This window comes from Amblyomma mixtum, chromosome 3 (genome assembly GCF_055824585.1).
Source record: "Amblyomma mixtum isolate Tamu chromosome 3, ASM5582458v1, whole genome shotgun sequence".
Classification (NCBI taxonomy): Eukaryota; Metazoa; Arthropoda; class Arachnida; order Ixodida; family Ixodidae; genus Amblyomma; species Amblyomma mixtum.
Window position 1 is genome coordinate 88,182,724 of NC_143014.1, and position 144,179 is coordinate 88,326,902.

The 144,179-nt window shown below is 45.9% G+C and overlaps 2 protein-coding genes across 2 annotated transcripts; one reads left to right on the forward strand and one right to left on the reverse strand.

Moving 5' to 3' along the window:
• Nucleotides 1-251: 251 nt before the first annotated feature.
• CCAP (Crustacean cardioactive peptide) lies at nt 252-56,403 on the forward strand. Its single transcript, XM_089580052.1, has 5 exons — nt 252-382; nt 27,229-27,335; nt 27,803-28,018; nt 34,453-34,573; nt 56,230-56,403. Exons 2-4 carry the CDS (start codon nt 27,261-27,263, stop codon nt 34,525-34,527), a joined length of 366 nt encoding a protein of 121 aa, XP_089436178.1. The 5' UTR covers nt 252-382; nt 27,229-27,260; the 3' UTR covers nt 34,528-34,573; nt 56,230-56,403.
• An 849-nt stretch (nt 56,404-57,252) lies between these two features.
• On the reverse strand, nt 57,253-97,815 carry Letm1 (Leucine zipper and EF-hand containing transmembrane protein 1). The gene is made up of 12 exons (XM_089580051.1): nt 97,587-97,815; nt 91,402-92,009; nt 83,458-83,601; nt 82,704-82,844; nt 77,795-77,998; nt 75,663-75,914; nt 72,254-72,388; nt 70,748-70,841; nt 69,114-69,274; nt 64,318-64,517; nt 62,610-62,760; nt 57,253-58,512 (listed from the first exon to the last, which is right to left on the reverse strand). The coding sequence occupies exons 2-12, from the start codon at nt 91,903-91,905 to the stop codon at nt 58,321-58,323; spliced, it is 2,178 nt and encodes a 725-aa protein (XP_089436177.1). The 5' UTR covers nt 91,906-92,009; nt 97,587-97,815; the 3' UTR covers nt 57,253-58,320.
• Nucleotides 97,816-144,179: the final 46,364 nt, after the last annotated feature.

Genomic DNA, 144,179 nt, shown 5'->3' on the forward strand with positions numbered 1-144,179 from the left:
GGGGAGCGGAGCAGACCGCCGGACGACTGAGAGGCGCCCGGATGGAGAGGCGCAGCGGTCGCGCCTGCGCGCCCGCATTTTCCCTCGCCCCCGAGGCAGCCTCCGTGGGCGCGCGCACGGGGTTCGAACTATTAGCCGGCCGCCGATAAGCACGGCCCAATCACGTGGTCGCACGCGTCACCGCGCAGGCTCCGGTACTCTCGCTATAAAAAGAGTTTGAGCCTCCCTCTCTAGGGAACCGCGCACTTCGAACGAGTCCCGACCAAACGGTCACTCCCGAGGCGTCCACCCTGCGCTCGCCGGCCACACGAATTCGGGAGCTCCGGGACCAGCGGCCAGCAGGCATCGCTCCGCAACAACATCGCGAAGGACTGGCATTCAGGTGAGGGGCTCCGCTTCGCCGGTGAAGAAGTCGCGATGCGTCGCTGGTAGAAGCGCCGTAGCAGAAAAAAGATTGCATTCTGCTACAAGCGCAGGTCTGCTCGCACGGTGCTTAGCTTCAGGCACTCCATCCACTTGTTACGGAGAAGAGGCACCGTGCGAAGCAGGCCTTGCTTCTCAACTTCCGCGTGTCTTTGGGGGTGTATTTTGTTGACGCTCAAGCCCGTAGGCGGGCACAAGACGGGGTAGTTAGCGGAAGCTAGGCTGCTATAAAGCATAGAATAAACGCGAAAAGTTCCATGCTTAAGCCGCTCATGAAATAAGCGCGCACTTATGTGGTGATCGTCTCATTTCAGCGACTGCTTTGATTTAATAACCTCCAACATTACCTGGTTTGGCTACCTGAAGGCAATAATTGTAGCTATTTACGGAGGATCCCCTTCCGATATTCGGCGTGCGGATTATTCCGATAGAAATTTATGTTAACCTGCTCACATTGAGTGTAAAACATTTTATTCGCCGTAAAGAGCTTGGTAAGAGGTCGCGTTAAGTGGTCGAGAGTACGCAGCCCTCGACGACTTTGTCAGCCCACTCCACCGCCAAAACTTGCGTTCTGGGGTTACAAAATTGTCGTTCACATTGTATTTGAATTAATGTTGGTATGGATGAGGTGCAGTGCGTCTTCTGCAGTTTGTTGTCTGAGCTCATCATCTTCTTCTGTATTGGCTTCCTGTTGAATTTTAACAAATCTGGGACTGCAGAGAGGTATTTAGCAATGTTCTTTTCTCTCTGTGTGCCTCAAGATCGAGCTTTGAATCTGGTGACTATGCTGCGACAACGCGGGGAAAATGGGTTTGGTTTGTTTTTAAAAAGGTATAGCTTAAATATATATATATATATATATATATATATATATATATATATATATATATATATATATATATATATATATATATATATATATATTTTAATTTTCTGAAAAAAGTCACGCTAGTAAAGCAAACCATACGCCATGGCGCCTAAAAATATATGACGCAGCACAGCCCCCTTCTTGGATGACGTGATGCATGTACCTTCTTTGCCATGCATAACCAGGCAACAGGGTTTGTTTCCTAGTCGTGTAATGGAGCACTCGTGGCAACTCTTAAGCTATAAATCTGTGCAAGGTAAGGAGAGCCCTAATTCTCATCTTTCGATACGTTTTAGTCTTTAGGGCTACTGCAAGGGCTCCACTATACGGCTGAGGAACAAGTCCCTTTTCCTGGTTACTTTTGACATCGATGGTGTGAGCGTAGACAGCTATCGTTTAGCCCATGGGGTATTTCAACACAATGCAGCAGATGAAAGGAGACTCGGGCACAGTTGTTCGCCTCTTTATCACTTCGTGTTTTAGTAATTGTGAGTTGGTGTTCCTACATTGTTCACTTACTAAGGTTTATAGCGTTCTGCGCATATAGTACACGATGTACTATGCGATAAGTGACATGCCGCCGTACATCTGGAAGCCTATGTGTGTGTGTCAACAACCCATGTTCTGGCTGTATGCAAAAACCGGCATTCGCTGTAAACGCTCAACTTAATTCGCACTGCCTAATTATGGGAATTCGTCTAAGTGGAATACGTTTCGACACTGTTATTAATCACCATGCACATTCACTTGCGCGCAGTCTCTTGCTAAAATTGTGACGAAAAGCGTATTGCTGTGTCATTCAGCGGACTTCATTGGGACCTTTAACTGTTTTGAGAGCAAACTTTTTGTGAGACATCAGACTACAAAGAAGGAAGCTAGTGGCTTTCTTCGCCCTAGTGGACCACACTCTTGCCGACGTGGATAGTAATTATTCTTCCTCAAGAAGGCACTATGTGTCGGATCAGACGCCTGAATGACGCTGTATCTTAAAAGCATGGCATTTAATAATGCCAAGCTTCCTTTGCCGTGGTGGAGGCGAGGGTGCCTGCCTAAGCGTAGGGACCTAAAACATTCGCCTTCACTGTACTTTCGCTCTTGTGACCACGACCTTTGCGGCACAAGTCATAGCCCATTCTATAGTGTGAGAAGCCGACGAAATCACAACACATCACTTAGTATTCATAACCTGTATGGGACGTGCGTCATATATATGATGCAAAAGACTCTGAGTACGTCTCGAACCTGATTTAAAGCTGTGTCGAAATAGTGCAAGGAGAAAAGTACCTCTGTTTACCCGGTGGACAGTTGAATCGACATCTATGCCGTTATGCCTTCGAGGACGGGTTTGAGTCTTAGCCGTGGTGGCCGAATTTAAATGAAGGCCATGCGCAAAACAAGATTCGTGTACGGCGATTTCCGCGCTTGTCAAAAGTGACCCAGGTGGTCGAATTAATCAGGTTCTCAGCACCTCCAGCGTTCCTCAGCCCAAGTGAAGCTTTGTTTGCAAAACACTTCACCCTTTATTAGTGCGAAAGCACTATTCCGATGGGTAAACCCCGAGTAAGATCTTGCGATGTTTGTGGGTTTTGTACCAAGTGAAACTAATAAACATCCGCGACTGGGATTCGAACCCACGGCGGCGCGAACAGATCAGCTTCGCTGGCCACTGCAAGAGCGAGAGCACTATAGGCTATCGCCGCAGCCGAACACGCCTCGTGTTAAGCTGCAACACACTCTCGCGCTGTGCATTGCAAATCGTCTCCTTGATCAACTAATACTGTTATTAAACTAATGATCGCGCTTTCAGCTAGGCGGCGGTAGTGACAGAGAGATGTGCGATGCATGCGTTGCCGTGGACAACTTTGAGGCAGAAACACGGCACTGGAGCAGTGCGCATTGGCGCTGACAGCATTGCTGCAGAAACGTGGCACTGCAGCATAGGCCGCCGGTGGACATTCGGTAAATTGGCATCGACGATGAAAAAGTTGAAGACGCGCATAACTGGCTCCCTGAGTCAGAGGACACCTCAAACGCGCTTTCAGGTACGTGGTGGTGGTGTCCACCTGCAAAAAACTGTGCTTTCGCAAAATATTGCGTGCTTAGCAATGCTAAACTGCCAGCAAATTTTTGTCACCGTGTACTTCTTTTTCTGCCGCCCTGGCAAGTTGCAAGGTGAAAACCGACGTGCGAGAGCAATTTCGTATTGTGAAGTTTGGTGGAAAAACGACGAGATGCGGATGGGGGTTAGAGCTCGCCAGGTTGACGAAGTACAAAGAGAATCTTAACTGCTCTCGCAGGACTGGTTCTGCAGTAGTGTTCACGGTAATGTTAAGTACAAGTATGGTCACTGACGGCAAGCTAGCCGGGAGTTATTCAACCAGAGTAGTTTAATGGGCAGAGTGATCGGTTCCGCATGTTGCACAAGTCACTGCTGGAAGAGAAAGTCAGATAATGACATTAGTCGTCCCTCTCCTAATTAGTATGGGGCTATCACGCGACCACAGAAGCTACTCGAAAAATTCCCGTTGAAACGTTCTCGTGCATAAAAGGCCAAGGCAGAGCTCTTTCCTTCGCGAATTGTAACTTGGGAAGTTTGGTTAAAGCTCCTGAAAATGCAATAATGAACAGACCGTTCGTTAACCAAGCAGGCGACTCGCGGTCATTGTGCTTAGGTTTGGACGTTGCACCAGATCTCTGCGTTGTTAGAGGGCTCAAAGAAACGTAAGCTTCGTAGATCCACTCACTTCAGATTTGGCCGCCGCACATGCCAGAGCAACAATTCCAAGTACGCGCAAGTTCTTGCCCTATTGTACAGTGTTCGTTAAAGAGCGCAGTGTCTAGTGCACTGTTTCATCGCGCCCTTCATTCCATTTCATTCTTATCTATTTTATTCACCCTCAATAACAAATCCCATTACAGATTGTGGTGAAAAGCGAAGAGGTCCTTTCCTTCATGACATGCTCGCTATTTCATTTAGTATAGCCGTACGTGCTCATTTCGTATGCGTTCAATTTGTGCGAATTCTACTGAATAATGTGCCATTCTTATGGCGAACCAACTCAACCGGTCTCGCGTATGGCCTTCTGACCCCCCCCCCCCCCCCCATAATTCTCATCATAATCGTCCTAACTACGCTCACTGCAGGGATAATGACTCTCCCATGTCTCTCTAATCAACCCTGTCCTAAACCAGCTGCGGCACCTTCTCCCCGCAGATTTCCTAATCTCATCCGCCCATCTGACTTTCTGCCGGCCCTATAATTGTATATTAACAGAAATACTGCAATCCTTACTTCTCTAACTGAGTCGAAACTTACAATTTCGAAACACTAATGGGTGGTCGATTTATTTTCAACAGCACTTTTCACTCCACTGATCTCATTTCTGCGGACGAATTATGGCAACGTATTCGAGAACTGTGGATCCATATTTGCGAGGTTGGAAAGAAGGCGTCGGGTCGGAAAGTGTAAGCAAGAAGTTCTGGGGAGCAGGGAGCTGCACTTACGATGTAGGGTGTAGAACAGTTAAACTGCGCGTGAGATAAGGTAGATGGAATTAGAAAAACACGCGATGAGATGAGATCGAATATGTTGTGGTAAAAAGTGTCCTCACCCAGCGCCGCACATGCATAACGGAGTGAGATGAAATAACATTTGTGTACTTGCAACGATCGAGAAAAACCTGCCACACAGCAGTGCTTAAAAATTCGCCTCCAGCAAAATAAGAGGTCAGACACCGATAACAATTCTCTCGGCCCTATCGCTGACTCTTTTGCATCAGTTATCGTTGGGCCTAGTTAACTCGCATGTAGTGACGCAGTATTACGTCGCCACAAACAGGTCTAGACGCCACGGACAACTGGTTTTGGCGAGTGGTCGACGGCATAAAGGCAAAGGGAAAACCACCTTCCGTTCGCAGGACGCATTCCTTGGCTATTGATCATCTTGCAAAATAATTTTATTTTAATTACGGTAGTTCCGACGATAGGTGATGGTTGCTGCGAATTTTGGAAGGATACAATTATAAAAAGTGGGGCGAAAGCCTACGTACAATGCATTATATTTCAGAATGCGGCGGATGATGCACAGGTCTCAATGAGCCGCTGATCACGCGCCAGTGGGCAGGCGAGACCGGCTACAGCGGATAGCAGCGCTGTGTCTGTGGCGGCTCCGAGTGCGCATTCTTTGGGACTCAGTTTGGACTAGGCCACATAGTCAGGGTGACATATCAGACAGTCGATGACATCGCTATCGGCAAATCACGAGGACCGAGGTCATCTCGCCAACAAATCTGGATCAGCCTGTTAGTGAAGACGAAAATGCAGACTGGTAACTGCCACTGACAACCGAAACAGTGCATGTCCTCCGCCATCCGCAGCCTCCGCGAACTCACACGACAGGAGTGACGAGAAAAACGCGCGTTCTGGCGCATTTTGTGTGCTTGGGAACATATAGGAACAAAAGGTACTCATGACGGAATTTTGATTCGAAATTAATGAACGAATAACTTTCAGGCGTTTTTGCCCGCCTTCGGTTCGAATAAGTGACAGCGACTGCTGCATCGCAACTATGCTGCGCCATTAAGACAGCTATGTACGTTGAACAAATCGTGGCATTGTCCCTCAACCGGTCGAGTGTTCCAGCTGCTGATGACCTCGACCTCCTTCTTCTAGACTGACAGTGCAGGTTTCGAACCATGTGTAAATTGTACGAAACATGTGCAAATAAAAAAAAGGATGACAAAACGGTATGCTAAGTTAATTCTTTTCGCAACAATGAGCTGTGAAGCCTATTTGAGACACAAAGGTGGGGTGGAGCAAGCGCGGGAAATGGTGCGGCCTCGACAGACAAAACGGTACCCGACTCAGCTGGGAAACGTCTGAACTGTCATTTGGCTTAAGTCGCCATTCAATGAACGGTGAGCATCGGCCTTCGTCATATGAACTCTAATGCTAGAGTTAGCAACCTAACCACCGCTGCTCCCAAAAGGGGTCGAATAGAATGAATGTCTAAGCATCCTCACACTCCTCATTTTTTACGCTTTTTCGAGTCCTTCATATTTATATCTTCTGGGTATTATCAATCTGGGTATTTATCAACTGAAGAATGTCTGATATTTTGGGTCAGTGCGTTGAGAGTATTCTGTTGGCACAAGGAAGGCTATTGTGCTAAGACCTTGCAAGACAGTCGAGGACGTTGGTTGCTTAAATGCCTCTACCACGTGGCTGAAGTTTTGATAAATAACAAAAGAACTGTCTGCTATCGTTGCCAGACGCTGCGGTAGCTGTCCCCTTCATTGGACGCTTCATGTGACAGTAGCTGTAATGCAAAAAAAAAAAGCGTCGCCTTTTAATTACGCTCACTTAGTTTTGCATGTGAAGCAACGTCCCTTCATAGCGAGAAGAAAGAGAAAGGTTTGAAATGTAAATCTCAGATCTTCACACGCGCGAAAGGCGGGGTGCGCTCGCTGCAGAACTGCATTCCTGTTGATTTCCACTATAAGCCCCTGTAGTTTACCTATAGACTACCTTCTTCTCCTTCGTATACTAATGTACTTCATCTTCCTATTCTTCCAAGCTCACCTGGTCAGTCTATCCTCCGACTTACGCGGCCATGTATGCGGTGTACGTTTATAAGGTACATGAGTGGTCTTTGTTGCTATGCAAGTAAGCTCTGCAGTGCAGACGCAAAAGTGGGGGAAAATACGGTGTAAAACTAAGCCTTGGAAGACATTTCTTCATCATCATCTTCATCTGCATCAGCATTAAAGAGCAGCCTAGAGGAAGAAAAGCCATACGATGTATTGTTTTTCTTTTTAAAAAAACGGGCAAGCAATCTTGAAGAAATAGCTCGAAAATATTGTGATCGTGAAATACGGGAGAAGGCCTCTCAGATGGTAATGAGAAAACTAATCTAACCGTTTTTCAAAAAACTAAACGAAACGTTTAATCCTTAGCGCTGTCGGGTAGGGCTAAACCAGGCGCTGCCAGGACGCCGCATATTCCCTCATGGAAAACAGCCAAAAGCGGCATCGGCCGAGGGATGACATATATTTATAAAAGAGCAATGCATGCCCTCGCTGCAATTCATCTTCAAATGGCGGGACTGGGACAATGATGTCGTCAGTGGCGACCCTGCACTGATGAAAACCGTGCATTTCTCGAGTATACGCGTTCCCACTGTAAAAGAATCACGTCATTCTTTTACGGATCATCTTTTCCATGTGCAGCTCAGTTCATTGATTGCTTGTCAGGCTTTAGAACTGACCGCTCATGCAAGGAAAGTGCAGTGAAGCTGCGCCACATCTTCGCTAGCGGTCTGTACTGTTTAGCATTCTCGTTTTCGATTTGTTGCTTACATGAGTTATAAATACAGCCTTGGACTATGTGATCTCCTCGCGCACTTAATATTTAACTGCACTCAATTTAATTAAATACATTTGATTTGAATTTAAAGCTGATGAGACTGCTTGCGAATGCTCCTAATAACGTATCAGATTTTGGCTAGCTATTTACGCGCGTGCAGCATTGTACAGACATTTGCCGTTGCTGTCGCTTCAGCTTCCGTCTACGACAATGAGTCTTATAACCAAGACAGAAGCGATGGGTTGGAACATACTGTTTACAAGCGCAAGCAAAATTTATTCGCGTGCATGATATAGTAGCTGTCTATCAGCTTGGCTAGACTTCTCATAAAGCAATATTCAGCAATGATCATGACAAGCGACCAGCAAAACACACAAGCTAGTGTTTCTCAGGGAAACAAGCGACTGGTATACGTATAGAATACATTGATTTTGCGTCGCGTAACAGGATTCACTGCTGCAGTAGGAAGATTTCGTGAAAAACTTAAACCTTACTCCAAAGTAATCTTTCAAGTACTACGGGGAGAACGGAACAGCAACCGTAAACTTAACAACGTTGCGGAAATCGGAGCATACTCGCCGAGAAATTAAACACAACGTTACCGCAGACACCGTCAATGAAGAAAGTGTTTATGAAAAGAGCGCTTGCGATCAGAGCTGCTATAGACCGGGCATGTGGCAGGCATCCTGTGACAATCTCGCATTTCGCAAGCTCTAAACACTCAAAGGAGCTGTCTATTCTTTCGGACGACTTCGTGCTTAAGGAGCCCTACCAAATGTCAAATCGACCATTTCAGTCATCCTGACGTTTTCTATGATTTTTAATTTCTTGAAAACATTCCCCTACCCATAGACAACAATAAAAAGTACAGCGGACTTAAGCCTTGGGAAAGTCAACCACGCCTGCTAAGAAAGCCTCCACTCCTGCCAGGAAACTGTAGCGTGGATCCTCCAGTAAACAAGCGTTGGCAACGAAAGATGCGATTCATCGTTTACTATAGTATACCCGCCCTGAGTATACCAGAGGGCACGTGGCTGAGAATAGGTTCTTGCCGCACTGGTCTTCTGGCGCGGGAAGGTTTTTTTTTTTTGTGGGGGGTTTTTACTTTGTTTACAATAGTAATGCATCTCAATGAATTTCTTCCTTGGGGAGGATGATCTAGAAAGTCAAAACTCGAAAAAGAAAGGTATGCGTCGGGCTTTCCTGTATGGCTGCTGTGCCCAGCCCCACCCGCACCTGAAGCTTCAAATGCTGCAGGCACTATGTTAATTATGTCAGTATTCACAAGCGAATTTCCTGACGAACCTGGTTCTGGTTCGTCAGGAAATTCGCTTGTGAATACTGAAACTTTGCAACACTGTTTTAAGTACTCTACTTGGTTCCCTTCTCTGAACGACTGATAGACCACTGATATATCTTTCGGCTGTAGTAAATATGAAGGAGCTAGACTTGAAGCTTTGTCTGCTGCTTGGCTCCGAACAAGAAATACGTAGTTTTGACTGCCAAAGTGTGCGCAGTGGAAGTGAGTAAAAACCTGCGTCAGTTGCTTCATCATTTAGCTCATTTGGATGAAATCTGTAACTAACCTCAAAAAACACAGACCTTAATTTGACTATACGAGTTTCATTTTGCAGTCCTACACAAGAAAATTCAGATGTTCACATTTGCCCTCGTCAGCAGGTATTGCTTCGCCACCAAACTATAGCAACATCTGTACCAGACATACGCAAAGCATCAAATGACAACACCGTTACTGGGCCGCTGCTTCCACGGCGCTATAAAAAATTATGGTCGATATGCGTAGTTAGGCCAAATGCGAATTAGGTCCGCTAGCAGTTCGGTTTTTACTTCGGTTCCGGTGTTCAGGTGCAGTGGTCACAAATGGCAGTTGTTCGGATAGCGATTACGGGTTAATGTCCATATATGGGGAATTGGTGATTCTCTATTTTACATTCATAGATCGGTGGGAGTCTTCATACCACTCCTGGAGCAGTAGTGCAGCGGTCAAGTTAAGATGCGCCACTGCCCTTCCGTGGAAGGTGCTGCCACCGTTGAGACTTGGGTGGGGTTGCGACCCATGTTGGTCTTCCCGAGCAGCCTCTCACGAAAAAATCGTTTTCAGACTAACAGACAAACGGAAAAACACGCAGCGGCTAAATGTGGGGAATGGTCACTATAAGTGCTAGCGCACTGAAACTTAGTGCTAAAATTAGTGCTTATTGCAGGGATAGTAGTTAGTCATCCTTCACACTCCTCTCGTAAACATAGTAGGACTTCACAATGTACGGAATAAAATAGTAAGTGCCCAAAATATAATATTCACTCGCATATTGGACGCACTTAAAAAAAAAATTCTATCAAAATTTGAAGGGCGCATTCATTACGCGGGGATAAAATATTCAGAAAAAATTAAAAGCGCTAAAAATGGGACAGAAGTGGGCTGGTGGAATAAATACTTCATCCGACATGGCTCACCTTCAAAATAAAACAAGATGTCATCTTCAGCACTGTCTCCGTGCTCGAAAGCATAGAAAAAATCTTTGATCTTAAAGACATGCGTATATGCCTCGTAGCGGGCCACAAGGCTCAGTAAAGTGAGAGCATGCAGCTAGAGGTCACTCTAGCACAACCCACAGCCTTCAGCACGAAGCTCAACCGCACAGCAAGCTGCTAGGATCTAATATAGCAGATCCAACAAAGAAATCCTCTGCGACCAGCCGTGGTTTCTATTGGTTATCGGATTCCTCTCGATATCGTCTGATTGCCTGATCGCCCAGTATAGGGTGAGATATAGTAGTCTTGACAACCGGCAGTTGGCGGTTTGTAATACTGCGTAATATTGCATAGTAATGCGTATTTGTTTTGGTGCTCAAAAAAGGGCGCTAATTAGCTAGCATTAACTACCATCATCAGTCGGCTGCGTGCCAAAAGAAAGGGGTGCGTTCATTACGGGAGGTAAAAAAAAATTACGCTTTTCTGGCAGCCGAAGTAAAGACTCTAGTGCGTTCTTTAGGCGAGCGCGTCCATTACACGAGTAAATACGGTACGACGTTGACTTCACTTCAGAATTGCCATTTGACACTCTGCAATGCTCAGAGTTGCGAAACGAAAAAAAAAATGTTGTGTGTATTTTGCTAAAATAGAAAGCACTAAAGTGAATGAATCTACAAATTCTTTGCTGCAATTCTTTCATTCGCAGTTATCCGGCATTTTTATCAGTTTAAATACACAGGCCGTGCGGGAATTTTTTACAGGCGACTGGATTACGTGTAGTGTCTTTAACAAATCATCAGGTCACACCGTGTGCTAGAGCTATCTAACCATGAACGAGCGGTTCTGTGAAGCTCCTTGCGCATAAACCTTTGACAGTGGACGACTAACCCTTAATTGGCCACCTAGAGCTCGAGCAACGCAACATGAGTGCCGAAGCCGGCTTGGCGATTGTCGCAGTCACATGCTAACTGACCTTGGGATTTGTGGCAAGCACTGTATACAAAGCTGAAGCCTTACCACAACGAAGTGAATATTTGTTGCCGTTACTACTCCTGTGCATCGAACATGGCGACGCCACTTACAGCCAGCGTTTTGAGGAAGAGCCTTTGTAGTAGTAGCCATCCTTAACATGATTAATTTCTAATGACGTGGCACATTCTAACCAACGTCGTGAATTAACCTCGTCATCTGAGGCACGAACCGGAAGAGCATGCCTGACGAAGACGACCTTACACAGATTTAAAACCTAAGGGGTTGCTAAGAGCTCCGCTACATTATTAAGAACTAATTTCCGTTGTTTGATTACTTTTCGCAAACACGATACGGCGTCCTCGTACTGGCTCCACCAACTCTAACTTGCATTTATATATTTCGGGCAATACAGCCGCGGACAGAATTATATAGACCACGCTTCGGCGTTCCAACTCTTTCCTCGCATTGCGTAAGGGAAATAGGAAGGTTTTCTGTCTTTATGCGCAAGCGGTTTTCAGTGACAGAAGTTTCTAACACGCTAGGTAAGGCGCCAGACAGTTTGACCGCTGTAGAGTGTTCCGTGTTATTCTGTCCGCGACTGTATATGGAAGCTCGTCTCTTATTATGACCCACCGCTGCAGTGATAAACAGATATATAGTAGGACCCTTCGTTTTCTGGTTTTATTTTCCCCATAAATCGGGGGAGGGGGTAAAATAGGGCGGAATTATTTTAGCTAAAATCCATAAACAAATCAGGTTATTTAGAGAAAGATTTCATTATTCGGGTTTTCTTGGTCCATATTTTGTTGCAGAAGAGAATTCACTATAAGCGCTCATTTTCATGCGGGGCATAAAATTTTCTATTTTTTGCTTATTGTTTTGTAAACAGTATGACAACTAGTTGCAGTGAAAACCTTCTGTAAAATCAGACATTTCTTTCGTTCTCATTTGTTAATACGATAGCATTTACGTTGTCGTCTTGATAAAACAACCCGGTTTAAACGTAACAAAATTTCCTGATTGGTCGAGAGGGCAGTGACGTCATCAGCACCACCAAATTTGAAAATCTGAGGACTAGAATGTTCGAGTACCTTCCATTGGATTACCATATAAGATTACAGTAACCCGACCCACTCTTCCACCTTAATCCACCCACTAATCCGCATTATTCCACCCCCTGGTCCACCTTAATGCATTTTGTGGGGTGAGCCCACTTCCAAAATTTGGGGGGCCTCTAGAATATTTGAGGGGTGGGCCAACTTCCGAGTTATATCGCATTTTCTGCTTTAAGAATGTGGTTAAGAAGGGCCCCAAGTCTTTATAATTATTTCGCCGCGCATATTATCATCTACTGCGTAGCACTTCTGCGCCCATGAAACACCCATCTGCCCTTGTACACTGCGACAGCATTTCTTCAACTCCAATGCGATGGTTTTAAACGCAGAAGAGCCTTGCAGCAGGACGCCGTTAGCGTGCGTAGCGCTTGATACAGTGATGCCAACGAGATGTTTGGTCAGTATTCACACTTTTGTTCCTCGCTTTCGAAACGTACTGTTATAACTTGGTCTCATGTTAAGCACGGTCATAAATAAAACGCCTTAAAAGACGCTTACAACGACAACTTGACTGAAAACGCCGCTCTGTATGTGCGCACAAGATGTCTGCTAATTTGCATGCAGTATCTTCAGCTTTGTCCACTCTGAAATTTAATTTCCTAGGAGGCTTTTTTGCGGGTAGAAATCGGGTTTAACCTGATTTTTAAGAAATTTGTGTGTGCAAAAATCGGGTAACATATGTTTTACCCGAAAACGATACTTAGCGGTGCTGAAATGTTCTTCGCATGGGCAGGGGGTCAAAAAATAATGTGCTGGCGTTTAAACATCACATTCTTATATGCTCAAGGATTCTCAGTACAAAAAGCAACCATCTGCCTCGTCATGAACCCCTTAGGTGCCTCTGCTTAATTTTTGAAAGTGGCTTTCGTTGAAGGCCAAGGTAGAGAGTGGGCTTTCTTGAGTTTCTGGACATCACAGAAAACAAAGTTAACAAGTTTGGGGGAGAGCCTCAGGGTGCTTGCCAACGTTTCGACAAGAGGACTCGTCTTCGTCTGGGCAAAGCTTTCACCATTGGCCGTGTTGAAATAGGGCCTTCGCTCCGAGGATGAAGCCCTGGTGGTTTGGGGGAGGAGGATGTGATGCGGGAAGAGGTTAGGATGGGGAGCGTGAACTTGAAAATCTTGTGCAGGTGGAATGGCTGCTAAAGAGAATTAACCAGTTGACCTGCAAAACTCTCATAAAGAAATATGCCAGTTCAGCAGAAATTAATCCTTTGGGAGTGGAGGGTGGAGAAACAGCGAACGTGGACTTGAAAGGCTGTGTGTCCACGCATCGGTAGCTGCGACAGGTGGCATGGTATGACAGTGTGGGATGACCTGCAAAAACTAAGAAAGAAGGCGTTAGCCTCAGCGCTGAGATATTATGCGAGCGGTAAAAGGATCCGGTTTTTTTTTTCTTCAGCTGCGCTAAGAATCAGTGTGGAGCCTTATTAACAGTGGCAGCCATATTGTTCAAATGAGACGTACCAGTCGTGCGTAGGCAAGGTAGTCCGAGACAGTTTCAACTCTTCGGCTGAACGACGAAAAAGCAGCTAGAGTTGCTGTGGATCGCTTGAACGGAACATGAAATAAGCGAAAAAATGCGGCTGACTAGCGGCCATTTCACTGCGGTTACTATCATAGTCGGAACCACAGGGACGCCAGGAAATGCTTGTACAGAGCCTGCGGACTGTTGCGGGAAACACAAGGTTCGATATCCCATATCACTGTCGCCATACCTCTCTGCAATTTCACGCGCTAACATCGTTGCGCCTGCAAGAAGCGCCTCTTACAGGCGGCTCATTTACAAAGCATATCAGATACAACCGGCGATTCCGGAACCACAGCGCTGGTGCCCGACACCGATATATTCCACTGCCGCGGAAACAACGTGCAGCATTCGGCATTGAAGCGACTGTAAGTCAACACAAAACTAAGAAAGCTGCGTGGCGGTGAGTGATAGCACTGTGTTCCTGAGCTAGACTCGACGGTTGTAAACTCATGTTTTATTCATCCCCCTCTCCCCTTCGTCTACGGTTTTCTCATGCTACTTTTTGATTGCGTTTGCTTTCCCTTTTACAAGTTCTCAAGTCTTTCGTGGTCTAGATTATCCTTCAGGCCACCTTTCATGGAAGTTGGGAGTGCACTTACCTTGTACGCTAATTTCAAATTTTAAACGGCTTGTTGCCCCCGACGTGGTTTTTAAAAGCGTCTTCTGGCAAAGTAGAGCTTGTGCAGAGGCTAGTAGGCTTGTTGTCTCTCATCCGACTCTTGCGCTTGGGTTGATTTACACAGGACATTTACATGAGCAGCATGCGCACTTGTAGGGGCATGTGAAAGTGTCTCTCTATTTATTTATTTATTGTTTCCTCAAGGGTCCACATGGGACATTACATGAGGGGTGGGCAAACAAAAAAGTTAATACGAACACAGATGGTCTTCAATGGCGGTTTTGAATAGAACACGATTGATGATGGTCGCCACTTCGGATGGAAGTGGCGACCATCATCCTTGACCCAGCTGTCCTAGGTAAATTCTTACAAGCGCAAGAATCAAATGAGAACTGCCTTATGGCAAAACACGCCACTGCATTCGTACTCGTCTTTGCATACGGTTGTAGCCTATTCTGACGAAGATAGCGGTCGATTCTAAGTAGCACCTCTACGAAGTAGTCCTGACAAACTTTGCAGCGATACAAGAGCGGCGGCGTCCGTTCGTCGAGGCAGTTTTTGAAGTTGCCCTCAGAGAAGCCTTCTTCTGAATTTCTTCGGTCATATAGGCTATAATTCAGTGCTACCAACGTATGATGCCTCGAGCGTTTACACCTCAGGAACAGAAAAGATGACACTCCAGAAGAGACCCGGTGGTGGATTGCAGACAATATTTTTGTTCGCTTAGCTTAAATCTTGTTCCCCAGTAACAGTGTCCATAGGCCGAACGCATCGTCGCTGCGCGAGATTCATGAGCAGCTGGTAAAAAAGCCGTTTTTGCCAAACAGGCAGACTGTTTTAATATTTAAACATCCGCTAATGAGTTCGTAATGCCAAATTCCTCTAATATTAAACAGTGTCTTCATTTGTGCTGAATGTTTTGATGAGCAGACCTTTCCGAACACGAAAAGCTGGAAGCCTTCCATTGTTCTCTCTGGCGTACCGTTTCTGGGTAGTACTGGCACACGCATGACTCGCCAACCATCGTTATGCGATATTTAGAGCTATCTCGTCGGTTCATTTGCTTTTGACTAATCTCTCAACAGGTGCTCTCAACAAGTCGTGCCAGGGCTGCATCACCGAAAGCGTGGCTTTGCAAAAACTGCGCGTAGAGGACGCCGGGTTTCCTGAGGAAACCATAACATCTGTGGCAGAAAAGCTACTGAAAGAAATGAGAACTGGGCAGCGCCAAAACCGCGGAGATCCACGCCGACGAACTCGACTTGTGGCCATGCCATATGTGCCCCATGTGTCGCACCGTCTAAAAAAGATGGCAGAAAAGTGCGGCGTCGATCTTGTATTGACTGCCCCGAAAAAGCTTGTGCGCCTGTGCCACTCGGGAAGGGCGCGGCAAGGCAGCCGAGTTGCACTACGAACCATCAAACGCAGTTCGTCCCATGCAAAGTCGGTGTCGTGTACAGAATCCCGCTCACTTGTGACAAGTCATACATTGGACAGTCTGGTCGATGCCTAAATGATCGGCTTAGAGAGCGCCGCTAGGCAGCGGAACCCTTATCGGCAGAGGGGAATCTCGATGATGATCATCATCATCATCATCATTTATTTTACCCTTAAAGGCCTCTGTTGAGGCATTACATAAGGGGGGGGGGGGGGGGGGGACAAAGCAAATGCAACTGAGAATAATACGTTAATACAACAAAACATAATGAAATACAATAAAATGAAAAACGATACATCACAATACAACGTTGGTCAATAATGAAGGGCGCAAGGCTGAATTAGGCGGTAACAACAACAACAACAAGAAAAAGAATAAGTGTAACTGGGTGAAGTTTGTGAAGTGTTTTTTATTCAGTACAGTGATTAATTAATGCCTGTCGAAATTTAGTAGCGTCGCGCTCGTTAACAATGTAGTCGGGTAGCAGGCTCCAATTTTCTATTGCAGTTGGAAGAAAAGATTTATTAAATGCCAAGGTCGATCCATGTATACGTTGAATGCTGAGGAGGTTAAACAGGCGGCGCGATGTTCTGATGGGAGCTAGTAATAATGTGTCACGAAGATCAGGAAAATTGTAATATAACTTATGAAAGAGGCAGAGTCGTGCGATTTTCCGTCGGAGCTCTAGTGGCGGGATGTTAAGTGAAAATTTAATACTGGTGATACTGCTGTGTCTATTGTAATTTGAGGATATAAAACGGGCTGCCCGGTTTTGAACGGCTTCTAAGGTGTTAATTAAGTATGCTTGGTGAGGATTCCATATAGCCGCTGCATAATCAAGTATGGTACGGGTGAATGTTTCGTATGCTAATTTTCGAACAGAAGGAGGGGCTAGGTACAGGGATCTTCGGATGAGGCCAAGTGATTTTGATGCTCTAGATGCTAGATATAAGATGTGTTCTGACCAGGTTAATTTGCTGGAGATAGTGATTCCAAGGTACCGATATGATTGGACTTGGGTTACCGTGTTTGACAGGAGTGAATATGCAGATCTGATGTTGGAACGTTTTCGCGATACTTGCATGAATTGGCACTTTGAGACATTCAGCTGCATAAGCCAGTCGGAACACCACCGTTCTATTATGTGTAAGTCATTCTGAAGCGATAGTTGATCCCTGTTAGTGACAATGCGACGATAAAGGATGCAATCATCCGCAAAAAGCCGAATAGTGGATGAAACACCGGAAGGAAGGTCATTAATGAAGATTAGAAAAAGAAGTGGGCCAAGAACGGAACCTTGGGGAACGCCAGAGATAACGTTAGTAGTGCCTGAAGGATGATTGTCGATTACTGTGTATTGGGAGCGACCTGTTAAAAAGCAATGTATCCATGATAAAACGAGAGGATCAATGGACAGTCCGGAGAGTTTAGACATGAGGCGAAGATGGGGCACGCGATCGAAGGCTTTAGAAAAATCTAAAAAGATAATGTCAGTTGTTTGGAATGAAGAGTCCATATTTAAGTGGAGGTCAGTGGTAAATTCAAATAGCTGAGTTTCACACGAAAAACCGGAACGAAAACCATGCTGCTTAGTAAAAAAGAAATTGTTCTGATCGAGGTGTGATGCGACATGTGAATATATGACGTGCTCTAGAAGCTTACAGGCAATGCATGTAAGAGAGATTGGGCGATAATTGGAGGGATCTGATCTGTTACCTGATCTGTTACCTGATCACTACAAGGGGTGTGTTATCGAGCGATATCCTGATGACCCTGACCCTATACCTTGCACTCTTATCTTCCAGGAAACGAGCGTGCTAGCCAAGATAAATTCTCAATCAGAGCGGGAAATTTTTGAAGCCCTATGTATTGATACCGAAGGAACAAATTGTGTCAGCACTCCTACTGTCTATCTCTCCAAAAAAGTGATAACGTTCCTGAAGTGTGACACTACTACTGCGCGTGTGTGATTTTTTACACCCTGAGAAGAATTATAAGCAATGCCTTTGCTCAATAAATGGCCTGTGCGTATGTGTCTTCGTCTCGAAACAAGTGCTAGCAGATGTGATTGTGCGACTTTCCGCTCGAGTGTTTTTTTTTTTTTTGTGATATTGTTGACGATACAAGTCCTTATATCCTGTATGCACTCATATTTTCGACTAAATATTACAGTGAACGAAAAAACAAACCCTTCGGCTTTATTAAAGCAGAAAAATGACGAAGATATTGTTTGGGCGCAGCCTTTCTCTCTCTCTTTTGTTCTTTTTTTTTTTGCCAGAGGCGCGTAACACCCTCCGAAAAATATTTCTGGCTGCGCCACTGCACGGGACTCACAACTTATGAAACCATTCACTGCGCCGATAGTGCTCTTGACTGAGTATTTTCGCAATTTTTTTTAATCATAATCCTCTCTTAAAAGACAATCTTTCTGCACGTTCCTGCAGGTGCATTTAACCCCATCCCGACCATGCATTAAAGCTTGCACACAGCTTCTAGAAAAGATTTGTATAACGATTAATTTATTCCGAGAAATATCACTGACAGAACCACCTTCTTCCCACCGTCACTGCCATTTGTATACAACAAGCTTCAAGAGTGTTCTGTCTTCCATCCTTCGTTAGACCTTGTTTTTAATACTCTGGACGAAATTCTATATTTTTTCTGGTTCTCTCCATTTATTTCTGTAATGCCCTCGGGCCTGGAAAGTACGTGAAGGAAAAAGAAATGAACCAAGCGTAACCCACATGATGAACAAAAGCCACGACAGAAGGGCCCTCACGTGAACATTCACGAGCGCTGTTCGGAACTGGCATACTAGATATGTGGACTTGATAGCGAACACTTCCGTGAATCGTGCGTGTGCTCAATGCGCACAAAGTTCGCACAAAGGGAGTTATTTTAAGCGCAAGTCAAACTGAAATGAGTTGGAGAGAGTGAAGAGAAAGCAAAAAGTAAGAAGATTAACCTGGACTCCGCTCTGCTTGCTACTTCTGAGAGTACGACAAAACGTTGCCAGAAAGAACCATTTCTAAAGCATACCACGCACCTAACCGCAGACAAAAAGACAACCTTCGGAGCAAGTCAGAGAAGGGCGCACAAAATAGTCGTACATTTCTTTAAATCATTCCAAGTTTAAACGTTTAAACCTGCAGTTTTAGCAGCGTAGGTGCCCACTGTTTTGCTATAAAAAGAGGCATTTAAAGCGCGAACTTTGCGGCTATTACAACTGACAAGAGGAGCGCGAGTGAGTAAACGTGGCTTATCGTTAGCGCCCACGTAATTTTCAGTGCGAGTGGTGCCGGAAACTCACCGGCAACTGCTCTGCGATCCTGACTATGTTCAGCAGTAAGGAGGAATAAAAACACGGATTAATAAGTAACCATTTCAACCAACTGCCTTACTGCCTGCTTAAATTGCTCCAGTCTACACTTAACATCACCGTTTTGGGTTTGAAAGGTCTCAAGAAAAAAAAAGTAATATTCTATCTAAGAGTATTCATATCGCAAAAAAAAAGAAAGAACAGATGCTTAGAGAACAATACCCTACTTGCACCGAACCTACTCCGTGCTCGCGCCTACCTGCGCATACAAAGAAATGAAGGTGGAAAAAAATTGGGCTTACTCAAGCCCACTGGGACGGTTGAGTAAAGAGTGTTTTCGAGAAGCTTCCTCGGCTCCCTAAAATCGATTAGCCAAGACAATAGAGCACATGCACCTCGAGTAATATAATAAAACGCCCGCAAAAGCTTCGCTGCGAAGTGGTCCGGCCGGGTTGCCATTTTCTCGCACAAAGCGCACGCGGGAAGTTCTGCTGCTGCGCGCCGAAGTCGTCTTCTGGGCGCAGTCGGTTGATTTGCTTTCTAGCATAACCCGAGTGCCATCTCTGCCTATAGAGGGGGCGGAGGCGGCGAGAAACGGGATGAACGCGAACCGCGCGCCTGCCCCGTATAAAAAGAAGAATCGCCACTGCACTCATTAGTAGGTCGTTCGAAGCAGAATCTGTTGTTCATGCTGCGTTTCTTTCCCCATTTTCTCCCACTCTCTCTCTCCCGGGGTAAACATGCTGGAACAAAGCGACGTGGGTGCACTACTGCCGGGTGGGTGCGAAAACGCTATGTTCGCAGCAGTCTCCAGTGGATAATTTACGCCGAGCAGCACAAAAGGCGATGCTCATTGTGTCGCTGCAGTCGCTTTCTTGCGGCCGGGCAGGGCTGCATTAGCGGTAATCAATTGCTCATCGCTGGTTTACAAAAGGAGGCACCGGGCGTCGGATGTTCTCGCAAGTATCGGGCAGGTTCGTTCTATTTCTTTTCCTCCCTTATTTGAATGCTCGACTGGCCAGCAGATCGGGCCTCTAAGGGAAGCCTCGCCTCGGTGTCTGTACAGGTAGACCAGAGGGGAAAAAAAAAGAGCAGTGGAGAGGAATATGCCAAGGAAAAAGAAGGAAAGGCGGAGCCTTTCACGGGTGTGCTCCAAACGACTTGGAAATGCTGTCGCATTTCTAGGATTTTACGAGGCAGTTGCCTCAAACTTTGATTCTGCTCAACAAAGATAAACTTGGCGTCGAAATTTGTAACTTCGTGCACGAACAACCTGCATACACCATGCTTTCGCGCTTCAAAGTAGTTTCTCAGCACTACGCCTAATTTTCCGCGTTACATATAACTGTGACCTGGCGTATGGTGCGGCGAACCAGTGTGTAATTATGACCACTTGATATTTTGGAAGCGTCTCTGGTGTGTAATTTATCACGTCACCTGACCCCCCCCCCCCCCCCCCCCTCCCACTTTTTTTTTTTTTTTACAGCGAGAACTGTTTCACGGAGCCCTTCTAGTGTGATTCCACGCGTAGCCTTGACGAGCCAGAGCACTGCTAGTATACCTATATGACGTCACCGCAAGCGCGTATCAGAGCCGAGGAGCAGCGGCGGAGGCTGGGCCGCCGCCTCGCGCTGACACTTCCTGCGCTCGCGCTCCTCCAAGCGCGAACTTCATCGGTCATAACCCTCGTTTTCTTTGATACCTTGGCTGTAATTCGCCAAAGATAATGCGCCGCCGCAGACAGGATCAAGCCTTGCGCGCTGCCGAACGGGAAACCGATCGACGTTGGGACAGGACCAAGCATCCCCGCCAGATAAAGGCAGCGTAACCGGCTGCAGCGTTGAATGCGCGTTCGCTCAGAAAACACGCGGTTGGTGTGGTGCACGATCATGTGCTTCACCGAGCTGATTTTTTTTGTCTGTTGGAGACTTAGATGCACGCGGAAACGCCCTTCGGAGTCGTTGCTACAGTTACGCGTACGGTGAGCAACGGCAAAACAGACAGGCGGCTGGCGTGGCCTTCTACACTCGCTAAAGAATGCGGGCACTGTGTTGCTTCTCAACAAAACCACAGCATAACGCGACGCATAACAGCTCTCGCTGAGAATGCCTATTAAGCACTAAGCTTAACGCTGGCACTATTTTTTCTTGTTTAGACCACGGGAAGAATGGGTTGCCCTTATTTAAACCCCGCCGGTGTATCATCGTCACGAGTAGACGAGGTATTAAATAAGTTCATTTCTAGCCTTTCGCCCACGCAGAAGCTTCGGCGTTCAGCGAATATCGCCTTTATTCATGAATGCTCCCATCACCACCGATCGAAGCGCAATCTGAACGCGTAGTGCAAACATACTGTCGAGAAAAAAGGAAGCGCTGAAGCACACAGACACCGCACCTAAGGCTTCGTGCGAGGTTTAGCAATGTCTGAAATGGACAAGAGCTCAGGCAGACCCCCATACCTTACTTATAAGAAAAAAAAAACACTGAAAACAAATGTCTGCGCCGCTGATTCTTAACTTATTTCTCGAAATAACACCGTACGAAATCATTTTTTCTCGTCATGCTGCTCGCAATGAGCCGTGTGGCTTGACCCGACCTTTCAAGTTCTACCGCGGCATCAAATGCTGGTACTTAACGCTGCAGCTGCTGCGCCAAGCTAGTTATTGTACTTCTCTCCTGCGCTAGTGAGACCTGGCTCGCTTTCTTCAGGTCCACATCCCACACTTTCTCTACTTTCTTTTACTTGTGAAAACAAGGCACTTGGTTAGGTAGAACGAAAATACTAATATAAAGACAGGTAGCAATCTCATTTTGACATGCTTTCATCCCAGCCCATGAAGAAAAGCATACTGTGGGCTCCAGAAGGTAATGCTAGCTTGTCTGAGAGCCTCCACCATGGTTTTTTTTTCGAGGCCAACGTCCGCCCGTGCCCTGCAAGGAACCGCGCAGGGAGGGTTCCGCAGTTCCCTTGAGAAAGTCGAAATTTGGCCAGTGGTGGGCGAAGCACGTCGGGCACATTGGTTGAATGGCGATTCCTTCATTATTCTCTTCTAAATAAGTTACGCGGGTCGTGTACTTCCGTCAGTTTATCGGAAGAAAATAATACAAAAGTGCTTTTAGGCATCTGTTACGATGAACAAAAGGTTTGGTAATGCGACGGTGGCCGACTAGCCCCCCCCCCCCCCAAACCTTCTCGATGCCGGCACAGGCGGTCTTTGGAGTAGCGATCGCCTGGAAGCACAACCGGTGCGTGTAGGCGGCCCCCACAATCCGTAATCGCGCGAGCGAAAAGACTTTTGATGATGTCTTTCTAAAACGGCACATTATCTCTAATAGGCTTCAACTTCAGCCAATGCCTTCCGCACTTTAGCACTTACCAACGTCGATATCCTGCAGATTTAAAGACGGCCTGAGTCAATCGCTTCTTTCACGACTGGATCTAAGTGCCCGCATGAAAGAAAGAAAAAAAACATGAGCTTTATTAGTTTACCTTTTTCGGAAATGGTTCTGCGCGTGCCGTATGAGATAAACTAACTTGGTATGGAACAGAGAACACAAGCTGAGGCTCAGCTGCGCGGTGGTGCACACTAAAGACAATGACTGTGCAGTGCTTACTAGGGATATCACTATGCCATGGACCGTGCCACCGCGGAGAACAATGCTCTTGACCACTGCAACGGCATTTATAATAAGTTCTAGCTGCGCCGTGCCCATCACTATTTTCAAGCCCAACCTCAACCCCTTTCATTTATCATTTGAGTACTAAAACGCGCGTGTCCTGTACGAAGCTCACAACCATACACAACTTGACCCTCACTTCCCGCATCCCTGCCAGCTTTTCCAATACATATGTGGCGGGACCTCGTGGTGTCGTTTTTCGCTAACGGCAAAATTATGGAGCTTTGATAGGGACTTCTTTTCGTACGAAACTACTACGTGCTGTCTAATTTGTTTCGCAGGCAGATGCTTCAAGGTGCACGAAGGCTTGCAAAGATTGCTGATCCGGTATAACTTTCGTTGCGGCTTCTTTTCCGGTTTAGAGGGAGCAGTTCGGGTCCGGCTCAACTGCAGAGCGGGAAATAACGGTAACTGCCACTTTTACCTAGTTAATGTTTGCATTTTTAATCGACAAACGAACTCTGCGAAGCTATGAGAAGAAATGCAACGGAATTATGATAAGCTGCGAAAAAGCTGCAACAAGTGACAAAGGAAAGCGTCCGGTTGCCAAGCGGGCCACGCTGTGTTTCTCAATAGGAAGCCAGCTGCAACAGAAGAGCCATGCAAGACGTGTCGAATATACTGATGCTCATATATCACCGTGGGAAAGCTTCGCAACTAAACACACGAAGTGCAGGACTCTCCTGGGCTGCAACGAACAAGCGCTTCTACGAAGGAGGGGTGCACGGTACGGGCAAATTGAAGCTTACGTTTTACGCTATGAAACAAGCAACGAGGATCCGTCGTCGGACAGGATGTGGCAACCGATGTTGGACAAAAAAAAAAAGAAGACGAGGAGAGCACGCATTCCAACTGAGGGCAGCTGGAAAAAAAATCACAAGACGGTTACGAGTGCGTATAATGCGAATGTTTAAGCATTAGCTGCGGTGTGACGGCGAAGAACTTCACAGACTGTTCTTCTCGTAAAGTCATGAACTCAGCCGGAGGTGGATCCGGACTTGCCCGGGACTGCAGTGCGCACCGCTAATAAAGCCGGGCGCCGGACCGGGGGACAGTTGTACACTCATCCTTGTTCCACCTTATCTCCCTCTTCCCTCTCCCACTTAGCCTCTCCCTCCTGTTCCCTAAAAGTGAAGACGAGGATTTCCTTCTTTCCTCTTTTCCACCCACCAGCCGAAGCAGGTGGCGCTGCGGACGCCTACGCTGACGATGACGACGACGACGCGAAAGTGAGGAACGAGCAAACAAGAACCAACGCTCTAAAAGGATGGCCGAATGCTGTCGATGGAAGCGGTCCGCACTCCTCGAGCACGTGCTTGAGCTGCGCTGACCGTACGAGCACCGAAGCACCTTACTCTGTGCGCCTACCACGCTCTCACTTCGACGAGCAGCGAGGTAGTCCATGAAACGAACAGGTCACATCCGTAGAAGTGCCACTCGTTTATTATGGTTTTGTCCCGCGCTTTTGTTGGCGTTTTTTGCTGTAGTTAGATCTCGTCCCCTCTGCAGTCATGTCCTTTGTCGCCCTGGCCTACCGCTCCTCGCTCTGCGAAATAAACGTTCAGTTGAAAGCCACTGCTCGTTCGTACTCGTGTCTCGCACTGTCCTGTATCTCCCGCGATCTGCTAGCTTTCCTTTCGAGATCTAGCTGTAGCAACTGCGCATCGTTCCTATAGATCGCTTTCATTACTACGACGACGCGGCTGCGCGAAAAACGCGAGACGGGAACACTGCTTGGAGGAAGTCGCTGCGTGCGAATGTGAAGCCAGCCAGGGACCTGGTCAACAAGCGAGCCTCTGGCCGGGGTCTGATATGCTGACTGCGATGACTGCGTCCTCGAAGATGCGTGGCCTAAGCTCACCGGAATAGGGGATGAGGGCGAGGCAGGACCAGGAAATTTTACAAAATGAGAATGAGAGAGGGCCAAGGTCTTAATGGTGAAGGTGAGGAAAAACAAAAATGAGGGCATTTGCCCACCACTGGTACTGGGTGTACCAGAACGTAAATAACTCTATAAAGAGCTTAAGGTTTTCATGACAACAGAATGCAGTGATTGTGCGAGTTGATGTGCTCTCCTCGGAAGGCGTTCCAGTGTTTCAGACCTCCTTTAATCTCATCCGCCCACCTATCTTTCTGCCACCCCCGGCTACGCTTCCCTTCTCTTGGAATACAGTTTATTACTCTTAAGGACCATCCGTTATCTAGCCTTCGCATTACATGCCCTGCCCAAGCCCATTCGTCCTCTTGATTTCGACTAGGATGTCATTAACCCGCGTTTGTTCCCTGACCCAATCCGCCCTCTTCCCGTCTCTTAACGTCTTGCCTCTTAAAGAAACAAATATGCGACCGAAGTAAAGTAGTTTCTCTCTAGCTTAACATGAAGGTCGTAAAGAACAAGAACTCGTGCTTTAGAAGAGAAACTCTCACGAGGGCTTATTTTTGAGCTCAGACTAACACCGGGAGGGGGGTATCGTTAAAAAGCCTGTATGGTACGAATTCGAATGTACAGGCGATTTAGCCGTGCCAGGCAAACGAAATAACTTTCGACCATGTAGTACGTATAACGTGACGCGAAAAAGTGGCGTCATGAAGAGTTATTTCCACCATATTCCGCCATGTTATCCAGTGTCGTCAGTTCTAATATTCTCCGAAGGATAAACTTAAGGTATACAGCTCGTCTCAGCGGTAAACGTCTTACGTACTGTGCACAACACTGAAAATACTGCGCTTAGTCGGAGGCTAACCGAATTCAACCTGAGGCTTCAATTTTAGATCTCAAAGTATCGAGAAAAAAAATTCAACAGAGACACCTGAGACTGCTTACATATGTGTGGGAATGCGAAAGCGTTACTGACCCTGGGTGCATTGTTTACGCGTAATGTAAATGGCATAAATGGCGCGCCGCAGCCAGGGGGCTCCGCTGTCTGCGCCGTTGCCGGTGGCGCGATGTGTGACACCACCCACACGCACACACACGCGATGACATCTCCCGGAAGGCTATACGAAGAACGGGCGCATCACAATTTTGATACGAAAGTCTTGGAAGACATACCATTGAAGGTGCATATGTCGTCGGTTCGAATCCCTGTCGCAAGCTAGCCTCCAACTTGACCAGCACATGTAAGCTATACGAAACTAGAGATCTTATGACACCACCCTGAACGCTGTATGACAAACGGTGGGTTCATAATATTGGTACGAATGGTGCGAAAACTGGCACCGCATGGCGGTCGGCCTGTGACGAGTATACATAGACGAACGACATGTGTAGAATCGTCCGAGGTGGCGGTGCATGATTTGCTGTAATCGACATTACGCCTGTAATCAATCAGTAATCGACATTACACAGATCGAAGAGTGCAAAGCATGGGAAAACACTGCACCAACGTAAGTGTTAAAGGTCGTTTGTCTGTATTCATGTTCGAGGGTGCTGAGGGAACAAGCGCAGCGCGTAAGGCACGTGTCATGGTCAGCTTCGTCAAGTAGTACTTAGCGCACTTCTCGCAACGCGGAGAGCCCACAAATTTCATCTAAAAGCCGCACACCTTCAACGAGGGCAGTGCAGAGCCTTGAACATTGCCTTAAAATTTTAACACGAAAATATTCCTTTATTGAAAATAGGGCGGCATCAGTTTTGGGTTTCTTGAAGAGGAATTTCCGTCATCTTCCAAGTAACTTAAAAACCCAGCACTACTTCAGTCATGTTCGGCCAGTACTTGAGTGTGCGTGTGTTTGTTTGGATCCTCACACAGCTGAGCTTATAGGCAAATTAGAAAAAATCCAGAACAGGGCAGTCAGATTTGTTCTTGGAAATTACAGCCGGAAACTTGGCACGACAGAAAGCAAACATGAACTTCAAAGGCAAGAGCTAAAGGATCGTAGAAGAAATGCTAGATTAAAAGTTTTTCATTACATTTATTACTCTAAAACAGGCATCAACTGTGAAAAGTATATCCAGTCACCAAATTGTATATCGAAGCGATTGGACCACGATTTGAAAGTCAGAGAATTTTCTTGTAGGGGTGACGTCTTGCGTTACTCTTTTTTTTTTGTTAGAACTGTGCTAGAATGGAACAGTTTGCCATCGAGCACTGTGTACATTCCTACACTCCGATGAACGATGCTTTTTAACATGCGTTGAAATAATATGTAAAGTGACAGTTAACGTTTGTAGCCCCCCTGCTGTAATGCCCTACGGGCGATGCAGGTACCCAATGAACAATAAACAATGAACAAAACAGACATGGTTAGAAGGTTTGGCGAGCTAATTTGGGGTGCTCATCAATTTAAACAACGTGGCAAAAGATTTTCGCAATATATCTGAAGAAAACGGACAGAACTTACTATATTCTTCTTCCCTTTTAAGCTGAAAGAGCAGATCACCACATTGTTCAATGCGCGTGTCTCGCAGGTTCTAAGTGCGCAAGGCCGGCGTCACCGATCATGTCTACGACTGGTCTGTTCCTTTTCTGCGTCCTCGTATTTTCCGCCTCCTTGACGGCAGCACAAGAGAAGTCGGTGAGTAGAGCCGCTGCGAGTGGCGAGCTACGATGCTCGGGAAGGCGACTAATCTTCACGCCGGCACCATCGTGTGACTTGGGAGACTCCCTTGCACTTTTTTACCCTCGTTTGACGACCTCTTTGGATTACTTAGTGTCATTAATTTGGCAGTGATGTGCTGTGAAGCAAGCCTGCATTGGTATGGTTCCATTTAATGTCCTAAAGACCGCTAAGTGTTGCTGTTGTTGCTGCTAAACTCTCATCTCTTAGCACAATGACTCCCATAAACACCGAAACACTGCTTAGCGCCTTGTACTGCTGAAACAAGCATTCAATTGTTTCCTTGGTTCAAATAAAATGGTATAGCCATCGTCGATAATTCTGCAGCTGCTGTCAGCTGCTCGCAAAATTCGCACTGGTGCACTGGAGTGGTCGCTTGCCTGCTCTGCTTTCCCACCCGCCGTGCGTGCCTATGTAATGTCCAGGATGACGCGACCGATGAGCGTTTCTCGCCGGAGCAGAAGCGGCCCTTCTGCAACGCCTTCACCGGCTGCGGAGGCAAGAGGTCCCAGTACAGGACGCGCAACCTACTCTCCCGGCTGCGGCAGAGGGTCCTGAACGAAGCGGCTCGGAGTCAGCAGCGCTACCGGCACCAGTTTGCCGAAGACGTCGGCGGCCGCGGTGGTTACGACGTGGACGATGTAAGTGCTCTACGCGGGAGTGCTAGCTTGACGTTCGTCGAACAAAGTGATGCATGCGTGTCTCAAGGCGTGGTACGCGGAGTATGTAGCATCGGGAAGAAGCATTCTTGGCGGCTTGGCATGTGTTCCTGTGGTAGCCGCATGATTATGTCGTAACCGCAGACTGCTGCGTTGATCTGCTGGCTGCTTAATGAAAATGTTGTGCAGGTGGGACTGTGGCACACGCATCGCTGAGAGGGCGCTTTCGAGAATGCGTCATTCGCAGTCGTGTGCCCTGGGCAGGCCGGGGAGGGAGCGAAAAGACAGTTTTTCTTTAAAGGGGCCCTGAAACACCTTGTCATCAGAACATATAAGCAAACTCAGCCACTATATAGTGTTGTCATGAACACCTGAGCCAAATAATGCGCTTCTACACGCAGCATAGAATCCATAATCAAGCGCAAATGTTTGCGAATCCTTTCCGGCGACTTTTTCATACTCGCGGCTTCCTCCGTTTCACTCTACTGCGTGTGCTGTTTAAGAGATGGATATTGGTTAGATTCTTTGAGGCGCCGCGCAGCTACCATGGCCGCAGCCGCCAGTCAGCCGCGTCGCTCCGTCGGGTCAGGTAGCTTGGTGTTGTGTAGCTCCCCCCCCCCCCCCCCCCCCCCCCGGGGAATTCCCGCGCGCGTCGGCAGCCGGCAGTGGGTTCTAGTGGGTGGGGCCGGCGGCGATACGCCTACCTTTCAGCGTGCAAAAAGTGTCGAGAAGAAAGGGAAAGGCGAGGAAACGCTGCCATTCAAAATTCGACTAGAGATAACTTAGTTTTTGAGAAACTAATTAAAAAATGCTTGCTGGAGGATATTTGTGAAGCGGTGGGCTCTAACATCCCAGGGATGCTGCAAATTTATTGAGAGCCCCTTTCAGCTCCCCTTTAATGCCATACACCGGTTATAAAATTACTCAGTGGCCGTTTGCTCGTGAAAAGAAATGCTTCGAAGTGTGCAAATGACTAGTAATTTTGGAGTCCGCATCGAGTATGCAGAGTCAGACACTTAGAGGACAGCGTTAGGAAAACACGTACTTTACGTTTTCACTTTGAAATAAATTGTAATAGCATGCTAGAAGCCCGACGTCACCGGCAGCTTTGGTTGAAAGAAACCACAGTGGAATCACCCTTCCCTCGAATTCTTGTTCTTGTGCGTCGCTTGGTTATTAGGATCAATGATGTTCACCTGTTTCTCATATTTATGCCTTTAGAGTGGGCCAGTGGACAGCGAGCAATCATTCATGAGCCATTCATGTCATCTAATTGTCTGTGTGTAGGTCAGTGGGTGAAGTATTACAGGGAACCTTCCTTAACGTGAGCCAAAGGCTTAACTCCTTCCTTACCGCGGGAAAACAGGCAGTTTCAGTGAAATGTGCGTAAGTAATTTATTCATCCATAAATACATATATTTTGCTTTACTGCGAAACATCACTGAGTAGCTAACAGCTGTCTGCTAAATTACATAAAGAAAAAAAAACTGTATATGTAATCCTTATGCAGAAAAAAAACGTTGGCAAAATCTGAGGCTCCTACGAAAAGAGTAATAATAAATATATATTCAGTCAGAAAATAGCAGAAAAAAACCTGGAACATACGTTTTATGCGCTACAGCATCAGAAACAGGTATTAAAAGTTACAGAACTGTTCGTACTAAGCTTTCCAACCAGTAAAAAAATGTTCAACTTTCTCGGACAAAAATTTTGTAAATTTGAAAACTATAAGACACTGTTAAGGAAATATTGAAGGTAGCGGTGCATTATTCTGATATGTAACAAGACCTTTCTTTTAAAGTCTTTCCATCGATCGCATCGAACAGTTGAGACTGCCATAGAAAACAAATGGGGAACGCTTTTGACGATAGCCAAAACGTTAATAGCAAAAAGAAATATGACTGTCGTCGGGTGAACTGAAGATATATGTTAAATGTTATAGTCAAATCTTATGTTATGTGAAAACATTGCGTTTATAAACGGTTTTCCACTCAAAAATGATTTTTTCCCGCACTGTTGGGTATGGAAAACATCAGTTTCTCTCGAGAAGCGTTTTGGGCTACTTCCCCATGCAGTGCCAAGGTTGACCTAGGGCCGACTTTAAGAAAACTCGATCAGCCATTCTCACGAAATCGCTCAGAACGTGCCCAATACCTTAAAAAAGGCTCGAAGAGCTGCGCATCTCCTCTGCAACGGCGAAAACCGGAATGGTGCTTATCGATAGTAAGGGCTGGGCGGAGCAGTCATCTATACATGTATATGTCCTAACTAAAATCAGAGAATGGACATCATTATTTCATACAAAGCTCTCGCTGGCATATACAAAGTCAAGTCTTGATGCTTATTCTTATTAAGAATAAGATTTGGGCGTGTTCGCGCTTGAATAAAGTGCGGCAGTATACCTCGAGGTAAAGTAAGGAGTCAAAGTAAAAGCCACATGTTACAGGTCATGTTTGTATCGTACCGGGCTAGTGCGAGATTTTGCCCTGTTGCAAATCCGGCGCCTACAGGCCTCCCCTGTGCATTGCTCTCCGTATACATGGCGCTTTTATTGGGAAGAGGAAGTAATTTACAAAAGTAAGCTTTCTGAGATAAAATTATCGCTCCTTTAGAAGAGGCTGTCGGAGTTGGAGGAAGTCATAAAATGGGTGAGATAAGTTCATTGCTAAGTGGAATCAACTAAAACCTGCAAACTAACTTTTCATGTTTTGAAGTTAGGTGTTCGTTTGTAGTTATCAAACTGTATACCTGGCTCTCAGCGCATTCAATGCAAGTTATTTGATGCAGAGAAATGCAACTGCCCTCAGCGCTACGACGCCAAGAATTTCGGCTGTCCAGACGAGTGAAATACGCGCGCGGCGGCCGCGGAGTGCGCGTTGGAAGCAAATAATGAATAAAATTGAGCTGAAAGGAAAATTCGGTCTTGGTGAGAATCGAAAAAAGAATCATCTGATTGCATGACGGGCCCGCTATTCACAGGCCACTCGTCTCGTTGGTTGAATCTGAATAAAGATGGACCTAATGAACGCGTTGTGCATGGTCTTTGAGTTAGTGAAGTGTTTTGGACACATGCACTAAAGCGCGCATGAGTAATTGTGAGCATGCTTATTAAGAATTTAGTAATTGAGTAGGCGATGTGAACGGGACCTGTAAATATTATTGCGTTGTACTCTTAAAGGTGAAGCTTACGTGTCCCCCATATTTTTCCCTCCAGCCCAATCGGCGCGAAAATCCTAGCGTGGTAGCGCCAAGCGCAATTACACTTCTTCACGTTTAATAGTTGGTGCCAGATGGCCCGCTGCAATTTGCTAATTACAACCAAATACCTGACTGCTATAATTACAGAGAAGATTATCAGATTTTTGTTCATACATACTATTACAAAGTAAAACTTAGCGCAGCGCTAACGGAGGAGCGCAGAAAAGAAGGGAGCGCACACAGCAGCGCTCTGTCGCAACAAATATATAGCATGAAAGAGCATGAAAAGTATGAAGAATTTCGGGCACAAAACAGATATGTCACATGGGTTAGAACAACAACCGATAAAAAAAACCATAAATGCTTACAGGATAGATAGACTATTTGACCGCTGTTACAAGATAGCTTATGTGTTGTTTTCATGGTTTTTCGTGCTTTATATTTGTTGCCTTCGCAATAAAGAAAGAAACCACTTATGGGACAGCCTCCCTGTGTGCACTGCCTTTCTTTTCTGCCTTCGTTTGTAGGCGTTGAAGTTTAACTATAAAGACATTTCAACTCACCCAGTTCAACATCCTCTTGCAGTTACCACACTAATTATCACGTATCGCTAGTTTTATGACATCCGCCAACGCTGCTACTGTATATGATCGTGAAGGAATGATCATTGCGTCTCAAAAAGCTTACTTAAAAAAAAATGACTTCCCGCCAACACCCGGTATATATACGTGCCATGCTTACACAAGATGTAAAGCTAGCAACATACTTGAGGAATCACTACACATTGTTGCTGAATATATACGCCACAACTCTCGGCGGAAGCTCTTTGCCACCATGCAATATGAAAAACTTAATAGTCGCGATAGCGCCCGCTCTTTATACCATCGACATGACGGCAGCACTCCGCACTGCTCCTACAGAGGCCCCCGTGCGCAATGGAAACTTTCGACGCACGCTTCCTCAAGGACGAACGATGACGTCACACTCACTCGCAGCGCTCCTGGTGACCTCCGCGAGAAGTGGGAAGCTTCTGTTCTCTTCACGGGCAACTGACTAGGGTCTGTACCACGGTGTGGTCTGCACATTTTTGAAAAACAAGCCCACTGCATAGATGAGGCATCGAAGATAACCTCTGCAAAATACTAGAGCCATGCTCGCCCCGAAAAGCTGCAAAAATTCAAATCAAAGCCCGCTCGTTCTTTCCTTCCACAAGCAAACGTCCTCGTCCTCTACTCTGGCTCCCGAGCCTTTGGTTTGACGTCATAGAGAAAATTTTCGCTAAAGGCGTTCCATTGGTGCGCCGTTCTGACTGACAGGTGAAGGGTGGGCGTAACCAGGGCGTCGCGTCGTCGCGCACGCTTTCCGCAGCACCTTCCGTTTTGGCACATACCTACAAATCCGCATGAAGGAAAAAAAAACTGAGGAGGAAGCGTCCGGCGACAACCTTGAACCCTAGTCATAAAAAGTAAAAAATAGTAAAACGGAGACAGTCGGTCCCCCCCCCCCCCCCCCCCCCCCCCCCCCGCCGTGATCACGCCACGAGTTAGCTCTCTGCGTGCGCGCTCCCTCGGTTTTTTTTTCCTCCATGCAAGGCCCCCAAAACAAGGTTTTAGTTACTTGTGCCAGTTCATGTATGCTTCAGCGTGTTCCGTGCGTATGCTGTGTCGAGTGTAGTAGAGCCTCTCTCTCGCTCACACACCGCTTATCGTTCGTGCATCTTGTCTACACCTTGGCTCCGTTGAACGACATGAGCTCAGGAGCAGAGAAAAGACACAAACACATAGAACACAAATACACATGGAGAAAAGAAAACGGGTGGTTGCCGGGTGCGCGCTTCGCCGTGTGTTTCGAACAAAACCGACTACCGCCCCTCCGGTCGTGATGGGGAGGCCTAAAAAAAATGGGATGAAAGGGTGGCTCGCTAACTGGGGTTGACAAACAGATGTATGAAAGGATGCGCTCGCTAACAAGTTTAGGTGGTCGAGCCTATCGTGCCTCTCGATGGTTCAGTGTGGGGAGAAAATGCAACGACGCTGTTTCGTCGTTGGATGCGCACGCAGCGACTGGAGTCGAACCACGATCCGGCAAAGATTGCCAGGAGATTATGAGTTGAGTCGTGTCTGGCTCCAACGCATCGGCCTTCCTGACACAACGGTAAAGAATGTGGTGGTTTGCGGAAGACACTTCGCTCCGGACGACTACGTCCATGACCCAAGCAACTTGGGAGAGGAAGAACAAAGAAAAAAAAAACCCGACGACACACCGCGAGGAGACCCAAAGAGAAAAATAGAGAGGGATTTGGGAGACCCGCCGCTCCCCCCCCCCCCCCCCCCCAAATCAAATAGACCGAGTAGCAAAAACCAAGAAAATAATTCTTTTCAAGGCGGGGCCATGACGTAAACATGTGACGCACTCCACCAGTCACCACGCCTCCGGCTAACATCGGAGGAGGAAGGGCGATTTTCTCTTGCGGAGCCTACTCGATGAGGAGCGAGAGAGAAAAATCTCGAGGAGGGAACGGAAGGAGAGGGGCATGACGAAGCAGCTTGATTGCGATGGCTGTAACTATGCTATTAAAGAGTCTTTTCAAAAAATATATGCGGCAGCGCCTTCCGGGGACGACGCTTCGCTACCCGAGAGGTAGAAAATATTTTCGACCAGAGGGTAAGGCCTCCGCCGCTGGTGTTCCTGGGATTTTTCGCGCAATAACGACGCGGAGGAGCCACAGCAGCCTTAGATTCTGGCGACTCCGACAACGACGACGATGCCGGCTTTTCCGCCTCATGAGCTCCTTAATGCTCTCGAGTTAAAACATATCCCTATTAGGAGAGAAGCCAGTGCACTGTGTACCACTGAACACTGCGTGACAAATAGGCTTTCAATCTGCTGTCTTTTTTTTCAACACGATGAACTCTAAAGAGCTGCAGCCCTCTGAGAGCTCGACATGGGCCTTGCGAGACCGTTTGAACGGGTCTCGTGTGACATTTGGACATTTTGGTAAGCCGGAGTATAATGATAAATGAACATTTTGTGCATGTATGAGGGCATTTCTTGGACAGAAAAAAAGTGATAATGATGATACGACTAATATTTTCATGCCGCCCGGAAGGATTGCCCAGCCATCGCCTCAATTACGCCCAAGCGTCAATTTTGTTGCGATGAGCATTAATTGGAGGCACTTTGCCAACTAACACGCCTGCTTACGTTGTCTCTTGCAGCTCCGGAACGGTGCCATACTCGTGAATCTGCCCGGCCTGCTGCGGAAGCGGAGGTCCCCCTTGGTCGGCCCATAGCTAGAAGTCTGCTGCATTCACCACATTCCGAACATCATTAGTGCAGGTGCTGGCACACCTCGTGCGCCGTTTAAAGCACACGCACAATGTATGCGTACCACCAACTGCTCCTGGAAACTGTAGTGACCTTTTCTCGAAGGCTGATCTGGCAAATTCTGTCGCGTGAAGCCTAAAGATAGGGTGCTGAAGTAAAACCCTCTTAGTCAAAATGAAAGATAAACTTTTTTTTGTTCCAAGATTAGTTTGTTACATATGCGAGTAATCAGCTGTACATATTTCGGAAGTAAAAGTAGTGTCCTCATTGCATAATTCGGTCGTCTTCCTTGACACAAGACAGAAGTTAAAAAATAATAATAAAGAATTGCGCATGCAGCGGTATGAAATGTGACGGAGAATATATTGCGAATGGCGCATTTATTTACTTGATTTTCGATTCGATATACTCGACGCGATTGGCGGATCAAGTAGGATGGGCACAACACACACACGCACACACACACACACACACACACACACACACACACACACACACACACACACACACACACACACACACACACACACACACACACACACACACACACACACACACACACACACACACACACACGCACACACACACGCACCGGGTGTTTCAGCGAGCATTCAAAAATTCCTAAAATATTCGGTTCAATACAGCAAAAAAATAGGTGCAGGATCACACCCTCGGCCCCGGCGGACACAATATGCTCAAAACCCCTCTAATTAACCAGGTTATTAATATAAACACACTAATTAACTTTTTAATTATAGTAGCTGGGTGGTTAGTCCCAATTGGCAGTTTGATGCCGTGAACAAGACGATGTCAACTTCTAAAGCCCTGCAGGCCAAAGAAATCCGGCGCTTTTTCCCGCACGCGTCCGAAACTGAGCGCGCGCGGAGCGCCGGAAGTATGGCGTAAGGAAAGCGTCCGCTGTTGACGTGTCGTAATAAATGCAGTGGCCAATTCGAAACACGGGTGTTAACTTTCCTCGCTAGAGAGCCTCGGCACTCAGCTCAGATCGCGGGCGGCGTTATCGACTGCTTCGTCGCTCGGAGTAAAAAAAATTGTCGTCATCGTCTGCTACGCAGCCGCCGCTTTTGGGAACACTGATAAGCACTCCTGGTGCTCTGCCTGTCTGGTTAACTTCGGAAAGAGTTTTTTTTTAATCTTTATTTTTGTCGCTAGCTTCGTGAAAAGGATAACGTGTCAGTCTGCAGATTACTGTTTCACGTTAAATAGTGTTAGTACTTAATTAGGAAACCTTGTCCGGAGACGTTTAGCACTTTATAGTTGTATAATAAACAGGAATGAATGAAATTTGTACCTTTTATGGATTTAGTTGGTTGCAGTCCCACTTGGACACTCCAGGAAAGAAGTAGTATGTGGGATGAAAAGAAGCCGTTTTCACATCGCGTGTTCAAAATGTTTGCCGTCCATTGCGATGCACAGTAGAATGCGGTCTTTGATGGAATTCACAGCATAAATGAGCATCTCTCAGGTCGAGGTTCGCTGGTTCCGTATTGAAAACTTCGTTCTTAACGTATCCCCAGAGGAAGGTATCCAGTGGTGACAAATCGGGCGATCTTGGAGGCCACGCTGTTGCCCCCCCTCCCACCGCCCAATCCATTGGTTGGGAAAGGTGCTCTCCAGGAATTGCACCGCGTAACGAAAAAAATGTGGCGGGGATCCGTCATGCTGAAACCACATTTTTTTCAACCCGGCCAGTGGTAGCTCTGAGACAAATTCAGAGACGGCGCCTTATAGGACGCAGTTTGTGTACTTTTTCCCAGTGAGGTTTCCATCGATGAAGTAAGACCGGTAATACGGCCGTCATAAATGCTACACCAAACATTTGCTGACCATCTTACTTGGTGCTTGTGCTGGCGTAGCCAATGTGGGTTCTTGTGGCATCATTAATGCGTATTGTGCAAGTTGACATTGGAGTCCCTGCAAAATTGGGCCTCGTCTGTCCAAAGCACTTTGTGCAGGAACTCCGGGTCTTCTTCACATTTAATTAGGCACCAGTTGCAAAAATTGAGCCGTTTCTGAAAGTCATTCGCTGTCAGTTCCTGGTGAAGACACACATGATGGGGGTGGCAGATGTGTCTTGATACTGACCTCCAAACTAATGCCAAGCTGGCTCCGTATGCGTTGGCGATTTCCCTGACACTTGCTTCTGGCCTGACAGAAACGTACGCGAGGATATCAATGTCAAAATCGACGGTTGCGCTCCCTGGTCTCTTCCTTTCATTAACATGAACTGATCCAGTGGACATAAATCAATTAAATATCGGTACGAACATGGGACGAGTTGGCACAAGACGACCAGGATGTTCGGCAGCCTACAGTCTGGATGCCAGCTCCGCGTCCTGCGCGCTCACATAAGCGATCACAATGTCCACCTTCTCGGCAGTGGAGTACTGGGGTTGCGCTGGCGCGGCCATTCCCACAATTCACAAAATGCAGCGTGACGTTTTAATCCTAGATGGCACTTCCACATATTCAAGCGATATGAAACGCTGGCATGCACTGCAATGGCCTTGTCACACGCGCACCTTCAAGACAAGCCCCTGAAATGCAGACGACTGCGCTCTATTGGAAAACTGAAGCAACACACGCTACCACAACCGCAATAACAACTGCCCGATAGCATACAGCCACTGCCGCGCAAGCTCTCCTTGCCACGCTGACAAAGCTTTTCTTTTTCGGACGTGGTTCCTGATACGCAGCGATTACATTATACGAAAACAGGTGATCAACCTAGTGATAAATGAAATCATGATGAAGCACAAAGACGAGCCCGTCGGGCTGCTAGACCAGAAGTGGCGCGTGCACGCATGCATGCACGCACGCACGCACAAACGCCTGCAGATGCGCCAATCAGGGCTCTTAAAATCGACGTTCCCGTTACTGACGATGACTATCATTTTCCTTACTCCGAGCGACGAAGCAGTCGATAACGCCGGCCGCGGTCTAAGCTGAGCGCCGCGGTTTTCTAGCGAGGAAAGTTAGCACACGCGTTTGGGCGTTGCGTCGTCACCAGCGGACGCTTCGCTTACTCCATACTTCCGGCGCTCCTCTTGCGCTCAGTTTCGGCCGCGTCCGGGAAAAAGCGTCGGATTTCTTTGCGCTGCAGGGCTCTAGAAATTGGGTTTTAGAGCGCAGCTCGTTGGCGCCCGTTCCTGCGTTTTGCGGCGTCGCCGTTGTCCGTCGTGACCAGCTCCGTAGCCGGGGCAGCGCGCTGCTCTAGCTGCGCGCGCTCCTGGCTCCATTTCTCCCGCACGCCCAAGCCGAGACGCATAGCCATAGAATAATATAGAAGTAAAGAGCGGACACTCCCGTAGGCCCCAGCGGCCGACTTTTGTGCACAGCGCACCTAGCGGACCCGGGGAAACGCACTGGCCTCAGAGATGATAAGACAGGAATCTCGGAGGCTCTGCTTTCATTGCGTCTTGTGCATCTTGTGCGTCCTCCACTCTCGCGGAGGAGGCGGTGTCACATTGCCCAGCTGAGCAGCCGGCCACCAGCGTGACGATTACGGAGCACGCAACGATTATCCAGGTTTCGACGTGCAACGCGCGTCAAAAGCGTTTGGCTTTGTTCGCTTGCCTGGACGCCGCGGCGAACACGTCACCCACAAGCCGCAAAGGCGTTATGCCACACATGGCGTGCGCTTGACAAGCGGCAGTGAACCTACCACGTGCATTCTGTCAGGGGGACAATGAGCGCATCAGTCACTCCGCAGAAGGAAGCCAAGACATGTCAAGACCATACTCTTTTTCTTTTTTTTATGCGAAGCATATTACTAGAGGTACACTACAGCCCTTCGCCGTGGTTACGCGCCGTGCACACCACGTGGTACAGTGACGTCACACCACGTGACATACACGTAACATGACGTCACGGCAGAGGAAAACGGAGGTACACTACAGCCCTTCGCCGTGGTTATGCGCCGTGCACACCACGTGGTACAGTGACGTCACACCACGTGACATACCACGTGACACATGACGTCACGACAGAGGAAGACGGAGGTACACTACAGCCCTTCGCCGTGGTTATGCGCCGTGCACACCACGTGGTACAGTGACATCACTCCACGTGACATACCACGTGACACATGACGTCACGACAGAGGAAGGCTGAGGTACACTACAGCCCTTCGCCGTGCACACCACGTGGTACAGTGACGTCACACCACGTGACACATGACGTCTCGACAGAGGAAGACAGAGGTACACTACAGCCCTTTGCCGGGGTTACACGCCGTGCACACCACGTGGTACAGTGACGTCACACCACGTGACACATGACGTCACGACAGAGGAAGATGAGGGTCCACCTCGCGCCGTCGCTGTGGTTGCACGCCGTGCAGACCACGTGGTACAGTGACGACACACCATGTGACATACCACGTGACACATGACGTCACGACAGATCGCCATCACGCGCTGGGAGAGGGAGAACGATGCCATCGCACAGACACCAGAATGTCCTCGAGCGGCATTCCCGCGCATTTCGAACGCGCGTTCACACTCGGTGTAGGTGAAACTCTCGCTCCACCGGGCAGGCGGACGCGGCTTCCGTGGCAATCCAGGCGCCCACCCAACACGCGTCTCAGGGTTAGTCGGCGTTCCGCTGTAGCCATGCCGTTGTCTTCCCCCACGACGAAGGCTTCTAGTGGTTGTATTAAAATGACCAAGTATTCAACCAAGGAAAGCCATGTATTACCAAGCCTAGCCATCATATGCTTCGCATCTGACCAGGGTTAACCAAGTTAAGCCTCAGCCATTTTTTTATTTGCACGTTCAGTGCCATCTGGCGGAAACGGGGAAGCGCCGAACTCGGCCGCGAAAGGGCCCGAGTGTCCGCTCTTTAGTTTTATGTTACTCTATGGCATAGCCGCCGCCGTTCGCCACTGTGAGGAAAGCACGCAGTTGCGACCAGGCTAGAGTACTGCGGTGCTTTACATCTCAAGGCTGCTCATGGACTACGATCGATAGACGCCGTACTGGAGGGCTCCGGAGTATAGTTTAATGTATCTGGGGTTGTTTAACGAGTACTGAGATCAGGGCCGGATTAACAGTGACGACAGCCCGGTTCAAAAACATCTACAGGGCCCCATAACCCCCCCCCCCCCCCCACCGCTTCCCCACATGCCTGTTGTCATGTTTGATTGAGACTTGATGCGCTTTAGAATTTCGTGCAGAGAACACGTGCCATATTTACTTGACGAATCTACAGAAAGTTTGTGAACATCGCCTGAGCATTTTCTTTCCCACAGAGTACATTTAACTGCGCTATTCTAGGCAATGACAGGACACGTAACATACTCTCTCAAAAATCAGAACGCACATTCATGACAAACAAATTTCTCCAGCAGTTATTTTCTTGAATAATTCGACAGCTCAGGACGATTGGCTGCGTGTGACGAAGTAGAGATGGGTCTTGTTCATAGGCTCTTCGCAAATTCTGACCGTAAATACTCTACCAATAATCTAATAGTTTTGCGAGTCCATCCAGCAAGACAAGCTGATGCTCGCTTAAGGCAGTGTTTCTACAGAAACTGCGGTATTATGTAATATATTCTGACTAAAATACAGAAAATAAAAGTGCGTCGAGCTAAATGACATCGTTGCTCAGCTGGCATAAATTTAAAGTATTAACATGCTTAAATAAACAGTGATATTATAGATTTAAATTTTATACAGGCTGTCCACATTTAACAGGAACATATATTTACATTTTGCACAAAATTTCCACCTTCACAACAGAAGGAAGCATTTTTGCATGTATCAAACACCTTTCATGCTTTCACTTTCCAGAATAAATTATATTTTACGAGATAGCGTATGCAGCTTGTTCCGTCGAGACGCCTCCGCTGCCGTAGAGGGCGGCAGGAGAAATACGATGGATGCTTAAGCTAATGGCTCCCAGTTACTGGCTCCCCTTGCGGTTGCTCCTTTGCTTACATGAACTTTCCTTTAAAATCGGACGAACACTTATGCCGTGCCATCGCGTCAGCGTCCTCATATTTTATTTCTTTTTTTACAGAAACATTACACGTTTACACAAAGCAAAAAATATAAGTTTAACTATTTCACAGAAGTTCAACATTGCAATGTGGCGTGTAATTCGTGTAACATGTCCGCTGTTTTCATTCCACTTTTAAACTAGTGAAGAAAGGCGTTTGTAGGTTCCTACAAGCGTTTTCGAGCCGTTTGCTGGGGGGGATTCTTGACGAGATCTTCAACGCTGAGTATCCTGAAAATCTCATGTTTCCGTGCACTCTCACAAGCGACAAATTGCTGAGGCGGCTGTCAGCTTTGAGCAATCCTAGCCTTTAATAATTTATTGCGTTTGCCACAGCTGTGACTAAATTCGCTCGGGTTAATAAAACACACAAATGACCTCAACAGTAGGAATGACAGAGGTCAGTTGGTTTGCCAGTTGGTACAAGCTGACTCCCAACTGAAACCTAGCTAGAACCCTTTGATTCCACTTGGCCAGCAACTGGGACCCACTGACTTGCAGCATGGTAGGCACCTGGAACCAGTTCATGCCAGTTGAGTATCAGCTGGGACTAGCTAAACGAGTTAGAAATAGCTAAAATGATTTAGATTTTTCATCTATTTGGGGCGAGTACAAAGTTCTGTACTTTGACTGGCAAACTATATATGAGGATGGCTTTGGGATTAAGTGCACGATGCCACGAACAGCTTTTGAAGCATTCGACGTTGCAATACATAAACTCTGATTTTAATCATGGGATATCAGGAAGAACATGATTTGGCTGTTTTTATGATGAAACCTCGAGATCCACTATTTTTTTTTTCGAAGCATTCGGGGGCCCCTGAGAACGGAGGGCCCGGTTCATTTGAACCCTGGATAATCCGGCCCTGACTGAGATCGCACAGCACATGGACGTTTCTGTATTTCACCTCCATCGATATGCGGCTGCCGCAGGCGGGATTTGATCCTGCGACCCTGTGCTCAGCAGCCGAACGCCATAGCCATTAAGACACTGCGGCGGGTTACTCTGCAGGCTACCTAGGGCCCTACAGTGAGCCCAAACAGTAACTCCAGACCAGGATTCATAGCAGAGCCAAAGCCGCCGTGGCCAAAGCTATAAGGCATGCGGACGCAGAACCTTGTGCAGTGATATACAGTGTCCATGTTGGAGGTTTAGTTGCATGACTAGCCTGCCGTAACAGGCTGACTTGTTCTTACATGTTTATTTGCAAACTCCTCTGCTGGTTATGGGTAAGGTGATTTGAGTGGTTTTACTTTGTTTCTCGGCGTAATTCTTTTGAAGCGCTATGATTTGGATAACATACCCGGTGTTACAGAGAAGTCCACAACTAATGTATTAAAATATACTTTTTAGATATCAAGATGGCTTCTCCGGCCTATTAATGCCAGAGTGTGCGGGCATGAGAAAACAGGTGAATCATGTTAACGTTAGTAAGATGGTCACCTAATTTCTGATACCTAACTTTTTAACTATTACAGTTGGGCGCCTGGATGCAACAGGAGATTTGCAGCGGACCGTCAGTAATAGCCATATCTTTTTTTGGAATTTCTAAAACGCGATTGCCCGCAGTGATGCGACGGAACAAATTCCAGCCGCCGCGGGCCAGAAGAAAAGCGCGCATCTTACGCAAAACAATGCGCCTTTGACCTTTGTCGTTTTGTGACCTTTGCGCGCTCGAAAAGAAGCGCGCTTTTCGAAAGCGTGAGTTTCTTGACGTGACATGGCAAACATTTCTTGAGTCACAACGCCGAGAGTAATCGCGTTTTCGAAATTCCAAAGACTGGTGGCTATGACTAAATATTCGCTACAAATCTCTAATTGGAACCAGGCGCCTAAAGATAACACTTAAAAAGTTAACTATAAGAAATTAATTAACGAGTTTCCTTGTAAGCATGATTCGCTTTTTTTGTGATGCCCGCCAACAACGGTACTACTATGCCGCAGTAGCCATGTTGGCACTTAAAAAAAATGCCGCCACCGTCTGGAAGACGTTGAAGTAACGAGCGTTAGCTGTTTGGTTTACTAGAATTGATATGAATGAGATTGAAGGGAGGTACACCAATGTAAATACGAATCTGTACGTTTATTCAACCATATGATAAACACACTCACAAACATTCAACTTGTACATGTTGCAACCAACTATCACACAAATCAGTGCTTAACATCTTCACTGGCACCTTCATCAAATTCTTCACTTGATTGGTTAGACGAACTGTCTTCTTCCATAACACTTCCGTCGTCATCCATGGATTCACATTCTTCTTCTCGGCTCTTCTTAATTAGCATAAACACCGTCCTGTGATCAGTGAAGTAACTATGCCGCCATTTCGTCCCCTGACGTCATACTTACATAGTTCTACCTCTGTCCACCATATTGGACCGTGACGTCATCAGACTGAATTGTAGAAACTTTATTGATCTAAAAGATCAATGGGGTGGGATGAATAGCCCCCTAACAGAGGGCGACCTTTCCCACCCCGTACGCAAGCTTGGCTTGCGTGTTCTTGTAAGCAAGGCCACCCGGGATGGAGCCGGTAGAAGGTCTTTTGGCGTTGGATTTTCCTTACAGTCCCTTAGGATGTGTTCGTCTGTTGCTATGTTACCGCAATGCAAGCATTTGGGATCGATGGGTTGTGTGATAATTTTAGACAGAAGAATGGGGGTCATGACTGTCCCAGCTCTAGGACCTTGCATAGGCAGGAAGTTAGCTAGATAGGTCTAAGATTTTGAAGATCTAGTTTCTTGCCCGCTTTGGGAATGAATATGACCTTAGCATGTTTCCAGGAAACTGGGATAGTACCGTTGTTCAAACACTCATTGAAGAATTTTGTAATGGCTGTGATTGACACATCACCCAGGTTACGGAGGGTCTTTAGTGATCCCGTCTTGTCCCGCCGCCGAGGCGGTTTTGATAGTACTTAGCACAAGCTGGACCCCCTGTTCTGTGATTTCGTAGTCTAGGCCTGGGTTATCCGCTCCCAGATAGTCCTCAGATAGTCTCAGATAGTCCGTGTTAATGTTTGTGCATTGGAGCTCTTGTAGAAGCTCGTCATTGCTGCCTAGGTAGGCTTGGGCTATGCGGAGGAGATTTTTCTGCGCCGCTGATTTGGTACTAATTGGGTTTATAAGGTGTCTGAATAAATTCCAGATGTTTTTGCTTCCTAACTGCCTATTCATGAGGTCGCACGTGTTATTCCATTGTTCTCTGCTTAGTTGAGCTGAGTATTTCTCGATTTCGCGGTTAATTTTTGCAATTCAAAGTTTTAATTGCCGGTTGTGCTTCTGCTTAAGCCATCTATTGAGGAGAACTTTATGCGCTTCCCAGAGGTGTAACATGTGGGAGTCCGGCTTGGGCTTGTCCTCCTCTTGCTCCCCCTCCTTCGTAGCGCGGTTTGAGTCCACGCATAGCTCCTTGGACCACTCCTGAATGTTTGTAATTTCGCTAACTTTTTTCTTGTTCCGTATATATTGAAGGCTTCCCAGTTGGTAATCTGTAACTTGCGGTATCTAGCTTTGTGTTTGCCACTGATAAATGTGGTAGCAAGAACATAGTGGTCGCTGCCCGGGCAGATCTCTGTATTCCCCGACTGCGGATTTGTTACCCCTTTAACGAACGTGAGGTCTGGTGACGTGTTTCTGCAAACACTGTTGCCGATCGGGTAGGTCTGTCCGGATTGAGCATAAGGGTCAGGCCTAGCGACTGGGCGGTCTCCCAGATTTGTGCCACCTTCCTATTATGTGGCCTGTTGACATAGCCCCATGCCTCATGGGGTGCGTTGAAGTTACCCACTATAGCTAGGGGTTGTTTTCCTGCCTGTTTTGCTGCTGCTTTAATAATTCTGACTGCGTCAGAAGTAGTATCCATAGGTGGGCTGTAAACTTTTAGGATATAAGTGCATTTATCGCCTCGACTGCGTGGTAGTATTTCGATTAGGGTATATGCGATTTTGATGTCGCCAATTGCCAATTCAATTTGGTTTGCTGTCATATTTCTCTGTACCACGATGGCGGTGAGCGGTTCGCCTTTTGTGAATTCACTGAAAGTTGTGTAGCCTGATAATTTGCACTCAGCTTGTGTGTCCTGCAGACAGATTACGTCGGGTTTTGATTCCAGGTCTAGTATAAGCCCTGCGCTTGGCGGTGAAACTTCTGCAGTTCCACTGCCAAACCGTGATCTTATTCTCTGGGTCTTTGGCAGGTTCAAGTCTTGAGGCCCCAGTGATGGCCCGGGTTATCTTTTGGGCCCCTGCACTGAGGGTGGATGTGGTAGGGGTTTGTAATGTAGGCATTGGTGTGAACTGAGTGAAGACTGAAGTTAGATTCTAGATTTGCGCCGTAAGGGTGTCAATTTTGGCATTCATGCCAGATATATGCATACGCCGTGCTCTTCTAAAACTTGTTCCATCCTGGCAAATCTCTGGTTACCGTGCGTCTCGAGTGCGAGTAGGCGCGGTTCTAATTTTTCAACTTTAGAATCAAGATTGCTCTCACTGCTATCGGCTTTTCGCTTTGCGCGCGGGGAAGTGTCGGTCTCCATTTGAAAGCTGGATTGTTCGGGTGTAGCCACTTGATATTTTGTAGTTTCCTTTCCCGTGGGTTTGTGCTGGCCGTTTTTTTTCAGCTTCAAGTCGCTGGATTTTAGTGTTAGCTGCAATTAGTTGTTCTCCGAGTGATTTGACTTGGGACTGTAAGGACTTAATGACCACTACCAGCTTCCTCACCTGAGGATCTTGTGTCGCCGTATTCTCTTCCTTCCGCCCGGCATTTTGGATGTCTTGCTTCGTGGTCTTTCCGTCCTGTTTCCAAGCGACAAGCTTGGTTTGGGTTGAGCCGTGTTGATTGGCTGGCCAGTGTTCCTGGTGTAGTCGGTTAGAACTGGCGCCTCGCGTTCGGGGGTTGGTCCTGTTTCCTAGCGGCGGGAAGGAGATGTCTCTGCCGCTGGCGGTGTAGGTCTTTTCCCGGGGTCTTGACTGTTGCTGCCCTTGTCCACTATTCTTGTTTTCGGGGAGTTTGGCTTCCCGTAGGCTCTTGTGCTTTCTGCACGTAGCGGAATTTGCACTGCGCGCTATGTGTTGGGTGTGTTCCTTTACAGACGATGCAGTTCGCATTGCACGAAGGTTCCTGATCGGGTAGTGTGGGAGGATGATCTTGCCCGCACCTCGTGCATAGTAACTTCTTGGGCTTTGGGCATACGCCGGACCGATGTCCGATGCTGCGGCAGTTGAAACATGCTTCCACTCTTTCTTTGAATCGATAGGCATGGAAGGTGAACATGTGGTAGTCGACAAGTCTGGGCAGGTCTTCTCCAGCGAATGTGATTACCATGTGCGCTGTCTTGACAAGTCTTCTGGAGTTGATGATACCCATGGTTGGGTTTCTGGCTTGAACCTCCTTAAGAATGAAGTCGTCCGGCTCACCGCTAAGAGCTTTGTAGAGAATTCCCTTGGTAGAGCTGTCGGGGGCAGGCAGGTAGGAAACTACCTTGTACTTGTTTGGGCCGATGTTAATTTCCTCCACCTTTTTATAGGCAGTTGCGTTGCTGTATGCCGGAGTACTTATCGTTATGGTGTTGTTGGTTGGGTGCAGTCGCATCTTGTCCGTATGTAGCGTTTCAGGCATCAGACCAGCCGCTTGGCGTATAGCTTCGGCCAGGCGGATTGGTCCCACCACGGTCGTCTCGAGTGAATCTCCGGGTCTCATGACTATTTCATAGTCACTTTCCGGGAATCTTGGTACAAGGCGTCTCCTTAGCTTCGGCAGTGGTCTGCCTTTGTAACTCTTCGTTCCGCGGTCCGCGATTTTCTCTGCCTCTGCGTCGGGGAGAGGGATCTTTGCCTACCCAATCAACCAGCGTACATTCATCGGACGTCTGAAGTATGTCCTTACTGGATATACGGATATCCATGGGAGATCCACCGACGTCCAACGGCTCTCGCACGGACCTCTGACGGAGGTACAAATATAATTATTTAGACTGCCGACAGATATCCGTCTCGAATATCCGCCGGCGGATCTTTTGAGGATATTTGCAGGTAATGCATTCTTCACCATTATGAGGCAAGCCAAAACTACAACCACCAATCAGTGCATCTCGCAGGGCCACTGGGCTTATTAAAAGCCTGCAGAGTGTCTGAAATTGGACATACACCTTGCTGTATGTAATGTGCATGAATCTGTAAAGCAATCGACCAAAATGGCAAAGCATATCAAAGTGGGGATGATTTTATTATGACATAAATGCAGTCTTCAGTCTTCATGAGGAATTCATCAAGCTGGCCATACATATAGTTAACGCAGCAGGAAGGATACTGTACAGACCATGGTGAATTTGTAGCCAAGCCGGGGACGTCTTCTGCAGAAACAAGTAAACACTAAGTTCAGAATATGTCATTAAAGCAAGCGAATTTGACAGACACCATTCAGTTGTACGCAGTAACTCCACTGTGCCAAGTAAATTAGTCATCTGTAGCTCCGAAAGCATGTTTACATCTTGAACAACTACTAAGTTGTAAGCAACAGATGTGAAAATATTTCTTGCAAAACAAAATATTTTGCTTTCCCAAAAAAACTGCAAAAACAAATGCCCCACTGCAGAGCTTTGTACCAGTTCATGAAAAATGCGTTTACATTGCAAGGTTGACGGAATTGGTGAGCGCTATAAAAACACAGAAAAGGGACGAACACACAGGACGAAGTGCTTTCTAACAACTGTTTAATCTCAGAAGAAACATGACTATATACACATATTTGACGTCATATCATACACAGAAGAGGGAGGAACGCACGCGCTGACAAGAATGAAGGACAAACAGGTAAAAACTATGCGCGCTTACAACAGCCCAAGATTACTATTCTTGAGGTAGGTTAATTCTGTTCCCCCTAACATCACCGAAGGGGAGCTGACACATTGCTTATCTGGAGCAACGTGCATTGCAAAAGCTTCGGTAATTTCTCGTTCCCGTCTTTTTCTAGCCCTACCTATTACCTTGGTGTTTTTTAGCAAGGGTATGCATTTACAGTGTGCAAAATGAGGTGCGAGATTCCCGGATTTTGCAAGTTGTTCACATGATCTTTTGTGTTCCCGGAGCCTCTTGTTAAGGCATCTTCCCGTTTGCCCTGCGTAAGTTAGTTGGCAGCTGAGCGTAATGCTGTAAATGACGTTTTCGTCACACTTTACATAGGTGTTTTCGTGTTTGATGTTGCACCCAGGTTTCTTTTTGTGGTCTTTATTCTCGTTGACCTTTTTACACATTCCAATGAGCTTATTGGGAGCTGAAAAAACCACCTGGTCTCCGTACTTGTTAGCTGTCCTCCTTATTCTGTGGGAGATATGGTGAACATACGGCATCACGGCAGGGCGTCCCTCGTACTCGTTTTCTTAGTTTTGTGGGACCCAGTAACTTCTCTTAGTAAACTTTCAGCAATCCCGCAAAGTAACTGCTCCGGATAACCGCTCTCCTTCAATCGGGAGGCCTGTTGGTCTACGCTGTGAATTATCGAGTGGGGGCAAGATTTTTTTATAGCTAGTTTAAGGCAAGACGTAGCTATATGACCGATAATTCACAGCGTATACCAATTGACAGGTCTCCCGATTGAAGGAGAGCAGTTACCCGGAGCAGTTACTTTGCGACATTGCTGAAAGCTTACACAAAACTAAGAAAACGAGCTACGAGGGACGCCTTGCCGTGATGCTGTATGTTCACAATATCTCCCACAGAATAAGGAGGACAGCTAACAAGTACGGAGTCCAGGTGGTTTTTTCAGCTTCCAATAAGCTCATTGGAATGTGTAAAAAGGTCAACGAGAATGAAGACCACAAAAAGAAACCTGGGTGCGACATCAAACACGAAAACACCTACGTAAAGTGTGACGAAAACGTCATTTACAGCATTCCGTTCAGCTGCCAACGAACTTACGTAGGGCAGACGGGAAGATGCCTTAACAAGAGGCTCCGGGAACACGAAAGATCATGTGAACAACTTGCAAAATCCGGGAATCTGGAACCTCATTTCGCACACTGTAAATGCATACCCTTGCTACAAAACACCAAGGTAATAGGTAGGGCTAGAAAAAGACGGGAACGAGAAATTACCGAAGCTTTTGCAATGCACGTTGCTCCAGATAAGCAATGCGTCAGCTCCCCTTCGGTGATGTTAGGGGGAACAGAATTAACCTACCTCAAGAATAGTAATCTTGGGCTGTTGTAAGCGCGCATAGTTTTTACCTGTTTTTCCTTCATTCTTGTCAGCGCGTGCGTTCCTCCCTCTTCTGTGTATGATATTACGTCAAATCTGTGTATATAGTCATGTTTCTTCTGAGATTAAACAGTTGTTAGAAAGCGCTTCGTCCTGTGCGTTCATCCCTTTTCAGTATTTTTATAGCGCTCACCAATTCCTTCAAGTATGTATTTACAACTAGCCCCAGTAGTAGCTCTTTTGTCTTTTACATTGCAAGAAACCACAGCTACTCCCACAGGCAGTCACTTCCATACTGATGGTCAAAAAAATTCAAGTGCAAGAGTAGGGATCCTTACCACATCGTTGCAAGCTAGCTAATGACTTAGTTTGGGCACAATTAAGGTACACTCGCAGAGAAAAGTTTGCTGGATGTCGATTTTCCGAAAATATTTATTTTTGCATTGCCTCGCCAGGCAGTCAGCTGAAATTTGTTCAATAAGATCGAGTATCCATGTCCCCTGGCCGCATCTCCTGAACTAAAAGAATTGTTGCCATGTTCCGTCGTTGAGCGCATCGTCATCAATTACTTCGCCCTCGACTTCCGAGGTATCCATGTGTAGTGCGGACGCCCAGCCTCCAGCGAAGCGGCGTTCTCGTCGAATGCTACCCCGAACGCTGGATGCGGCGCGGTCAGATGGAAAACTGTCGAAAAATGCCAAAAGAGGCGTTTGGTCGGGGTAAACTCGGGTCACCTGATAGACTTGAGTCTGCTGGATGTACAGGCGCGCACAAAAGTAAGCGGAGCACGCAACTGTCTTCGAATATTTTTCACGCGTCACCTAATTGAAATTTCCAGCAGTGGTACGCGCATGCGGGTAGCGGAGGTTGGTGGGCTTTCTTGAAGACAAACAACGCTTCTTCATTACCAATGGAGAAAGCGTGATTGTACTTCGAACGCAATAGCGTGCTCCGTTTACTTATGACCGCGCCTGTACGTGCCGTTCACAGAAGTTGCGTTTGGTTAGATATACCGGGTCGAAGGAGCCAAAAATTGCGGAGCGCATGTGGCGTGCGTCCGCTGGCCTCGGCGTCCTGGTCGGTCCCCCTCCCCCCCAACATCATTGGCACGCGGCAGGTGGTTGTTTCTACAATGCTGTTGTAGATGGCGCTACAAGTCTCAATGCGAGATGTGCTGTTTTCTACTTGCTGCCACAGATGGCGCTGTGATCTCAGGGTGGTAGCAGACCCCACGAAATCTCGAAACGTGATGCGTAAGAGCTAACGCTCTTAAAAGTATATTTTTAAGAATCATTGGTGGGCTTCCCTGCACACCTGGTGCTCTCTAGTGTGCATTACAATAAAGATTGAAAAATCAGTGTGTCATTGGCGAATATACCTACGCAAGCGAAAGTAATACCTGTAGCCAATATAGCCAAAGCGCCCCAGTGGGCTGCGCCCTCGCAACGTTGCCCCGAGGTGGCGCACCGCGCTGACTTGGCGTCCGCCTATACTCGCAGTTGTGCTAGTTCCGCCGTAGAATGGTCGTTCAACTAATTGTTTCGATTAGTATTATACAATTAGATTCAAGGGGTAAAAATCTGGCACTATTTCTTTAGTTTAAATTGGGTACAAATCGGGTTATTCAGCAAAAATTTCCATAGTTCTGTTTTGTTTTCGTGCGCTTTTCTTTTTTGTAGCGCTCGTTTTTGTGCGAGACATAGAACGCCCTATTTCTGGCTCAATATTTCACGAACAACATGAAAATGACTGGTTGCGGAGAAAGAAACTGTTCACAAATGAATTTTTTCTAATCTATTACAATTATTTCCTCGCGTAAACTGTCGATCTCCTACGCAGCACTTCGCGTGCATGCAAGGCAGCTGCATGCCTTCGTACACTCCGAAAACAGTCATGTAACACCACAGAGGGTATTTGAAACGGGCAAGAAAGAGCCCTAGAGAAGGACGTCAGTAGCGTGGACAGCGCTTGATACACGATGCCTAAATAAATGCCCAGCCACCTTTGTTTTGGCGGCTCGCTTCTAAAAGTTACTTTTCGAACGTCAAATTGGGTTACGTCATGAATAACAAGCGTTGAGAGATGTTAGACCACCAGGTGAGCAAACATTCCCCTGGAATAAGCAAAGAATATCAGCTAATTTTCGTTCGACGTCTTCAGCTTTGTTCAGGAAAACGTACGTTCTCTTAGCTCTTTCATACAGTATGTGAATATATTGACGAGGCCCCTCATTCCCTTGTCCTTGTGTGTACTCTAGAAGGGGCATTTTCAGGGAAAAATCTGGTTTAACCCGAATTTCAAGAAATGCGTTCGGGATGCAAGAATCGGATAAAATCGGGTTTCACCCGACAACGAAGGGCTCTATATATAACTTACGCGCCTGGTTGCTCTAGCCGACCGCCAACGACATCGATATAATGCAGTTATGTAATATGGCGATTGCTAACAAAACGCAAAAGGCGCCCGTGTGCTGTGCGATGCCTGTGCACGTTAAAGATCCACAGGTGGTCGAAATTATTCCGCAGCCCTCTACTACTGCACCTCTTTTTTCCATTCTTCTCTCATCTCTCCTTTGAAGGGACAGTGAGGAGAGCACTATTAATATTTTTTTATAGCAAAATCCGATAGTTCGGCATGTCATGGCTTTGTTGCCACTTGGCCGGCAGCGAAAAATGCATTTATTTCTAAGAAATTTGGATTCGAAGTTGAAAAAGTTTTTCCCGCTGCTCTTATTCAAACTTGGGATTCTCCTATGACGACAGAGGACTAAGTGACGCGAAATATGACGTGAACACATGGAGGAAAAAAAACTAGGAGAGAGTGCGCTCAGCCTCTGCAAGCCATCCTCCTCTGACGCCGCTGCCGAGGGCCCTTTTGCGCACTGACTCTTGGGAAATAGGCCCTCCGCAGTTACCAGACTGCCAACCAGCGGTGCTTTTTAGTGAACGCCCGTGCTCCGATGTAGCGTAGAAGCGCAGCGCCTGTGTTGCAGAGGAATTCCTTTCGTCTTTATACACACATACGGAGCGTTTATTTCAGCAGATGCTATAAGCGGAGAACTCCGGCACGCTGCGCAAGATTCTATTTCTCGGGCAGGCGGACTTCGGCCCGCCCATGGGCCCGCCGTTCTCCGCTATTCTCGAGGCACAAGTCGCGCCGAGTACGCTCGCGCACATACGCGATTCCGACGTGAAATGCAGCAGTGAAGTATTTCTCTCTCTCGCTGTCGAGAGAGAGTGCCGGCGGCTTTACGTCTGCCCCTGCGCGCGGTCTCCCGGCCGCTGCGCACAATCACTTACAAAAAGAAGTAAACTGTATGTATACTACGTAGCCGCGCGCACGCAGCGTCCTGTCTCGGACTAATCGCGCGCTCGGCACACTGCACTAGCGACCGAGGTGGGGCGCCCGGCCGCGTATACCGTCCGAGGTAGCACCCACGGAGCGTTCGTGTCACGCGTGCACTATCTGACGAAGAGCAAGCGGGAAGTCAAGTCCGCCTGCTCATGAACGCACAGAGGCTCACTATTGTTATGTCACGGGTGCGCGCATTGCCGCGCGGCCACAGGAGCGCTTCGAGACTGTCCGGGATGATTCCGAGCGCCCTGTAGGCCGCGAGCATCTCGCGACGCGGCACTGCAGAAGCGGCACAGCGAAGGAGCATGTGCTCCAATGTCTCCACTGCGCCGCAGTCAGTGCACGCGTCGCTCGGGGATGGTGGCCGCTGCAGCGAGCGAGCAGTTTGCGCTCACCACGGAGCCGTCAATGAACACAAGCAGATGGTCACGCAGTTGCTCGTAGAGCGAGAGAGCGAAACCGAAACCGAAATCCGGCTAAGAGCTACCGCTGCCTTGTCACGTGAGGGCCTATTTCCCATGATTCTTTCCATTATATTTTTTATGACTAGGCTTCAAGATTGTGACGTCATGCTCCCTCCTAGTTTTTATTCCTCCATGCGTGAACATGACGTGACGCAGACTCCGTGATTTCTGGCAGCCAGCAGTGCGGCCTAGCAGCAGCCGAAAAGAAAGCTACCGCCGGCCGCACGTTGAAGGCATCTATCGGCTATTGCGGCCGTCGCTACAGTCGCTTCGCTTACGTTTGCACCGGCGTTTTGCCAGCGTTACGATGGATCTCGTTCTCGAAGTCGTCAACGAAGTTCTCGCAAATAGACACCTTTAGCATACCGTGTACCTTGTTACGGCTAGCGGAATACCGGGAGCCCGCCTAACGCCGGTGAGCACGCGCTGATTGGTCCCGATGCTTCAGGCGCGCGCGTAGCTGCCGGGTACGTGGCGCCATCTGGCGACGTCAAGGAGATTTGCGCATGCATTGGCTGCGCCTCAGTGATTTGTGCTTCTCGTGTCCTAGCGTTGCTAGAACCATTGGTTCTAGCAACACTGTTTTGTCCTATGATGTCATGACGCTTGTACTTGCGAGTTTGGCCTGTGGCGGCGATACCTGTATTTTGGTTCTTGCTCTTTTCTACGTTACAAGAGCTTTGTTGTCAGTATGAGTGGCGTTTTTGTAATCAGGAGCTGGTATTCCGTCGATACAAGCCAACTTCGATTTCTCCTCAGTGTCCCTTAAACCCTTCCCTTACGGCGCGGTTCGGGTGTCCCCTGAGATATGAAAGACAGTTACCGCGCCATCTCCTTTTCTCAAAAATCAATTAAAAATTTTTTTTTTATAACAGCGAGCTACAAATCTCTGATTACAACAAGCGCCTTAATACTTCGAAAGGTAAATATTTGAATTGACGTCTTTTATGATGTCTTCCTCCACTCGTATATACAATGCTGCTGCAAAAGCTGTTCTCCCTTTTGCGGTACAGCATTTGATTGTGCACGCGACTTCAAAAAAAAAAATTTTGAACAGCCTAGCGCTGTCTTCATGATGTGATGCCGACTGCATTCCAAATTCCTGCTGGACAGAATGGCAGGACCATATCGTGTCCAGAAAAAAGAACCGATTTCGAAAACAATATAGAGAGACGTTGCGAAGGTCTATACGGTGTGTAGGAAGCACTGTGTGGTGCTGTCACTTTTCTTTCTTCTCTGATGCAGTGGGACGTTTTATGAAATGACACTGTAGCCGATTTTTAGTTGCAGAAACAGCTTCAGATGGTAAGAAAAATAGTTGTGCATAAATATATTTGATACACAAATAATTCTGCAATTTCACGAGCGTCGAAGTGTACAATGTGCGCGAATTTCTAATGGTTCTGGGCCATCCGTGTTGTTTTTATTAAATAGAGGGCTCTAAATACAAATTTTCAGATTTTTCTCGATAGCAGAACATAATGCGTGTCTGAAAGGGTTTTACTTCAGAGGTTCCAAACATATCATTGGCAGGCTTTGCTGAAACACGTGCTGCATATAAATCTTTTGCTCACGTTACACAGGATGGTGTGCATATGCAAAGCACGGTACGGGTAGCTCCAGTATGGAAGGAAACACATTATCTGATTTTAGCCAAAGACTGCTCCAAACGGATCAGTGAAAAGCACCCTTTTTCTTTTGTTCTGGATATTATTTCTCTGGTTGGATAATGCCTACGCGACATTTTCAACTTCAGCGTAGGAGCTAGACTTTGTTTGTGTGTGCAAACCGACCGCTCTCTTTCATACCAAAGCTGCCTGTCTGCACTAATACTGGCTATAATTATTTGCAATGATTTGCAATGATTTCCCAGTAAAAGTTCAGACTCAGCGCAGGGCTACCCATCCTTTCTACAGGCTTCAGCACTTCACACTCCTTTTTCAAAATCATTTCATTTGTTGAAGTGCCCGTTTTAACACGTAATTAGGAAGGAAACATGCTACTGGTCCAGCCAATACGCTATTATGACGTGGGCATAATTGCAAGCCAGTTTGGTGTTCTCGAGTAAACAGCAGCAACAAGGCATCGACAGAATTCTTGGCAGGAAAGGTGTACCACTAAGGCAAAGGCAAAGCACTAAGGCAAAGCATTTCGTGGACTGCGTGAAGCTTCAGCGCGTTTCTGTTGTTGGTGGCGAAACTTGTGGCACCAAATTAAGCGATAGAAACCCATAAAGTTCTGCAGCGCCCTTGCTGCACAAGGATTTACAGTGGCGCAGGGCGAAGAGAGAGATGCAATGCCATGGAAACAAAATCGCAAAAAGCACTATTATTCCCCTTGGCATGCTAAGCCCAGGCATTATTTATTCCTAGCAGCTGAACAAAACCTCCTAACAGGCCGACAGACAATCAGCATACACATCTAGTACCAAAGGAGGCGCAGTGTTTGCTTGGCGAGAAGCTGTTGATGCCAGGCCATAAGCGATTCCAAAAAGGAACAGACACAAAGAGTGGGACCTGTCGCCCACACTGGCTTCACATCAACACCATTCCTCCAGAACATATTAAGCACTTACAACTATTACAGGATACAACAATCATTAGCCGGCAAGGGGGAACAATCAACAGAATTTTTCGGGCTAGCAAGAACGCCCCCCTCCCCCTCAAATGCGCAAGTAAGATCAAAGTTTTTTCAAACCAAGTAACTAAAGCATTTAAGCAGTTGCGGCAATTGACAAAAAGGCCCCAAAGGAATTGGGTACTAATAGCAAGATTGAAACAAAAGGCACGCATTACCTCTGCAGTTTGGGCAATGCCTGCCTGTCTGCATGTACAATGGCATGTGATTCACATGCAGAAAGCAAGCACAAAATATATTGGCTTTGATGAAAGGGTGTAGTAACTGTCTCGCTTCTCGGTGAACACCCAGACCATGCCGCGAGGTAAGTGACGTAGGGAGTGAAAGGACGGAGAGAATAAGGTGCCCTAGTGAAGGGCTCCGGAATAATTTCGACCATCTGGGGACCTTTGACGTGCACCGACATTGCACAGCACATGGGTACCTATTGCTTTTCACCTCCACTTAAATGCGATGAAATGCGGCCACTACGGCCAGAATTGAACCCAAAGAGGTGTGTGGTCTGTTCACCTCCCCCAAAAGCTTTGTTTAGTGTTGGCAAAAGATTTTTTTAAAGGCGGTACTTAAGCCCCCGTGCGTGTACTTACGTAACTAAAATTCTAAGCCATTAGCAATAGTTAAGAAAACAGTTTTGTCAACAGAAGAATGAGGTAAGCAAAATTATGCAGTCTATTTTGAAGGCTATTCATGCATTAGTGGGGCAAGTTGCATATATTGCTTATGGTTTGCATGTGCAACCTCCAGCACACCGAAATTAAAGGAGATGTTTTCTGTACACACGCAGTTCTTGATCGAGCACTATTTCTATATGCAGAAAGCCCTCTCTACTTCAACAATGAAGCAAGCATCACCAGCAGTGCCATATAAGCTGCTCACGAAGCATTAAATATGCAAAAAAAATAAAAATAAATCAAATTCTCAGGCTGAGTGTTGTAAAGCTACACCAGGCTGTTTCTGGCTCCAGCCAAAGACAGCCACACGTCACCATTTCAGGTCCAGGCTGGCATCCTGATGCTTTGCAGCAGACGGTGCCAGTTGTCCCTGGCCATGCCTTCGAGCAACGCCTGCAACTTCTGTGCTTTCCAGCCAATGCAGCCACGCATCCAGACAATGCTGTTGCAGGCCTGCTGCTGCCTACACCTGTTTTGCAACCCAAGCTATGCTCACCCCAATAAATATTTCTTTCAAAGACAAGACGCTTGACATTAAGATTCATTGAATGACGATAATTCATACACTTGTGAGCAGTCATTCATAAATGCATACATAAGAATCAAAGCCTAAGGCTGTACATCATGTCTCCCCAGGAATGCGATATATATAAAAGGCAGTCGCTCTGTAAAAGTGACATGCAAGAAGTGCTACTGTGGAAGCCTCCATCAGACAAACCTGGAAAGCTCCTGTACTTCAGTACACGTTACCACATGTCTCTATGCAGAAAGTATATAGTTAGATGCTCTGAAATCCATGATTGTGATAAGGATGCTCATAAAAGTTGGCCTTAGTACAGCTTCTATCAGACTTAACCCAAACATACATGGTAATCTGAGTGGTCTAATACAATTAACACAGCCTTTTAGTGAGTAAACGTTAACAGTACTGGAAATAATAGTAACCTGGCCAGCAAATGCATAGTACTAGCTCTGAAAAGCTCAAGACTGATAAACAGCAGAAATGAAAAGGTAAATAAAGCATGTTCAGATTAAGTGCGACTGTTGTTGCACAGCACTATAAATGAAACAAAAAAAAAAAAATTAGCACCTGGCCTATGAAGTAGAAAAATTCAAGCATATCAGCATATTTAAATGCAACTGTTAAACCCCTACAACTGGCACTCACTGATCCCCAGCCCTATATCATAAAGAGAAGAAAAGGCTAAGCAACTCTGGAAAAAAGTAACAAACCAAAGCAAGCTGCCATTTCGTAGAATAACACAAAGAAGAGGTAAGTAATCAACTCAGGATGCCCACTGAGATACTGTCTTCAACACAGAAACTGAATTCTAGCCAAAAAAAAAACACACTAAATTACACATTTATTTAATAACATTAACAACATTTTCAGTACAAACAAGCATAAAACAGAAAAACATAGTTAATCAGTTCTATGCCATGTGCGCATTTATTAATTAGCATGTGAATCATCCCCAGTGATAACATATTCATCTTTGAACAAGATGTCTAGCAATTGCACTGCTGTTTATTTATAACCACAAAGACTTCTGCGCACAGTGGGATGTCAATCACAGAGTCCATGGAACAAGCAAGCACTAGCACTAACTAGCATAAAAAATAATGTATGTGCGTGGTTTGAACATATAAAGGCATGCACGTCTTGTAGCTGATGATATTACAATATTACATGCCAGAACAAAGTTTCTGAAAAGAACAACAATAAGTGGAAAACTGTATTTCACAAGAAACTGTGCAGTTTCCAATCCAAGAAACAGCCGATAGCAATGCTGTGTAGGAAAGCATAAATGCTTTACACAGTCAGAAAACATAACTGACATTTATAGAAAAAAATACATTTTCCAAGAGCAGAATCAATAAACATATATACCACATGAACTAGGCAAATCCCGCATTATTTAAGGCAACTCCTTTCAGTACACTATCACACTGAACTTCTTGCTAGAATGCTGACATCCTTTTATCAGGCATGATCTGATCAATTTTACCATCAAAAGCATAGGACCAATAAAAAAAAGAAAAAAAAGAGACCATACAACAAGAAAACACTTATATACCGCACCTTTAGGTGTCACTGATTTCTGAAAGTTACGTAACAACTAAAGTATTGTTCCTACAGGCAGACTTCTCTGCCATGTTTTGCAAGGACAGTAGAGCCCAAGCATCTAGATGAAAATTTTATCACGTCTCTTCCACTTGACGGAATACCTCACACCAACGATCTTCATATACATTTCCACATGCACACAAGGTTAACACAGCCATTTCAGACAAAGCTTTTAACTGCCTGCCTTCAGACAACCATAAAACTAAATGAACAAATGCTCCTGCACGAGCTGTTTGTCAAGGATAGTGTTACACTATATTACAATGCCAATGCACCCAGAGTGCACTACGTATTTTTGTTTTCATGCTGCTGCTCTTTATGCTCGGAAGAGGGTGGCTGTGCCGCAGCATCAGTGCTGGCTGCCTGCTGTTCTTTGTTCTTGGCCTGCAAGACTTCCTCTTTGATGAGAAGCTCAATGATCTCCTTCATCTGGGCTGGGCTCACCTTGACGTTCTCACGGCCGAGAGTGTCAATCACCTGCACATGCAAAGACACCTGCTTCAGTGTACAGCCCTTGGCATACGATTTGTAGCGATGTGCAGATGCAAATTTTCGGTTGCTTGCGAAGCAAATACAAATAAAAACTGAGTGTGAATTGAACAGAACATTATCAAACATACACAATGTTAGCTTAAATTACAAATTCAACGCATTTTACAAAACACAGTCATAAAAAGAAGCTGATATGCAGCACTGCAAACATTTTATTTACGAACGTCTGCATAAGTGTGCAGCATTAAAATGTATCATATGATATTTTGACTTAAAGGTGCACTCAAGAGGAATCTGAACACGTCTTTTCACCGCGGGAAATCGATCTACACGTTCCGAGCATTCTTAGAAAACTTCGAATTATTGTCCTGTGCGGCCGATTCCCATAATTTAAATCGGATTAAACGTCCCGGCTCCCGCCTTTATTTGAACTCGCCACAGACAGTAGGAGGACTCAACTAACGCATGGACTGCCTTTCAGGCAATCGCGTGGCGGCTTCGCTTTCGCTTTTGTTTAGTTTTTTAGGTTTCCATGAATAAACAGATCCAGTCAGAGGCTACATGGCCGCAAGTTAGGCCCACGGAAACAAAAATACGCGTGGACTCTTTGCTCTCGTTGATCGCTATGTATCATTCCGCCACTGGCAGAGCAACAAGCCGCCGCGAGACTGGCTCTGAAAGGTTGGTTGACTCCTTCTACCGTCTGCAGTAAGTTAAAAAAAAAGGCGGGAGCCGGGACGCTTAATCTGATTTAAATTATGGAAACTGACCACATAAGACAATACTTCGAAGTTTGTAAGAATGCTCGAAACGTGTAGATCCAGTTCCCGCAGTAAAAAGACGTGCTTAGATTTCTCTTCAGTGCCCCTTTAATGATTACATGAGAAGTAAACTTAACAGAGTTTGTTGAGAAGGAATCCATGCTGTACATATATTCAGCCAGGAGAGATGCTCTTATCCTTGTCACAACTCTACCATACACTGAAAAGAAGAATTTGCTAAGCTCATAGTGGCTGAATTGCCAGTCATCTCCTTGCCAGTGGCATAGCACCCAGCAGGCAAAAGGAATAAAACACCCACTGAATGGACAAACAGCAGCCGCTTGAAATTCCTTCCCGATTCGTTCCCAGCACCAGAAGACAAAGCACGAGCTGCCTGAGCCAGCATATTTTTTGATGAGGTGCTGCAAACTTGGCCACCATGTCTTGGTTTCATAGTATTAGCCTTCCTCATTGAGCTCATTAAAGCTTTTACATTGCTATGAGGACTAGTGCAGCAACATGATTAGTAATATTTCTGTGTTGTACATGAACAAAACTTAGATGATTTGGCTCCAAGTTTTCACAATCGCTTTAAATTCTGCACATGAATTTTCGTGCCACATTAAATGTTCCCAAGAGTGTTGGTGAAAACTAATGCCATTCAAATTATGCATTCACTAAAGCTGCAGACTTCAGTTTGAGGAAACTTCCAGAAAATGTTTCACTGGGGCAGACTGTGTTTTGGTTACTGAAGCAGACTTCACTGCTGCAATGAGGCAAATGCATACAACATGAAAATGAAAGTATGCCACAAGACATCCCCATCACACTACCCAGCATTGCACACGGGGCTCCACTCTACATAATGCAGTCGTGTAGGGTGGCATCATGCCCTCTTGCAACATTTACGTCTGCATCCACTCATTTTTTATCCCAATCAGTTTAAGAAAAAAGTAGTTTGTAGGTTCAAATATACAATTTTTCTCTTTTCTAGCTAAAGGTAAATCGAGAACACCGCAGAAGCGTATGCTTCTGTACATGTGCAGCGATTCAACTGACTCTGCTAGTATTCTCGTCCATTCATGCACAGCCTCACATCTTCTATCATTCTGATCTAAGACAATATACAGCTTAGATGGTCGCACTTCATTTGTTTCCTTTCTTTGCAGGCATGTTCACCAAGGTGCATGTTCAAACCCAGTTGAAAGCATCATAGCCGTCGACGACAATGACATGCATTCTGCTCTGATACGCTCCGTTCTTTATGCACGAGCTGTGCAAATTAGCTGTGCCAAAACCAATGGCAACTGGTGTTGGGCATCAGCTCATTTGTGTTGACAGGTCTAATCAGGCAATAAATTAAAGGAGCGACAGGCAGATGCAAGGTATTGCACCATCGTGCCTTTGCGGCATACTGGCAACTGACACTATTAGGAAAAATTAAGTTCACTTATGTAATAGTGCGAGATCTTGTCAATTTTAATAGTGAAAGCAGTTTTGAAATGCCATATTGCGTGATCATGCATGCAGGTGATGAGTACATTTTAAAGCTGTTATTCATAATTTAAAAAAAAAAAAAAACGAATACCAAATACTTCAAGGAATAAAACCATGATGCAAGCCGAGTCAAATGCTAACTGCTACTATTCACAAACTACTCGAAATTCTCAAACCCTCATGTAAATCCCTCACCCAAGGGCCCTTGAGGTATCTGAAATAAATAAATAAATTTTAACACCACTAATTACCTGGCTTGCAGCTAATTATATGGCCGTATATAATGCATGGTGATTCACCATAATAGTGCCCTTTCGTCAACGGACTAGAGAAATGTAACAAATATGACACACAGTCAGAAAGTATAGTAAGAATCTGCATATCTTATGAACCTGAATACTATAATGCGAGAGGCAAAGTGGTGACAGCAAACAGAAGAATAGCATCACACATACTCTACTTCATGTTATTATTTACTTCCACCACACACTACCAGCGTTTCTATTGCCTTATAAAAAATTACCCTAGTTGGATGCGCCCCACAGAGGAATATAACCTTTCCTGCCTTTTTGAGTGTTGGGGATTTTGATTTCATGCCTTACGATTCTCTCTTGCGCAGAGCATTCTTATGAACTGCATATGATATGAGGTCCAAATTTTACAACACTGCCTCTAAGATGAAAAATTATTGTTATATGCAAATTCTGACGGCAACCCTACTGTTAATTCAGAATATAGCCTGCATGCTAACAGACATAATCTGATGGATTTTATTTCACCCCACTAGCTTTGGTGCACTATGGCACCCCTATAAAGCCTCAGTACTATGAAAACAGTACCTACTCTGTCTGCCACTCAGAAGAAAACTGAGAAGGCACACAAGCTTCTCTATTCCACTTCAACACTCTCAGATGATTGCCCATTTATTTTTAGCTCCTGTTAATAAAAATGAGTGGCTTTCTGCTTCTCTTTCATGGCACATGTTTTAAAAAAAAGCCATTAGAAAGTTTTAAGCAGATAGCACAATTTCCATGAGTCTGCTCATCAGGTGTACACAGGCCTTTCTAAAGGGCAAGAAAAGCATATCACTAAGTTAAGATGTGGCCGCAGCACTGAACGAGAAACAGTGTTTGCACTCCATTCTGCACGAATAAAACAAAAGCTCTGACAGCAGTAATTTTTATTACTTTTTTTTTGCAATTAAACATGCATTACGAGGTTACTTTTCACTTTGGCTTCATAAAATAAATCCCTTCAAACTTCAAAGCTTAGATGACATGTTATGAAATCTGAGTCCTCATGTCATTTCTATGGTTCTCCTGATCAAGAACCCACATTACAATGTTTCACACAAGACGGCACCCTTAACTGCGCTTGAGTACAGTTACAAGGAAAATAAAAAATTTGTTTTGGCAGGATAACTTGTGAAGCTGGTGCCATTACCTGAAAAAACACATTGCAAGATGCAGCCAATGTTCATACTCTTATGCTGCAAAAAAAAATGCAACTGACAGCCCATAAGCGCCACTACTAAGCATCATAAGCAGCGCTCAATAAAATTAAAACTGAGATGAAGTTTTTTCATTGCCTATTGATGGATGTCCACAGCAACAATGAATTAACAGTACCTGAAACCACAGCTCCTAAAAACCGAGGCAACTATACGTTCCTACCAGCACACCTTTTCAACCCTATGTATCATGAAACCTGAATTGTCCCAAGCAAACCCTGCACCGTCTTCTTTTGTTCACTTCAGAAGACTGATGGTCCCCTGCACTGTAACCATTGTTGGTTAAATATGCTCCCTGTGGGGGGAAAACATACCTTCAAGACATGGTCAATCTTCACAGCACCATCATGGTCGATGTCCAGTGTGTCCAAGAGGTCGGTGATCATTTCAAGACGTGTGTCACTAGATGACTTCTGGATGCGCCGCATAGCTAGCACCAGGTCGTTGATCTCAATCAAATTGTCCCTGGGTGCAAAGCATAGACAATGACACAATCAAATAAAGGATCTGCGGCTTAGATAGAAGAGTGGTAATACGGGCTGCTTGGTACATGTTGACAGAAAAGCAGTAACAGTGCTTTTTTGTAGAGTGGGCAGAGAACGAGACAGACTCTGTCCTCAGTCGTTCTCTGTCAAGTCTTAAAAAAAGAGCTCTTACTTCTTTTCAGTCTTTTCCATCAGCTTTAATAAATCGATATACCTAAATAATGTGAAACAATGCTCTGTCACTAAGAAAAGATGTGGTCATCCCCACCCCACAAGAATTCTGCTAAAGCATAAGTGCTTGTGCTAGACAGGCCAGACAAAGAAACAGAAGTTTGGCTGTACTGTAACAAATTCCTACTCCCTTCTCATGCAAATTTTATACATAAAAAAAAATATGCCGCTTGCCACCTTTGGGTGGCAAGCGGCATAAATATCTCCCTGTGGCAGCCACCTTCCAGGTGGCATTTCACTCTGCTTCTTGGACAACTGGTTACGCCAACTAAGACGACTATGACACGCAAGCCAGAAACAAGTGCCTAAGAGCTGCGCTCTAAAATTTCCTTTCAGCACCTCTTCCAATCTACTTTCATCTTTCACAGTCATATAAATTGAATGAAAAGCTGATCAAAACCCAGCTACCCCTGTTCAAAAATGAAATCTGCAACAAAAAATTGTTCCAGGTCCACCTCAATACAATCAGCAGAGAAAGTGCCACATACTACCTTTTAGCCATCTGCAAAACACTTGATAGTGTGGTTAGCCCCTCCTACTCCACATCTCTGCTGACACTGTGTCTCAAGTTGAAGGGCCGCCATGGCTTCTATGTCCTGACTGGTAGCCAGCAAGGTTTGCACACTGCCAAGAAGCGTACTAGACATGGCACGCAGCTCCAATAACCTAGGCCAGATATGTACTATTCCTCAAGGCAATGTTGGCATCCAAAAAGAAAGGCAAAGGATTGTGCACACTGTCTTGTGATGGTCCTTAGGCAGTGCGGGCTGGGTGATATCATTCTAGCTATATTTTGAATCGCCCACAGTAATGAATGTCTCGTGATGTTCCCAGTCACTCACTGTCTGCTAATGGCGATGTCAGCTGCGAAAAGTGAACAGCTGAGACATACTGCCGTGATGTAGATTCAACTCTCTAAGAGGGCCACCTGCAGCAGGCTGACAGTAAAGACAGAAGATGGAGGAGCAGTACAAGTTGGGAGCAGTACAATTTATGAACATATTAATAGAGAGCCCAGCTGAACTGCTTCCAATGCGTGTGACTCCACTTTCCCCTTTTCAACAAATTTATAGGGACAAAAGCTTCTTTCACAGTGCTTCAGGACTTGCAGCACAAAAGAAAAATTTCAGCAAATGGAATTAAGGGTGTTCTGAATTGTAGTGTGCACAGTAGCCTCTAAGTACTACTAACACCTAAACTATGCAGGTACAGAGTAACAAGTGATCCAGAAAAATAATTGCGGTTTATGCTAGCATGACACAGTGGGGCTGTAACTGTAACTCAAATTCACAGAAGTGGTGCTTACTTGGTCTTCTCACTTGCAGCACCCTCCGTAGAATCAAGCTTAATCTGCATTGACTTCCGTTCTTCATTTAGTTTGTCAATTAGATGATCCATGCTACCAATTATACGGTTGACACGATTGTAAAGGCGCATTGCTGCCTTTGTCTCTTGAATATCCCGTTTTCCAGTCTTGACAACAACATCCTTGAGTTCGTCTACATCCTGCGCAAAGAAAAAAAAACAACAAAGTATGTGAACCCATATGAAGAAGCGGTATCATGACCAACACTACTCACAACAAATCAGTAACAATTCTGCAGTGTGTCAAAAGCAAGCAAAGCACTTGGAAGCCACAAGCATGAGAAATAAACGACCAAAGTATCGCACACCGGTTGTTTCATCTGAGACGTTCTCCAACTTCTAAAAAAAAGGCTTTTTGAGTCAGAAGAGTGCTTTTTTCGGAATAGCATTGTCAGCAGTGTAACGCATCAGAATACAGCTAATATATGTGCTATATATCTAGTAGGGTGGTTAACTAATATTCAGTAGTTAATTTTTTAACTACACCTGTTAGTCTCCTTATTTATGAGAGGCTTGTAGCCCACTGAAAGTAATATGATATCAGTTTTCAGAATTTCAAAAATGCAGTTACCCTCGGTGCTGTGGACCAACAAACTTTGGATATTTCGACGAGTTACGAGCACTAGAGGTGGTTGCTCTGACTGCAAGCTTTTCAAAAGAACATGCATTTTGGCAATGTACTAGGCAAAATTTGTTGGGCCACAGCACTGAGGGCAACTGTGTTTTCAAAATCCTAAAAACTGATATAGATATTACTTACGGTGGGCTACTCACCTCAATAAATAAGGAGACCAGTAGTAGTTAAATAGGGCACCTAAGCAATTCTTATTATGAGTAAATGCGAAAGCATTTACATTTTTTATCGCTCAGTTGTTGTCGAGGGCTTGGGGGGTGAATGTTGTTTCACTGCAGCAACTCACTTGGCACATTTCGCTATGTTGCAATGGACTAGTACTTTGTGGGCAGTGAACTGCCGCCTTTGGCCATGCTTTGCTGTCTCTCGCCTGATGATCTAGATGCGAGCGATTCAACTTCGAATGATGAATACTCCATAAACCTTATTTACAGGAACACGACAGTGGGGATCGTATTTCCTAGTGTATCTCACGGAGCCGACATGCCACTGTGTACATGTGCCACATCAAGTCTGTCAGGACGGTGACCCCTCGCCCAGTGCACGTGAGGTAGAGGTCAAGCTGCCCCTATCTTGCGGCCAGTCTGCTTTGTGATACAGCTAAGGAGATAATGTTTAGCACCGCAGGGAGTAGGAGGGTTGCCTCGAACTCCAAGAGGGGTCATGAAGTTATTAGCGAGCCGTGTTTCTGCTGCGCGTTTCTGCCACAGCTTTCTGGTGATGGCGGGGTTTTCACACAAAGAGCCAAGTAATGCTCTCACATTAAAAGTTAAATCATATTAAAAGTCAGTGGTTATGGTGCTTGGCTGTTGAATTCCGATGGAGACGAAATTCTTGGTTTGGTTTGGTTTATTGGGGTTTAACGTCCCAAAGCAACTCAGGCTATGAGGGACGCCGTAGTGAAGGGCTCTGGAAATTTCGACCACCTGGGGTTCTTTAATGTGCACTGACATCGCACAGCACATGGGCCTCTAGAATTTCGCCTTCATCGAAATTCAGCCACCGCAGCCGGGATCAAACCCGCGTCTTTCGGGTCAGCAGCCAAGCGCCGTAACCACTGAGCCACCGCGGCGGGAGGAGGCGAAATTCTAGAGGCCTGTGTACTGTGCGATGCCAGTGCACATTAAAGAACCCCAGGTGGTCGAAATTTCTGGAGCCCTTCACTACGGCGTCCCTCATAGCCCAAGTCGCATTGGGACATTAAACCACAATAAACCAAACCAAATCACAGCCTTCACAGGCCAAAAGAAAGTGGACACCAAATATAAATTGATGCCCCCTTCCTTGTGGCTCTGCCTAGTCAGAGAAAAAGGATGTAATGCCAGCAGCCTGCTTATTGACATGTAATTCTTCAATATGTTATGCTTGTTTACGTTCCCTTCATCAACTTCCTGCACAGTGAAACGTTTCCTCGAGTGCTTTGGAGATGTACTTCCCCAGAACAATGACATCATGGGATGTGTAAAGTGTAGAACATTTCAAAGCAACAGGCATATAACAATGCATAACATAATGAGGCCAACAGTTACAGGTTGACAAAACAGCGCACTTTGCATACTTGCATGGTTCTCGACTGACTAGCCTGGTAAGTGGCAAACTGAACTGCCAACAGAAAAGTGGTTTCAGATCCCAGTGTGACGAGTGCTCTGGAAGTTGCTGGATGTTCGCCATCACTTTTCAAGGAAAGCGACTGCCAGTGCAGGGTAAGCAGTTATGGTGGCAAGGAGTTTGAATTTTTGCAGGCAGAATCTATTTTCCCGCAAATTAACAAGCGTTTTTAAAACAACCATGCACTACGGCCAGGCCGTGGTGCTGGTATGGGGTATGCACTACAAGCACCTTGGTTGAAATTGCCTCAGACCTTGTAAAAGGTTGGCTCCTTACTATAAGCCAGTCCCCAAAAACACCCAATGTTGCAAGCTCCTTTTTACCTAAAAAGTAGGGGTGAGTGAATATACCAAATTTCGAATATGAATTTAATATGTTTGATATTCAGCTCCTATTAAAATTCGAGAAAGTGATATTTGAGAATTTCTGAATACTCGAAAATTTTCTAACAGTATTCGCCAGCAATCGTATACTGTGCCAGCTTTCATAAATTCAACCACGACAAAACTACAATATCTGGGAAAATTATCCAATGATCGAGTTTAAGTTCCAGGAAACAATACAAACGAGTCCAGTTTGCTTTCTTCTCCGGCGTTTATCGCATAGACCGATCGCATTCAGCCGCTACTAGGCTTGGCCTTGTGAGAAATTCTGCAAGTGGCCTTTTCCACACAGTACCTGATGTGAACGAGATGGCAGACCACCTGCTTCGAACAATTCCAGCAAGAGAGAGCGCTGCTTTAGCGAGACAGCACTATTCACTAGCAAAGCTGAAAAACCCGAGGTTTGTGTGAAGCTTCAACCTTTGACGGAGTGCCAGCGGCGGAGGCCTAGCACAGCTGCTCCGTCAACGTAGTGCAACTCCACCACTATCGAGTCACACCCATCATAAGCGGCACAGTCGCGTGTGAGGAGACTTTGCTGTGTGAACAGTGACCGGCACGTGACAAGCGCGCAGTTTCGGCGCAGTGAAAGAATGAAACCATGCAGACGGAAGCGAAGGAAATGGCACCAATGTGGTGGAAAAAAAAAAGGCGGAAGAAAACGCCAGCGATGTACCAATCAGTGTCCGAAACAATGCTCAGCTTGGTTAGGTTGGCTGGTTGATGCTGGCTAGTCGGGCCGCTGTTGCTGCAGGCTAGCGCAAAGCTTAGAAAAGCAAAACTTAAACTAAACGGCCAACTGTTCTCGGAGACTGGGTGTTCATTAGTTGGGTTGTTTGGAGACTAGGTGCCATGCCTGCTGTCACATGCACGTCACAGGTACGTGAGCGAACCTGCACCCTAGAACTCAGGTTTTGAGTAGGGCTATTTCGACGATCTCTTGCAGCGACGGTCATATCTGGACGCGACCTCCCATAAATTAACCATTGTGAGACCCATAGTGTCCAAATTAGCAAGAGTTCAACGCCATATACTACCATAGTCGTTGGCCAGGACTAAGCAGGTAGTTTATATTATTCGTATTTTCAAATTAACGGAGGCCTAATTAACGACTTCTACGTTACACGATGCCTGAAAATTGACATGTCAGATGTGCCAGCTACAAATATATGAAAACCTGGACAGGATTCCACAACTATCATTTTCATGGGCAAATTTCAGCATATGCACAGAGCAACAAAACAAGGCATGGCAAGAAAAAGATGTTAGATAAACTTCCTGCCAATGTAAATAAGGCATTGAATTCTTCCTCCCATACTAGCAGTAGTTGACACATAAATGCAGCCCAAGTTTTTTCTTACGCTGAAACTGAAACACTGGCTTTCTGCAAACTGTGCATTCCCTTCCATTGGTTAGGTCATTAAAAATGACAACCTTAGTACTGGAGCAGCCAGCCTGACATGCCTAGAAAAGTATCCATGTCACTTTCTCAGTTGAAATGAGATCTTGGTCCATCCATACAACCAAGCACATTGAGCACGCACGCTGCATTCATTTGAAATGCTCCTACGGTGGAATCGTATTATGGTGGATGTCAGATGAAAGAGAAAGTACTGCTCAAGGTGGTCATTCAGGAGTACAGCCCCTGATGCTAGAAATAGTTCGCACAGCCGTGACTACCCCTAATAACCAGCATCACAAAAGAACACACCCCACACATGACTCTGCATTTGTAAACTTGACAAGCATAGCTGTGCTTAAGCCCTCCCCTGTACGGCCAAGTCGATATGGATGTCCTACCCCGGCCCCAACCCCATTTCTCAAGAAAAAAAAAGCAAAAGTTTTCACATTGTCCACCCCCTTCGAGGCAAGGAAACGACAGTAGTACAGCTGCAACCCACCCTCACGAACACTCCAAGGACTATTGGCGCTTCAGGCTCAAACACAACTGGGCAACAATGTTGATGGGCTGTGCGGAAAGTTTCTGGTTACAACCTAACATGATGCGGACACCAACAACCACAAAGGTGCCATTTATCTCGGAGAAAGTACTCCATTCAGCTACCATTCTAAAAACACCATGCTATACAAATGCTCATTGTGGTAACCCACCTGCTTGTAGTCAGCCATTTCCTCTTTCAAGTCTTCAAGCTCCTCCTTTTCAATAAGAAGTTCTTGCTTTTCAGCAGCAATTTTTTCTAAGGCATCCTCAATGTCTGCAAGGTCAGCCTTTGAGAGTTCTTCTTTCTTTGGGACCGGCGGCTTTTTCTCCACTACATAGCACAGAGACAGTGGCCAGTCATTAGAAGTCTTTAAGCGAGTAAGGAAAATGCATGAAAATATTTCCCATTTCTTGACATGCAGCACAACTGTGAGTGTCCATAAAAATCGTATAAAAACGACTTTTAAATTGCACCAAACAGCGAAATCTAGTTCTAACAAGCTTCAAATGTTTCTAACAACTTATGTGCACATAACCTTAAACATGCTTACACAGCCTAAAGCAGAGACCAGTGTTGGCATTGCCTCTCTTAACACACTGCCAATATCCTGACAGCAGCTGAATAAGCACACAAATATCAGATGTATTTAGAGCTTTAGAGCTTTCTTTGCACCAAAGACTGGAGAGCACAATACTATGACCTGCTCCCTTAACCCTTTAAGGTCCGAAACTTTTACCCGCTCTGCAGTCATTCTGGTGCGAAACTAGTATTTTGCCAGTTCGAGGCACTGTGAAAGAAAACCAGAACTGTGCAAGAAAAACTCATGGAATGTTTATTTTTGGTGTTTCTTTATGCGTCCAAGGCTTACAGTGATATTTGGGCAGAGATCGCACATCATGTAGAGTGAGGAAAATGTGCAGAATTCAACCACTGAAAAGCCTGTTGGGGGTCGTACTGCGTTGATGGGGGGGCCCGACTATGGACCACAAAGAGTTTATGTGCACTGTGTACCACTGGCAATCTATCTGCATCAAGTTAGGGAAAGGAAAAAAAAAATGACCATCTGCATGATGACAAGGCTATTCTGGGACAGAAACTAATTGGAACTGCACTGAAACATATGGGAGAAATTAGGTATACTAATCAAGGCTCACAAAAAACTTAGTACACATCTTTATATTTCTACCATACTTTGTCTTAGACAAGGTCAAATAAATTTTGCTAAAAATGTATGGAAGAAGGATGGTCGCAGCATTTAAAAATATTGTGTATAATACCAAAAGTGCTTTCATGGCAGGTGGATGTGGTGAAAGAAACAATGGCAGGTGGATGTGGTGAAAGAAACAAACAGAGACATGATTTGAACCTTGAAAGAATTCTGGCCAAGTGGACAGAATGAAGGCCTTTTTTTACCTGTAAACGTTACTAGATGATGAAATTTCAGTAATAATGTTTGAGCTGCATGCACAGCAATTAGGGAGTAATGTCATGCAGTCAGGCTAAGGTGATGTTTACAAGTGCAATGGTCACAAAAGATCATGTGAGTATGCCTTTGTTAGTCACCCTGAGTTCACCTGTGCCCCATGCACAAAGGTGTGCATGTGTTGTGAGTGACATATTTAAGACCGGCACCCTTAATGCAAGGTTATCGATTACTCAGTGTTGAATATATCATAATCAGAAAATTTTTCATTGAGCCAAAGGCTCTCCACACCATATTAGTGGAATAACATGACATAAATACTAGGTATTGCAGTATACAACGCTACGCTAAAGTAACTCAATAATGCAACATATGCTCACAGTCTTCATCCTGTTCTGTAAAAAAGGCAGCCTTATCTTCAAGGATTTCTTTGATTTCTTCATCAGGCTTCTGATCAGCAACAGCTTTCAACTTCTGCAAGTGAGAATAGAGAAATAGTAAATTCAATCATGCAGCATATAAATGCAGCTAACGAATACTACCAGTATCTGCAACCTGTTTTTTTTTTTTTTTTTCCCCAAGGCAAGCTGCGAAATGCGTTCTCCTAAAAGGGACATGCAGTGCAACATAAAAGTTGGGTACACACATAAAAGCAGAGTAACAGTAAAATTTATGGAATAAACACAGAACTAGCAATGGAATGTTTAATCTTAGAACACAAAGGCACATAATAGTTTTCTGCCTTTGTAATCAAGGTTTTTGCTGAGAAATATCAGCAACAAACAAACAAACATGCATGTATGCAAAATCGGTGTTCCCTAGCTGCAGGGTCTGTTCTGAAAGTAGTAGGACTGGTTTTTTCCTGGGCGAACGGGCGGACGAGAGGCTGTCTGCGCGTGCAGGATCGTTGAAGGGGGATGTTGGGAATGCTGGGGGAAATCGGCAGTAGGCTCTCGGCCGTTGAAGAGAGGAGGTCGCTTGTACTGTGAACCCCTGTCGAAACGTCTCGTCACGCAGAATCGTCGAGCGTTTACTGGATCAGCGATACGCGATCAAATTTTGAGTAAATCTTGGTAAAACGGGCAAAGAGACTCACAACATGATTAAGGAGGCCTACGGTGACGCTTCCATGGGTAGATCAGGTGTTTTTTGAGTGGCACAAGCTTTTCCGAGAAGGTAAGGAAAGAGTGGAGGAAGACGACTGCTCCAGACGCCCTTCGACCAGCAAGACCAACGAAAATGTGTAGCGAGTGAAACATTTACTTAACAGTGATCGTAGAATGAGTATCAGAATGATTGCTGATCACTTGACCATTCCTCAAACCCAAGTTTTTGAGATCGTGACAGAAAACTTATCCATGAGGAAAGCGTGCGCGAAGTTGGTGCCGGGAGTGTTGTCAGAGGAGGAAAAGGCCAACCAGTAGGATCTTCTTCATCATGCGAATGAGGACCCCGATTTTTTGCCCAGCACAAGGCGGCAACGCTGCCTCAGCCCCCCTACAGCCTCGACTTGGCCCCGCCAGACTTTTTTATATTCCCGAGAATAAAATCGACGCTCGAGGGGAAACATCACGGATTGGTAGAGGTGGTTCAACAGGCCGTGACGAGGGAGCTAAGCAGCATTCCGGTCCAGGCGTTCCTGGAGGCGTACGAAAACTGTAAAACTCATTGGCAGCAGCTTGTAGGTGCGGAAGGGTGCTACCTTGAAAAATTGTAATCGTTTGTACTATTCTCTTGAATAAATTTTGTTTAAAAAAATGAGTCCTACTACTTTCAGAACAGACCATGTATTGCATTGCTTCAGCACAAGGAAAACTTGACCAATGGTTTCCTTAGTTTTCGACCAGAAACAGAAAAATATCTGCAATAAAAAAAAAAATACACACCTCAGTTTCCACCTCCACTGCGATCTCTTCCTTCTCCTTCTTAATGGCTTCTTCCTCTTGTTGGATGATCTCAATCTTGGTGCGATTGTCCACTTTGCCTTCACGTTCGCCAATCTTGTACTTGGCCTCTGTAACCTAGAGAACAAGCCATAGCGACAGCATAGTAAGACTTTTATTTTGTGCACTAGTCAAGATTAAATGTAATGGAATATTTAAAACCAAACCAGTATAACTCCCGCACCCTACACAACTACAAAGTTCACGGAAGAAACTTAAAAATTTAACTTCATTTAAGACTAAAAACACCAGAAAAAAATAAATTAGTAAAAAAGACTTGGCTGTGGGGCTGTGGAAGAGCATAACCAGAGACAAAACAGCAGGCTGATATATATTAATCATACCACCATATTCAGCAGCACTGCAAGGCACGAATGTAGAAATGTACGGTCATGATGTCTCCTGTTGTACTGTGACAACTTGCCACTATCACTGGCATATTCTTTGCAACAGCTTTCGCAACTCAACTAAACTTGTCACTCGCCAGACACTGCATTTGCCAAGCCCTTAATGTTGAAAAAACCTGTTCATGGCAAAGGTTACTCACATATAAATGCCCAGCAGCTATTTCTGACAATACATAAAACAAGCATTCCAGCATAAGTGACACCTTATGCCATGGTAACAGAAGCACCACATGATCATGACCAAGCAGGTCTTTACTCAAGTATGAAGCAGAAGGCATGATGTGTAGCTGGTGAAGCAAGTTAGCACGTTCTACAACCTTCACACCCATGCGACGTACGGGTGACTTCCAGTGGCCATTACTGTCTGGTTTTTAACTAATGCTAAAGCAAATGGGGCACTCTCATATGCTTTGCACAAGGCAAAAATAGGAAAAGCCGACTCTACAGGAAGTGGTGGCATCACAAAAGTTTAAGTATCAATGAGCAGACATTTCTGCACATAAATGTCACAAATGACATAAATCTCACAATGACATAAGGCTCTTTGAAGCTGCTGCACTTATCAAGTTAGTAGTGAGGATCAGAGAACAAGGCCTAAAACTTGCTTTCCAGAAACCTTAATTTAACAATGTACTTTTACAAGCCATGCACAGATTCTCTCCGTGGTTCTGCACCACACAAGGGCAACACTATGCCTGTAACCAAAAGCACATTGAGAGAACTTGTGGTCCCACTGCTGTTTTTTCTTTTATAGGTGAGAATCTGCATATGGAAGCCCATCTCAAGCTATTGGAAGTTTCTGTGACATCAGGGCTTAGAAAAAAGGATGAGCAATAAGAGGAAAACAGGTGCATGGAGAGAGAAGCAAAAGAGAGGGAGGAAGTGAGGCAAAGGATCGAGAAGGAAGCAGACTATGAGAAGACACTGGTGCTTACTGCTCCAGTGTGTAAAAACTGAAGGGGCTACATCACACCATACGGACTGATGAACACATTTTACAATGTGGCAGCCCACTGCAAATACCATGGTGATAGATACCTAACTGCACCAAATGCTACTTAAACAGCCATTATTGTCTAGTGCTTCAACCTCCTAGAGCAGTACCCTGAGTATTAAGAGTATTACTGATGAGTGAGCTCTGCCTTCAGACACCTGCAGACATCTAACGCTCACCAGATGCCCAAAGAGAAAAGGGGTTGCAGTAGGAGCAATGCAATCTCAATCCAATCAGCAAAACTATGAGGAACAAGAGGCATCCAGAAACCAAGATGAAAGGTGACAGAAAATACTGAACAAATGGATCTGTCACAGTGAAGTTTTTTTTAGCTGATTACACATTTAACTATTGTTGCATTTGCATTTCATTAAAAATCTACAAACCAATGAGCAAAAGCTGTTGCAAAAGGCCATTCACTCCAATATTTGCAGGCCATATTTATTTAAATGTTACATGCAGGGCATCTACGAAAGCCATAAACACTAGGTACTGCTACACATTATACCACCTATTATTGTAGGTTGAACAACCAGCTGCTAAGTGAAAGTCACAACTCTTTCTTATGTGTTTCCTTTGTTTTCACTGCCATAGGTCATGCTATTCTAAATTTTATGCTGCCGTCATTAAAGATTCCCAGACCAAGTGCACACTATGCAGTGTGTTTTAAGACACAAATTCAAGGAGTGTGCGATCGGGGGCTAGTTGGTGATACATGACCTTAAAAAAAAAAAAACCACGCAAAGGACACAGGACTATTTATTGAAGCAACACCTTCCTTCATCAACAACTTTGTCCTGTCTCTTGTGTGGTTTTTGTATCTAAAATTCACGTTTCAAGACAGGGGTGAATTCAGCTTTTGCAAGTATGACTGTTTAGATTTCTAATAAAGGCAGGCAACATGCAGGTGGTGATTACTGCCTAACTGTATACCACTTACGCAATTTCCCAACAGGAAATTTATCCTGTGGTATTCACACAAGCACAGCTGCCACAACAGTGAAATAGAGCCCATGGCAAATGCTCTGCATAATGGCAGGCAATGGGATTAGTTCCACAGTTCTGAGGTGAGCAATGTACCGTATTACACATGTGTTTCAGACATATTTGTGCTATCACCCACTGCATCAAGGTGAAGAAAATCATTCAGCTCTAAAATTATTTGGACACTAATGCCAAACAAATTAATAGTTAATCAATACTCAGTTCAAGATGGCATATCAAAGCTGTAAATTTAGTTCACTGGTCTTGAACAGCTAACGGAAACACTAAAGAATCTGAACCATTACATTTTTACTGATGAAACTTCTTTCGACAGTAATGCGTGGATACTGACTGAACCTCCTGATGATGGACCTTTCCCACGTGCCACGAAAAAGGAATTCGTGGTGATGCATGTGAAGCAGCGTGGGCATGAAAAACGAGATTTATACACTACTAGGCAAGACGCACAGCCTGCTTAGTTATTTTATAACTAAAGACATTTCATGCAGCCCCTGCGAAACATCTCACACTTGAACATCGCCATGTGTCCTGTCTCCTTTGACAAAATGCCCACCATAAATAAGGCAAAGGTGTTCAAAATCTCGGACAAAAAGAACTAAGTAATCTAATTACAAAGGGACACAAAACCACTATTGCCACCTTACTACATTACTAAGAAGTACGAAAAGTGAGAAAAGAGTAAGCCATTCACTGTGATTTTTATACTCGCCAAAAGTGAATCTGTAGCATCATATGTAAGGCACCTCTTAGGTAACAGATAAAATAACAGATAACAGATAAGATTGCCAACACAAGCATGAATAAATGCACAGCTTGAAGACTGAAAAGGGGGGAAATGCTATACAATAACAATAAAAGGCTCTGCGCCTTTCATGTGTACTTCATTACTAAACTGCTGGGTATATCTGTAGAATGTTACTGGGCATGTACGATCTAAAATGCTTACCGCTTCCTTGGGCAAAGTAGAGATAGTGGCCTTGAGCTGTTCTGTAGGAGGCAAGGTCTCGGAGAGCAACATAGCACGTGACAGGAGCAGGAGTGATGGTGGGATGTTCTCATTCAGGCTGAGATCCAACCACTGGGCAAGCTGATAGCGCAGCTTGGACTCTGGTAAACCCATGGCTCGCATGCCTCTCGCACGACAGACTGCTTGCAGCTCTGCCACAGTCAAGGACTCAATGCCTTCCTTTTGGATCATCTGGATAAACAACCAGCCATGGACAATTTGTACCATTCAAGAAATGCGATTCCTGCTATTAAACCCGCCACAGTTTTGTGATCTGCACGTACATATCTAAAAGCAAACAAAAGTAATAGGCAAGCCCACATCTTCAAAGTTTCTGCAAGCAACATTCAAAGAAAAAAAAAAGATATAATCGCAGACAAAAGTTTTTGAGTTAAATTGTTTAGCATGCTCCTGGTGTCTGATGCTGTGGCAAACAAACAACCAAGCAGTAAGGGGTGTCCTAATGGGAAGCCAGACAGGACAGCAGAAAGAACTCAAAATCAGAGATGGAATGAAATTAAAAACACTAACATGAAAATAAACAGTCTGAAAGGCTGGTCTTGCCTGCAGTAATCAGAGGAGTAGGATGAAAACTACATTGGTTGTTGTCTCTTGTACCCCACATATGAACAAATTGAAAACTAGAGTGTGCCAAGTCTAACCTACTACCACAGCACTTCAATGCCATATTAATAAAATTGTAACATGTTAATAATAAAAAAAGTGTTAAAAATATGCATCACGATGCAGATCCATGGGTTTTTAGGCACCGGCTAGCTGACAGTGGAGCTGTACAAGTTCAAAGGTACTATAGAATGGAGTGTTCTGTAACATTTTACCTGCCTATCTAAGTTTGCTTGGCAAAGCCATATTTACAAAAGCACATGAAAGCATTTTCCCACAAAGGATCAAACAACCCTTTGTGGGAAAATGGGACACATACGTCTCACCTTGTTCCACATACTAAAAGGCTCGTAAGAGGCAGTGGGACGCAGTAGTCCCACTTATGCTATGCTTCCACCTATCTTAGGTTTCAATGATTTGTTTAAAAATGGTTTCAACCACGTCCACTAGATGAGGTAGCGAGTCGAGCCCTTGAAACTTTATTCTTTTTTTAACAAACAAAATCAAAATACCCGGTGAGCGATTCCTTTTTTCTGCATAGATCATAACGTCACTAGATCATAACGTGCACTTGTTCCGAAGATTTCAGATGACAAGTAATAAGAGGAAGGCACTTCTTTTTCCATGCTGAAAATAGTTGGACATTTAACGACTGAATGTTGAGTGGCAATTCTCAAAGATCGTATGTAGAGTTTGTTCTTGGGTGCCAAATCATCAATAGCCAAACATTCGGAACCACCAGCTGCAAGAAGCCCTTCCAAATGAACATGGAGGGTAAAAAAAATGGCCAAAAATAGTTGGCGTCGTGAGTGAAGTTTGGCTCATTGGCAAAAAACACAACCATGTGAAAGTCTAACAATGGCATAGACACCTCTGGTGTTCCACGACAGGAGAAGTAGTGCGAACAAGTTCAACAAGTGAACAACTATGAATAAGTTTGTGAAGTGGTACAAAGAAACCAACTCAGTGAGGAAACCCATGTTGGTCAATGGGACAAATACGGCCCATTTTCTCTGTCCCCATTTAGTGCCAATGGGAAAAATATGTCCAACTTTTTTCCACTTAACTATTTGCACTACAACTGTGAAATTTGTTGAGAACTATTGCTATGAACCTCATCTGCCCGTGCAATAAAAAAATTTAAATCAATTTTGCAAAAAATATATACTGCCCTCAAGCCCACCAAACCATTAACCAAGTACAGTAAAGGTATTTCAGTATATACCTCTATCTACAAGGAAAATGTCAAGTGCCTAGGTTTGCAGCTTAGACGGCCTTCATGCCCTCAAACAATGAGCATATTATATCTCAACGTTATAAGCTTTCAAATGTTTAAGGTTAGTCTCTAAGAACAACAGCTTGTGCTACACGATAGAATGCCATCTTCATTATACATACAACGCCAAAACTGCAATGTAGTGTTTTAGTCTAGTGACATGCTCACTCACCTGGTCATCAGCCTTCAAGTTCCGTAGCTTCATACGCAACTGAAACCGAAGGAAGTTGTTTGTGCCAATGGGTTGGAGCTCTAGAAGCCGGCACAGTGCAGTCAGCTGGGGTCGTGTCAGGCTGTCCAGTGTAATTTCATCTTCAAACAGCTTCGAAAATTTCAGAATCTCTTCGTTCGTGGCGTCTTCTCCAGACTCTCGTATCTAGAATAGAATCACTCTTCATTAAGCAAAGCATATCCCAAATTTTTGTAGCCAGCTTTTACATCACTTACATAATTGTTATATAAGTCAAGTTCAGTTCACTATAGGAGGAATGCCTCTCTCAATGGCCTTTTGTTGCATGCCAGCTGCAGGCATGATATCTCAACGAACCTTCTAAGCTTGTAATTTCAACTGACTGGTTGAAGCAGTGTTTCAGATGTTTCATGTTCTCGCAAATATATTAATATATTAAAAAAGAAACAAGTGAATTGCAAGGTTACCAAAGAAAATTTCAACTTTGTGCACTGCCCCAACACAAGAAGCATTGTTTTTTCTGCTGCCCGTTCACTTTTATTGCAGTTTGGCTATTTGGCTGTTATGCACTACGTACATATACTTGAATACTAGCAGACTTGATTTTCATTTCGATGGTGAGAAGTCTGCTGTGTGGAAGTGTCAGTAATACACACTGCCTTTATTTCTTCTCTAGCAGCTAATAGCTCTGTATTCCATGTTTGTTACTGTAATCTTGTTAGCTTTTCATCTGACACTGACAGCTCTTGCTTGAGGATGCCTACATGAAGTGCATGTAGCATCGGCGGGAAAAAGAAAGAATAAAAAAAAAAGCAAGGAAAATTTCGGTCAGTACCCTCACCTCAGTTCACCATCAACAGAGACACAATGGCTTTGTAGGGAAGGACTTTCAATGCATGCAACTTGAAGTGAAGCCCAGTTGCTCAACTGACATATTCCATATATCGCAACTAGTGTTTTGATTTAGAGTTTGACAGTCCTTGCAGTCTCCACGCAGCGCACTGTTACACAAGCTCTACCTAATAAACCTATTAGCACAATTCTACATGCTTTGAAAACTGGCTTTAAATGCTCTTGTGTTCATCTTAAGCATTACATCTGCTACTAGTGCAAAAATAATAGAAAATGCAAAAAGCTGCACTACAGGAGTTAAACAGGCATTAATGAGTGAAGTTCACATAGCTGCACGACATAAATAAGCATTGTCTAACAATTATAACATGCAATCTGAGAATGGAAGCCTGTTAGTTAACAGCCCCTGCTGTCCATAATTAAATAGGTCATTTGGGAAACATCTATAGTAGATCATTTCAGCTTAAAAGGAAGACTACAAAATGTTCATTGCACACAGGGTGCAACATAAGCATGCAAAAGACAGTAACAGGGACAAGAACGGTATGGACAAGTCTTTATGTAGAGGAGGGCGCAAAGTTCATAATAATACTCATTCATGTGTTCCAGATAGCAGGAAACAATGCGAGAGAAAATTGACATCCTCCTCCCCCATGTATATTAGGGAGGGTCATTTCCTCCCTTGCCACCCCTCTGTGCAAGTGTTTTTGGCCTCCACGTGGGTGCGTTCATAAAAAAAAAAGGTTGGCAACACCAATGAAGCCAACTATACAAGCAAAAGAAGCAAAACGAAACAGAACATCAGTAAACAGCCACTAGAGCTTCAATGCCATCAGAAGGTAAATGTAGGAGCTAGAAGAAAATGCAATGAACTAAGCCACAATTATACCATATACATGAGAGTAAGGGCCGCACTCATGTAGGTGCCAAATATACTGTCAGACTGTATGGGACAAAAAAGTAGTTTTGCGAGACTACAGCTTTAAAACTGATTGGTTATCCGCTTTCGGATAAGAGCTGAAACACATAAAAATTGCAAAAAAAAAAAAAATGCTGCCCTTACCCACATAAATGCAGTATTGATCTCCTCATAAAGCAACAGGCATTATAAGACAGAAATAGAAGTAGACAGCTGCCAAGTTGAGCTACGAACAACAACGTTATTGTCTGTGTGACCATTTTCTGATGCTGGCAAGCAAAGAGAACAAGAAAAGTAGGAGTTATTAATTCCCATAATTTGATGATTTCTTTGTGTGTCCTTATATAGTTCTCTATTGCTCTTAAAACAATGCATCAACCAGTCCTCTCTGTTCAGTGCTCTTAAAATTGCAAGTTTAGGTTCAAATGCAAAGTTGCATAAAATGACACATCAGCTACTACAGCTTATGTGCCTCAAAATCCTGGCACTTCTGCCTTTCAAAACCTACTTGGTACTCAACTTCCCCTTAAATCCAAGCGTTAACAAGCCAGCTTATAAAAAAAAAATATGATGCAATGCAGCTACGCTGTTTTTCAGATATAAAATGCTAGAAGATGTCCAAACATCAAATGAAATATTGAACGCTACTAATGGTGTATCCAAAATCCTTTCGTATTAGTGTCTACAGTGAATTACTTCTTTTTCTCATCCCTCACAAATTAATGAAAGAAAAAAGTGAATGGTTTATAATTTTCACACATGAAGTGATGCACAGCTACCTGAAATGCTAAAAAAATAATTTAAAACTGCTCATTTCAGCGAGACTGCACAGGAAGAAAATTTGGTGGTCACTTCATTGCTTGTTTTAAGTGCAATATCAAATGGTTGACAAGATATAAAATATGACATCACTTACAATACCCAGTAGCAATAATGAATGCAGCTAAGCTACACCCAAACTAACTCCACCAGACCACTAAAGGAGCAACATGCGGCACTGCTGAGCCCTTTTCCATAAACACGATATTGTTCACTGTGGCACATAAATTAAACGTCATCACAAGCACGGTGTTATACAGTTATGATGGCTACGTCCTGTACTTCCAATGCTTCGGAGGAAAATGGGCAGATCCTGTACTTCATTGTTATTGCCACTGATCACGACTTTCATCAGATACAAAGCTGACCAACTGAACAAGTAAGCAGCTGGATTTCTTAATGCACAAGTGTGACATGTTCATGCACCACATATGAAACAGCCGACCAGAACACCTAGTTCTGGTCGGCTGTTTCATATGTGGTGCATGAACATGTCACACTTGTGCATTAAGAAATCCAGCTGCTTACTTGACACCTAGTTCTGGTCGGCTATTTCATATGTGGTGCATGAACATGTCACACTTGCGCAGTAAGAAATCCAGCTGCTTACACCAAAAAATAGAGAAAGAGAAACAAATCCCATTTTTCTATTTTAGAGTACAGCTCCTAGGAGCCCGTTCCTGCGCCCTGCGTAGTTGTCAGCGTAGCACGCCACCCGACAAGTGGTGTGTTAAGCTTTGTGACAGTTGGCGTGTTGGCAAGTAGCAGCAAAGTGAAACTCCACCTGCCATGGCGAGAGTGGAGGAATGGACAGCCGGAAAGTGGCTCCCCACGGGAAGATCCCAGAGGGTGGCTAGCAGCATAGCACGCCACCTGCCAGCAGTGGCAGGTGGCGCGTGAAGAGCTACGCTCAAATTTTGCATAACAGACTGTCGTAATCGTCTGTAAATTTTTTTGTAAAGGGCCAACACAGCGATTCGCACAGCAAACCACCCATGCAAATGAACACATAAGAACTGCATAGGCTGATGTTATAGTGGGATAAATGACCAGCACTATGATGTCTCATGGTTCTGAGTCTACCATGACATTTGGCAGAGATCACTGCAGGAAAGTATGTTTCAGTTCCATATCACTGCATTAAACAAGACAAATTCTTACTTTATCCAAAAATCTCACAGCAAGCATAGGAAAGCCGACCAAGTGAGAAACAAGTTAGTGTTATCCAGAAGGGCTGGTTCACCAAGTTTTGTTTATCAGGAGTTGCACTAGAATTCAAGTTTGTCCAATTCCAAAGATATTGCTGCTTAAATACATCATTGCAAAGCAAATCTGCTTCATCAGAAACCCAATTTAGCAATGCACAATAGGCATTGAATAAATAAACTGTAGGTGCTTTAGCTGTTCACATATAAAACATATATGGCTAATAGCAGACTGCTATACTCAAATACAACTATGACAACATGAAAACTGGTCGACGCCATTTCCACTTCATTCTTGAGTTGTATCTGACTATAGCACTGTAGTGATTCTGTTCGAGCGGCCCAACATGGAAGACGACCATATTGTAGTGTGTGTGCTGCGGTGCATGCATGGTAGTGTGCGCTGGTGCTTGAACGCAGTGGACGTCGCTGTGACCAGTGTGCAAGAACCACGGTATGCCGTGCCGGGTTCCAGCGACGTGACGGCTCAGGACCGGCACCCTGCTGGCCGACGTCTTTACGAGCCTTAACACCACAACGACTACGTTCAACCACCGTCCTGCAGGATCCAACTATGTGGACGCCGATCTGTGCTCCGGGCCAGCGGCTTCGCATCATCCAAAAACCCACATACTACAAATGCCACCAGACTACCGCCTCCACGCATACACTGTGTAGAGGCTGGCAACCGCTGTCCCTCGCGCCCCCACTGTACACTGCCTGAGTGCGCATCCATGAATCTTTGCCCTGTCTTGTGCATTTGTGTCCACTGACATAAAAGGCGACCTTTTGTTCAATCCCGGTGCTCTTCTTTGATGGGTGCGGCGAGCCACCACAAGCAAGCACATGTACGTACGTAGCTATTATAACATATGGCCAGTTTTGTCTAGTATAACATGCACTTAAATTCTCAAAATTCATATGAAAGTTGGAGGCGCTGAGGAGTTACTTCAAAAAGCTAACTGACAACATACAAACATAGTTGGATGAGCCCTCTGAACTGGGATTCTAAATGCACCCTGCACAGAAATATCTAGTATAATGATGGAATATTTTCTTAACCAAAACACAAATAATGATCCAAATTATTACCAACCTTTTCACAGAACTTTGCAAATTCCTTTGCATTGTGGGAATGAGCTTCACCTCGTTTCTTAACAGCCATTTCATCCAAAGTGCTCTGGAGAAACTTGGCCATTTCAAGCTTTACTTTAAGTTCCTTCTTCACTTTTGCATCCTGTAGAAACAAGAGGGATATATGTCTAGGTTTAATTCACCATGCACTGGAAACTTCTGTCAAATAATAATCATCATCAGCCCAACTATGCCAACCGGAGGGCAAAGGCCTCGCCCATATCTCTCCAATTAACCCTGTCCTGTGCCAGCTTCGGCCGCCCTATCCTTGCAAACTTTCTGCCGGCCCCTGCTACGCTTCCTTTCCCTTGGAATCCACTCTGTTACCCTCAAGGACCATCAGTTATCTTGCCTTCGCATTACATACCTTTCCCAAGCTCATTTCTTACTCTTGATTTTGACTAGGACGTCATTAACCCGTGTTTGGTCCCTGACTCACACTAACCTCTTCCTGTCTATTAACGTTACACCTATCATTTTTCTTTCCAGCTGTTCTTAACTTAGGTTAAACCCATTACGTAAGCCTTGATGTTTCTGCCCCATAGGTGAGTACCGGTAAGATACAGCTGTTGTATACTTTTCTCCGTAAAACAAATGCCTAATAATTAGCATGTGGTTGACATGTACACTACAGAGCACCATTCTCTTGAGCAAATTATACGCTGGTAACAAATAATTTAGAAAATACAAATTAAGCCTAGGAGAGCAATACATACCTTTGCTGATGATGTTTGAAACGTAGACGGCAGCATGTTAGGAAATAGTTTCAGGGCAACCGGAAGCAGGAGCTCCATGAACGGTACAATAATGAACACGGAAAATGGAAGAAGTCGAAATAAATCTGAAACTGTACGGACGAGCTGCAAGACAACAAAAGGCATATGCATCAGAGGTATTGTAATTTGTGGAGTTTAATGTCCCAAAGCTACACATGTACTATGACGGATGTCATAGTGGAGGGCTCTGAATTAATTTAGACCAGCTGTGGTTCTTTATATGCACTACCATCGCATAGCACACATGCTTTGACTGCAGCCTCATTGGCAGTGGTTGAATGAGCGTTACTGGTAAGGAAGTAGAGCACAACAGCCCCAAAATATATTAGCGAAGTTGCAAATAAGGGCAAAGCAAATTTACGTATGTTCTATGCATATAGTCAAGGTCTATCCAAACGGTATCCAACCAGACTTAATGTCTCCGAAACAAGTGGCTCAGCCTGCACTTTATTTAGTTGTCTGCTAGACGGGACTATCATTATGCACAAATTAGTCATCATGCTCGCTCTCAACAGCATAATTAGCAGTGAGACACCACTGAATCAGGTGTGCAACCCTGCCATTGTGTAAAGAATGGCACAGCAACTTTATCAGCATATCTGCACCAACACTGCAGCGACTGTCTCTGCATCAGTGGCTCTGAACCAGGACGTTAACTCTTTCGCTACCGCGCCATAGGCGATCGTTCGCATATGATCGATTCAAATCGCCCGCGCAAAAAAGCTAATTTTGGAGCCTTGTGGACGTGCTCCGCCATCTAGTTAGCGAGCTCAACAACTGCTCTTTCGATTGCAGCCTTGGTTTCAGTGTTTTGACATAAGGGGGCGCCGTGAAAAATAAAACTTTGAACGGCCGCAGCACCGTCAGCCGGAGAAAATGGCGTCCGCGTCGCCGAGCGCTCCTCGGAAGCGAAAGCTGACACCGAGCACGTCGGCCGGTTTCGGTTTCTTTTTTTGCGACGAAAGCAGCGGTTATTAGTCGGGCAACAATGTACAAACGTTGGATTTCGGTTTCGGCAGCGAGACTTCGCCTCGGGAGCCTGGAACGTCAGCGCGTACTTGCATGTAAGCTCTGTTTTCGTTCGCTGTGTGTTTTCTGCGGTGCATACGGTTTGTAATTGATGACAGTGGTTTATTTTTGTGCTTCAGGGTCTTGACAACGTATGGCGAAGACAGTTCGCCAAATGCTCAAGGTCGCGTCGCGTTTTTCAACCAAGACGACAGCTAGGTGTCCATATCGGCACATCGCTGCGGAGCGGCGCTCGGAGATTCGCTCGACTTCTCGACTTTTTTTTGATCCTCTTCATGGCGGAAATGATGAAGATCGTGTGCGGAAACACTAATAAGTATGCATGGATGAAGATTTTCAGCAAATTCAGCGTGACGGCTCATGGGAAGCTGTGAATCGGTTGGAGATTCTGATGTTCATTGGAATCATCATATACATTGGAATTGTTGACCTGCCACGACTGTATCTCTACTGAAATACCAGAATAATCTATTCTGGCCCTCTGCCATAAAAAATAATTTCTCAAAATTGGTTTTTCGCTTTTTTTGTTTTTGTTTTTTTTTGCACGTAACGGACCCGGATGATTCGGTGGCGGCAGCCTCTATTGGCAATACTTGAAAAGTGTCCTGGCTTTTGAACCACATCGATAAAACTTAATTATTCAATCCTGATGTTTTAGAGCTTGCCTAAAATGCCAAATTTTATCAGCTGGCTTTCAGGGAGCAGCTCATTCAAGAAATCTTCAGGTATGATGAGGGAAAAGAAGTCCACACCCCCAATCCTCTCATAGAATCCATTCAACACCAACCGAAAATAATGAAAAAAAGAAAAAACTACAAGCTCGGCTATCAGAGAACAAGGGAGGAACAAAGATAAAACCTTATGTGAAGCACCTGTCAGTCTACCTCTGCTTCACATCTTCACCTCTGATTGCTCTTCACAGTGGCACCACAGTCATGACCCCTGATTTGACAAGCCATGGAAAGTGCAGTAAATTTTTCTCATAGCTGAAACTGTGAATAATGACAGCTATAAACATGTGCAACAGTTTGTATATTCCAGTTTTCCTCTAATCAAGTTCGGGCTTAGTGCAGCCGGTAATTTCTGTTTTTGCTATATACATTTTTTGTGTTTTTAGCAAATTTCACAAATAAATGTTCATTTACTTTTGCACACACAACTCTGGCATTTATTTCATTCAGAAGTGTAACTAATAAGCTACAATTTCATGCATTGCAATATGTGCTGGGTGTATTAGTTCTTGAGAAAAAAAATTTTCTTTCAGTACGCTCCAAATCGTGCCTTTTTCCGCGGTAGCGAAAGAGTTAAGCGCATTGCACCCATGGAGTTGTCCCCGACAGGTTCACAAGCCATCTGAGCACTTTATGAAAACAAAAGTCTAGGCTTGAAGCAAAAAATGAAATGCACTGATCAAGTTTGATTGCAAATCTTATGACACGGTCCACTACCTCATCCAAGTGTCGAAGTGAATGAGCTGACCAGCAGGAGTGAAGACTCATGCATGTGTATTAGGGTCCCTTCTAGCTGGTGACAAAATGTGGTGCAATCTATGCCACAGGTGGCACAGGTAATAAATCTGGTATAACGCTTTTGAGAAAGGCTTGCGAGTGTGTGGGTGTCAGCTGCACTTCTGGTTATTAGGGTTGATGCAAAAATTAATGAAGTGTATAAATATGAGACCATTTCCCTCATCAATATCAGCATCTAGGTGATATTGATATCTAAATGTTTTAATTATACCTGTTGCACAACCAGAGCGTGGTAGACTATGTAGCTCCTCAAAACCTAATGCTTTCTAGCATGTGCATTCTTCCTAAGAATTTCCCACAAGAATAAACTTAATGCATAATTAATGACTAAAACCGACGTCTGACCATCGGTGGACATGTCTCTTGCTGCAACATGCGGTTTCTATCAATGCGAGCCAAATACAACTCTCAGCACGCTTTGCTCCGTTTGTGGGTACAAGCTTTGCAAGCTCAACCCATTTTTCATTGCAGAACAACTAAATGAGGCCTAAATTTGGTTTTGATTGCAAGAGAAAAGTTAGATGCATTTTTTTTAAAGACAGAAAAGAACACAATCATGACAAACAGGATCACAACAATCATGAGACAGTACACAATCACAATATTCAACTGGGAACACAAAAGGTTGTGTACTTAAGCAGAGTGTGCAAATAGAACTGTTTTCAGAACCAACCAAAATATGAATGAGGAGGCTGTGCTGACAAATGAAACACTAAAATAACCGAAGTGAATATATAAAATTCTAATTTCTGGGGTTAAACATTACGAATTGACATAGAGGTTCTGAAGGACGCCGTAGTGCACGGCTCCGGATTAACGTGGGGTTTTTTAACATGTGCTGATAATGAACAGCACACGGGTATTTTTGCATTTTGCCCCCACTGGAGTGCCGCCATCGTGGCTGGGATTGATCCTGCAACCTTGGGATTAGATGTGAAATGCCAAAGCATGAGCCAGTGCAGCGGGTGAGTATTTCAATTGTATGTATAGTGAATATAAAGGGTAGAAAAGCATTAGAAAAGCAATTTTATTGAAGATGCCATTGCTTTAACGTACTGCACCTCCAAGCTTGGCGGAGAGAAGGAAAACTTTTCTCTGCTCTATGTCTAGAGTTAATGATTCCAGTAGCACTGCCTAGGTTGGCAGCATTTCAACGTGGTTAACCAGAAAGATCCAAAATTGCAACTGAGGACATTTAGGGACAGTGATCCCTGAAATTTTACTAGGTTAGCATACTGGCATCAGCAGAATAACAAAATTCCAAGTAAAGTAGTAGTAGGATCAACAGGGGTAATTAAGCGAAAATGAGGAACAAATATGAAGTAGGCTAGCAGCTTTTACACCCATCAAGGTGGCTCAATGGCTACGGTATCCTGCTACTGAACCGAATGTTATGGGTTTGATACCCAGTTGTGGCAGCAGCATTCACATGAACATGGAATGCAAAAACACTTGCGTGCTGAGACTTTGATGTATGTCAAAGAACCCCAGATGATCTAAATTATTCTGGTGCACTCCATTAAGACATGGCTCACAGCCAACCCCTTGGCTTCGGCACATAAAAATCCAAAGGTGATTAGATAAGCAGCTCTAAAGCTACTTGAAAAACTCAGGGCAACAGTGTGATGGCCATCACCTTAAATACAACCGTAACATGGCTTAGCAGAGTATATATATAAAATACGAACAAAGGTGAACAGGCTAAGGCATTGATACCAAGCGGAGATACCAACAAAAAAACAAAGGCCACTTTGTTTCTTGAAACACCATTTGCCTTGTTCACCAATTGCAAGTTGCAGCATCATCACAGAGGTATTTGTCGCAAGGAAACTACAGAGGCTAATGAAAATAAAACACGTGTGTTTGCTTTAAGAGCATGGACACACACACATAAAAAAAAAACTGCCATGATGGCTCAGTGGCTTTGACATTCAGCTGCCGAACCCAATAACGTGGAGTTGAATTCTGGCCACAGCATCTTCATTTTCATGGAGACAAAATGCAAAAACAGCCATGTGCTGTGCGATGTCAGCAGCAGTCGTAGGCAAAGCAACACAAGGATGGAACATTATAAACTCGTCTGTGCAGAGAATTAAATTTTTACTACAGATGACGATGTTGAAGAACACGTCAAAGCAGACAACATGGATGCACCAATTGGATTCTGGATGCAGCCATGTGAATGGAATGCAGCACAATGCGTTAAACCACCTCTCCTGCACATGTCAACTACAACAGTATGTTGTTTGGTGGCGGAATAATGGACACTTAAGAGGTTTTTCAGGGAGTGTGAAAATTCAAAACTTTCAAAAAGCGAATCAAATTTCCTGTTATACATAGCTTGCACCAACGTCACAGCAGCTGCCATGCTGCTGCACCGGGAGCACTGCGAGGGTGCACATTTCGATAATCGCTAATCGAAGCCTGTTCTGGCCCGCACTGCCAAAGCTATGCGCAAAGCACCAGAGGTATCAGATGCAAGCTGTCAATTGAATTTGTCAAATGAACCAAACAGTACTTGCTCAAAATTGTACAAAACAAATGAATACATTCTGAAGTTTTCAAATACTTCTCGAATAAATAGCACACAACTGGACTAAAGCACACTGCAGTTTTCTTTAACAACCATGCCAAAAACAGGGCCTACTCTGATGCTGCACAACATGCTGCCACAATTGGTCTGCACGGGATGCAATGTACAGCGCTGAGACTCAGTCCATTTGAGTCTCGACATTTATATGTTTGTACATGGCCTCCAAGTTTTGTGATGCAGGAGGCTTCAGGCAGGTTCAGCAAACCCCGCTCTGATGCCTGATCTCGGAGGCCATGGCTCATGCATAACTCTCACCCATCTAATCTACTATGATGTTGTGCTAGGTTATTCACTGTCACCATCAGTAGCAAAAGGTAATTTTCTGATTTGCATAGCATGATGGTCATAGACTAAATATACAGTAGTGCCTCGTTAATATGGACATTCTGGTTTGCGAGCAAAATTGTCCAGCGAGTCAACCATAATAACAAATCATAAAGAAAAAATATACAAAAAACATGCTTTGGTTGGGGTCTGCTTCTTCGTCAGTGAAGTTGAAATTAAACACAATTTTGGGAACTCCAAGCCCATTATCCTGGTTGCCATCATACTTGAAATAATGTGGTGTAGATTCATGTGCCTAACGACCGACGTATGTCTGACACACTTGATGGCGTCCCTACTAAGAGTGCTTATGTCCCACGACCCCATGACTCAGTCGACTAAAAGCTGCTGAATTAGGCTTTCCACATAGCACAAACAACAGCTTCCTTCACAGCAATTCATACAATACAGCAGATGGTAAAGAGAGTCGACTCGGCAACTTTGCACTGTAAAGCATGAACCAGGAAAAGAAAAGGGCCATCAGCCAGTCATTTGTACTTTTCTACTGCATTCTGCTGGTGTCCTGCGCAAATTTCAGAAAGTGAAGTAACTGGTTGTGGCAGCAGAGATTATGTTCTCATCCCCATCAATATCAATGCGACAAAAATAGGTGGGTCCCAATGGGCTCTGTGAATTTTCCCCCTGTCAATCATCCAGACGGAAGGTTTCCATATTAATGAGGCATAAATACATCGAAGAAGTTTGGTCCCCAGATAAACTGTCCCTTCCAGTCATCCGTAATAACGGGGTCATGTTAACGAGGCACGCCTGTACTGACTTTGTGCTGCATACCCCTAGTGGAGATCAGTACTGCATCCTTTGCAGCTAGTTACAGCTCCATAAATTATAGCCTTATCAGTAGTGCCATTGCTAGCACTGTTTCGCACAATTATTTGCTTTATATTCACCTCAGTTCTGCGACTATTCAATTCATAAATGATTTGGTTTTTAGCAACATTATTCACATTTGGTTCAGTTCTGAAAAAGTACTATTTGCACATGCCTAGAAATTTGTGGAAAAGAATGTTTAGATTAGTGCCATACTATTTCAGAATTATCCAAGAGCTGTTTAAGAAATATTCACAATATTTGAATAGTTCAAACGTGCACTATTCAAAGAATATTTCATTCACTATTAGAAAATTCTCAACAATTACACACTCCTAGTTTTCAGTACAACTTAAAGGACTATAGACAGGAAATTACTGCTTAAGTGTTTTCTTGTTTCAAACAATGCGCTTGATATTGGTGAACATAGAGCACCTCGTGATATTCATCTACGACCACTAATTTATAAATGAATTTCTTCCTGACACTGTTTTGGTTTGAACTGCCGACCGATGGCTATGACGTGTAAATGATGTTTAGGTCATGACAGGAATGAAAAATCTGCGGTATAATTGCTGATAGGTCGTTTTTTGTCACTCCAGGACATGAAAGAGGGCAGTTTAAGTGTTGTAGTGAACTAGAACTATGTAGTATCTGTTATTATATTACACTTTTTCTAGCACATCACATGACCTTAACACCACCTACACGTCACAGCCATCGTTCGATTGATGAAACCGAAATAGCACAAGAGAAGAAATTAATTTATAAACTATCTAGCAGCAGTACGCGAATACCAAGCACTTATCTATGTATTTTAATGTCTAACGCATCATTTGAAAGAAGACATGCAATAAAATTAGGTGTCTGTAGTCCTTTAAAGGTATCATAAGGCTGACTATCAGCATAAGCGTCATATTAAAGTTGAGCAAAAATATAAGTAATTATGATAAAAGTAAAGAAGTATTTTATGATAAATGCTTGACTGATTGATTGATTGGGGTTTAACGTCCCAAAGCGACTGAGGCTATGAGGGATGCCGTAGTGAAGGGCTCCGGAAATTTCGACCACCTGGGGTTCTTTAATGTGCACTGACATCGCACAGTACACGGGCCTCTAGAATTTCGCCTTCATCGAAACTGAGGTGCCGCGGCCGGTTTCGAACCCGCGTCTTTCGGGCCAGCAGCCGAGCGCCGTAACCACTGAGCCACCGCGGCGGGGCTTATGATAAATGCAACTATTACAAAACATCATATGTAACAGGGCCTACCAATTTTAAACTGTGTACCAGTAAAAAAAAAACTGGCACACTTATTAAGTAGGTTTCTCAGGCTCAGCAAAGGCATGGCCACTACAATGCCCAAGATGTTGCTGCTAGGCTACAACAAAATGTCTGACCATTGCATGAATGTCTGCTCCTAACAGGACAGAAATGTTGCAGGTGCACAGCTGGATTGTTTCAAAAGGAGTAGTTATCAGAGCAACTTGAAATGGTTTTCATGCGCTCTTTTCAAGACTACGTAAAAAAAAAATAAAATGCTTCAAAGTGTAAACATGCTTCAGAAGAAATGAATAGCGAACCTGTTTGTGCTCTCGCCGGGTTAGCTCTTCTCCATTGAGCACCCGATAAACCAACCGGCTTGAGACCCGAATGTCAATGAACAAAAGCCTGAAGCCATGGTAGTAGTGCACCAACTCGTCCCAGATCCTCTTGATGAGCGGCCGCTTTGGCGGCACAGGTGCAGGCGCGGCAGGCGTGTCTGGCTTGGCAGCTACTGTGGACGGTTCAGCTTCCTTAAGTGCTTTGACTGTGCCTTCAACCTTGGAAGAGTCCTTTTCAAACAGCCGCTGCGACGGCAAAGACAGGGGCCGGCACAACACCAGTGACAACACACTGTGCGAAGGCACAGTTCCCGCTGGTGGTGTCCGTTGGCGATGCACGAGTGGTGTGCAGCCATGCCATGAGGATGCCAGGTGCCTGTACGGGGGCCAGGAGCGGTGGAAACCTGCTGCAACACACCTTCCCGACCGCAGCATGGACAGCTGCCAAAGGTGGAGGCTGCACGAGATGGGCCTCCGGTGCATCGCCGAGCAATCCTACAGCACTGGGCTGGCAGCAGGAGCAGTGTTTTACACTAACACTTCAAGGACACCATGCACACCAGGTACTGGTCCAAACCTGCGAGAGGCTGAATAAAAAAAACAGTTGCACCATACGCACAGTGTTAAATTGGACTATAAATAGGCATACAATGGCAAAAAAAAAGTAAAAAAAAATGTAAATAGTCAAGAAGAGCCAGACAGGGAAAAACAAAGTCACAGATTTGTGCATTCTTGAAAGACGCTGTAAAGACCTTTAAATTCATGCGTGCGTTCTTCCATTTTTTTTTTTTACATAATATAGCCATCTTTTTCAGTGCTCCCAAATATTAATGCACACTGAATATGCCCCAACCAGACAAACGGTACAATTCCCTCTAGAAATCTATATCGCATAAGGTACAATTCGATAACATATTCAAAGTATCTACTTTCTACTAGCACTGACCCAATGGCTGCTGATTATTAGGCCAAAGCAATCTACAGTACTTTGTGTACAATTCTCATATAGTATCAGCAGTAGAAGTTGACAGGATACAGTTGTTCGAAAAAAAAATAAAAAATGACAGTCGATTTGTATAGGTTTTCATTTTAGTTCCAATGTTTGCGACCACTGTTCATGGATGGAGGTTGTTCAGATAGTGATAATGGATTAATGCCCATATACGCGGAATTGATTGTTCTCTAATTTATACTGATACATGCCTGGGAGTCTGTCTGTCTCTGTGTGTGTGCGCACGTGTGCAGACACGCACACACCTGGGCAGGTTGCCCATCACAGGTGCGCAGATGGCCAGCCTGCCATACAGCAGGCTTCAGACAAACACGCAATAGCTAAATGAGGAGACTCGCCACTATAAGTGCTAGTGCACTAAAGAATTATTTTGGCACTGCCTCGGGACTCAGTCGCCTGGCATTATTACCAGTCAATGGAGCACGCGTGTGCCCTCATAACATCAGACGTTTCAGGTGACTGGGCTACGTGACAGTGCCAAAATGAATTTTTTTATGCATACCAGGATTTTTTGAAACTTTTACTAATGGTAGTACATACAGTTAATGCACAAATAGCAAATGCGATGGAAGATGCTAAAGAAAAGAAAAGAGGGAGGAAAAGGACAGGAGGGGAGCAAGCTCAACTTGCAAATGATACAAATGTACTTTACAAGCTACTATACCCCGTTTCATACATAGCAGTCAATGCTGCGGAGGTTGCTGAAGTAGTGCGTTTGCGAAACTATGTTACTCCGCCACGTATCATTCGTTCTTCTCGAAACTATGGTCATTGTTTGGACGAATACAGAGAGCGGCATAAAACGATGTAGTAGCATTGAAAATCACGGTCGAAGCTGTGAGGCGCTTAGTGTTCGGGCTCTCTGGCCATAATTTTCATGGAGTGTGAACTACATTTTGGGCGTGGATTTAGTAGAAGCGATTCGCCCTACCAACCGCGTATCATACCGCCACGTGTACTTTTTGCTTCTCGAAATCTTGACGAGTCGCAGGACGAAAATGTGGCAAGAGGTAAAATGAAGTCCGGGAGGTGCCAGTCAGGGCACTTAAGATTTGTCGCTACGAAATATGTTTGTGTTCGCTTTGGTTGTATGGCAAACTACTTTTCGCATGCGGACTTAGTTTGCGCGAACAGGCGCGCTAGCTTTGGCAGCGTTGACTGCTATGTATGAAACGGAGTATACATGGCTCCTGTGGTCACTATGTTGAACCGTAATAGGTTTACAGCAAAGCATGGCTTTCTGTTTCTACAAACAAAAAAGGTTTTTAAAACATTTAACAACCATGGGCGACCACAGTGAATCTGATGTGAAGCATTTTACTTTTCACTCTGATAAAATGATGACTGCAGCAAACATCACCAAACTCTGCTTTACTTTCGTGAAACCCTTCAGTTGTGTATCGTGCCTCACTTTATCATCCTTATCATTACTACCACTAGACTGCACCACAGTGCATCTGGCTCACCAATAGAAATGTAAAAATATTAAATTAATCGCAAGATACTCATTACATTTCATAAATTTACTACGTACACCAGCTTGTAAGTGTACAATGTAATGTTTTATTTATTTATTTTTTTCACAGGTCCTTGGCCTTTTTCAAGTACTAATGTCACTGAAAAACTGAATTCTTTCCTTTCACTTCCTTTTTTCTATCTAGAATGTCAGCTACTGTTACTATTACAAGCACCAATACAAACCTGTTCAATGAGCTCAAAAGTGAAAGTAAAGAGATCCAATTCATACCAACTTTTAATTCAAGCCATATGTCACGGAACTTGTGCGGGTGTTATATTCGCAACATCTCCCCAAATCATGTTTAGGTAGGGGTGTGCAAATAATACTTTTTCCAAACTGAATACGAATAGTGTAGCTTTGCTACCGAATTGAATGCGAATAGTTCAGCTAAGAACCGAATCGAATATGGATCGAATAGTGAGAGAACCTAATTGAATAGAAATTGATTATTTTTATGAATATTCGTTACTTGTGCAAATATTCAATGAGCAATCATGGGCAACAGCAAGCACTGCTTTCGGAACTGCAGCTGGTAAAAGACGCAACTCTGATTTCCATTAGCGGGTCACAACCCGAAGTCAGTGTATTAACTTCCTCACTGTCAAGTTATGCGCTTAAGAAAAGTACCGTTTTGATGTTTATAACAAAAGAGAATAAACTAGCGCTACATCTCAGTACATGAGACGCGGGCGAGAGCTACCTACGAAGATTGGCCTCAGAGGTCAGGCTTAAAGGCCGGGTTTGCTGAACCTGCCTGGGCCCTGCACACATCAATCAATCTCCGAGGCCATGTATGAGAATTATGAACACCACCACGCAAATGAACTGCACCGCAGTGCTGAACCCTCCATCCCCGCATACTGATTGCCGCAGCATGGTACGCAGCATGTATGGTCCACGTTTTTGGAATAGCAGTGAAAGCAAATTGCAGCAGGCTTTTTTGGCACACTATTTGGCACACCCCTATGTTTAAGTTGTCACTCATCTGCCTTATGTACAAGACAAAATCAGCAGAATCTACGTATAACAGCAATGCAAGCGACTGACACATTTTCTGACATCTGTTTGATTCTGTTTTAAGCCTGTGATTGTGGTTGTGACTGCTAATGAGGCAAAAATGAAAGATAACTGCACATAACATGCTGACTATCACATGGCTTAAAAGGTTCATTTTAATCAGGCAATGCAATTTGCTGTTTTTACTTATTCTATACATTTTCAACAACTACTTCTTTCGAAGCCACAGCAGTCTCTTACCTACCCACTCAACTAATGGGTAACAACTATTTGGCATTTTGTTACTCCTAGAATACTAAGATGGGCGTGGCCATACAAGCTAACAAATGTCTTAGGCATGCCCACATCTGTACACTTCTGGTGAAAAAATAGTGCGAAGGGAACATGAACGACAGAGAAGACAACGCACACAAGCGCTAACTCGCAATTCAGGTTTACTGCTGAATGTATGCATAAACCTCAGTTGAGTTAGCACTTGTCTGCGTTATCCTGTCCATCCTTCGTGTTCTCTTCATGCTATTTCTTCATCATGAAGACACACTAACTCGCCCAACTTTCGGTTTTACTTAATCTGTACATTTCTGATTGAACTGAAAAAAGCTATTATCGCAATGTCTGAAAGTTTGATACAAGTCAAAGATGGCCTTTTTCAACTAAATTTTAAAATAACGCTTTGTGTGACCTGCATACATTTGGCTTTTTTTTTCTTTTCATAATGAAGTGTCCATGCTGTACTTAGAGACAACATTTTTTGGCAATGCAGCAGAGGCTAGGCAGGAAAGGGAGAGAGACGGGCTTTTGTCCCCGTGCGGTGGGGCGGTGGCTCCTTCGTTGTAGCGACCCCCACACCCTCTCTCCAACCTCCCCTCCCCTTTCACCTCTCCACATCCCTAGCCTGAACAAAAAAACTCATCCCCTAAGGATGGGGACAAAGGTCGATCTCTCTCCCTTTCCTGCCTAGCCTGCATATCCGAAACAAGTTGTCCCCGAGTATAAGTGAACAAAATTTGGAACGAAAAAACTGAAAAAGAGGGTTCAAACGCTCAGCCTTACAACTTTACTTGGTGCAAAATAATAAAGCACCAAATGAAAACGATTTTTCAAAACGCACGCATTTGAAATTTTTTTAAGGAAAGGTAGATAACGCTACAAAGAGCCACTTTCAAGCAGAACAAAGCAGCGGCAGGAACGAACTCCTTGAATTTTCTTTTCAAAGAGAAACTTTATTTCGGATAAAAAACCTTGGATCTGTTTTTTCAGTCTTGCAAGCAGCAATGTACACAATATATACATTTTTTTCTCGTTGAATTTAAAAATGTCCAGCAAACATGTATTGTCAGTCATGCTGCCCGCTACCCTGACTGCAATGTGTACTTCAAGCTAGAACAAGGTTTACGTTTCAAAAATTATGCCTTTGGCATCTTTCTGAAGCAGAAGTGTTGGTACACAAAAGGCTTGAAGCAGGAGTTCCAACACCGGAATTTCTAGCAAAGATATGCACTCAGCCTAGAGAAGCTGTATTCATAAGACACTGCAGTGATTTTAAACATATATGACATACCATTCATGCTTTCTGAGGGACTTTACAGGGTCTAACCATTTTAATAAGCGAGTATCCAAGTTTTTGTTTTGATAAGTTGAAATAACAGTCATCATTGAGTAATGAAATCTCAGCCTTACTGCGCTGCATCAAAATTTAAAATTTTCCGCACAGATTTCCATATCCACAGGTTTATCACTTTTCCGCACTGTAGAACGTGCACTCGCGACCTTACCGGCAGCTAATCTGAACTCTAACCTCTCTACTTCGCTAAGGGAGATATAAAAATCAACAAAAAACGTACAATCAGCTTATAAAAGCTGCGGGCAACTATCTTTTCAGTGTAATGCACACAATTCATAGCGGCTAAAGCCCATTAGAGCGCCGGTTATAAGCATCGCGTTCGCGAACCGGTACACAAGCTTGAAATTTTGACCTGGAACTGTTATCTGCAAGAATACGGTACAGAAAAAGCAGAGAAAGGGAAGTAAATAAACAAAATAACAGAAAGTAGAACGGAAGTAACCACTACAAACTGTTGGTTTCGTGCGGAAGAAACAAGACCGTTTAAAGTTGTCACACAATGGCTTCCGTTCAAGCTTTGCAAAACCAAATGCGCCACAAATTGTTCAATATATGGAGGTAAAAAAGGCAGGGGCTTTTTATCATTCAGCTGACCTCAAACCAGAATTAGTTCTTAGCAACTACCAAAACTCTTGCAAGGTCATTCATCAGTGGATACTTTCCAGCGATTGCACAAGCAGGATCTCACGACATATAAAGCTGCCATGGCAAACGTTATTTAACATAAATTTTACTTTCTAGCCACCGCTAGTAAACGATCGCTACTGGCGCCTCGCAATAAGCGAAACGCGATCACAAAATTCCCTTAGAGATAACCCATTCATTCGCACACGAGGCCAACACGGAAAACGGCAACAACCCAATTCGTATGGCTCCTACAGCGATGCAAAGACGGTGATTCCTCAGGAAAAGAGCGCATATCTGTCCAATATCTAGAAGAGGCCAAAAGCGAAAGCAGGGAATCAGCATGGGACTCCAGAAGTCACCTGTACCTTTCTTTTACGACGACGGTGAACAGTCTAGGCCTGGTCGCCGGTTGATTTGATTTACGTTCCTGCAGCTAAGTTACACGCCCCAGTACAACATAGACACCTGCGGAATTTCCGGCGAGAAATTAACGCAGTGTCCATTCTAAGTTCTGCGAACTAATATGACTGTTAACCACACGCGTGAGGCGAAAACCCACTACACGCCATCACATCACATCAGCCATCTGCTGTAGGTAATGCGGAAGTCAGACACCAAACGTCCTCCGCAGTCTCGTATTTTATAAAATAACTTAACTTTCACTCAAAATAAAAATAAAAAAATAATTTTTAAGACTAAAAATTAAACTATAAGTAGAAATTAGTTAAAATCTTACACAACTCGAATATCTTGAGCGAGCCACACAAGAGTCAAGCCAGGCACGAAATAGAGACTCATGGTCTCCTTGGCGGGCTATCTAAAAATATTTTGCGATGGGTGGGAAGTGTTAATAGTTTATTAGTATTTTGCTACTTGCGAGTTTGCATCGCATTTGAAGAGCTGATATAAAAAAACGTGGAGAAAGAACAGGGAAAGCATATTGACTGCTGCTTGCCTAGGTGAAGGTAGCTTGCGACCTTGCCGGTGAGTGGTCCCCAAATGATCGTAATTAGCAAAACGGTGCTTAGGCCCGGAGAAAAAAACGTCCGCGGATAAAATTTCACTGGAAAAAATGCCCCTGCAAAAAACATCCCCGGAAAAACGTCCCCATTTTCGAAGTAGGAAAAAGCTTCCCCGAACGGGTACCACCAAATTAAACGTCCCGCAACTCCCCGTGATTTGAGCATCCGCCTCGCATGCGGGAGGTGAGGGGTTCGATCCCCAGTGCAGCCGGATACCCACTACTTTTCTAATGGGCACAAGCTTTCCCGTGGCCTGGGAAAGCTTATCTTAGGTTACGTGCAGTACCGCCATGCAGTGCATTCTAAACTGATACTTGTACCGGCTGGTGCTGTGCTAAACGTGATGGCTGCAGAAGTGCTTTAATTGTGGACCGTTCTCCAAGAGACTAATGCCAGAAGCTACCCGAGAAATACTAGACCTCTTTGGTACATGATACGTTTCCGGTACCTTCAGGCGGGTAAACAGAGCTATAACAGTAACTTTGCGGTGAATTCCCACTTATACCCCTGCGATGTAAAGCGTCCATTCAGCCACTCATGATGGAGGACACAGGACCAACAATGGTGCAACATTGTACGCTACAGCGATTCCACTCATCGGCACGGGATTCACTAAACAACGAACAGATTCCGGGCGTTCATCCCCCCGCTGGCGCTGTGACAAATGTACCGTAATTTTCGCACTATGCAACGCGGACTATATATGTTTACGAGGTCTGTTAGAAAAGTATCCGACCTTTGGCCGAAGAAAAAAAACTGGCATAACTGGAGCGTTGGAAACCTAATCACCTTCAAAGTAGTCTCCTTGGGACTCCACACACTTCTCCCAGCGGTGCTGCCATTGTTGGAAGTATTCCGAAAAGGCCTCTTTCGGAATAGAGTTCAGCTGAGCTGTCGTTGCAGCCATAATGTCCTCTCTTGTCTAAAATCGCGCTCCTTTCAATGTCCTCTTGACTTTGGGAAACAGCCAGAAGTCGCAGGGGGCTATAACAGGAGAGTAAGGAGTCAACTACAGGAGTTGAATTACAGGAGTCTGGTTTTTCGCCAAAAAGTCTGAATCAAGTGCGAGGAATGTGCAGGAGCATTGTCGTGTTGGATGCGCCAATTTCCTGTTGACCTCAACTCCGGTCTGTTGCGCCGCACAGCACCTCGTAGGCGACGGAGGACGTCCCTATAGTACTCTTTGGTCATTGTTTGACCCTGTAGGGTGCGTACTCGTGGTGTGCCACACAGAGGGAGTCAAAGAAAGCTGTCAGCATCACTTTGACATTGCTGCGCACTTGGCGGGCCTTCTTTGGTCTCGGTGACATGAAATGCTTCCACTGTGACGACTGGGATTTGGTTTCCGGGTCGTACCCGTACACCCAAGACTCGTACCCAGTGATTATGGTGTTTATGAAGTCGGGGTCACTGTTTGTGGAATCTAGCATGTCCGGCGAGACTTCAACACGAAGCTGCTTTTGCTCCGCCGTGAGCAGCTTCGGCATGAATTTCGCCGCAACTCTCTCCATGGCCAAATCTTCAGGGATAATGGAATGTGCAGAAAAATTGCTGATGTCCACCTCTTCCACAATTTCTCGGATAGTCACACGACGGTCCCGCATCACCACAGCGTTCACTTCGGCAATGACCCGGTCATTTCGGCATGTTGATGGCCGACCGGAGCGTGGCTCGCTCTCCGCCGATGTGCGGCCATCTTTAAACCAATTGTACCACTGTTTAATTTGTGTGCTGCTCATAGCATCTTCACCGAAAGCCGCACTGAATATTCCGAACAGTTTCCACTTGGTTGTCATCCCGTTTCTGGCAAAATTTGATGCAGTAGCGCTGCTCCTGTCGCTCCGCCATTTTTCTTGTAATAAAAAACCGACGAGAGCACTGCGCACTGCCTCACTCAAACGTTGAGTATCAGCGACTGACGATATCGGCAGGCCGGAAAATATTCGTACATGCGCACGAAGGTTCAAGGCAGGCTGGTGTAATCGCGCTTGTTTCATATCCATCAGGTGCTCGCAAAAAAAAATAAAGTCGGATACTTTTCTAACAGACCTCGTATAAGCTGAAATTTCGCGTTGTGCGGTCTATTTATGGGTGCGGACTCTGCAAGGTTTACTTATTTAGGATTGTTTTGCTAAACAGAAGAAGCCTCGGGTGGAAGCCGAAGTAAAAAAAATACGTGGCCCTACTGCGTCTGCAACATTTTGCCCCGCTAAATCACATAATGAAATTAGCTCCCATAAGCAATCAGCTTCGATATGCAAGCGAATGCTGCTCGTGATGGCCGTTTTTCGATCAAAGCTTGGATTTCTGAGCAAAACTCCAGAACCGCAATGAATAATGCCAGGGGCGTAGAAGTAACGCCTCGTACTATATGACCGCTGAAGAATGTATCCGGGAAGTTCGTCAACGGCTTCACAAAAGCCGGACTAGAAACTGCTGCTGCAGAGGAGGTGTAGAATTCAGACGGCGATGACGGCACTGGCGAGGCTTTGTCGAATCCGGCATGCTTGATCTTTTTTATTCCGACAGAACCGGGGAAAGTGATTTCGACGGGTTTTAGGCCTGACTTCTATGCTGTCTATGAAAGGCCCAGAATTTTGCTGCTTGACAATTAAAATGTTTCGCTTCCCGGTTGTGTACTGCTTGCTGACAATCTAAAGAAACAATCTTCAGCCAAAATTCGTCCCTGCAGACTATACACCGGGTGCAGGCTGTCAAGAGCTTTTTACTTTCAGCCAAAATTTGCCCTTGCGCAGTATACACAGGGTGCGGACTATAGTCCGGAAAATACGGCAATGGCTGTCATCGAGTACTCTGCAGCGTAGGGGTTCCGAAATGGGTGGCGATCAGTGTCACACTCTCTGTTGAAGTTTTTAAAGGACACTGACTTATGGAACAGGGGTAGAACCACAACCATTTAAATCAGTGATTCAGGCGGAGCAGTTGCTACAGGCCACCACCACCCCCACCTACCCACCATGGGGCGTCCATAAAAAAAAAATGATGGCAGCGGAAAGGGAATGGCCGAGGGCAAGTGCGTCTCTGTATCGTTGGGCACCTCAGCTAAGTCGCCGGCGGAAGTGCGTTACGGTGTGGCTTTTCTTGGCAGGATCTGCGCTAACCAGAGTGTGACCTGGTGTTGCAAAATACTTCATGCTCAGATCTATCCTCAAAGTCAAGGAACAGTCCAATAAAGAGCAATAAAGAGGACAATTTTTTGTCAAGTATGTTCCCAAAGAATTCATCTTTTGGGTATACAAGAAAAATTTTTCACTAGGACCTTTTCTTTTTTTTTTTTTTAGTGGGTGCTGCCTCAGGGGACTTTTTTTTCGGGGACGTATCTTTCGGGAAAATTTCTAAACGGAACATTTTTTCCTACAACCTCTAAATAGACAGGAAACGCACATCGTGGTTCGTGTGCACTTCAGTAAAGTGCGAAGTAGGCTACGCTTCATGAAACTGATGTTTGAAAAGCGTTGGCTTGCAAACGGGTACATGACTATATAGGTGGGCGGAACACAGAGCCTGGACGAAGAGCTGCAGACTAGCGCTTTTTGAACGCAAGATGAAATACCAACTAGCTCCAATCCTAGCTTTTTCGACTTCATGAAACACTGCTTCATGAAGCACTGCTTAGACGCTGCGCGAAGACGCTGAAATTCATATTTTGACTAGAGATAACTCAGATTCTACAAAGCTCATCAAAAAAATTTTTGGGTGGAGGATGTTCGAGAAACGGTTTCCTTTAACACCACAGGCATATAGCGCAACTTTATTAGAGCCCCTTTAAGAGCCCCTTTAAGGGAAGAGGTAAATAGTCTGGGAAGGCATACAATTGAAGCAGTGGCGGTCCCAGAGCGTGGTTTAAGGGGGGGGGGGGGGGGGGGGGGGGGGCAGATTTTCGTATATCAAAAAAGAAAAAAAATAGAAGCAACAATTTTTTATTTATTTTATTTCCACAAAATTTTTGTGCTCTTCGGTGTTGGAAAATAAATAGAGAACGGTATAGATGTTATACCATTACTCAGTCTTTGAATGCTAACGCTTACGCGAGCAATATTCATTTCGATACCAGGGGAAACAGGCCGACGGCTGAGATATCCCGCCACGGCATGTCCGCGAAGGTCAAAGCACCTGCCAGGACATTTCACCAGTGGGATTAGCGGCCTTCATTACTCAGTTCTGGGAAGTGGCTTTGTTCCATCCTCAGTACCCTCCTTCAAGGCGGCTGGTAGGCGGCGCTCCTTGACAAGCCAAAAAGGGATGATCCCCTCGCTGGCATCGCTGTGTCCCATGGTGGGTGGCTCTTTGCTGCCCCGACGAGGTAGCTGGCCACCGCAACCGCAGGTGAATCGCACCGCTGTCGTCGCCGGCGGCATGACAAGACAACGGGGGGGGGGCACGGCAGGACCACGATACCTCGGCAATCACTACGAACTGTGCTCGTATAACTACCAACGTGTAGAACGTGGAATTGTGCGAAATAAGACAGGCGCTAACACGGTGAACGTACAAAGTAGGGGACTACTTGACGCATCACGGAGGAAAAGCTTTCCATGTCTACGTCAAAAATCACATCTCGCCCTATGAGAGCCCGAAAACGGACATTCGGGAAGGTGTGCAAATGCTTTTTTTTTTTTTTGGGGGGGGGGGGGGGTCGCCCCTCCGCCCCCCCCCCCCCCCCCCCCCCCCCCCCTTTGGACCGCCACTGAATTGAAGGTGCATATGTTGTCGGTTCAAATCCCTGTCGCAAGCTATAGCCTCCGACTTGACCATAGCACGTGTAAGCTATATATGAAACGAGAAATTGCATGACACCACACGCAACGCTGTACGTTGATGAACGGCATCTATATAACTGTCTTAAATGGCGGTGCTCGGCTTGATGTATGCGTCCTACGGCCGCTTGACGTCATCTTATTTTTATTGCCATCGCTGGGATTTTCTGTACCATCTGCGAGTACACATTAACACATGCCACCGGCTTTTCTAGTAATGGGGCTAGAAATGCTTTGGCACTAAAATGTTCTGTGCGCCATGGTTTAAAGAATTTTACAAAATAACACAATAAATATCAGAATTCGAGAGGGCGAACTGATTCGCTATAAATGTTTTCAGGCACCATCTGACAATACATTTTAATTTATTCGTTACTAAAGTTGGCAGAACCACAAGCGCCTGTGGTTACCCTGTTCTTTTGTTTCCGTCTTTGTGTCTGTATGTGTTTGTTTTTCGCGGTTGTATATGTCAGCCAAATGGCCCACCATGACACGCAAAAAAAAAAAAAGTTCCCAACGAGCTACACCTGGAAGCGTAAATTCACAGAGATGGCCGAAGAGCGTCGATATGAAGTGTGTCGCAGAGGGCGCATGAGGATAGCAATGGATAGTGCTCCTGTATACACAGGAACACTCGGAATGGAAATCCCACCCATCCCACTGCTGAAGAGCGGCGCCGCAAAGTGCGCATGGACCGAGATGAATTTGTGCACTTGTGCCCGGTTAAGTTTGCGGAATGCTACATGTGACGCCATCGACCAGTACAGGCGGAAAGATGAGGCCAGAGCCCGTTGAAACTGGTCGTATCGGAAAAGATTTCCCTGCGCATGGAACCTGAAAAGGGAATGCCGGCGCAGGTGAGCTCAGCATATTACCGCGAAGGGTAATATGGGAAAGATTACTGACGGCTATTACTCTTTATGCATTTGGAGCATGACCTAAGCTTGCAATTATTTAAAGTTTTAATGCCTCGAATTGGTAGAATTTGACCACGAGGAGCCGCAACTACCAGCAATAGTGCGCAACGAAGCGGCCATCGAGGTGATGCAGTCGAGTTTACCTCTGGATGGTGTTAGGGCGAAGTAGATTAATGATAGAATACAATGACGTCTAGGTGGTGCGTAGTTGCTAAGTCACGATACTCGAGGACAATTTTCACGGAAAGGTTACCTGCTTATTTAAACCAGATGAATGAACAAGCGAGAAGAGAACTACTTACTTACTCCAAGGTGATTAAATCACAAAGAAGCCTGACGAAATCAGCCCCTGCTACTTCCCAAACCCCTTCTTTTATCCCTATTTTCGCACCCTAGCTCGGTATAGCCGATAACCAATCAGTGCAGTTCGACCTCATGCAGTTTCGAAGACAGCCAGTCAATGAGTATGGGAAGGAAATACTTCCTCCCAACCAGGAAGTTGTACAGACTCTCACCATTTCTTGAATCCCTATCATTTTCCAACAAGCCGCGGTGGCTCAGTAGTTGCGGTGCTCGGCTGCTGATCCGAAACCGCGGATTCGAACACAGCCGCGGCGATGGCGTTTCGTTGGAGGATAAATGCTTGAAATCCGTGTCTGTGCGATTTCAGTGCACGTTAAAGAACCCCAGGTTGTCGAAGTTATCCTCAGCCCTCCACTACGACGTCTCTCATAGCTTACCAAATCAAACCTATCAATTTCCTTTCCCTTGTTACATGGTATTAGCGGAAAGTCAAAATTGGACAAACCACCCATTTCCAGCAACAGGATTAGCAGCTGCCGGGCCACGTGCACCCCACGAAGCGTCAGAATTGCAAACACGTGCAGGCTGCGTGGCAGCAGCACGTCGAACTCCTCGAGACCGCTGGTCTTTTTCGTATCACCGACTGCCAGCTCGTCTACTGCCACACCGGAAATTGGCGCGTATTAAAGGCTACAGCTTCACGGCGAGCTTGGGTTTCGCTGTAAAGGAGTGCTATACTTCTAAGCCTGAAGCCTTCCGCCCCTTAGGCGGCCAGACAAACACGGACTGGAAAGGAATATGCCGCGAGTAATGTAACCGAAGGACGCGGGCATACACCTACTTCTAAAAGTGCCAGCGTGTGAAGGGTAGAGGCCACGTGTACTGGTAGCAGTGTCACGTGTTAATTTGATATGGGGATCTTTTCCTCCTATGGAACGAAGACCTTCCTTAGAAGCCGTGCAGGGCATAAAAGCGCGTTCTCTTTCCTGTATAGAGAGCTCCCATTTTTACTTCTGCGACGAGAAGAAACCGCAGTTAAGTTTTCTCACGCACTGCCTGTATCTGCCTCAATGACCACATTCCAATGCCCGAACCCCAAAGGCCCAAAGTCTAGACCCCGTCACCGTTATCCTTGGGGTACGCTCCCGCAGTAGGCCCAACGCATGGGATCCTCGAAACGACTTTCACGGAAACACGCTCTCGACCTTTACAAAAACGCTCTCCTTTTCCCACGTGACCAAAACATTTACAACCGCCACCTGCGTTCATTGCGTTCTTGCACACTTACGGACAAGCCACCTCGGATGCAAACTCGGCAACAAAGGCGATTAAAAAAAGCTATAAAAGGACACCCTCCCAAAAATACGCGCGGCCAACTTGACTGAGGCCATGTTTGCGTGACGTCAACGGGAACATAGAGATCTCGGTATTACCTAGAGAAAGCAGACGGCGCTGCTCGTGGCGACGCGCGGGAATGCCGGGAAGGTGGGGTTTCGTATTTGGCTTGGCTACTGTTGGGCATGAAACGTGTATTCAGCCATAACAATACGTCTGTTCTCGTGGCAAACTTCGATAAATACTCTGAAAGTTTCTATATCAGCCTAATATTTGCGTTAAAGTTATAGGAAAAGTGAAAAACGAGCTTTTAGAATAGCTTTATCAGCGCGCTAAGGAGAGCATCGCGGCGCAGCTGCCGATTCTGAGACAGAATTCACATTTTCGGTCCTACCAGGCTAAATGCGAATACGAAATACGAAAGCTCGTCTTCCCGCGGAATTGGCATAGACGGTGGGGTCAGCTTTCCCTCTGGGTAACATTAAGAAAATCTATGAACGGAGAGGGGGAACCCCTTTTTCCTACTTTCCGCCACTTGTTTTACGTTGGGAGGCAGGGGGTGTGTAGGACTTTGTTCGCCCAGGTGACATTCGGCTAAGCGCCCTAAGATAACGGCGAACATGTCCCAAGAGGAGGAAGGGAGGTGAACACTGCCCTTTGAGTTGTCATGCATAGTCTTCTCTGCAATGCTCTCATTCACGCTGTAGTACAGTGAAAGGGATGGCTTCGTCCGTGATTCAATGCGCTTCCTGTTCATCTCCGTAACTTTGACCTGCTCCCGTAATTTCTTGCCCCACGTGGGTTGCGTATCTCTGTATTTTACACCACTACGGTCAGCCGGCCTGCGTGTGCGTGTTTTGTCTTCCACTCAGTATCCGCGTAACGCAAGGTGGTGTACTTTCACACCTCCCTGGCCCACCTGCCGTCAGGAAGAGAGCTCATCTGGCGCTTAAACGAGAGCTTGGCGACGTCCTTCCGCACCACAAAGGTCGACTATCCCATGTCGCCTTGTACCTACGCATTACACACTCCGCCATGAACTCCCAGGGCCCGTCGCGCTTCCGACAGGGTTTTCTAGAGCGCCCAAACCACCTAGTACCTATCAATTGACCATTACGTTTTGGATTATGTGTGCTCGCTTCTTCATTACCTTCAGACCAGTCTTGTACACGTTACAGAAATGAAGCTACCGATTTCAATAATATTACTTCATTTGAAATCTAACTAATTTCAGAGGTCAATTACCAGCCCCCAAATGTAACCGAACAATTGCAAAATAATAATCGATTACTATTACGTTACTTTCCTTCCCACCTTTATGACCATCAGACAAATACAAACGGACTAGAATGAGCGGGTGGGGCTTTCTTGATCTCTTGTCCCTTGCAATTCATACTTCGTCGATACTCTGTCGGTGTAAGCTCTGGAGGGAAGTGCGGAGTTGTAACGTACGAAGACTTTGGGCACGATCTCGCAGTTTACAAAGCGCCGCGCTTCGTCGTTGTTCGCTATCTTAGAGGACAAAGCTCAAGATCTCTACAGGCATGGCATTCTGTCCTGCCGCAGTGAAGAAATGCGAACCGCGGAACACGGGGGTAGTCAAATGCTCAAGCTTGCATGTCCGCACATCCTTGAGTGCGCAGCTTTTTCCGCAGAGTGACCATTGTCTCTCTATCGCGAAGGAATATTCTGCGCTAGCACCTCATCTTCTCAAGCACTTTCAGAGACCATCTGGTGCGTCTTGAAGCAGTTCTTCAAGCTCTTCTGAACGCCGGACTTACGCTCAAGCCTTCAAAGTGCCGCTTCGCATACAGTGAACTGAAGTTCCTTGGTCATATCGTCAGCCAAGTGGGTGTGAAGCCAGATCCCGAGAAAACGGCTGCCGTTGCATCCTTCCCTCCACTGTCGGACAAGAAGACCGTCAGAAGCTTTCTCGGTCTTTGCGCATACTTCAGGCGTTTCGTTCGAAACTTTGCCCAGATCGCGGCGCCACTTTACCGCCTTACGAAGCGTTGCCTTTGAGTGGAACGAGGAGCAACAATCAGCATTCCGCCAATTAAAACACGCCCTTGCAACATCCCCCATACTTGGCCATTTTGATCAAGACGCCGACACTGAGCTCCACACGGACGCCAGCAACAAAGGACTAGGAGCAGTGCTTGTGCAATTCCAGGATGGCGCTGAGAGGGTTATTGCGTATGCCAGCCGAGCTCTTTCGCAGGCGGAGGGAAATTACTCGACAACTGAAAAAGAGTGCCTCGCTGTCATCTGGGCCATCACCAAATTCCGGCCCTATCTGTACGGTCGCCCTTTTCGTGTCGTCACCGACCACCATTCGCTGTGCTGGCTCGCCAATATTAAGGATCCCGCAGGCGGCCTTGCTCGGTGGAGCCTTCGGCTACAGGAGTACGACGTCACCATCACCTACAAGTCCGGCCGCAAACATCATGATGCTGACTGCTTGTCTCGAGCCCCTGTGGAGCCGGCACCGGGAGGCGAAAATGACGAAGAGGACGGCTTTCTTGGGGCATTGGACACGGCAGATATGGCTGCTCGGCAACGCAGTGATCCTCAGATTGGTCAGCTGATGGCGCACTTGGAAGGCCACGAAGCTGCGGTGCCTCGCGTTTTCCAGCGCATGCTGCCGACGTTCAAGATAATGCACGGCGTATTGTACAAGCAGAACTTCGACAGCAGCCCGAGGTCGTGGCTCCTTGTTGTGCCGGAGGACCTGCGCTCCGAGGTCGCCCAAGCTTGCCACGACGATCCTACAGCTGGTCACCTTGGCTACAGCCGGACGCTTTCACGTATTCGAGAACGGTACTACTGGCCGACACTTCCTAAGTACGTGCGTCACTACGTCAGAACTTGTCGAGAGTGTATCTGGAAGTTAAAGCGGCGGTAACAACATGTTTTTCGAATCGCAAGTAACTAATTACTAGTAATCGATCACTGAAAAAAAAAAAAAAAGAGATTACTGAGAACGCTACCCCTTGCAAAAAGTAATCAATCTGTTGCAAAATTCGAGTAAAATGTAATTTATTACAAGTAATCAGTTATTTGTAACGAGTTACGTACAACTATGCAAGTTCAGGCGCATCATCTTGATTCCCCGAAGCTAGCACCGCCTCATAAACGCTCACGATGTGGCAAAGACACACTACAGGTCGATCTAATGTAGAGGCGAATACGGGCAGCTGCTCCATAATAGGTACCAACCCAGAAGAAGCAGAAGAGGCGGCCGTCGCCCTATCTGTAGCTACAGACGACGTGCACACAATTATCAGCGATAGTAAGATAGTCGTCCGCAACTTCGCCTGCGTCCGTGTCTCCCCAAGTGCACATCGCATTCGTGAAGGTTCCCCAGCACCACAATCGAAACTCACCTTAAGCTGGACTCCATCTCATGCTGGACTACCAGGCAATTTTGCTGCCTACACTTCAGCACTAGAATTGGCCCACCGGGCGAGGGAAATTACTCAGCGAGAGATGGCGTCTGGATCCAGGGATAGCCCCCAAGCTTACCAAGAAATTACAGCAGCATACCGACTGTCGCGGAACCCTCTATCCACTCGCGCACAAGTCACTGATTAAAACTCAAGCGAACGACTCGTGGCGACGGCTGCAGGCAAATGCGTACCCGCGTTCACTTCTACTTTCCCGAATACACCCAGATAGATACACATAGCTATACATAACTGTCACCGCAGCATGACCTTAAGTACATATCGCGACTTCTGCTATCATGGTTTTGTTCTTGCCTGGATCGTCAGTCTTTCCGTGTGTAAAGTTTACTATCTGTGATTGCGCAAGATGTTTATTTGCCTTGTTTGACCCATTATATAGAGTGACTTTTGCTTAGATGCGTAGATTTAATGGAGAATTCCTTGTATTTAAATATCTTGTGGCGAGGTTTTGTGTATACATACAGTGATTTTGTTTCCAGCGACACTTTTTTGTCTTTTATCAAGTTTTATCTTCACATTTCTAATACTCCATTTTATCTTCGCACTTCAATCTAATGTATATTTGGCAGAACTCCTCTTTTATACATGTGCCTGCTGTTGCGAATAAAATTTCGGTGCAATTACTCGCAACAAATAACCGGTGAAATCTGCTGCTGCGCAGTACACTGGAACGAAGGATAGCGTCATTGAGATTTTTCCCTGGCCGTTGCATATGTACAAAAATGTAAAGGTTCTTGAACGACAAAGATGCATTAAAATATTTGTCCTCTACTTGCTCATTTCATGGCCTTTACGTTTTTCATATCAGCGGCATGCACTACTTTGCTGGCTTCGGACTGATTTAGTTCTAGACTTCATGTGATATTTTCTTTACTTATTAAATGGTTGGTTTGGTTGGTTTACGGGGTTTAACGTCCCAAAGCGACTTAGGCTATGAGAGACGCCGTAGTGGAGGGCTCCGGAAATTTCGACCACCTGGGGTTCTTTAACGTGCACTGACATCGCACAGTACACGAGTCTCTAGAATTTCTCCTCCAAAGAAATTCAACCGCCGCGGCCGGGATCGAACCCGCGTCTTTCGGGTCAGCAGCCAAGCACCATAACCACTGAGCCACCGCGGCGGCTACTTATTAAACGCGCAAAAACTTGGAAGCATTAGTATCAGTTAAGTCTGCCACGATTTTTAAGACATACGAATACATTCTTTGGTTTAAAAAAAATACATATTTCACTTGTCTAGGCAGTGCGTAGCGTTATCTAATACACAATGGCATTGTCAATGGCAATGCAGTTATTATTCTTGCGTTTGATCCCTCCACAAATTCTATGAGGAGGCTTTGCTGCAACATGAGCACCCCCCCCCCCCCCCTCCCCCCGAACAAAATTTCTGGCTACGCCACTGACACATAGATAGACACATAGACACAGATAGATACACCCAGATAGATTCTGCTCACAACCAACCACACTGCCACACTCCCTATGGGAATGCCACCATGTACCCTTTACACACCCGACAATCAACAACCTTAACAGTGAGAGGCACTGTTGCGCAGCTCGGAAGCCGCCGCTCAAGAGAGGACGGTCACCTGGGCGGCGGAGGCCGCCGCGGCCCAAGGGCTTGCGGCCGTCTGGTCTCCCTTCCTAAAATCTCTCCGCAATAAAGTTGTTACCAACCCGCCTACCTAGGCTGACACCGGTGGCAGGGAAAAGAAAGAAGTGCTGCAAATAGAGAACAAGTGATGCAGTTCAGTCAAACTGTGCGCTGGTTTTCGCAGGACATCATATGTGTAATACGAACCAACTTTTGCAGTTGGTGACTGAAAGCACAAGAACAAACGTGCGTACGTGCCCAAGCTATTGGGCTAATTCACAAACATCCCCAAGTATTCGTAGCTCTGAAGTTAGAAGCATTGTGTCTTGTCAGCTGTATACGGTGGCTGCGTGAGGAAAAAAAAAGATTGAAACGGACGAACTTTTAGACCCGACTATAGTAGATAAAAAGCAGACCGGCATACACGTTGGGTAGTTGCGCTGGGATACAGGGTGGGAGCATGAGGAAATTGGTGAAAATTCATTGCGAAAACGAGACGCGATACGGCTTTGTTCTTTGTTGCGATACGGCTTTGTTCTTTGTTCTAAAAAAAAGTGGTTAGAAGTAATAACTTCTGTAAAAGAGACTGTCTGGCAGCTGAAGGGTTGTGTTGCTATGGTACTCTCAAAACAAAGTATCGCACACAGCACCACACCATAGTCTTCGCACCTCGTCCGCGTTTCTTTTCGGGTGCTTCTCGTTTTGTCGCTCTCTGACCGGTTGGTGCAAATGGAGAAGCGACGTGTAGGTACCGCGGGAAGTGATGCCCAAAGACCTGGCGTCAAATCGTCGGACACACTTCCTATCTTATTTAGGCTGAAGGTTTTCAGCCATCCGAATCTCTACTGCGTTCAGACTGAAGTCCAGATGCGTCTCCTTCCCTCCTCTAAATAGAAAACATAGAGGCAATGGCGGGGTTTGCCCACATTGATCCTTCTCCACTGCCGGCACGCCGAAATGTCGTTGTCTTCAGAATCCATCGACTTCGAACTCCGAAGTGAAGCACAGCAGCTCAGTGGCTCTTGCTATCAGAAGAGCTCTCGCTATGAGAAGAGAGATGGATTTCGGCTTCCGAATATGAGGAAACACTGACATATCTTCGTTTTCGGCCAGTTTTTCTTGACAGACTCGTCCGCGCAGGAATTGTCGTATCCGCTGGCCGCCATATCAAGCTGTCTGTTACTGGCGTTCATATTATTCTCGGCCGGATTTACCGGCCCATCAAGCTTTTTTTTTTTTCTGTAGAGTCTTATGTTGATGGCAGCGTATACTAGAAGCATTGGGACAACCAGGGCGAAGTAATTGAAACGCATGAGCCTCAACTTGAATCTTTTTTTTTTTCATTCTTGCTGGAATGCTGTTAAGCTCTCCGCCTCCAAGAAATGGAATTAGAGGTGTGTCTGCACATGAAACTTATCTTTATAGGAAACTTCCCAAAGGGTTCACATGCCCAGGCAACAGCGTACGCCTCCCCTTCAGTTTGAGCATACCTACTCTCTGCTTAGTCCTTTGGAGACAAAAGCAACTCGGTGTACGTGACCGAGGTCTTGTGCAGTAGTACATCCCCTAGAGCACCAGAGGATGCATCGCCAGACACCATAAGGTGTTGTCAAGGATCATAGAGTGTGAACGTCACTGACTATTTGATGCTTTACCTGGCCGAATGCCTGCTGCTGTTGGGTATACCAGATCCACACTATGCCCTCTCTGATTACGTAGAATATGTTATAGCTTGTCGGAAATGCTCTGTACGGCGCTCCCACCTGGTAAGCGATCTCTTAATTTGGCATACCTCGGTTACCGTGAGTGATGCAGGAAAGTCCATGAACGCCCGTACTCTATCAGGATCCGGCTGTATCCCCTTTTCACTCAGGACGTGGCCCAGGAATCAATGATGTTTTTGTGTACTCACGCTTATTGTTCAGCGTCGTATACCTAAAGCTTGCAGCTTTGTGAGGACCTCCTCCAGCCGCTTGACGTGCTCTAGAAGCTTTGCTCCTGTGACCAAGACGTCATCCAAATGACACAACACTTAAGGAATGCCTTCAAAATCTTGATTTATCCTGCTTCAGAAGTGCTTGGGTGTTGAGGAGATGCCAAAAGGCAATCCCAGAAAAAATCCTTCTGTTGGGGCTTATGAAGGTTCTAACTGCGAGTCCTCAGAGAATTTTGCCTGCCAATATCCAGCCTTGGTACCTAGCTGCCAAAAGAATTTCGCACCTGCGAAGCGTCCCAGTTGTATCTTCCACCGAAGGCAGCATCCTGTCGATGCTTTATTTCGGGTTAGCTAGTTCGAAGCAAATTTTGACAGCATAATGTTGATACTTTTGTTCAGGTTAACTAGTTCGAAGCGAATTTTGACTCCATGTGGTTTCGGGATCACTACCATCACTGAGCATTACGGAGTCGGCTCTTGAACTGTCCTGGTGACACCGTTCCCCTCCATTTTTTTAAAAGCTGGGTCTAAGCTTTATTTAGCAGTGCCAAAGGCACTTTAAGGAACGTACTGATACTGGACTGGTCTTCGATTTGAGCTTGATGCGGTACTATCCATACATTTTTCTTAGCCATTGAGCGGTCTGGGAAACTTCGTTTCGTACGATCGGACACAACAGTTTACCGGATGAGTGTTCTCGAAAAAAACAAACAAACAAAACAACAAACGAACAAATAGACAAACTTCAGGAGACACGAGTATGGCGTGATAGCGTTAACGGGTGGCTTCAGCGGCCTGGGGTCCTTATTGCATACCACTTCGCAGACACGGACAATGCTCTTTCTTTCACCATCACATAATGCTTAACTATACACTTAAGAGTACAATGAATAGCATTAGAGATCCCCCCCCCGCGCAAGTACTCCTTCTATGTCGCCTAGGTGCTGTTTAATTGGTCATACTCTACATTCAGAATCGCTGGGTGTCCGCATACCAATAATGACGCAGTGGTGGAGCGGTTAAGCGACGAGCAACTGCCCTGGCAGGTGGCTGTTTCAAACACAGCCACCGGGGGGGCCTGTCAGGCCCAGGTTGCTCTCCCGAGCAACCTAGCAACCACTTGCGACCAATCATAAATTTAACTGCCACCTGCCATGGTGGGCCGGTTCTCATGACATCACAATGTCACGTGACTTATAGGTGACAGGTGGGCCACCTGTTTTTCTCGACACGCCGACGACGCCGGGGTTGCCGCTGAACGAAACCTTTCAGCTATTGCGCTAAATATTGTTGAACTGTATCGCGACCCAGATGCCTGGTAGTGTCACCAACGATAAATCATGCTCGTTCCTACACACCATCAGGCGTTTCAGGCGACTGACTTGCGCGACTGCTTCGAAATAATTTTTTCCCCCACGCACACATACCGTAAACTTCTGTGACCGCTCGTATATTTCACCTGGATCTTCAGTCACAGGTTGCAGAAGTTGAACAATTTACAGCCCCAAGCTTGCTCGGCGACTTGGGTGGTGGTTAAAATGTTTATTGCCAATGATGTAAATAGTGGGGGTGAAGCCTCGTACATGGCACTTGGATGCCCCCTTTTTGTGAGGAGGCACCCTTACAACGCGAAGGATAGCCCCTGGAGCGCAATACTTCTGCGAGCGCTGGAGATGATACGGCGCTGGTCTTGAGCGAACGAGCTGGTCAGAAGAGACCCCCCGTAAGACTCCGCCATGGTTGGTGATGGCGGATGAGGGAAAGTGTGGCATGTGAGGAGGGTGTGTAAGAAGTCTCCTGGTTTGCCGCAAAGTTTGCGTGAGGACGGGAATTGGTCTGGGTATCGGGCATGCAGTAGTATTGGGTATGGAGCAGTCCGGGTTTGTAGTTGTCGCCAATGTGCAGCCCGCGCGCTATGGTGAGGGGTGGAGCTGGGGGTGCGTATTGCCTTTGTTTGTTTCGGTAGTACTAGAGAATATCACGGAAGGATAGCAGGCGCTCCGAGGCCCGTAGAGGGGGCTCGACTCCTCCTGCCCGGAATGTGAGACTTCGGGCTAGGGGATTGAGCCTCTTCGTTGCCAGGGAAGCCAGCATGTGCTGGCGCCCAGATGAGGGGTGTGGGGCGCCGGGGTTGTCAGGAGCGTAGTAAACGCGCAGTGGTGCTGGATATGTAGCCCCTGGCATAATTTAAAATTGCAGATTTGGAGTCAGATAATTTTTGTGGCAGATGTAGAAATGAGAGCAAGCGCGATGGCTGCCTCTTCTGCCTGTGTGGTCGAATTGGCAATGATTGAGCTGGAGGTTAGAAGCTTGGCATTATTGTCGGATACCGTCAGGGCCATACGGGAGCCTGTCGTATATTCCGCTGCGCCCACGTAGACCACCTCACGGCCCTCGCTAAGCTGTTTGTGAAGGGCCCAAGCCCTTGCTACTCTGTGGTCCCTGTACCGCTCAGGGTGCATGTTCTTGGGGACGGCGGTTATGTTGAGATTAGAGCGGAGGGTAGCAGAAAGGGGGACACCCTCGGTAGGCTCTGAAATTGGGGTCAGGATTAACTGGGACAGCAAACTGCGACCAGCCTCTGAGTTGTATAGACGGGGTATTTGGGCCGTAAAGGTAGCTTATGTGAGCTCCTCAAAGGTGCTGTGTACACCGAGTTTGAGGAGTCGGTCGTTGGATGTGCTGAAGCGAAGACGTAGAGCTGTTCTCGTGCAACTACGTAGTAGCGCATTTACCCGGCCTCTCTCCTTCTGTTTGAGGGGTAGGTATAGAAAGGCATATGTGGTGCGGCTATAATGTAAGCCTGGGTGAGACGAGTCGTGTTTCACTCGCGTAGGCCAGCCCTGCGGTTCGCTATGCGGCGAATCAGTCGAGTGATCTGTTGAGCGTGTGTTTGAAGTGTCTTTATGACTTCTTCTTGCTCACCGTGGGAGGGGAGAACTAGGCCTAGCACGCGGATTTTGTGTACTAGTGGGATAGGATGAGTACCTAGGGTGAGGGAGATGGGCGCATTGACTAAATCGTGTTGCTTTGGCCGGTAGAGAAAGAGCTCTAATTTTGAAGGGGAGCAGGTCAGGCCACGCTCCCGTACATATGCGTCGATGGTTGTTTGTGCCAATTGTAGGTGTTCTTCTATTTCGGCATCACTGCCACGGTATGCCCAGACAGTGATGTCGTCGGCGTAGAGGCTGAAATGGATGTCGGGAATTTGAGCTAGCTGTTGGGGTAGGTGGAGAAGTACTATGTTGAATAAAATATGGGAGGGGACGGTTCCCTGGGGCGTACCTCGTGCTCCCAGCGTGATCCCTGGGAGTCGGTGGTCGCCGAAGGTAAGCGTGGCTGTGCTGTGGCTGAGGAAGTCTCGGATGTAGTTTTACATACTGGCACTGACTCCCAGTGTCGTAAGGTTTGCTAGGATAGTTGAGTGTGTAAGTTATCAAATGCCTTAGTGAGATCTACCCCTAGGATAGCTTTGGTGTCGGAGGTCTGTGAGTCGAGAATGTGATGCTCTAGCTGTAAGAAGACGTCCTGCGTCGAAAGTCGTGGTCGAAATCCAAACATGCTAGTGGGCATGAGACTGTTGCCTTCTAGGTATTTGCAAAGCCTGCTCTGGAGTGCATGCTCCATGAGTTTGCCAACAGAAGATGTGAGGGAGATGGGTCTGAGGTTAGAGGTGAGCAGAGTTTGCCAGGTTTGGGTATGAAGATGACTTTGACCTCTTCTCATTGCGGTGAGAGCGTTCCCAGTTGCCAGCACTCATTAATGTATTCTGTAAGTGCAGCAATGGATTGTGCGTAGAGATTCCTGAGAGCCTTGTTATGTACCCCGTCTGAACCGGGGGCTGAGGATGTGTTAAGTCCCTAAAGTTCAGCCTGGACCTCTGCTCCTGTAATGGGTTGGCCAAGCTGATCGTTAGGTGGTCTTGCATAGTCAGGGTGGGTTACAGGAGGGTAGGTGGGGAGGTATTGATTTCGAAGTTCTTGGAGGAGGTCTGGTGGAGGTATATCGGAAGTATGTATGAGTATGGTGAGGGCCTGTCTCTGTGTAGTCAGACTGAGTTGAGTCTATTAAGTGCCTAAAGAGGTTTCAGGTCTGAGGCAGACTCATATTGCCATCAAGCTTGTTGCAGATAGATTCCCATTTTTCACGTGAAAGATTCGCTGCTTGCGTTCGGTTCCATCGCTGCCATTGCCAGCTTCGCTCTAGGCCTGTTTTAGCTTCCCATAACTGTAGGAGGCAGGAGTAAATTGTGGCGCTTGGGCAGTCCTCAGGTAGGGGACGAGTTACGGATCGGACTTCGCTTTGTAGCTGCTTGGACCATTCGGTGATGTCCGTGATAGCAGAGGTTCATTCAGGCCATCATCACATATAATGCTTCCACCATAACGGCGCGTTATCAATTGCTTTTAGTTTACCCACTGCATAGTGGCTGTCCACCGGAAAAGTACAGTTTAACTGTAGTTGGTGTAACTCTTTTCAAATTGATCAGCTTTCGGCAGCAATGCCATACCCATAGCTATTCTTCCACCGTGGTCGCTGCTGCTGCTAGTGCGCAGATGCTACGCCATCTGTTGAGCAGTGCCAAACCTTCTTCAGTATTCACCATACGCTCAACAGATGGCAGCACTAAGTTCAGGGGGGTCCGCACGCGTAGGATTTCATGTAGTTTGTGAACGAAACCCTTCCGCAATGCCGAATGCGATCAACAGTATGGACAGACACATCTATAGCATCTCCACAGAAAACGAGCCTGCTAATTTGGACCAGCTGGCCCCTCATTTCTGCACGCTGTCGGTTCGCTGTAATTGAAACAAGAATGCTTATGCATCCAATCAACAGAATTTTATATGTAAGATTATGCTTGATTGCTATTCTTGCGCACGTGCCGTTATATTAAAGTATGTGTCCTTTTTATGTTTCAGCATACTTTCTTTTTGATAACAGTTTCATCTTAAGTGGCATTCCCTTCTTTTGGTGCTGTGTCAGGCAAAAAACGTCGCTTTTATCACGTAAAGCTCTGCATAACGTAACGTCACAAGTCGTTATGGGCGATGAAGGATAATTGAGTAATTTTGCTCAATATTCATACGAAGCGGAGGTGCCGCAAGATGTCGCGCAATCTCGCGTTAGATGTCACCACATTTAATATCTGAATCGGTATAAGCTTCAGCGGAGCGAAGGCGTGTTGTCTTTTTAACAACAATAGAAATAACAAGACTGCTTACTTGGGTTGGAAATCTACAGAGTGGATGCCTTACACTGAGGAAGTGCTCAGTATACTGTAGATATTACTGCTTCAGTAGCGTCACTGCATTTGAGCGCTTCATTTAATTAATTTATGCGTTGCGTATATTGTAATTCGTGCAAATAACTTTGGTTGATAGAGAACCGAAGAAAACATTGAAGATCAATTTGGTGATGCTCCGAGCTTTGTAAACTCGGCATCTGATTAGCTGACCAAAGTGCAAGTACACTGATGCACGTTACGTTGAACACCAACAGTAAACAACCGCCCACAATTACAGGCACTGCATCGCAAGTCGGGTCGTGTTTTCACGTCAGCATCGATGAGGAGCACCTACTCTTCCGCCTTGGGCCACAACAAAACCACTCCAGACCAGGGCTCATGTCGTTGGCCTTGTCCTTTGCATCATCTGCCTCACCTGAGGCTTAAAAGGGTGACGAAGTAGCCCACCACCCTTCCGCCAACTCTGAAATACCGATATGTCCGCCGACTCGGGGCGTCCGATTGTGTTAAAATCGGAGCGTCGGGTTGCCACCGGCCATGGTGACCATTATGAGAATCGCCTTGCATCCATCCAAACATATCGACAGCTTTGCACTGCACCCACCAGATACGATCACGAAGGTTGAAATATTTGAGTCGCAAACCTCAAACAGTTCCAGCTTCTGTGATAACTTCACTAAAATACACACGCCATGGCTGTGGCTCCTGCAGGGAAAGGAAAAGAAAACTCTGTTTCATAGTTGGTGTTCTAGGGTCTTTTGTCCCGTAGTTTTTCGCTTTTGTCAAGGTAACAGCAATAATAATAATTGGCTGTGAGGAAACGAAAGGCGCAGTAACTGTCTCACTCTCCGTGAACTCCTAAGCCGTGCCGTGAGGGAGGGGCTGAAGGAGGGAGTGAAAGAAGGAAGGAGAGGCCGTAGTGGAGTGCTCCAGGTTAATTTCGACCTCCTGAGGATCTTTATTTCAACGTGCACTGACACAGCACAGCCCACAAGCGTCTTATGCGTTTTTCCTCCCTCGAAACGCTGCCGGCAAGGAATCGGATTCCACCTCCCTGAGCTCGTCAGCCGAACTCCAAAGCCACAGGGCCACCGTGGCGGGTACTGGGGTAGCTGTAATGCTTATTTTGAGCATTAAACTAAAATTGGCTGGTCTGCTAAAGTCGTCGCTAAAGTCAGACACACATGCGCGAAGGCAGGGAGAAATTTTCTCTTCCTTATTTTCGCCATTAACTTTTTGATCCTGGGCAATCCCATATAATATGTAAAGAGGAAGGTAGGTTATTTCAAAATTTACATGTCGCGGAGTTTCAGGAGGCAATAATTTGTTTTCTCTTTTTCCTTTGTTAATGCGATCACGTTTATTTAGCCGGTATTTAGGAAAAGCCATTAGTTAACATTAGACATCTACCAGCTTTTGTTAAATGCAGGCTAAATAAAAATAAACTGAATCTCGCTGGTACGCTATCGACCCGTAATGTTTCTGGAATCAAGGCATCTCTGACACATAAAATTTTTAGATCTAGTCTTGTTTTAAGTGAGAGTAGCAATAGGCTTTAACTAAATGGTTCATTTGCAGCGAAGAAAAAGCAGCGCAACACACGAAACCGATGACAGGATGGGAGCGGTGCTATCACTATTAGGTTAACATTTGTGATGCAGTCATTTAAATTCGAATACATATTTGTTGTTTATTTATTTATACAATTTATGCAAATACTGCAGACATTTCTTAAGGTCCAAACTGGAACGGCACAACTATAAAATCTTCAGAATATCGATACAAGAGCAGTCATCGGCAAAACAAGCACAACAAATAAAATTATAGAATATACCGAATACATTATCTAAAATATATCATTCAGTGCCTTGCCAAAGTCATCACCCAGTATCACTCTCTATTGGTCTAATGCATTCTTGAGTTTTCTCGATAGGTCCCCTATTAGCCTGACATGAGTTGTATCGTTGCCCCCAGCATTTCCTCATTTATAGTTTCGCCGTGGGAATATAATGCTAATATCCCTGCAGCTCTCTAGATTACTTCTAGTCTGGCTTGCACTTCGTCCTTATCTACTATAGCGCATGCCCAAAAATAAGCTTGGAACCTTTATTCCTCTTCAGATACTTCCCAGCACTTCATCACTATTTGTCAACAGCAGAGTATGATCCTTCATTATCATAACACTTCTCTAGCGCGTATAAGAGATGGCGCTACCTTCTTTTCGAACAGTTCTGAGTCAGGCACATAGCCATGATTTCTTTTCTGGGATGCGCCGAAGGTAATTTGATTCTTGTCTTTAGGTAAGGTTACATTGTCACTGTTTGACAGTGTTCCCCGTTGTGTTCTGGATAGCCCAGTCTACGGAGAACATGCCTTAATGGGGAGCTTCTGGTTAGCCAGTAGAGCTGGCTGGTGAGGTGGGCTTCAGTGAGCTCTCGGGCCGTGTTGTGCATTCCCAGTGCCTCTGGTTTGAGCATCGCCATGTGCGATGGGAGGCCTAGAGCTTATTTGTATGCTTTTCGCAGTAGTACCTCGGCTAACCTCTGATGTGGCTCAGTGGTGACGGAGCTCGGCTGCTGACCCGAAAGACGCGGGTTCGATTCCGGCCGCGGCGGTCTAATTTTGATGGAGGCGAAATTCTTGAGGCCCGTGTACTGTGCGATGGAACCCCAGCCCTCCACTACGGCGTCTCTCATAGCCTTAGTCGCTTTGGGACGTTAAACCCCATAAACCAAACCAATAGTACCTCGACTTGATCCATTTCTCTGGGCTTCAGTGGGAGTTATGGTGGCAGTGTAGACAACAAGGCTGATTACCAGGGCTTGAACTGAGCGCATGGTATCCTCCTCCTTCATGCCATGGTGAAGTGTCGCAATGCGACTGACCATACGCAGAATTTGCCGACTGTGTGTTACTGGAGCCTTTGTACGGCTCTTGCACAGCCTCCGTCTTGTCTTGGCTTGTATTTCGCTAGATCTGTCATTTATGTCTGGCCAATGTTTATGACCTACTTATGGCGTGTTATAAACCCCAAGACTGGGCCAAGCTCGGCCGCTGACCTCGAGCCAACCTCGGCGAGGTTGACCATAAACGAAAGCTTGATTAACCATGCAGACCATTTTTTTTATGACGCCTGCGACGTGAAATCGCAATTTATATGTCCATACGGTCCTTTATGCGCCATGCGGGAAACGTACGGAGTTACGAAAATGATCAGATGGAATGTTTCGCCAGGGACGCGCCAGGGAAGGTATCAGTAAACAAATAATAAGCTACAGGGAGAACCTTGATGAGCTGTAAACGGATATATTTACGCAAACGCGATCTAGAACTGAAAATAATTTAAGGAAATTTTTCCTGCCGTTCGCAACAGCACTAACCTTCTAAAGTTTTTTTTTGTTTTTTTTTTTTACCTCAGAATTGCTGCCTCCTTGAGGAACTACGAGGTCTGTTAGAAAAGTATCCGACCTTTGGCCGAAGAAAAAAAACTGGCATAACTGGAGCGTTGAAAAGCTAATAACCTTCAAAGTAGTCTCCTTGGGGCTCCATATACATCTCCCAGCGGTGCTGCCGTTGTTGGAAGTATTCCGAAAAGGCCCTTTTCGGAATGGAATTTAGCTGTGCTGTCGTTGCAGCCATAATGTCCTTTCTTTTCTGAAATCGCCCTCCTTTCAATGACCTGTTGATTTTAGGAAACAGCCAGAAGTCGTAGGGGGACATATCAGGAGAGCAAGGAGCCTGTTGAACTACAGGAGTCTGGTTTTTTGCCAGAAAAGTCTGAATCAAGTGCGAGGAATGTGCAGGAGCAATGCCGCGAGGGATGCGCCAATTTCTTGTTGACCTCAATTCCGGTCTCTTGCGCCGCACAGCACTACGTAGGCGATGGAGGACATCCCTGTAGTACTCTTTAGTCATTCTTTGACCCTGTGGGGTGCGTACTCGTGGTGTGCCACACAGTGGGAGTCAAAAAAGCAGTCAGCATCACTTTGACATTGCTGCACACTTGGAGGGCCTTCTTTGGTCTTGGTGACGTGGAATGCGTCCTCTGTGACGACTGGGATTTGGTTTCCAGGTCGTACCCGTACACCCAAGACTCGTCTCTAGTGATTACAGCGTCGGTGAAGTCAGGGTAACTGTTTGTGGAATCCAGCATCTCCTGTGAGACTTCAACACGAAGCTGCTTTTTCTCCACCGTCAGCAGCTTCGGCACGAATTTCGCCGCAACTCTCTCCATGGCCAAATCTTCGATGATAATGGAATGTTCAGAAAAATTTCTGATGTCCACCTCTTCCGCAATTTCTCGGATAGTCACACAACAGTCCCGCATCACCACAGCATTCACTTCGGCAATTACCTGGTCATTTCGGCATGTTGATGGCCAACCGGAGCGTGGCTCTCTCTCCGCGGATGTGCGGCCGTCTTTAAACCAGTTGCACCACTGCTTAATCTGTGTGCTGCTCATAGCATCATCACCGAAAGCCGTCTGAACATTTCGAATGGTTTCCACTTGGCTATCGCCAAGTTTCTGGCAAAATTTGAGGTAGTAGCGCTGCTCCTCTCGCTCCGCCACTTTCCTTGCAACAAAAAACCGACGAGAGCACTGCCCACTGCCTCACTCAAACGCTGTTTCCCAGCGACTGACGCTATCGGCAGGCGGGAAAAAATTCGTGCATGGGCACGAGGGTTCAAGGTCGACTGCTGTAAGCGCGCTTGTTTCATATCCATGAGGTGTTCGCAAAAAAATAAAAATAAAGTCGGATACTTTTCTAACAGACCTCGTATAGCTTGTATACTGAATCTAAAGCGGTCACTGCGAAAACCACACCACTATGGTATTATTATTTCCAAAATTTTTCCTTCTCATTCGCTGCCTGTCTATTATTGTCGTTTTCGGGCAAAAATATCTGCTTTTGAAGAAATATCTTAGTCCTTTTTCTTTCTCGCGGGAGACGACAAGTGCAAAATTGCCGAAGCTGATGCTTTCCGCCAGCGGCGCTCGTAGAGCCGCTTTCTGTCATTCATGGAATTTATGACCACTGTGAATGACAGTTTCAAATTTTTATTCCATTTTAAAAGAATTGTTTATTGCGTATGTTTGCAGCATGGTGCGCTAATCACTAGCAAGTGCAACAGACAAGGATAATAGAGAGAGAGAGAGACGTTTTATTAGTTGCATTTTCGCTCGAGTCATCACTTGCGAGGAAGAGAAAGGGGCGTTCGCTCTGCCGACAAAGCACAGTGCTTCGACGAAAACAGCCGAGGTCCAGGAAGCGTTACGAAGAGAATGGAGCTGAAGCAGCGCAACGTGAGGAAGCCAGCAGTGAACAACGCAAGTACGAACGAGTTGTGCATGTGGCTGAGAAGAGAGACGGGAAGAGATATTAAGGGACTTTCGAATGTGACATCGGGAGAGGTCTATTGCGAAGTGGTCGCCAACCTTTGGCCCGCTGAGTTAAAGCGAGGAAAAATTAAAGTCGACAATGGGCGTGGCTTTGATAAGCAGTGGAACTTTTTCCTTCTTGAGAACGCCCTTAAAAAAATTTTCAAAGAGAATGCGCCTCGGGTCACTGACCTCATTAACGGGAAGTTCAGCGAGCACCTGAATTTTAGCAGGTGGCTGATGCGAGTGTGCGAAAAAAGACGACAGGCTTCCAGTTCGTCAGTGTCGGTGAGAGAGAACATCGCCACGGGCTCAACAACGACTGCGCCAGCTGAGGCCGGGCCCAGTAACCCGGAGCCCCTCAACGTGGCCGATCCGGCAAGCTGTGATGGTGAAGCTGGCGGAGCTGCTCGGCAATGCGATATATTGCCTCTAGTTCGCCGCTTCGTGGACCAGAAGAAAATATTAGAGAAGAAGGTCCACGACATCCGCCATCTTTGCCGCCGCACTCGTGCCGGGCTCGAGAACTACGCAAGTTTCTTCATCAAGGTCGAAGGCATCGTCGAAGAGGCAGCAGCGGAGCAGCAGTAACAAGTGGCAGAGAAAGGCTGACATTGGAGGACCGTATTAAATATCTTGCTGTCGCATATACATATCCTACATGGACTTCTCATTTAAGGGGGGACCGCTATAATTTGGCCAAAGTTTCCGTCCGTAGGATGTAAGCCCTGTCATTATTTTGAGATATTTGAAAATAAAAAAAAACTGTACATGGGGAACGGTAATAGCGCAAAAGGGCAATATTCTTTTAAGCGGCACAGATGAAGTAACAAGCAACGCGAGCGCTGTATGAAGGATTTCAGCGCAAGGAAGCGAATTATGTACTGAAAAGCTCTTGGTGCTTTCGCTCTTGAAGAATGCTGGTGAACAAAAAAAAAACATCTCTTTTGCATATTCAAGCGGCCGCAATGTCGGATTTCAGCGTCACGCAAAGCAATGAATGGGCGAGTGGCTCACGATCCCTCTTCCTCAGTTCAGGATAGTTAAATACGACGTAAGTCGCTTCGGATCGGAGCCAGTAGCCTCTGCACTTTCAACAATGATCGGGCGTGGCCTTAGAATGAATTGTTATGCTTAACCTCGTGCTCACGTACCACTCCGTCTGCTCGACGTAAGATCCAGCTTTCATGCCGAGAGGTGTACATCGGGCAGACGAGGCATGCAGTGACAAGTTGCTGTGAAACTTCGTATCGTACGAGGGGCCTTGTCAGGATGGGAGAATCAGAGCTGGCCTCATTTTTTAAAACAAAAATAAACGCGGTTTTTTTTTTGTAATTCATCATAAAAGAAGGGCTCCCTGTAGCGTTACACTGCGGCTGCCACTTAGCGGCGCCACTTGCGGTAGATGGCGAATGCTAGCAGCAAAGGAGGCTGCCACATTGTCATCGTGGCAGTCACGCGCGAGAGCAGAAAACAGAAGACGTTGAAGTAGTGTTCTGTCGGTCCAGTTCGTCAAGATGGCCCACTGTTCGTCCCACGGCAACCCGCTCCACGGCAACCCGCTCCGACCAGTGATCGCCATGCGGCGAACTTCGACGATTTCGGGACCGACTACTGCGCTCTCAACGCAATCAAGGCGGAAAGCTGGGCTAGTTGGTTTGACATAGTTAATTAAAAGACTAGCGCATAAAACTAGGACAAAGACAGAGACAGAGTCTGTCCTGTCTCCTTCTCTGTCTTTGTCCTAGTTTTATGCGCTAGTCTTTTAATTAACTCTCAACGCAGCATGAGGCAGCGAAGATGACACAAGTGGTCAATCTCCCAGAACAGGAGGAGGAGCAGCATGTTCTCGATATTTCAATCGACATCCGGCAGTTGGTAGGTGATGATCCGATTTTCAAGAAGATCAATGCAGCTTTAAAGTCACATTGGATTGGAGCAATGATGAAATTCAAGCACCGGGCGGACAGCATGCACAATCGATTTGTACTTTCCTGCAAATTGCGTCTTAAGGAAGAAAATTTAGGGGCAGTGCGCAGGCGCATGCGCGACCACATGTCGAGAGTGGAGTCTGAAGTGCTGTCCAACATGAAGGACGACCTGATTGCGACGTGCACCGAGTATGAACAGTGGAGGATCAGCTACCTGATCAGAGCGACCTCAGTTGTGCGGCTGGAGGATGGCGAGCGCCGCGACGAGCAGGTCGCTCTCTTGGGGCGCGAAATAATGAAGACATTTCCAGTGTGGCAGCACTGGGCGCGCGCTCGTGCTACTGCTGCGTGGGAATTTTACATCCAGACTAGTGACATCGACAGCTCTTCTGTCTTCGCCCTGCCCTAGCAAAGATGCCTTCTGCTGGACTGCAAGCGCCTTTGACCTTTACAAGTGTTAAGCTCGTGAAATGGCAAGTTTAGATACAATACTGGACCTCATTCAAATGTGAAACTCTATAGCACCGGGATAGGGTATAGGAAAAGGGATTGTGGGCCATTCATCTTCATCTACAATAAAGAAGTGCTTCCTATGAGTGTGTTTAAGCCTCAGATGTCTCATGAACGCTGACAAGCGTGCTGAAAGCAATGGTGACGCTAACGTTCCAATGGGATAGGTGCGGCTCCCTGCTCCAGTCGACAGAACAAAAATAATTTACGGAAGATTACGATAGCGGGTAATGCGAAATTTAAGCGCAGCTCTTCACGTATTTTCACGCCACGGCTGGCAGGTGGCGTGCTACACTGCTAGCCACCTTCCGGGCGTCCATTTATCCGCTCTCGCCGTGGTACGTGGCGTTTCGCTCTGATACTACCTGCCACGGTCGTCAGGTGGCTTGTCATACCGACTGCGCCGACTACGCTGACGCTGCGCTCTAAAACGCAGTCTGGTCGTTGAGAGTGGGCGTTAACATGAAACGCAACGCGGGAAAAGCGTTGCACATCCTATATGACGGCTCATGGGTGGCGGTAGCGCTTGCGGTAAGGGTCCAGATCAGCGGAGAGCACTGTCAAGAAAATGCACATTGTTCGAGAGGAATTGAAAAGTGATTAAAACATTAGATATATTTTGATTATAAAGTTGCAACGTGACGAAAACGTCTTATGACACGTAAGAATGTAAAGTAATGCGCTGAAAAAAAAATTGGGGCAATTAAACAGGAATCAGACCTGTGACCCTTGGGTCGCGGCTCAGACACGCTACCTCTCTAGGCCATTCAGTCACGTTCGTTCGACTTGGTTGAAGGGAGGTCTTGTCTTCTCCGACCGCGTCCGTGTCTGCGGAGTGATATGTAAAGAGGACACCAGGCCGCCGAAGAGTGTCATTAGCGCTATCACGCCATACCCTTGAGGCGGAGCTTCCGTGTCCCACGAATTTTGACTAGTTCCTTTGGCTGCTGTATGGACCGCCACCTTTGTCGGTTTCTTTTCTTGGACCCAGGCAGCACGCATGACCTTCCTATCGACGCTTGAAAAGCCGCTGCCAGCAGCCGCTTCTCTTCCTGTTGAACAGCTCGCCCAGCGTCCCTCACCATTTTCAGTGCATTACGAGCCGCCGCATTCAGCCGCTTATAAAGACACCTTTAGCATACCGTGTACCATGTTACCGGTACCGGTACAGGAGTACCGGGCGCCCGCGCGCAGCCAATGCGCATGCGCAGATCGCCTTGTCGGCGCCAGATGGCGCCACGTACCCGGCATCTGCGCGCGCGCGTGTAGCATCGGGACCAATCAGCGCGGGATCAGCGGTGGTGGGCGGGCACCCGGTACTCCGGTACTCCGGTACCGGTACCGGTAACGGTAATACGGTACATGGTATGCTAAAGGTGTCGTGCTGGGCAGCGCATTCAGCGTACCTCTCTGCTTGAGAAGGATCAGGAGTGAACATCTTTATTGAAGAGGTCTTGAGAGACAATGAGGGGACCTATATTCCATGGTCTCGTTGGTTGGGGCTGCAGCCACGGCGCTGTAGGCGATGCGTTAGGCCGCCTAGGCCTAACCTAGGCCGCGTTCTCACACTCGCGTGCGGCTACATAAAGAAGCGCTGGCGACATAGGCGAGCCTGTCTCTTAACTCGTACTGCCGCCGATCATTTAAAAACGCAGAACGAATGGATGGCAGTGGCAGTGGCAGCGCGGCGGTAACTAGAAGCGTTGTCCAGATATTCTGCGCTTGCAACATCGATCGATCTACCACATGACCAGTGCGGTGCAAGCCCATAACCGACGTCGTGCGGGTACGTATAACTATTGCCTGATCAAGGTGCACTGATTACGTGCGGATTTTCCTAACTGGGTGTGGTATCGAAATGCGTGGTATTGTTTCAATGTGCGCACTCGTCAAAGGGACTCGCAGTATTTGAAAGAGCGCACATATCCTCGTCATGAGGACGTATCAACTGTTCTTGGGTACCTCATGAGCGACGTAGTTAACCTCTTCTTCCTCTTCTTCTTCTTCCTCCTCTTTGTAATGGCACATACCCACGGGGGGGGATTGGCCAAGGTATAGTGGTATAAATAAGGAAATTTCCATAGGATTACGACAAAATATCGCAGCCAAACGTCAATTTTGAAATATGTATTCATGAAAAACGACAGGAGAATATTTGAAGTCAAATAACAAAGAACATTTTGGCGAAAAAAAAAGAAAACTCCAAGACTTTTAAAGGAGTTAGGAAATCAACCTACCAGTTGCAATTATGTAATCATGGAGATTCCCACAAATTGAACCCAATGAAAATCCTTTGACGCTCGCACCGAACGATAACAACACTGGCAGAGATAACGGGAGCCCTAACCTGGAGAGAGGGACCTCCAGGTAAATCTTTCTCTGAAGTGCGAACTTTGGACAGTAGAGAAGGAAATGGTCCACAGATTCAACGTCCCCGGTTTGTCGGTTTGTCGGTGACCACCCATAGGTTTGTCGGTGACCACCCACATCTGCATAGGTATACATTTAAACTGGGAATCCTGCACCACAGTCGCGTCATTGATACCTCACACTGCCTGGTTTTACACGAACGGACGTTCCATTTATACGCTAAGTGCTGATAATCAGCAGTATTTAGTAAGGGATCGCGTAACCTCCCTGCCTTTCCGTTCTTCTTTCTCTCTCTCTCTCTCTCTCTCTTTCGCAGGTGTGACGCAGATCACAGCAAAGCACACACAAATCACTCTATGTCAAAATGGAATTTTAAATTGTGTGGTTTAACGTCCAGAAGTGACACACGGTATATGGGAGACGCCGTAGTGGAGGGTTCCGGAATAATTTACGCCGCCAGGGGTCCTTCAAAGGGACACTGAGGAGAAATTGAAGTTCGCTTTTATCGATAGAATACCAACTCCTAACCGTAAAATGACCACTTTTACTGAAAACAAAGCTCTTGTAAAGTAAAAAAAAAGCCAGAACTAGAATGCAGGTATCGCTGCCACAGGCCAATCTCACAAGTACAAGCGCGACGACGAAATACCCGAAAATAACCACGGATCTCTGAGGCTGTCAAACGTGCATGAAGGTCACGCGTTTGGATATTGAAGTTTATAAGTTATGCTTTGAAATCGCTAGTGCACTTTTATCAGACGAGGAAGCCGGAAAGGAGACAAATGTTGGAAGTCAAAGAAAATCTATACTTGCCGACATGCCCAACAGGCGGCCAGCTGAGTTTCGGCATGTTTTGGTGCTTCACGGCTATGCGCTTTGCGTGCCTTCGTGATTTCGTTTTTGACGCGCTTCGATTACAAGTGCGGAACTGCAGAGGATCTACAAGTGCCCCTCTTAGTGCTCCTCGGACGAAGTTCATGCCGCGGCACGCGCCTGCGACGAAGAAAACACTTCTGCCTAGCTAATGTTGCACAACCTTCACGTTAGCAAACCTACCGCTCGGCGTCTTCGCTTCGTCAATTTACCAAGACGCTAAACTGCATAACCAGCGCTACAAAGGACTATTATTACATAATTTAATTATGTTCGCACGTACCAGTCTCTGCTCATCAGTTGTGATGGTGGCTCGGTAGTGACAGCTGCCGCACCAGTAGCTTGGCTTGCTGCCCACGCTGCCGACTCCCCGGCGCTTGGAATATCCTGCCAGACCCGCCGCCTCGGCTCTGGCCGCAGTTCTTTGCGAGAACTTCGTTGTCGGGATCGGGAACGGAATCCGTCGTAACGTTGGTGCAGACGTAAACGAAGAGACGGTAGCGACGGCTGATAGAGGCCTTCAACGTACGGCCGGCAGTATTTTTCATTTCGGCTGCTGCTAGGCTGCACCGCTCGTCGCCTGCGCTCACGGAGTCCGCGTTTACTTTAGTTTACGTCACTTTTCGGGTCTTTCGTCATCAAAGAGCCCAAATCTTGAATCAGACTGTCGGAAAAAAGTTTTTCAACTTCGAATCTAAATTTCTTAGCAATAAATGCATCCTTTGCCTCCTGTCAAGCGACGACAAGGACACGAAATGACGAGCTATCGGATTTTGCAAAAAAAAAAAAAAAAATGGTATAGTTTACCTCAATGTCCCCTTTAACGTGCGCTGACATCGCACAGCACAAAGGCGTTTTTTTTTTTTTATTTCGCCTCCATCGAAAAAATGCTCACCGCAGCCGGGATCGAGCCCGCGGCGATCCGCAGCCTAACACCAAAGCCACTGCCACTGCGGTAATTTAAAAAAAAAATGCTTTTTGAGTTTTAGAAGAGCGCGTTTTTCATCAAAGAATTGTCAGCAGTGTAACGCATCAGATTACAGCTAAGACATGTTTACTAGTAGCCATCAGAATAAGCTAGCTAATAGGCTGGTTAACTAATATTGAGCTAACTTTCTAAATATTACCGTTAGGTTCATTCTTTACTGAGAGACGTGTAGCCTACTGTAAGTAATATCGATATAAGTTATTAGAATTTGAAAAACGCGGCTTCCCTTGGAGCTGTGGCTCAACAAATTTTGCCTACATCACGTCAAAATACACGCGCTTTCGAAAAGCTTGCAGGCAAAGCAACGCCTCCAGTGCATATAACTCGTCGAAATAGCCAAAATTTGTTGGGCCACAGCGCCGAGCGTGACTGCATTTTCGAAATTCGAAAAACTGAAATGGGCATTACTTACGGTGGCCTACATGTCTATCAATAAATACGGAGCCAAATAGTAATAAAAAGCAGGTATTCAATAGTAGTTAACCAGCTTACAAGTTAGCCCGTCTTAGTTGTACTGTGATGTACTATATACCGCTGATAGCGCATTCCGAACAAAGCGCTCTTCTAACTCAAAAAGACTATGTCCGAAAATTTCGCGACGTCTTAGGTGTCACACCCGATATATATAAAAATGGATCGCTCCTGCTTCTCAGAGCTCCGGTTTGCATTGCGTTTTGGTTTTAATGAAATAGCGTTTAGGTTGTCGTCTCACAAAAAGACTTCCTGCTTCTCTGTCACGAAATTCCCTGATTGATCGAGAGAGGTCACGTGGGTCTGTGACGTCATCACAACCGGCAAACCATGGCAGGCAAACTAATGATTGGTCGAGAGGCGTCATGTGATCTTGCGACGTCATCGTGACCTCGCCACCATGGCACATGGCAACCTGGCCAAAGGATTGTGAGATGCCCTGACCCCGTAGCACGTGGCAAGGACATTAATTCAAATAAATAGAATGCAATTACCACCTTCCCACCGTAGCGCTGTGCATAAGCCTATTTTTTTTCTTTACTGCATTTTCACAACGGGTACAAACAAGTAAAACTTGTCAGCAACACTTGCACTGACAGGGCAGGTTGAAATTTTTTCAGTTCAACCAAGTCATCCAACACATTTAACCAAGTTGGCTGATCAGGCAGTGCCTGATACACTTCCCTCAGACGTATGACACCTTCAATGAAAGGCTCGCGTGGAGATCTCACAACTACTTCTGCATCGTTGAATTGTGTCCTTGTTTTCCATAAACTATGGAGGCCAAGGAGCATAATAGTGTCATAAGGGATGTCCTGTTTTCTTACCGGTAAGAACCTGATGTCATGCGGGTGTAGCGGTAAATCTTTCTTTAAGGTTCTTTGAAGCACATCCCAGAAAAAAAACCGCATCCCAACAATCTAAAAACACGTGATCTATTGTTTCAGGTTTTTCACATAGAAAACAATCTGTTGACCAAGGGACAAAGAGTCCTTTATCATGCATCCATGTTTTGACCGACAGAGTTCCGGTATGCAGTTTGAAGAAGAAAGTTTTCAAAGATCGGTAAACTGGCATTCTTTTAACCCTTTTGAGCACATCTGCTCCTGGGCCACCGCAGTTTGACAATCGGTAAATGGGTACAGGGAGCATTGATTCAATTAAATCTTTATACAGTTTTTTTCTAGTGACATTGGAGAGGTACTGCATTGAAAATCGCACTTGTAACATTCTGAACGTCAGCAAAACTTCACGCAGATAACCTCTCACTGTACCACGCATGTTTTCAACAGAGCATACTACAACTCCTGGTAGCAATCGACATAAACGAACTTGCATAACTGTGCGAAGAAAAATATCGTTCTGGTCGCGAAGAAACGTAAAGCGGGACACGATTTGTCGTACAAATAAATGAACAAGACCGAGACCTCCTCTCTTCACGGGCAAGAATAAGTTTGTTCGACTAGTTCTTTCCCATGTCGACGCATAAATAAATACAGCAAAAACCCGATGGATCCTTTGAATATTGATCCGCGAGGCGCTCAACACATTCATGACATACCATATCTTGGAGATGAGGAACAGGTTGCACACAGTGGCGCGCGAGAACATTGATAGTGGTCGCCCCTGCCACCCACTGGCCTTTTCCTTTGCCATTGCCACCTGTTCATTCCGGTATGGTTTGGGGTTGTTATAAGACTTCAGCGGTACTCCAAGATACGTCGTCGTAGTTGTGGCCCACCGAAGTCGGGAGTTATAGTCTGGCGTTTCCTCCCAGTCCCCATGCCAGAATCCATAACTCTTCTCCCAATTTATTTGCGCCCTGGTGCATTTGCAAAACTTCTCAACAACAGCCGTGGCTTCACAGATACTCTGTTTACTTGAGCAGAACACGGCGATGTCGTCAGCATAAGCTAAGATTTTAACATGCCTGACAGTAACCAGTAACCTGAAGCCAGTTATACACTCAGAGTTTAGTATAGCCAGACAAAGGGGTTCAAGATAGATTGCAAACAAGAGGGGTGCCAAAGGACATCCCTGCCTCAATGAAGATCGTACGTGTAGGCTTTCCGTCAGCTCCCCATTAACAATGACGCGTGTTGTGCAGTTCGCGTACGCCATTCGTACGCCCTCCGTTATTACACAGTCCGCATTAGCCTGATCTAGCAAGCTGAACAGAACCTCGTGAGATACACGGTCAAAGGCCTTTGCGAGATCTAGCTGCATCATTGCCACCCTGTCGCCTAGTGCATCGCAGCATTCAAGCACACTCCGCGCTATGTGTATATTAGTGGCTATGCTCCGACCCTTGATACCGCAAGTTTGATGACTCCCCACTGGCATGGTTATGACGCCCTGAATTCGCTTTGCCAGAATCTTCATGAATATCTTATAATCTACGTTGGTGAGGCTTATCGGGCGACAAGACCCCACCAACAGGCGTTTTTCTGGCTCAGCAAACTTCGGTATGAGTACAGTGTGGGATGTTGTGAATGACAATGGCGTACGCTTTTTGTCGTACGCTTCGACAATAACTTTCAGCAGAATTAGGGCGATTTCTGACTTGAAGTAAAAGGCGGCTCCTAAACCATCAGGACCGGGTGCTTTACCCAATGGCAGTTGATCTATGGAGCTCGGTAAGAGCAAGCTGGATCTCAAAATTCTCACCGCTCCACCTGTCGGGGCATCTCTTAACCGCTGCGCCAATGCGCCAGCAGTGGTATGAGGACTCTCCGCGACCTACGAATGAGATTCAGAGGGTCGTGACGTTATCAATACCAGTGGACCAATCATAGTGTACCGCCAAATTTGAAAATTTGAAGACCTCCAAAATTTGGAAGTTGACCCACCTCAAAAAATTCCAAAGGTCACCCAAAATTTTCAAAGTAAGCCTACCCAAAAAATTGGATTAAGGTGGATGAGTGGGTCGGATTAATACAATCCCATCGGATAATCCAATGGGAGGTACTCGAACAATCAAGAAGGTAATGACTCATGCATACCTATAACTGCAATGGAATTTGTTTCAACCGGAGTTTTGGCGGGAAAATCGCAAGGAAAACATTATGCACTCATTTGAGGCACCATTGCAGGCAAATTAAACACTATCGCATTGTCTTTTTTTTTTCAAGAATGTGGTTAAGAAGGTTCCCAAGTTTCTTCGTATTGCTGACAGGTGCTGCGACTCTCGCGGGACATGCGAGAAAGAAGCCGGGACGCAAGGTTCGGTGCACTGAAAATCCCGTTCATCGGATATATTAAAATAGCAATATCTGTATCGTGATAAATAGCGCGATGCAATTTTAGTTGCCCAGTCTCTCTCAATATCAGGAATAAATGCTTAAAATCATAATTAAAAAATCACACAACAAAGCACTGAATACGCAACGCACTATTCACCCAGCTTTAGTGCCCCATGGAAAGGTGAAAAACATCGATGCCTGTATGGCTCCAGTATCACTGTTCTAGTGACTGCCAACGAGGAGCATGCAGTCGCACCTTGAACAGTTGCTTTCACAATTCGAGATGCCGTTCTGAAAATTCCTGCTCCTTTAGTATATATTTTTTTCCCTTATTTCGCAGCCGGGGACAAGTAGCCGGTGGACTGGACCTTTCGCCGGAGCGGGGAGGCCGCACTAATCACTGTCGCCCTGCGGGCTATCGGCGCACGCGGGTCGTCATTAGTTGTTCGCTTGCAGCGCAGTCGGCGGGGCCCCGATGAGCCCCCGATTAGAGGACTACAGGCTCGGCGCCGCGGGGAGGCTTGTCCGCGCAGCTGATCCGCGCCCATCATTCGCGGCCCGCGGGAGGAGGCGCCGATGTCGATGGCGCGCCGTTATTTCCATACGTCTCCGTTTTGTCTCTCCCCTGCGGCCGGATTTGCGCGCGGCGGCAGCCGTCGGAAGAGGCGTTTGTAAACGCGGGCGCACCAGTGGGCGGGGGAGCGCACTCTTTTGATCCGGGGGAGCGCGCTGCTGAGGAGAGCCCCCGTTTTACACGCTAATCCAGATTAGCCGGATCCGGTAGCCTCCGCGCAGCCGGTTGGCGACACGTGGCGCTCACGAGGGACGCGCGCCGCAGTGTCCGCAGATCCCGCTCGCGGCGCCGTTTGTGTTTTTATTGGGGCGGAAAACGGGGAGGGAGTGAAAAAAAGAGAGATGGGGAGTAGGTGCCAGCCTAGAAACAGATACGGGTGCTCCAGATTAGGCAAACAACAGGCACAAAAGGCTAACCAGAAGAAGTCACCCCGAAGCACGTCGCGTATGGAGTGGCGTATACCGCCTCCCTCCCGCTCAGCCTTTTCGCTCGAACACGGCTATGGACTGCAGGGAGAAAGCGAGCAGCCGCTTATGAGCGCCGAAGCAAAGAAGGCGACAGGCGCTTAAAAAGAGCCATGCATGTCTGCCCAGAGAGCGCTCGGTAGAGGGCGCCGCGTGAAGGTACGGAAGAGGGTCATTACAATGACAATAGGCTCGGTGTAACGAAGCGTCAGATGTTCCCTGTTGGGGGTCTGATATCGCGTGACATTATTATGGCCAGAGTCCTCTCGCCCTAACTCAGTCTCCCGTTCTTTCTCTGCTATTCTACGCTTCACACCCTGCTTACCGTTAACCTTTCCTCTCTCTCTTTTTTTTTTGTGTACTTCATCACTGGCACGGTTCTGCCTCGGGGATCGCCCTTTTCGAGAGTTTGTTACTGCTTTTTTTGCGCAGCCGCACGTTGACACAGGCTTATGATGGAAGTTTATAAGAACGTGGCGCTCCTACAACGATGTGACTGCGTGGCAGGTTTTCCTTGCCCTATAAAGAAAACAGTAGCAGACGCCGCAGGCGACAAAAGGTGAGGAAAAAAAAAAGAGTAGGCGTCAAGGCGTTCATTTTGTCATTAGGAGACGGTAAAAGTTTTGATAAACTGAACCTGCGACGATAATGCGCATCGGCTTGCGTCGCCTTCTGCATGCGCTCCCCCTCTTTGCACTTGACACCGCTGCTAGCTTCGCCGCCCCGGCGCCCTCTTTTTCTCGTCGCTTCGTTGCTGCCGCGAAAACTGCTCAATTTGTTACGGAGGGAAACAGCTGCGAGGCACTTTTTTACGTGCTTCGAATCGCCATCTCTCGTCGACGCAAGCTTGTAACAGATTTTATCAAAATCGAGCGCTCCAAACAGCCCGCAGGAACACTGGCGAGCTCAGTACGTTGTCGGTACCGGCGTACTCACGCCACGTGAAACATTGCTGGTCCGGTGCACGAGAATTTGCGATCTCGAATTGGCGGCTTTTCTTCCTCGTTGATATTCCTGAGCTCAGCGGGGCTATTAGGACACGCCACCATTTCCGGGATTAAATAACAAAAAAAACACTGCGGCTTTTCCAGACGGTCAGTTATTAGCGGCAACGGTTAAATATGAAGCAACTAAATACTGCTATACAGCTGTGTTTCAAGCCCTAGCGCGAACTGGATTTGTGACAGCTTCCTTTTTTTTATATAGCTGACTGTCGCACTAGCTGTATGCCTGTGTTTGCTTAAACTAAATTTGGTGGTGGCGCACGTAAAAAAGCAATAAACTAAACGTATTCTACATTTAATCTCTCCCCCTCTCCCCCTAGTCCGCTGATAACACGAGAAGCAGTAAGGTGAGTTTTGGCAAAGACGTCACCTCTACCGTAACCAAAAAGAACCATAGAAATACTCCTGGTTGGGCGCCAAAAACTAACGATGAGTATGGATAGCGTCACTTTTCTTTAATTATTTCTCTTCCTAAACGTTTTTCCTATTTTGTTCTTCTGGAAAATATATAGACAGTTTATTACAACCGTTCCTTGGGTACCATGTCAGCTCGTCATAATGATGAGAAGTGTTGCTTAAAATCTACATCGAAAATACCTAATGTATACCTTTCTGCAGAGCGCAAAGTCAGGAGGAACTTAAGAGATGTGTTTACGCTAAAGTAACAAACGAAGTGCATGAAAGACAGCGAAGTTAAGGAGAGGGAAAGCAACGGCATCTTTAAGTGCCCCTCCGAGCATCGCGGCAGTATATGTGAACCCTTAAGGCTTGTGTTCACAAAGCTGTCGCCCCATAAATGACGCCTCTGGTGGCTTCATTTCCCGACGTTCTCAGGCGGCATCAGCGCCACATTTACCGTTGTTAGTGCGCACTTACTTGACATAAAACCTGTACCTACAACGTCTTTAAGACTATCCTTTTACCGCTACTTCATATTTATGACCGCTATTCCACGAGCAGCTAGTCTTTATGACGAGCTTCGGTGTTATAGGGCTGCCTTCATTTTGTGCGGTTTAGAGCGCCGTATACGTCGTACATGCGGGGGTCTGCTTTCCAACAAGAGTGTCTAATAAAGCCTCACTCCAGTAGCACAGCGTGAAAGCTTTGAATTGTTTCCTGGCGTCTCAAGTTGCCTCTTCAACGACTTGGCACTTAGGCAGCGGTGGATTAAACAAAATGATGACGGCTGTGAATTTATCAGGTGTCCCAGGATACTAAAGGTCTGCCGAAGAACCCGAAACAAGGTTCATATAGGGACAGATCTATATACTTCTATACAAAAAGTGGTGCATTTTCTGTAAAAAAGGTCTCTACGCTTCTAACGGGACCAACTTCATTTCTTTATTTCCGCCTTGCGTAACTTTTCAAATAGCTTCATCACGTGATCACTACAAGGAGTTCGGGTCAAGCGCTTATAGTTCCCTTGGCTGCTAACACGTGGCGCATGGTTTCGAACTTTGGAAAATAGCGCGTTGATACCATCCGTGACGGAAGAAAGAACGAGAATGATCGAGTGGCTGCCATTGAAGCTCTATATAGGCCGCTAGGCCTAACGGCCCTAGCTGGGCTCTGTCCCGAATTCCTGGTAATGTTGGCATACGTGGTGTAAATATGCTGCATTCTGGAGACATTATATCGGACATTTAACGCTGCATGCGGGTTTTTCTTCATTGTTGCTTGCTTTCTGTCCAACGTATTATTGTCCGCCTTTTTTTTTTTTTTTTTGGTACTGGGCGCTTCAGCAGCATCTCCGGGAATGAGGTGGTTCTAGATAAACGACGAACTCTCATTTGGTTTTGTTTTCTTTGTTGCATTCACATGAAGGTTCCGGCTTATGTAACTATTATTTTCGAATTTTGCGGCACTTTTATTCTTTTCTCTCATCTTCATCACTTAAGCGAGCCTCGATATCTTTGGGATTATCCAGTCGGCCTGGTAGAGCAAAGGCTAGTGGAAGAGCATCCATCTCTTATGCTGGTACTGGTTCGAATCTCGACACTGTCGGGACCCAAAGGCCTTGTTATGGATGCATATACCTCCCAGCCTGGAGTTTTACTTTCTCAGGGTTAAACGCTTGGAAAAAGAGTCTCATGTTGCCTGTGCAAAACAGCATTCAGGAACCCCACAAAAGCATTTTATTGCCGGATATGATCTCGGTCGACTTGGAGCCGATGGCATATAGTGCCACGGGATGACTTCGCGCGCGAAGGCCAAATAGCGACACCTTAATAGTGCGCCGGTAGTGCGTCTTATTGTACGCGCTAAGAACGGCAGTGATCCTGACATACGACAGGATGGTAAACGCAGCACTGAAATGAGGGAGAAGACACTAAGGAAGCGGTTCATTTCGGGATAACTCTGCTTGGTATTTAAGGGAAATATATGGGTGTGAGGTGGCGGCTTCCTTAAGACTGCTGCTCTCGCTCGACCAAGAGGAAATATCAGGCAGGTCTGGAAGCTGAAGGATCGCGCTCGTAGCTTTTCCTTCATTGGCAAACAAAGTTGTCCCCGATAAATTAGCTCTGGGAAGGGCAACCTCGATATCGCCACAACTTTCTTAAGTGCAGTATTCAAAGTAAAGCGAACAATAAAAAAAAGCTGACCGGACGATCATGACAGATGACACGACGGATGCGACAGCAGTTGGATTTACCCTCCATGATTACTTTGTTGAGTGAGGGATAACTACAAGGACGAGACAAGACTACACAGGCGCCGTGTCGTCCTTGTCGTTAGATCTGCTTCCTTCACTTGACAATATGCACCAACAGGCCGCCAAAATGCCCACTTGGACGATTGCTTTGACGGTTTTTACTCTAATGAATGTTTTTACCCAATGGCAAGAGGTGGGGTGGGAAGGTGGCTGGTGGGGGGTGGTTCTGGAGGGTTGAGGCTTCACTCACCGAGGCTTCACACAGATAATGCCAGCATGCAAAATTCCTCTCAGGCATATCATTGCCTCCCTGGGGCGAAGAAAAGACAGCCAGGGGTTTCCCCAGCTGTTGAAACTTTGGGGAGGGGAGGGGGGGGGGGGGGGGGTTGAGGGTACAGGAGAAGCGGCAGAGAGTTTTAATGCTTTATTGGTGTCGTTTGTCATTGTGTAAAGTGAAGTAATTGTTCGCAATCTTTGTCATGAGTTGACACCAATCTTTATTGGTGTCGTTGACGCCAATAAAGATTGGTGTCAACTCATGACAAAGATTGTGAACAATTACTGCACTTTACGCAATGACACAGTCGCATTTATGAACAGATAAAACTAAAGAACAACGGCTACATAAAATGTGTCTTAAACTACGCAGCAGTTCAGACTACCAGCAATGAACCTTATAAAAAACAGCTAGCTGTTCAATACCACTCACGTAACACGGTCGTGGAAAACGATGCAAAACACGCGCACCAGTGGCCAAGGAATAACAGATCAACTCAATAATTAAACAAACACGATAGGAAGTCGGTTGATCGTCGTATTAGCAGTACTTTCTTTCGTGTGGAAGTCGTTGGTCTTTCCACAGGTAGCCAAGTTTGTACAATGTGCCCCTTCGCGTACATGACCTTCTTCCGGCGCTGGCACACAAAATTTCCGGTCGTGTGTAAAAAAAATATATATAGTTTCAAATTGAGACAGAGACAGCCACGTCGCATCGCATCCACACTGTCGTTCATAAGAGTACTACTGCCACGGCCGCATGAGCCACATGACGAAAGATCGCAGCACATTCCAGAAAGCGCCAACTCTCCGGTTCCCATCTCTTTTATCACTCCGGTCCACTCGCGATTCTATTTGTCCAGCAAGCGAACGGTTTTGGCTACGACACACTATTGTCAAGAAAATTAAATGGTATGAGTCATTCACGGAGGACGAAGCCGTATTCATTCTGTCGCTTTAAGGTGTCATCGGCTATGAGTTATACGCATTATATGCCCTGACCAAGTTAGTTTCCTCTTAACTTGTGCTGAAATATGCACAACTTGTGCTTGTTTCTGAATTCACCTGCGTTCTCTCTGTTTTGTAACGTGACACCGGTCATTTTCTTTTACATCCCCGAATACCGTACAATTACTCTCATTTCGAGCTTGTTTAACCTTCGGTTTTGTGGGCGAGTACAGGCTCGATATATCAGCGTTATGGCTTTCTTTCTGAGCGATGATGGCAAGCCATTGTTCAGAATTCGTCAGCGAATGCTAAATGCACACCACGCTATTCTTATAATTCTGCCAATTTTTCTTTCATGATCCAGATATGCCGTGCGCATTTTGCCTCGATAGATGCACTCCATGACCATATCCAGTGCATCATTGCCCATCGTAACTTGCTGCTCATTTCCCAAAACTGTGAATAATTGCTTTTGTTTTCATTGCTTTAATTGCTTTTAGAAAGGCGCTGACTTTTCTATACTCTGAGTTTCAGTATTTACAGGTGCTTTTCTTCGTCTCCTTACCTTTTTTTTAAATTTTCCCTTGAATGCATGTCACATGCAAAGTAATGTCTTTTTTCACGTGCCGTTGGAGTTTTTGTTTCTTTCCCCTCCCGCTTGGGCCAACCCGGTGTGCATGCAGTGCTGTGAAATAAATGAACTTGAAATTAAAAAATAAAATAAAATAAATTTTCATCCCTATCATTGCACTTTGCCACTTTGCCCTATACAGGGTGTCATTCGTGGTATGTTTCATTCACAGGTTTAAAGTCCTGAAGCCGCATCCAGATTATGAAGTCATTGGCTGTAATTCATCTCCGACTTGTTTAGCAGGACTGCATCGCCACAGAATCGCAGGTTGTTGCACCTCTCCCCATGAAATCATACCTAATTTTTGTCGATTTAGCGCTGTAAACATTTTTTGTAATCACGCAATAAAAAAAAATTGTCGCCCTGTTTGATCAAGTTTTTGCTCGGCTTGTGCCATACTATACAGAGAGAGAGAGAGAGAAAGAACCGGTTGGGAACATAGCCTCTTCGCTAACCGTTAGTTTCAGAACTCTCCATTTCGATATAGTTATCTATTTCAGAGTGAGTCGTACCCGATATTGCGGGATCACTCTGAAAGGACGTCTGAGTTAAAACGCGTTAACAGAGAAAAGTAATAAGGGAGTAATTACTCATTGACGTCCACCCGAGCGCAGCCATACGGCCACAAAGGAAAGCTATACAGCTTTCACAGAAACTTCGTAGTTAAAGAAAAATTCGTCCTGGTCCGGGGTTCGAACCCGGGACCACCGCTACACCGGAGCAGTAGCTCTACCAATTGAGCTAACCGGGACGGCAAGCTTATGGTAGGGCGAGAGCGAATTGATCTATAACTCGAAGTGGGAACAGTGTCGGAAAGAAGTGGGAAAGAAGTCGCCCCCTGCTGCAACATGGCTTTTTCCCAACGCTGCAGCACTCCTTAGAACGCACGAAGTTTCAGAGCCGTTCGTTTCGAGCGAACGACCGGAGCGTCGCGAATTGGGCGCGCATCAGCCTTGATATTGTCTTGAATGAACCAGATTCGTAGCGGCGTCAGCAGTCAAAAACGCGGAGGAGAGGGAGAATGGGGAGGCCGTGGGCCAAGAGGTACCGCCTGTCGCCAAAAAGCACTGACGAGGCAGAACAGCGGCCGCCTGTGTATCAAAGCGACATGCACACGCGACTGGAGGCCGAGGAAAATCTCCTAGCCGGCGGCACGCTCTTCGCGTTTTTCAAGAGGACAGAGAGCGGGACGCTGGGAAGAGAAGGCCGGGGGAGAAAAGAAGTGGGGGGGGGGGGGGGGGGAGGGGGGGGGGAGTAAGAAAGGAAAAGGAAGACCAGAGAAAAAGCCCTTCAAGGAGACAAATCAAAGGAATAGCGAGCGGCAAATGCGAAAGTCGATCTGCGCCCCGAGGGCTGCGCGCGTTGCAGACTTTCTCGATATTACTCCGAAATGGATAGGGAAATAAAATCCTTCACGAGGACATATCTCCATATCAAATGCGGTTCAGAGGCCGGCAATAATATAGGGGAGAACGTTTCTCCCTGCCCAGTTTCATCATTCGCGGGCGAAAGAAACAAAAGGGAGAGATAGAGAGAGAGTGGAGAATACGCCCCCACTGCGTAATGTAAAGAGAAAGAAGCGAAAAAGAACACACAGAGGGCCTCGCGCACACCAGCCAGCACTAGCCCAGCACAAAAAATATGAAGCCAAAGAGGAGGAGGGGGTTGCATGTCGGATCGGCCCGTGCGGCGGGAAGAAGAAACGCCAAGAAATGACGCAGCTTATTTTGCATACAACGGCGGCGCATTGCTCCTTTCCGCCTCCCCCTTTCATTTCCCCGCTGTCGCTCATTGAAGAACCAAGCTGTTGCGCGCCGGCCCGCATAGTTCCAGCTCTGAAATGAAGATTTGGACTTCCCAATGACGAAATAAGCGCCTGGATGGATGAAGGCCCTCTCTCGGGCGCTTTCCTTCCCAGTCGCAGTTTATGCGCATTATACCAGCGGGTTGGCGCAATCTCTGCACCCCTATGCAGCTTTCTCCGGTTTAATCTAGACCCGTCATCTTTTCTTTGTTCCTCTCGTGCTCGGTCGCATCAGTTTTGCTTAAGGCCCCATTTGTATCGAAGGCCTCTTTTTCCGACGCATTCAGAGAAAAGGCGGGGAATAAGAAAGCGCAGCCCCACTTCATATAGCGGCTTTTGATTGAGGGGAATATACAATCACTGTAGCTTTATGATCGGAAGAGGAATTGTATGGAGAAACCCGCCGCGCCAAAATGCGGCGCGCGCGAGCTCGGCCTATATGCTCGGTTCAGTACTCTGGGATGAACTGGGCGACGGGAAATGAATTTTTACTTCAACAGATTACAACAAGACTGCATCTGTCCTGTGTGAGGGATGCATCATGTGTAAATGGAATTTAGACAATGCAGCAGCAGCAAAAAAAAAACAAAAAACAACGAAAGCAGCTACAGTAATTAACTAGTGAAAACACCAGCCCACAGTAAATCTAACGATTTCGTTGGGTGAGATATATATATATATATATATATATATATATATATATATATATATATATATATATATATATATATATATATATATATATATATATATATATATATATATATATATATATATATATAGGTGTAAGAAGAGGGATATTTCTAACGTTTCGGCCAGGGTCCGGCCTTCGTCAGAGTAAACAATTTCGTTGTTGATCGGAGGCTTTTAAGCCAGCAACTACCAAGAGCTTATTATGACTAGGAACCGCACACAGAACACACCTGGCTACGTGGATACAGTTAGAAATGAAAACGAAAGATACAAAAAAACGTGAAAATTTATAAATGGTAACACGCATGTGAAAAACAAAACTGTTGGCGGGACAGACAAGACAGTACACTCGGACTTTCGTTTAAATCAGAAGAAAAAGTATCAAATTTGTAAATAAGATAAGGCTCCTGGGTTTCTCTATCATGATGCGTCATAAACCTGGAGGACCAGCCTCCAGCCGAAACGTCGTGAATTAAATCTTGTTATGTTTTTCAAGTTCTGGTGACTTTATCTTATATTAATCAATCGGCTGCCAAGAAATAATTTTTGATATATATATATATATATATATATATATATATATATATATATATATATATATATATATATATATATATATATATATATATATATGAGAGAAGCCAACAGCCACAGAAACCAAGGAGCACAGGGGATTTTTTTTATTTCTTTTGTGGTGTTGATCAAGTAAGAATATTACAGAATATGTTGTCGCTTAAAGCTAATTGATTAGAAAAGCAGAAGAAAAAACAACCACATGCCGCCGGTGGGATCCGAACCCACGACCTCCGAATTACGCGTCCGGTGCTCTACCTCTGAGCTACGGCGACGGCTGTCAAACCTTCTGCTTTCGGGGGTATTTATGTTAACAAATAACCTAACCTTGAGAGTGTTCATCAGCGCCACCCACGTTCGTAAGCGGCGGACGTGGAACGTCCTGAGTTACCGCTGGTGTGACGTAGAACGCCATCGAACGGCGAGGGTGGAAGCTGTGTGAGAACCCTCTTATGCTTCCCATGGCGTCAAGGCTGCCAGAACCGAGGCCCTCGCTAAGCAATTAAGCAAACAAGGGAAGGGGAATGAGGGGCTCGTTATAAATATGGGAGAAGCCAACAGCCACAGAAACCAGGGAGCACAGGGGATTTTTTTTTTAATTTATTTTTTTTGTGGTGTTGATCAAGTAAGAATATTACTGAATATGTTGTCACTTAAAGCTAATTGATTAGAAAAGCAGAAGAAAAAACAACCACATGCCGCCGGTGGGATCCGAACCCACGACCTCCGAATTACGCGTCCGGTGCTCTACCTTTGAGCTACGGCGACGGCTGTCAAACCTTCTGCTTTCGAGGGTATTTATGTTTACAAATAACCTAACCTTGAGAGTGTTCATCAGCGCCACCCACGTTCGTAAGCGGCGGACGTGGAACGTCCTGAGTTACCGCTGGTGTGACGTAGAACGCCATCGAACGGCGAGGATGGAAGCTGTGTGAGAACCCTCTTATGCTTCCTATGGCGTCAAGGCTGCCAG

What these genes read in the sequence shown, in the direction of transcription:
- CCAP (XM_089580052.1), top strand. Translation starts at nt 27,261, where the DNA reads ATGTCTACGACTGGTCTGTTCCTTTTCTGCGTCCTCGTATTTTCCGCC. An exon ending in CGGCAGCACAAGAGAAGTCG is followed by an intron (nt 27,336 to 27,802) that starts GTGAGTAGAGCC and finishes TGTAATGTCCAG; the next exon opens with GATGACGCGACCGATGAGCG. An exon ending in GTGGTTACGACGTGGACGAT is followed by an intron (nt 28,019 to 34,452) that starts GTAAGTGCTCTA and finishes TGTCTCTTGCAG; the next exon opens with CTCCGGAACGGTGCCATACT.
- Letm1 (XM_089580051.1), bottom strand. Translation starts at nt 91,905, where the DNA reads ATGCACCGGAGGCCCATCTCGTGCAGCCTCCACCTTTGGCAGCTGTCC. An exon ending in TACAGAACAGGATGAAGACT is followed by an intron (nt 69,275 to 70,747) that starts GTGAGCATATGT and finishes TGTGCTATGTAG; the next exon opens with TGGAGAAAAAGCCGCCGGTC. An exon ending in GCTGCAAGTGAGAAGACCAA is followed by an intron (nt 62,761 to 64,317) that starts GTAAGCACCACT and finishes CTTTGCACCCAG; the next exon opens with GGACAATTTGATTGAGATCA.